This window comes from Rhinolophus sinicus, chromosome 8 (genome assembly GCF_057876585.1).
Source record: "Rhinolophus sinicus isolate RSI-liver-muscle chromosome 8, RSI-T2T, whole genome shotgun sequence".
Lineage (NCBI taxonomy): Eukaryota > Metazoa > Chordata > Mammalia > Chiroptera > Rhinolophidae > Rhinolophus > Rhinolophus sinicus.
The window spans coordinates 26,375,574-26,519,752 of NC_142508.1; the positions used below are offsets into that span (position 1 = coordinate 26,375,574).

Below are 144,179 nucleotides of genomic sequence, written 5' to 3' on the forward strand. Positions count from 1 at the left end.
AATACCATGCTGATAATTAATATGATAAGAAATTAAAATGAGGCTTGTCTGTTTGAAGGAAAATGGTCGATGCTATTCCTCTCATCTCTACCCCTAGCCCACCTCTGTTCTCTTCGGGGAGCTACTCAATATTTTTGGATTCTATAGGGCACAGTTTTAAAGTCCCTATACTAAACCATAAAATGTATTGTCAATTTTTATTTTACAAAAAGCTATTTTCTTAGCAAAAAATAGCAAAATATTAGCTTCATCTTAGAGTTGATTTCATTAACGCTTCACTGAGCTTCCTGGAAGACAAAGGCCTTCGTCTGAAGCATCTGTGTTTACTTACCTTTCAATTCCCCGCTACACCAAACAGTTGCTCCACAAATGCCCGTTGAAGGAATAAAGTGAACAACTGTACAAACAGAACCTTGGACTAGAGAATCTATTATCTGCATGGCTTTTTACTATTTACTGTTCTTGGTGCTCCTTGGTGACACACGATGCTGTTGTAATACGCCAGTGGTATTCCACATTTGCAATTTCGCTCAAGAATGCAGTGAGTTTCTTCCTAAGGAAGAGCTTTGGAGCTAATAATTGTGGCTGTTAAACTCGTTGAGGAACCTTAAGTCAGTTACTTAACCCCTCTGAGCTCCTATTTTCTGATCTCAGAAACAGAGGAATGGTGTTCGCTCGATCAAGGTAATTACACATAAGCCATAGGGCTGTTGTTAGGAGAATTGTTTGTAAGATGCTTAGTGCACAGCTTGGCATATGACATGTGCTCAGTAAATGAAAGCTACTTTTATTTTGAGGGCAGCATGAAAGACAATGAAGCAAAGAACGAAATCATGATGAAAATGCAAAGTCAGTGTCGAGCCAACTGATCTCCATCAATGTGGATGCTGTGCTATGCGTTTCACAGAGCTCTCTCTTGTGTTGTGCACCTGACAGAACTTTCTGTTTTAGAGTTGGCAGGTAACTAAACCTCATCTTTTCCAAGAGGTTGTGCAATGTGATGAAGAATTTAAAAAACAGCCTTTCTAAGAGGACTTTGGCTAATGCCTGGGATAATTATGATCTCATTAATAGTTGGCATCATATTAGTAAAATGAAAGAGAGGAGTTGGCTTCTTTGTTGGGCATTCATACAGTGGTTCAGAATGGCAGCTGTTGCCTTTTCTCTTTTTTTTATATGACTGCCTTCTTCATGTTACATATACCCCATGCTTTACGCCAGTTTTCACATGTTTTTTCAGTTGTTTCATTGAATCAATAGGTAGGTATATAGTTTTTTTCCCTTTGGCATATAAATTACTCAACTTTCTATAGCATACAATCCTCATTGCAGTTGATTTTATTCACTTGCCCATGTCTAACTCTTCCCACTTCTCTTTTAAGGGAGAAAAAAAAGATTCTCTTCCTTACTTGTAACTTTCTAGCTCTGGGAAAGTTTGAGTGACTCATCACATAGTGAAATTGATGAAATCAGCAGCTGCTGGAAAATCATTTTTCCCCCTTAATAACTGTATCAACACATGTTTGCTATTATTCATGCAAGAAAAATATGTATATCAAATATCCATAGTAGCCCTTGCTAAAATTTTTATTGGGGAAACTCATGTTTTGATGTATCAAAATGTTCAAATGTGTACAGTAGAGAAAGTTTTGATGGGGGAACAAAATTATGGAAATATAAAGTGAAGTGGGAGAAGAAAAAATGACAAGTATATTATTGATAATGCTGGAATTTATTTCAGAACAGGATGGGTGACTTTCTTCATGACACTATTAGTGGTAAAGCAGAAATGTAGCACCTTGTGCCTTCATAATCTCCAGGGTGGTCTGATCTTCTAGCCATTCACCCATCCATCTATCCATCCCTGATATTAATTTTGTGTCTATTGTGGTAAAATCTCTGCTTCATGGAGTTTATATCCTAAGAGAGATAAAGACTACAAAATTATTAATGACAAAATAATTATTCAATATGATATGTGCCGTGAAGGAAATAGGCAGCAGGCTAAGACAGAGATTAATAAGGTAGCACTTGCTTCAGCTGGGGAAGACAGGGATGACCTCTCTGAGGAGCGACATGCAGGCTGAAGGATGAGAAGGAGGTAGCAAAGAAGAGAGAAAGGTGAAGAGCATTCCAGTCAGAGGCAACATCAGTGCAAAGTCCTGTGACCAGATAGGCTTAATATGTTCATGGGACTGAAAGAAGATGAGTGTGTTTGGAGCCCCAATATGAAGAGGTGGTGGTATGAGTTAAGATGGGAGAGAAAGGCAGGGGATGGGTCATGTAAGACTTTGCAGGCCTTGGCAAAGGGTTTAGACTTTATACTGAATACAATGAGAAGTTACTGGAGGGTTTTAAACTGTGTGTGTGTGTGTGTGTCTACTTACATGTGTGACAGTTTGTGTTGTTGTATAGCAAAATGGTGAGGTGAGTTAGAATGTGGACAGGTGGGGGGCAAGAGTATAAACAGAAAGACTAGCTAAAACCAGGATGTAAATAATCGTTGCTCATGCTGAAGTAGTGACAGTGGAGATGAAGCAGGACTTCAAAAACAAGATACATAGGTAGAGATGGAACTGACAGAATCCAATGAATCAATGATAAAAATAAAGAAAAAAATTGCTAAATGACATGGGAAGTCATTTCACAGAAGAGGAAGCCCACATGACTAATAAACATATGAAAGAAATGCTCAACCTCATTGGTAATAAGAAAGTTATAAACCAAGACAAAAATAATATACTAATTGATATCCATTTGATTAACAAAATGTAAGAAATGTGACAGTTCCAAATGCTAATGGGAATATAAATTGCTATCATTACTTTGAAAAGCCATTTGTCATTATCTAGGAAAGTTGGGAATATGTCATATGTCAGGACCGAACAATTCAGTCTTAATGATAACCCTTAGAAGAACTTAGGCCCATAAGCCCCCTCAGGAGAAACGTACAAATATGATTATAGCAGCATCCCAAAGGTCCATCAAAAAGTAACTGGATTAATAGTGGTATATTCAAACAATGAACTAGTATATAGCAGTGCAAATGAATGAACTGGAACTATATTCAATAATATGGATGAATCTTAAATAATGTTAAGTGAAAAAAATCAAGTGTCACAATATTCCATTTCACATGATACTCTTTTTAAAGAAAAACATAAAAATAGCTAAAATTCAGTAATTTTCTGCTTGTGATTTTTTTTTAAGGAAAGAAAATGATAAATGCAAGATTTAGGAAAATGATTAATTCATATGGTTGGAGGGGGTCAGGTGAATGGCAAAGAGAAGGATCTAATGTGTGTGAATTTTTATGCTGTCCTAGTTCTTTGATTAGGTGATGAATTCACGGGTGATAATTAATGATAACTAAATAAAAAATAAATAAAATCAAATAAAAGAGTCACACATAGATCAATGATGACATTAACCTATGACTATGCCTCTGCCTATGTCTAGGCACCTGAAGTAAAAACCTCTTTAGTGAGAATGAAAATATGACATATCAAAAATTGGGATGCAGCCAAAGCAGTAATAAAGGGAAGCTTATATTATTACAGGCCTATCTCAAGAAACAAGAAAAATCCCAAATAAACAACCTAACATTGCATATTAGAGAACTAGAAAAGAAGAACAAATGAAGCCCAAAGTTAGTGGAAGGAAGGAAATAATAAAAATTAGAGCAGAGTTAAATGAAATAGACAATAGAAATGAAAAAGACAATAGAAAAAATTAAGCTATTACTTTTGGTTAATTTTGTGTGTCAAGTTGACTAGGATTCCCAAATATTTGGTCAAACATTATTCTGAGTGTTCCTGTGAAGGTGTTTTTGGATGAGATTAACATTTAAATCTATAGACTGACTAATGCCGATTGCTCTCCTCTCTGTGGGTGGGCCTCATCCAATCAGTTGAAGGGCTGAGTAGGAAAAAGGCTGATCTTTTCCTGAGTAGGAGAATTCTTCCTGCCTGACTGCTTTGAACTGGAACATTGTTTTTTTCCTGCCTTTGAACTCACAGTGAAACATCATCTTTTCCTGGGTCTGGAGTCTGTAAGGTACACTAGCAGCTTTCCTGGGCCTCCAGCTTCTTGACTCACCCTGGAGACCTTGAGACTTCTTAGCCTCCAAAAATCATGCAAACCAATTTCTTATAATAAATCTCTTTAAATACATATTATTCCTTACATATTCATATATGTTTCATATATATATAATTCCTACTGGTTCTGTTTCTCTGGAGAACCCTGACTATTACAGGAACTCTGATTATAAACTTACCCAAGGCCCCAAAATAAATTGTTTCTGAAATGTGCCTTTTAAAAAATTCCAGTTAAGACATGGCAAAATTCAAGGCATTATCACCTGAAAGTGTCATTCACTAAAGGAGAATATTAATATCCATCACACAAAGATCTTAGGGGCTCAAATGACATGACATGTAATAAAGCATTGGGTAGACTCCAATCTTTCTTATTAATTATAACTTTTATCTGAAGTAACTCATGAATGGTGATGGCCTTAGAAGAAAGATCACACCTAAATGACTTTGTAGTAGTTGAAAAGTGGAAGACCACCCCCCACAAACACCCTCCAAATATGTACACACTGTATATGCACACTGCACACACACACACACACACACACACACACACACACACACACACAGGCACTGACACACACACATCTATTTGGGGAAAAATAATTAAGCTGACCGTTGAACTGTTAAACATTTTTATTGTGTAGATTTGTAACCTTTATAGGACATGCAGGATATAAAAGTGTAAAATACATCAGTAAGCATATAAAATTGCAGCAATCTTTTGGACCAGCATTTGATTTGCACAAGATACTAAGCATCTATGTAGAACAGACATGTCTTGGGATGCACAGTTTACAGGTTGAATCATAAAGCAATTTCCCAAGTGATTTTCCTCATATAAAGATAAAACTATCTTTACACTTTAAAGTATGCAGTATAGTATATTTTCAATTATGTACACAGTTTAAAAGTAAAACTATGTTCATGCCAGTGTCTGTTTTAAATGCAAAAAATCAAAGTAGGTAACACATTGGTAACTAAAGTGTCAGGGAAACTGGAAAAGGCAAAAAAAAAAAAAAGGAAAAATCTAGCAGAGTTCCAACAGGTGTATGAAACTAAAGTAAAGGCATAACTAAAGGTTGAAAATAAATTCCCAAGGGCAGAGTCTTAATATGAGCAGGAGGAATGAAAAGCTTTTGGATGTACCATGCAGCTTTCTGTATGACTCAGGTTTACAGGTAACATTCCTCAGTTTAAGTTCAGAAGAATCCAAATTTATTCCAGCAAAACGACCTCAATCTTTTATTATTTTCTCCTTCCCCATTTTCTGTCTGAGCAATGCAGTGCTTGGATTAGGTCCAAAGCTCCTGGTGGGGGAAGGGCCATGTGTCACAGCATAACAGACTATTGCAAGTGCTTTACTTTAAAAGGGTCACGTTTGCAACAACTCTGACAGTCTCACACAATGGCCTCCATTTTATGAGCCCTTCCCGGGAGGCCCACTGATCAGCTGAAAATGAAACACAATGTCCAGCCACTAAACCACCCCAGTGATGGATTAGTTTGGAGTCAGGAAAGCGTGATTATTCTTGAAAATAAAGGAAGCTGAATAGCCATGCTGACCTCACTCAGCTGATGAAAGGCAGTGAGAGTTGGCTTCCACTCCTGCCAGCTCAGAAAAGGCTCAGCCCCATTTGTTCACCTTAATTCATTTCATGGGACTGATGGACTCTACCCGATATGGATAAAGATGATGCCTGGTCAGGAGCAGACATGAACTTCATCTGACTCTGTGTCTTAGAGTCAGAAACAAGTGTGGGGAACTAGGAAACGGATTGTCTAGTTTTGGTCTCGAAGGAAGTTGCTGACCTAATGAAAGTTGACCATTTGGACCCTGTTTGAAGAGGAAAATGTGAAGAACAGGAAGGCACTTAGGTCCCATTATCTATATAACAAATATTCAGGCACAGAAAGTATCACAGGTTAAAGTTTCAAGAAGGGTAAGAGGCATTAGTTGCATTGTGTGAATGTAGAGTATGTTTTCTAATTTGATAACCATCATTAGATCTCACTGGATCGTTAAACTGGATGGCAGCAATCCACTAACATTTCAGACGGCGAGGGAAGATGTGCTCAAAAGCAGCCCACATACCTGTACAATCAATGGCCATAACCTGGGAGTCTTCCCTTACCATAAAAATGATCATTTTAGAATAGGCAGTTGAGGTTGTTGGTTCTTATTTTTCCTTCTCAGTTCTTCAGATGTCTCTCAAATTATCTTTCAACAATAGATTCATATCTCAGGCAATAAAACAATGATCCACAATCAAATAAAAATGTAAGGAAAACATTTTAGATGGGTTTAAAAAATTCAGACCACCCAAAAAAAAAATAGGTGAAATAACTCAGAAGAGACAAATAATAGTTATGAAAACTGAGAGAGTGATTTCTTTGTTCTGAACCAAGAAAATTCATATATTGTTGCTGTACTAGCAACATAAAACTTGAAATTGGCACCAAGAAAATTAAAAGGAAAAAAAAAAAGAATCAGGTGTACGTCTATCCTTGAAATGTCATTTATATTTCTTTCTGCGTGTTGATGCGGATATTGCTGAATACTTTGCCAAAAGCCTCAAAGAGCGGGTCACAGAAGGTGTGGATGTAGATGGAATAGACACGGCTGATGCACTGAATCTCAATCAGGAAGCTCTTAATGTAGGGCACGACCACCCAGATGTGCAGGAAGGACACGATGGCAAAGTAAATGCCCCAGATGAGTGCCATTGGGATGCCAAAGACGGCGGACAGCAGGCGGTAAAACCAGTACTTTGTCACAGTGAAGGTGGTGAAGCTGGCCTTCCAGATGCCGTCAAAACTGTGTGTCCCTTCTGGCTCTGCAATCACATCTTCAAAATCAATCTGAAAGGAAGAAGTGACAGAACATGAGCTTGAAATAGAAGGAAAGAGAAGAAACAGCCACTGCTGAGTATCCATGCGTATGTATTAGCTTCTGTGGGCAGGTTCTGTGTGAGAACCTTGGAGGCACCTGGCAGCAGCAGCCTCACTTGGAATGTGCTGGAAAAGCAGACATTTGGGCCCCACCCAGGCCTTATTGCATCTCTGGGGGTGGAATCCAGGAAAGCTTTTAGCATATTCTCCAGGCGTTTCTTGGGCCTTATTGCATCTCTGGGGGTGGAATCCAGGAAAGCTTTTAACATGTTCTCCAGGTGTTTCTTTACCATGTGCAAAGTTGAGAACCACTGTTGTTGGGGAAGCCAAAAGGATATGATAAAGTTCCTGCCTTCAAGTCCAACCAGGCAACATGGATAAGCACACAAGGCACTCAGTAGAATGTAAAGGACACAACCTAAGTTAATTGCACACCACGACAACTACACACACAAAATGTTAAAGGGCTGTTAGTTTACTGATTACAACTCTGCAAACATTCCACTGGTGCAATTTCTTCAAGAAATTAGATCAATTTGAGCTGTGAGGACTCAAGAAGTCTTCATGTCGTGGTGGGTCTCGAGCAGGGCTTGGAAAATGAAGTATGATTTGGAGAGGAAGGAAGAAGGGACCTTGGAAACGGTGTGAGCAGGGCCCCAGGAACAGGAAGGATGATACAGGGAGTGGGTTGTCATTTCACAAAAGAAGATAGAGAGGTTCAGAGGGGTGAAGGTGACTTGCTAAAGTCAAACACGCAGCAAAAGTGGGGCCAGAACGCAAACTCAGCCCCTTTCCCAGCAGCACTCTTTCCCATCGTACATGTTCACCTAAACAATTAATTCTCAGGAGCTCTTAACACTTTGGAAGGATTTACATAGACAAAACTGAAGCATAGGATAAAAAAAAAAAAAAAAAAAAAAAAAGACTCCCAGGAGAGTGGGACAGAGCCAGCTCAAGTGCTTGGTGTTGACAGATATATGAAGGGACCTAATGTAGTCTGAAGTCCAAACAAGTTGATGACTGCTCGCAGCAATACAGCCAAGCGCAGGATTAGGGAACGAAAACTTGGGTGACTCCGGGGAGGCTCTCAGTGCCAAGGAGCCACCTTGGATTCAACACAATAAAACTTCATTTGGAAAAGCGCATGGTGCTTACCAATAGTTAAAGTTAACTTTCTAGAACATTCTGTTGTTTGATCTATTGTCCAGTATCCTAATGTAATATGAAAAACTGGTGTGTCCACAATTATGTAAATGAAGTTAAATAGATTTATTGTCATTCTAATGCTTTCTTCGCTCATTTAGATCTAGACTGACATAAACAGTAATGTGTATTTTAAAAGGTTGTATGAAATATGCGGCAAGTCAGATCAATCATTCACTGATGTGTCTGTGCAATTTGCTTAATTGCCTATTGTGGGATTTTGTGCTAACACTGCATTTTCCCAAAGCTATTAAAAATACAGGCCTGCAATTTTCCTTCCCTCAACTGCAAGACACTTAATGAATTTTATTTTTTAAAGATGACCTTATTTTGTAAGAGGATTTGGTGAAGTCAAAATTAATACACTAGAGAAGGCTTTCTTAATTTGGGTCAAAGGATGAGCAATGACGGTCCATGAATGTCATGAAATGGGTACATATGTTTTGAGTGCACAACGGGAGAGGTTCCATTATTTCCATTTAAAAATAAAGAGTCTATTATCAAAGCAGCTTGGGAAGCACTTTACTGCTCTCTTTACAGAACAGATTTCAAGCACATCTGCCTTGAGATTCTTTTGCAAGGGAAGAGGTGGTTACCAACATTTGTTGATTGGCTATTATGATCACACACTGTTCTCATTTAACTCACAGAAACTCGGTAATATATTACTCTCATTTCATAGAAAAAAGATGTGAGGTACCAAATGTTAATAAATTGAGGTAAATAAGAAGTAGATTTAAGTTTCGAATCTGGTCTGAAAGATACTGACTTTCTCTTCAATACCACATCACTTTAAAAACATTTTTAAAAATTTTCTCTAAGGCAATTATAATATTTCACAATGAAAAGGGACATTAACAAAGAAGAGTTTGCTGAATTTAACCCTTCTGGTAACTGTAAGAACTCCCACAGCATAGTGTTAGATGAGGTCATATACATCATACGCGTGTGGGTAAGATTTATTAATTTTATTTTTCTAAGCATAAATAGGAATGCTTTTTTCAATGAACATTATTGGAAATCCTTAAGCTTTAATTGCTTAGAAAATTTCAGGGTGGCTGATTTTTCAGTGTTTTCCAAAAACTGCCAGTCAGTATGATTTATCTTCAAATATGCAAGTGAATTTAGAGCAGGTCTCCAGGGGTTGGACAGCAGCATGACAAAAATAACATGTCGTATAAATATACTCAGTTAGTTAGTCATTGCTTTAGTCTTGAAAATCTAATCTGGCTTCAAAGAATAAATACTAAAAGTACAGCCAATTAGATGTAGCTGAGAAACAAAAAGCAAGGTAGGTGAAGAAAACACAGTGGAGCCAGAAATAAAACTTAGTTTCTTTCTACCTCCATTTCTGCAGCAGGAATAGTAATAGGTTTTTGTGAGGAGTACATGAGATAATTTATGTAAAGTGCCTAGCATGGGGATAAAGCATTGCAGTATAGTAAATGCTCAGTAGATAGTAGCCTTAAAAAATCCCTTGCTCTGGATGACTAAGATATTTAATAGATAATTATAGTAATAGAAACTACCAGCTGCATAGTACATAGTAGCTGTGAATTCAACCTCACCAGTGGCTCAGAAGAACTAACTTCCATTTGCAATCATCTTTACCACAACCCTCGGAGATGAATGGTGTGGGTACTGTGGGAAGTTGAAAAACCACTCAAGGTCACAACAATGCTAAGTGGCAAAACTGGAACTTGTCCTACTTCAAATCTGGTCTCTTTTTGCTTATGTATTGCTGGGGCGACAAGCCCTTAGAATAATCTTACTTGCTAAATTTTCACCTAGTAGATGTGCTTCCTAAAACATTCACATTTTGATTGCTAAAGGAATTACTCTTGTTAACGTTTCCATTTTAAGTTAGGACTTCTAGTAACTAGATGTTTTCCATTTTGGAGACTGGTTGTATTTTCATGGCCCTGCACAGTACGTTCTTACAATCCTGGGCACCCAGCCAAGGACTCTCACTCTAATTGGCAGATAAGGAAACTGAGGCACAGAACAATTAAAATGACATTCTCAAGGTCCCAAGGGAATCCGTGGGAAAGCGAAAATTAGAACTCTAGTTTCCTGATGCCCAGGTCTAGGTCAAGCCCTGTGTCCACATTATTTCCCCAGGAACATACGTCTCTCTCCCCACGTCCCTTCTCTGCCTACCCCATTCATGTCTCTAGGTCTCCCATAAGTCTCTCACTGACGTCTAAGAAATTGACTTGAAAGCCATCTCTGTGTGAGGTTAGGAGAAATGTCCTTTTCACAACATGACTACGGACATTTCTGTACATCTACACAGGGTGAAGAAAAATGGAGGGGACTTTTAAATAAAATATCCTCATTGTACCTTTTGACGTGTATTCATAATACATTGAACTCAACAAAGGTCTGCTAGTAATCAATCATTCCACTTAAAGGCAGTTCAAATTTCCACACCAATCAAAACACAGTTGCTTCAGCAGATTCATAGATATTTAAAGCCGAAGGGATCCTTAAAAAAATGAAGCCCCATTTAAAACAGAGAAATTGATGGTCACAGCTGTCAGGTGACTGGACCTAGGGTGCCTTCCCATTTAATGGGAGACACAGGATTGGATTTCAGGCTTCGGAACTGTCCTGGGTTCTTCCGCTACCAGCACACTCTCAGTCGGGCAGGCTGCTACATGCCATAGGCAAAGCAAAAGTCAGCCAGGCTTGTATCTGAACGTGAACATCATCTTGCTCTCCAGAAATCCTGCAGGTCTGTTGCTGCATGAATGATGGTGTCTCTCTCTGACTATCCCCAATATGCTCATCGTCCCCATGCATGTTCCATTTGATCCACCCTTCATCAAAACTATCACTCTGGACTTCCATTTCCTCCGGGACTCATTCCTTTTACCCCTGATAGGAGGGCAGGTCTTGCCTGGAGCAGAACTTTACCTGCTCACTTAGATTTGCAGAACAGGCATTAGAGACTTGATTTTAAAACAACAAACAAACAAAAAAGAGGTGCAGGTGCCATTCAGTTTGTTAGAATAAGATGCCTCAAATGAACTACTGCTCCAAGAAACAGTTTTCTGTCCTGTAATCTATGGAACAAGTTATCCTTCTGGCAAGAATAATTATGCAGACATCCAGACCAGAGGCATAAATGTGCTGCAGGGATATTTCTCTGTCATATTAGATGCTTTATAAGGAGTCAACAGTTTATATTACTAGGTTTTTATAAATGACATTAAATACCTTTGTGCAACATTGACTTACGATGCTACAATTTCAAAAACATAAGTTAACATAAATCTTGCAGCAGACGTCAGGAAAAGCAATCTGTCTTGTTGTGTTTTGATAATACTGGACTAATACAGTAAATCTCAGAAGCTTTCATCTTGTTAAATGTATCTGATGGCAATATTTTAAAACATTTTATATGTACACAGGATTAAAAAAAACATGGGGTCATTTTTTGTCTCAAAATCTGGACATTTTATTTCTGAATAAGGAATTGTTGAGAAGGAAACTTTAAGTACACTTAGGATTTCATAAGCATTGATGCTTGCATATTCTGTTCCTATTGGAAAATATCTTTTTAGGCTCTTGGTAGAAATTGTGATAGTATTGGATATGTAGAACACATAAATATCAACACACGAGGTGTTTACAGAAGACTTGCGTGTTGCCTGCCCAATATCCACAGTCAACTTCTCTGCCAACAGAATCTTCATTATCCAGGTAATAGCAATAATCCTGTGATCTCAGAGATAAGTCATGGTTCGTTTAGATTGCCATGGTGATGTTAGTCTCCTTGGTGAGTGATTGGTTTATGGTAGACATGTGACTCAGTTGTGGCCAATGAGACCTAAGTGAAAATCTGCTGGGTGGGGCTTCAAGAAAAGTATTACCTTCCTTAAGGGACAGAGGCCTATGAAGTTGCTCTTTGCCCCTTTCATGCTGCTTAGAACATGATATGTAGAGAAGTTATCTTGTGACAATGAAGTGATATGCAGGATAAACCCCATTTGTGAGAGCAGATACAGATGCTGTAAAAACGTCAGTAGCTGTCCATCGCTAGACTTTTCGTTATGTGATATATTCACCCTTATTTTTAAGCCACAGAGATTCAGATTTTTAGTTACCTGAAGCAGAAGCATTCCTATGTGATACAGTAAGTAGTACATCTCCTTTTTTAGAAACCTGAGTTCAATGTCTAACCTCAACGGAGCTTTCCAACACTACTAGACTTAATTCCAGAATACGCTGCCTAACCTATATCAGAAAATATTTGCTTTGCATGAACATTTAACTTTAGCAAAAAATAAATAGGATTTTAAATTGACTATGAAAGAAACACGTGTGTTCCGTGAGTGGCAGCATGTAAGGTGGCTTCCTGTGATGCCCTGCCCCCATTCCTGGTGTTCATGTCTTGTGCAGTGCCCTCCCCTGGACTGTGTGCTGGACTTAGTGATTTGCTTTTGTTTTTAAACAACAGATCAGGCATTTAATTAGGTTCTTCATAATAAATTTAGAACTCCAGCTTGTGAGGATAAACCTCACTTGTGAGAGCAAACCCAGAGCCGAGGCAGCTCCTGCAGCTGAGGAACAGCTGGCAGAATTTGTGAGGCCGCGGCTTTCTGGTCAATTTTGCGCTGCTCTGTAATCTCGGATTTCTCTTTCTCTGCGTGGAAGACCTCCCCCTCCTGGTGTCTGGGCTTATGCAGCTTCTTCTGAAGTAAGTATCGGTGGGATGTTTGGGGATTTTCACACCACTGGTATCAATGTTGGTGGAGGTGGTGATGACAAATTTCTGGTGTGTTCTCCACAGAGGAACTCGATTGAGGGACAGAGGTGCAGTCACAGCTGCTTCAGGAAAACCACCGTCTTGCCTCTGTGGCATCCAGTGAGGGTGATGAGAATGGTCTCCGGGAGTGATGCTGGCCCCAAGTTGTCTCACCTGCTGACTGAAAGGTTTCTTGCCGTGGCTCAGCAGCTTTCCAGGCACATCTTCAGTTGGACAGTATCTAGGCCTTTTGTGAAGTTTAACCGCTCAGGTGCCACCATTGTGTCACCACTGACTAGTTTTGTGACAGTAGCAAGAATCTTCTCCTTCTTTTGCTTTTCAATCCTGGCTTCAGCTGCTGAATACTTCCTCTTATACCTGGCCTTTCGGGAACACATAGCCAATGGGAAATATCTGCCAATTCCTCTGACAGGACAGGGTTCGGCTGCAGTGGGGCTGCCCCTTCTGAGGCATTTTGGCCTGGAGGTTACCCTTCTTAACCTGCCACCAGTGTCAGCCTTCTTAGCTTCAGTTTTCTTCTCCTTAGTGTCCAGCTTCTGAGAGTTTTCGCCCTCCATCTTGCAAGATGGGAAAGCAGTGATTTGCTTTTAAATAATAAAACATGGCAAAACGGATAGGGTGTCACTTCCAAAATCAAGTTATAAAAATCTATGTATCCATTTTACTTCTTTTCTTGCTCTTTTGCTTGCTTTCTTGCTGGCAGCCAGCTGCCATATTGTGAATTGTCTTTGGAGAAACTGAGGGAGGATTCTGGCCAACAACCATTGAGAAAGTGAGGTCCTCAGTCCAACCCTCCGGAAGGGACAGAATCTTGTCATTGGCCATGTGAGTGACCTTGTGAGCATGTCCTCTCTCACTTGACCCTTGAGATATCTCCATCTCTGATGGCTGGGTTGCAGCCTGTGAGGGGGCCTGGGCCAGAACCACTCAGCTAAGTCACACTTGGATTCCTGACACACTGTAAGATGATAAATGTTTATTGTTTTAAGCCTCTCAATTTTGGAGTAATTTGTTATGCAGTTAAGGAAAACTAGTATGATTACAAAACAACTGCTTTTATTTTGATTATCATTTCTTATTCTCTATCTTATTGCTCTTTTCTACTGGTTAATTCAACGTTCATGCTTATAGAAAAATGTATACAATGAATGCATATAAATACTCAAGAATTTGGTCCTGGGGCAAAGTCTAGAAATATATGTGAGAAGGAAATATAGCATATTCAACTTTCTACGACTCGGGTCAAACAGAATATTAGGAAAGTTTTAGGCTATTGACAATGTAGTCAGCTCACACACCTAAAGTGGCTTGGTTTTATGCTGAGATGAACACCAAACACTAAGACCCACCTCCATCTGGAAAACCTATCACTGGGTTTGGATTCGTGAGTATAATACACTAGCACAGGGCCCGCAGTTCCTGGGGGTTCTCAGCAGGACCAGTGCGGCAAAGGGATCAGCTGTGGGGGTGGGCGTGGGGTGCTGTTAAAGGGAAGATGCTCAGGCCCCAGTTCAGACTCAGACCAGACTCTCTGGGTCGGTGCCCTGGGAATCTGTGTTTTTAACAAATTTTTTCCTTTTTCTCTCTTGCAAAGGACTAGAGGATGCCATGCCCCTTTGGATTTATTGACAGCTCCTGTTTGTCTGTGGGGCTCACTCCCGCCATGCCCCGCCATGCCTCCAAGCCCTGGTTCACTTCCTGCTTCTTTCTGGGAGCTCCTCAGGGCTGGATGGCATCTGGAAGTTGGTGGATAATGAATGGAAATTCTCTTAGAAAAGCTTTTCCTAACTTGAGCTTATAAATATGTATTAGTGAACAAGGATAAATGACTATTACTTATTATGGAAAACATAGAAACTGGCAATAGAAATTCCAATTTATATTATGATTCTAAACCCAGTGAAACAAATGCATGTTTTAAAAATATCCAAATACCCACATCTAAAATCCTAATGTATGTAGTAAACCCAGTCATACAGAAAGAGGGTTTAGATGAATTTCAAACTCCCTTCACTGCTCTCACACATATTTCCAACATATTGAGCGGCCTTTGAAATCAATGGAGTAAATGTTGTGTGTGAGCGTGTGGGTGTAGAGAGGGTTGGGAACTAGCACAATAAATGTTCCCAGAACACAGGAACTTTGCTCTAATGCCCGTGTGTTTACTGGGCCAAACTGGCACTGCTGTGGGGACAGGCTGCAGCGTTCTTCCAGCCCTGACTGGGCTGTTAATGCCTGGAGGACATGGATTCCCAGAGGCTCCCCACGGGCCCAGGAGCCCTGCTGGGAACACTGACTGTTCTTGGGCTGCCTGAGGTGGCAGGTATTAGGGAGTTCACTTTGCACAAGAGCGCAGGATTGCCTCATGGGGAGGAGGGCAGGGGCTGCATTACTGCCCAGGGTTTCAGTCTGCAGAGAGTAAAAGTGGGTGTTCACCTAGCTCTGTGAAGAGAGGGGGCTTAGGGTGTGGGGGAGGCATGTGGAAGGTTCTGCACTCCCTGGCCTGGGCCTCTTCCCAAGACCTTGAGCCTGTCCCTTCCCGCTGACAACCCTCTTGTTGCTTTCCAGACTTTACAGAGACCTCAGCATAATGCTATTTTACATTTAGAGTGCCTTGTTTCACTCATCTGCTTCTCTTCAAAACTTGCGAAGTTCTAGATTATCTTTATAATAAGAATAGAAAATAGTTTTTTCATTTTCCCACTAAGGAAAGATCACTTAAATAATAAATGACTGGACCAACCAGAGCTGAGGGTGGGTCTGTGCTTGTTGCCCGCATCTTGGTATCCTCCACAGTATCTAGTAGTACTATGCACGCATTAATTAGCAAATAAATATTTCTTCTATATATATAATATCTTAAAGAAGCTGTGAGTGTCCACTGAAAAGATGTAGGCATATATATAACATGTCACTAATCATCATATTATCTATGAATTCTTTGCCTGGTATCACAAGCATGTTTTAATTAATTATTTTTAGTATCCCATTTTATTCAAAATGATGTTCTTACTCACCATAGCTCTATAATACCACAACCATTCTGACCAAAATGAACTGGAGAGTTGGTTATCATTTAGGTGACTTGGGCACAATGGAAAGCCCATAGAAGAGAGGGACATTTCAAATCAGAACTCTTCACCTTTAAGGAAAACGATTTAGAAAATACTGATCAAAGCATGTGTTTGCTTGGTTGGATTTTGCCCCCATGATCTGAACAAGTACAGCCCTGTAGAGCTGGCCCCAAAGCACGGGGCACACACTGGAATAGAATGAAGAGAGACCCCCAAGAGGAAGCAGGGGTGCAGCCTGGCCCAGCCCTGAGGGATCGGCAGAGCACCCCGATGGGAAAGGGAAGGGATAGGAGAGCACATTTGTTCTTTAGATCCTCTAGTGTCCACTTTTCTCATGTGTGTGGTCCCCAGTGTGGGAAAGGAGGCCTAAAGTAATCTGTACTTTGGAATGACTTGGGGTAATGGTTTTCTTTCCTGGTAGGGGTGAGGGGGGCATGTACAGAGCCAGACAGAGCATCGTCGCCAACTGTCCTTTATGTGTTGTTAATGGATGTCGGGCATCAGTGTGGCAGATAGCTTCGAGGCAGACTTTTTAAAGAGGCCTGGGAATAGTAGTAAATCCTATTATGCACAGCATACCTCAGTGGGTCCGTATCGCATCCTGTACATGAGGACCTGCAAGGCACGTGTTACCTCCTCCATTTAACAGACTAGGAGACTGAGCCTCAGGGAGCTGTGATCAGTGACTGGATCAAACCAGGGCTTCGGTATCTTGGTTCCTCATTCAGTTCTCCTGCCATCACACCACGCTCTTTAACCTCACACCAGAGTCCATTCTGTTGATGCAACCCTGCTCATTCAGAGTCATGTAGCGATTCCTGAACCGTGCTCTGCCTGCTTTCCCTTGCTGCACCCATGCTTCCCATCCCAACTGGTAGAAAACGCCTCCCCTGACTCAGCAAATAACCATTTCCACCAGGAAAGGGTGTGTGATCCCAGAGGATGCAGCTGGCCTCCTGCAGTCAAGTCTCCACGCTCAGTGTTATTCTCACTCCCCAGCCACCAAGCTCCTCTCGGGCCGGGACCCCATGGTCATCTGACTGACCAGGGTTCCCAATGCCTTCTGATCTCTCCCAGGCTTTTCCTGGTTTACCATAATGTTGTGCCTTTTCCTTATTCCATTCCTTTAGTAGTTCTCAAACGTTAATATACTCAATAATTTTCTGGGGATGTTTGTTAAAATAAAGATTCTGTATCATGTTCTGAAGGTCCAGATATCTGGACCTCCTCCTCACTTTTGCTTCCAGTGGCCTGGGAAGGGCTCTTTGAGAAACAGAAGCTGCCTTAGGCTTCATTCTCTGTGAGGTGAGAGGACCTGATGGGAATGATAGCAGGTCAGTCAGTGTGTTGCTCCCGACTTTTGAAAAGCAATGTGGTGGCCTGGTTGAGAGTATAGGGGCTGGGTTTGAATCCCAACTCTGCTGTGTTATCTCACATATGCTACTAAACTTCTCTGTGCCTAGTTTCCAATCTGTAAAATGTGGGTCTCATAGTACCCACATCAGGATTGTTCTGCGTATTAAATAACACATAAAATGTTTAGGGCATTGCCTGGTGGAATGCTACATCAGGAGCTTCTGGCCCAGACATCCCGACCAGAAGTGGGAAAATGTCAGAGATTTCAGTAAGCATTGAGAGGACAGAGGAAATGTTTTTGAAAAGGAGAACCTCTTGGTCTTCCCGAAATTGTTTCATTCAGGTGGCAGCTTATTTTGCATTCTGCCATTAAGTGCACAAGGATTAGCTCATTCCTAGCAAGCACGTCAGCCTTCCAGAGTTTACTATAAACAGGAGGCACACAGCCACCAAATGTCCTGGGGGACAAGACGCTGCATCTGACTGAGCACCTGGTTATGTTGGAAGGTGGCAACACCAACTAGATGGGACTCTCTTAGCTTTAAATTCATTCCTTTTTGCTTGCTTTCTTTCCTTTCATTTGAAGGTAACCACCAGGTTTGTCTTGGTTTCTTTTGTTCTTCTTAGAAAGGAGTATGAATTATCCTAGTGTTTATATTACACTTTGAAAATTTAAGCTAAATTTTCCAATTTTGATAATAAAGATATGCATTCCTAGTTCACATCTTATCGTGCATTGAACTGAGTCCCCCTCAAAAAGATATGTTGAAGACTTAATCCCCAGTACATAATCCCCAGTACGTTAGAATGTGACCTTATTTGGAGACAGGGTCTTGCAGATGTAATTAGGATGAGGTCACACTGAAGTAGGGTGGCCCCTCATCCAACATGGCTGGCGTCCTTACAGGAGGATGGCAATGTGAAGACACAAAGGAAGAAGGCCACGCGATTGGAGTTATATAGCTACAAGCCAGCTATACCAAAGACTGCCAGCAAACCCCCAGGAACTAGGAAGAGATGAAGAAGGATTCCCTTACAGTTTTCAGAGGGAGTGTTGCTCTCCTGACACATTGAATTTGGACGTCTAGCCTCCAGAAATGTGAGACTATACATTTCTGTTGTTTGAAGCCACCCACTTTGCGATCTTTTTTAAGGCAATCCTGGGGAATGTATATACGTATACGTCCCTTTGAAATCACTGGAAACGATCCTCAATGATGAGATGCTATCAGGCTCCAGAGTGTTTTCATACCTCCTTGAGGAGGCGGGCCCGCCCTTTCTTATGGGAATCCTAGGCAGGAGCAGAAAACCACATTTGGTGCACTTAAGACCAGCTGGACGTGAGCCTTCTTAAGGAAGCTGGCATCTCTGGTCCACACGGCCTCACATTTTCATTATTACAAACAGTGCCTAGTTGCGGATGGCTCAGTACAAAGCAGGCTGCATATCCTTTGATCCCTTTTTTTAAAATCTTCAGGCTTCTGGTATCAATTCGGTGGCACTTGATGTTGAGTGTCACCACACAAGTGACGTGAAACAGTGAACAGTGTAAAAATAGGCCACACAAGGGCTAGTGACAGGAGCATTGAACTTGAACAGGGAGGAACAGTCCTTTGGGGGCACTTATGTTGCCATCCTTGGGGAAAAATACCTACAGCCCAAGTGTTGAGAGTTCTCTTCCCAAATAGAAAAATCCTGCACTGTTTAATGCATGGAAATCTTATTTTATCCAAACACGAAATTATAAGGATTCATCCAGAGGACTTACTCACAAAATTCTGTGTTTACACTTGGGAGTTTGTTATTCTTTAAACTGGGTGTGACATGGGACAAACATGAATGATTACCAAACTAAAGAAAAGAATAGCTCTTTCCATTCTGTCAAAGACACAAGAAACGGAAGCATCTTCACCGTTCTCAGGCTACCCAGTGGTCTGCAATGACGCCTGTTTGAACCAGAGCTTTTTAAACACTATTAACTTCTTCTCAGTTTCCACAGTTTACTTCCTGATAGCAAAGGTTGTTTCCTACCATTCAGTTAAGTCAAACTAGGGTTACTAATAGCTCTCGTCTTACCTCACTGCTGGAATATTTTTCCCTCTAGTGTTTTGAGTCTGTTTATTAAACAGATAGAAAATGAATGAAATAAATCTCTGCAGGTTTGAACATTACTTGGCAAGTAAGGAAAAGGATCTGCACCAAGGTTCTTGCAAGGTCTAAGCAAGAATAATCACAGCTCATTATGTGTCTCACGACAGCCTCCAACCTCTACCACAGGGTTTCGTTATCTGGTACTATGGACATTCTGTCATTAGAGTGAGGGTGGGTTCTGTCCTATGCACTGTAGCAATCTTTCCTCTATGCACTAGATGCCAATAACACCCCCTATATTATTTCCAGACATTGCCAAATGTACCCTGGGTGGGGTGGGGGTTTCCCTTATTGAAAACTACGGCTTTAGAAAATCAAATATAATATAATGAGACAGGACCTTAAATTTAGAAAAATTTGTAGCCTAGAATGCTGGCTTATTATTCCAGAAAATTTTTGTTTGTAGTTCTGTGGCCTTGTAAGTTCATTCGTTCATTCATTCAATATTTTTTGAGGATGGAATAAATGAAATGAGAATACAGAGCCAGGACAGGGTTGATGAACTGGCTATGCATCATTGAAAGCGATACAGTGCAAATAAAATAGAGACAGTCTCTGGCTGCTGAAGTTCACTCAGGAATCATTACCAAGGAGGGGTGATCTCCTTGCTGGGGGCACTCCTTTATTTTCAAGATAATAGAGGAAATCACTTTCTTGCACCGCTCTAAATCACTAACCTCTTAAATTTAGACTGGAATCTTGAATAATTTCTCCCAGGACAAAGGCCCAAACCCTTTCCTACTTCAGGGCCTTCCCGGTTGCCATTGGTTTTGCTTGGAACACAACTCCCTTTACACTTGGCTAACTCTTAGTTATTTGTAATGTCTTAACCTAAATGTTCTTTCTTCAGAGATTTCTTTCTGGTCCCCACTCCTTTTCTACCTGGACCTTTTTTTCATCCAGCCTCATACACAACTAATGGTGTGATTGTGTGTGTGTGCGTGTGTGTGCGATTTTCTTTCCTGCTGCTCGACTGTAAACTCCCTAAAATTTAGTAGGTACTCAGTTAATATTTTTGAATAAATGAATGAATTAGTGAATGCTGCCATTTGCTAAGTTACATTTCTCCCTTTCTCCTATTTACAAGAGCACCAACCTGATAAAATCCCCTTCAGGAAATAAATTTCTGAATGTGTTATTATCCATCTGAAATGTTAGTAATTGCATTCATCGATTTCATTCATTTATTCTAACCCAGTCACAGTAATTTTGGTAAAAGAGTGAACAAAAGGTGACATGACAGAAGACAGATCAAGTCAGCTTTTGCTTATCATGAAATTTGGGTTCACACATACAAATTTTGACAGAGCTTAGCTTAAGGAGCTGATGAGTTCCGTAAGAATGTTCAGTTGTCCTGGAATTCAGACAACTTCATGTTTACCTTCAGAATCGTACAGCTGGGGTGCTAAGTGATGGGATTAAATTTATACAGGGCCCTCTCAGCTGAACATGATGTGGGTCAGAGAGACACAAACTCTTTAGAGCTGGGTAATGGGGAAATCTGACTCAAAGTAACAGTGCTTCTGCCTGTAGTTCTTAGTCGTCTGATCCTACTGCTCACAGCTCACCTGTTAGAAGAACTTCAGAAATGTGGCCACATGAGCTAGGTGAGTTTGACAACTCTTGGCACTCAGGAAATGGGAAGCTTTTCTGGTTAGCGAGATTTTTTGATGATCATTGCTCTAACTAAAGTTGCTCTGCTCTATTATAGAAACTAAGAGTAATTGGCTGTTTCCAAAAAAATTACCGAAAGCTTGTAACCAACTTTGGAACTGATTTTCTGATCCATCTTGGGACACAGATGGCCAATTTGGAGGTAAGGGCAGTGAAAGGGAAGACTGCAGAGCTCTGAGCGCTTCAGTACCAAACACTCATTTGTGGTATATCTGCAGTCAGCGTGCCATCCGTGGATAGCTCAGTATTTCAGAGGATTTAATTAAGTTCCACAGCCTGAATATTAAGAGTGAGAAGGACAATTGGTAAAGTCTAAGAAGAAGGTTTTTTATTCTTTTATGAATACTGGTTAATCAGAATCAAAGATTTTAGAAATGAAAGTGACTTAGAGGTCTTTAAGTTCAAGCTCTTGTTTGCTCTAGAGCAGGGGTGTCCAAACTGCAGCCCGCAGGCCAACTGTGGCCCGCAATCCATTTTTAATTGGCCCGCAGCAAATTCCAAAAATATATTTAGTTTACTTAAATAAACCAGGTGAGGCAATATGTACTTCACCTCGAGTGAGTGGCCTGGCTGTTTGTGTATTTTACCACATATGGCCCTTGGTGAAAAATATTGAAAAAAGTTTGGACACCCCTGCTCTAGTGGGTACAAGTGACTTTTTCAAGACCCAGAGTAACACTCAGTATCAGTGTCTGGACACTTCCTCTTGGGCTTAGTTTTCCATCTGTTCTGAGCAGTGACTGGCATTAGTAGAGCACGTCTCAGTGACTTGGGGTCTCTCCTCTGTGCCAGGCACCTGCTTGTCCCTCCATCCAGGGCAGCTTCTCGTGGCCCATGGAAACACAGGAATTTTGTTGCACAGTTAGGACAAAACCAGTGCATGTTGTGTGCTCCATTCCTAGTTATACCTGAGCTATGAACCCAGGAATCAAAGGGGGATGGAGATGGCATGCCTATACTCTCATCAGCCCATCTTCCTCTTTGGGGAATAGAAAGAATGAGAAAAGGAAGGGAAAAACAACAGGACTAGGTTACGTAAGCGACATGAAATTTATCCCACATACAACGTCTATCTTATGCAGTTGCTATAGCAGAGTTCCACAAAGCGTTTTTTTTTTTTTTTTTTTTTTTTTGTAACAGGAATTTGAGTAACAAATATCATATTCCAATAAAATGCTAAGGACTCCCCAAAATGAGGACACAGAGAAACAATAATTTCCTCGCTGTGGCTCTTATGGTCCCGAAAGTTATCATGGCACAGTTTTACTATTAAGAAATTTTGAGTGTCTAAACCAGACTCAATTCTGCCTGTACGTTAGCATCATCTAGGAGCTTTAAAAAAAGAAAAAAATACATAGGCCTGGGCCCCATCACAGACCAATTCAATCAGAATTTCTAAGGATGAGGTGTGCACAACTGGTTTTCAACATTCCCCAGATGATTTGCAACCAGGGTAAAGAACCACTTGTTTAAAGTCACAAAACAGCCACCCTTTGCAGAAAGCAAACTCTCGCATGAGTTAAAATCACAATAAGGGTTTATATGAGCTGCAAAATTGTGCGAATATGCAACGTGTAGGAGGAAGTGGACAGCGGGCTTGCCATAAAGATAGTGTTTCATGCTGACCTTTTGGGCCATACAATGCATGCATTTTGCAGTGTTGTACTGTCAGATGTTTACCACTTGCATTCCCAACCACTGCTAAGTTGCCATAGCAACTCCTCTTTGCCCCCAAACCATATCCTCTTGGAATAGAGGATAGTGTTCATACCTATACCTAGCTTATTACGAGGCTGTGTGTCAGTGTAGTTACACACCAAATTGTAACTGTAGAAGTGAAAGGACTGAGAAGTCACACAGACAGGTAGGGAATGTAACACACAACTATTACAAAACAACCTGCTGTGACACATTCCTGACACTAACCACTTACTACTTGGAATTTCTTCTCCCATGTAAATCAACACCAAAAAAAAAAAAAAAAAAAAGGAAGAAAATAACCCCAATACTAAGTGTACGCCCCTTCCTCCTTTTTCCTTGTCTGAATGGTGATTATGTCTGAGCAGTATTTTTCTTGTACGTCTTATAACAACCTGACAATAAACAAAGACAGTTGTAATTCCATGTTCCCTTTCAACTCTCGTAACAAATCATCCAGACAAAATAGTCCCTCCCCAGACATACCTTGGGGGTTCTTTTCATTCCTTATCTCCTTCCTGTTGCTCTTCCCTAAGATCTTTCCAGCATCTCTACCTCCCTCATAAGATCAAAACAGGAATCCATTCTTGTTTTTCTCTTTTAAAAATATTTTTATTAAAATATAGCTAACATACAATATATTAGTTTCAGGTATACACTATACTTATTCAACATTTATGTACCTAAAAAGTGATCACCATGATAAATCCAGCAACCATCTGACACCGTACCACGCTATCACAATATTATTGACTATATTCCCTATGCTGTATGTTACATCCCCATGAGTTATTTGTTTTGCACCTGGAACTTTGGACCTCTTATTCCTATTCATCTTTCCTCCCCTTTTTAAATTTTTCAATGAGAGTTGACATTCAATATTATTTTATATTAATTACAGTTGTATAGCATAATGGTTAGACATTTACATAATTTAAGAAATTATCCCCCTGACTAGTATAGTACTCACCTGGCACTATACATGGTTATTACCATATTATTGACTATATTCCCTATGCTTTACTTTATATCTCCATGACTATTTGTAACCATCAGTTTGTACATCTTGATCCCTTCACCTTTTTTACCCCTGCCCCCCACCCCCATCTATAACCCCCATAAATCTAGTATCCATACTACACCATACATAGTTGTAACAATATTATTGACGATATTCCTTATGCTATACCCTACATCCCCATGACTACTGTGTAACAACCAATTTGTACTTAATCCCTTCCCCCCTTTCGCCCCCGTTACCCTCCTCCCACCTGGCAACCATCAAAATGTTTTCTGTACCTATGAATTTGTTTTTATGTTGTTTGTTAATTTTGTTCTTTAAATTCCATATATAAGTGAAATCACATTGCATCTGTTTTTCTCTGACACTCCACTCAGCACAATACCCTTCCAGGTCCATCCATGCTGTTGCAGATGGTGAAAACCCATTCCCTTCCATGACTGAGCAATATTCCATCGTATATATGTACCACCTTCTCTTTATCCATTCATCCATCAACAGACACCCAAGCTGCCTCCACGTCTTGGCCATTGTAAACAATGCTGCAATGAACGTATGGATGCACAGATCCCCTTGAAGTAGCATTTTGGGTTTCTTCAGATAAATACCCTGAAGTGGGATTACTGGGTCTTTCTATGTCTCTTGTTGTAGCCTTTGTTTTGAAGTCTGTTTTGTATGCTACTGCAGTTTTGCTACTGCAGCTTTACTTTTTTTTTTTTTTAATTTCCATTTTCATGAAACATCTTTTTTCCATACCCTTATTTCCCATCTGTGTGTGCCTTTCAACCTGAAGTGAGTCTCTTGTAGGCAGCATATGCAAGGGTCTTGTTTTCTTATCCATTCAGTCCTGCTATGTCTTTTGGTTGGAACCCTTAATCCATTAAATTGAAAATACTTGTTGGTAGATATATAACTATTGCCATTTTATTATTCATAATTTTGAATTTTTTTTTCCATCATGAAGTCCCTCTAACATTCCTTGTAATACTGGTTTGGTGGTGATGAGCTCCTTTAGCTTTAACTTGTCTGGAAAGCTCTGATCTGTCCTTCAATTTTAAATAATAGCTTTGCTGGGTAGAGTAATCTTGGTTATAGATACTTGCTTTACATCATGTTGAATATTTTGTGCCAATCCCCTCTGTCCTGCAAAGTTTCTGTTGAGAAATCAGCTGACAGTCTAATGGGAGCTCCCTTATAAGTTATTAGTTACCTTTTTCTTGCTTTTTAGGATTCTCTCTTTGTCTTTAACATTTGCCATTTTAATTATAATGTGTCTTGGTGTGGGCTTGTTTGGGTTCATCCTGTTAGGGACTCTCTGCACTTCCTGGACTTGTATCTATTTTCTTCACCAGGTTAGGAAAGTTTGAAGCCATTATTTCTTCCAGTGGGTTCTCAATCTCTTGCTTTTTCTCTTCTCCTTCTGGTATCCCTGTGATGCAAATGTTGTTACCATGGATGTTGTCCCAGTGGTCTCTTAAAGTATCCTCATTTTTTTGGTTCTTTATTCTTTTTGCTATTCCAAATGGGTGTTTTCTGTTACCTTGTCTTCTACCAAGTCGCTAATTTGATCCTCTGCTTCATCTAGTCTGCTGGTGATTCCTCCTACTGCAGTCTTCATTTTAGTTATTACATTCTTCACCTCTGACTTGTTCTTTTTTATGGTTTCTATGTCCTTTGTAATGCTTGCAATCACTTTATTGAAATCCTCTCTAAGTTCCCTGAGCATCCTTATAACCATTGTTTTGAACTCTGTATCTGTTAGATTGCTTACCTCCATTTTGTTTAGTTCTTTTACTGGCACTTCTTCCTGTTCTTTCATTTGTGACACATTTCTCTGTTGTCTCATTTTGGCTGCCACTCTGTGTTCATTTTTATGCATTAGGTAGATCTGTTACGTCTCCCAGTCTTGGCCGGGTGGCCTTATGTAGTAGGTGCTCTGTGGGGCCCTGGCAAGGTCTCCATGGTCACCTGTGCCAAGTGCTCCAGGAGTGTCCCTTGTGTAGGTTGTGTGTGTCCTCATGTTATAGTTGAGCCTTGATGTCTATTGGCACATCAGTGGGTGGGATTGACCCTCAGGCTGATTGGCTGTGGGGTTGGACCATGTCTACAGCTTATGGGCTACTGTGTGGGGGGCTTATTCCACTGAGTGGGATTCACCCCAGTGGATTCTGGTGCCTGTTGAGATCACCCTTTAGGTGTTCCACTTGTGGGGCTAATTGGACAGTGTTCTGCTGTGGTCTGAAGCCATCCTCTAAGAATGTTTGTTCGGGGGCATCTTGAGAGGGCCTCTGATATAGGCCCAGGTCATCCACAGCCTGTGACTGGCTGGGGGCTACGTCATAGGAGCTACAAAGTGATCTGCGGTTGCTTGCTGCTTGTGTTAAACCTGGAGGCATATAGGAGAAGCCAAGCTGTGAACTGAGGACATCGACCACCAGTCCCAGGCCTCAGTTAACTGCAAAATGCCAGCAAACCCTGAGGCCTGCTGCCACCTGCAGCTCACTTAAGGTTTAGCCACTGGTAGAGCCTCATGTGGTATGCAAGTTGGGTGAAGCAGGGCTTCAGGGAATCACTAGAGTGGGAAGAGTTGTGGTCACCAAGGTAAATGTAGACTTTGGGTTGGTGCCAGTGCTGAGCCTGGAACTACTCAGCAAAAGTCTCAGATTGTAATGAAAATGCCTCTGGTGTTTGGCAAAGTTGGATGGGGCAGGTTCCCAGTCAATCAGCAGAGTAAAGCTGTGAACTCACCAGACCAATTAGATTCAGATTTGGGTGTTGTGGGGGTGGGATCAACACAGGAAAGATGGTGCCCACCTGCCAGCTGCACAGGAGGAGGACCCTTCACAGGAAAAATAGTGACTGTCCTCCAGATTTTGCTTTGAAGTGACACACCTCAGTCTGCCCCCCATATGCCTCCTATACCCCGAGTCACCATCCCTCCGCTGGACCAGTGAGTCTCTGTGCGGGTTATTTAAGAAGACCTCTGGATTTCACACAGCCTTCTGTTCCAGCGGGATGGTTGGAATCTGTACTGTTTTTCACAGCCAGATATTATGGGGTTTCCTTTTCCCAGCACCAGTACTCCAGGCTGGGGAGCTTGGTGTGGGGCTGTGGTTCCTGACTCCTCTGTTGGGAACCTCCATGGCTGAGGTATCCCTCCTAATTCTCAACTGCCACACAGGCTTTGGTCCCATTCTGTGTCTCTGCCCCTCCTACCAGTCCTGACATGGCTTCTTCTTTATATCCTTGGTTATAAAACTTCTGTTCAGCTAGACTTCAGATGGTTCTCCAGGTTGATCATTCTATGATTTAGTTGTAATTTTAATGTGTTCATGGAAGGACACAAGCACAGTGTTTATCATCTCTGCCATCTTGGATCTCTTTAAACAGGAATCCACTCTTAATAAGTCTGACCAAGAGCAAATAGAGAATTTTGTATATGACATTACTTTTCATCACATTGTCCTTTGGATTCCATTCATTATGCTTCCTTTAGAATATCATTAAATTATTGAGATGTTTAATGTTCAGGAACAATCAGCAAACTTAATTTGGGTGCCCTAAGGGGTATGGAGCATGGTGAATGCATTTAAGGGTGAGTTTGTAATAGTGATTTTAACCTTGGGGATCTTGGTCCATTAGAGTGTGTGGAATTATTATAAGAGGCTCCATATCCATTATGTACACTAAGCATTTTGGTTTTCCACATCACAAGCTCCTACAGAAATGACAACCCTCTCCTGGTATTTTCTTATTTTTCGTATATTTACCTATTTGCTTCCTACTTAATATGTCGACATTTTATTTCTACTCATAAAACATTATCTTATTTTGTATTAGTTTTTATCTTATTTTTATAGGCTATTTGTAATTTGTCAAAATCACTTTGATGTTATTTTTATCACAGATGCTAACAAGATCATTGTAATTGGTGTCATTTGCAAGTTTAGAGTCCTCTTAACTTATTCATTCCAGTCCTTGACAAAATATAAATGTACAAGGACTGTGGCCTGGCTGTATATTAGATACCAGTCACACCTAAAATACACCCTTTTTTTGATGGCTACTTCCTAATCCTACCTGTTCTTACGTGAATACTGATCCTGATTTCCTATACTTAGCTTGCTAGTAGTGACGCTATGACAAGTCAAATTGAAAAATCTTACTTTTCTACGTATTACAGTAAATCCACCTCCTATCATGGTAGACGAGACAAAGAAACACATCTGGAAAAGGAGCTAACAGCCACTTCACTTGGCACAGACATCAATAATGAAATGAATGATGTCTGACCCCTTCTAAAAGCACTTAAATATGTTGCCTGTTTTTGTGTGTGTTTTTTTTCTTCTTTTTTTCCTGAGAGGAGATCTGAGATCTATAAGAGACCACCTCTGAGGTACAAAGAAACTTTTATGTTGTTGGAATTGTGGATTAATGGTCACCACCTCCCAGCTAGTAAAACCACAGAGCTCTGTGTACTTAACATCTAGAAGTAGTAAAGCCAAAAAGAAGAGGTTTTGGTTCTCAAAGCTGTTGTCTCCTTTATGTGTGGAAGGTTTTGTTTTTTTCTTCAGGGTTGTCTCTGGACCTAGTCATTCCTCTGATGCTTGGCATTGTCTAGGGGCACATGGGGGTTCCGACAAGGAGTCCTTTTATGTATTTCTTGGCAGGGGGCTTCTCCTGTGACCTAAGAGCCATCTCTTCGCCTTCACACCTCTGGCCCCAGGGGGCACTGCCCAGTAGCACAGTGCATCTCTTGGCATGCTGGGAATTTGCTTGGCTGCCCTGGCCCAAGATACTTAGGAGATGAGCCTTATCCTCTTGGCCCGGGATGCCATAGGCTGCTTCCTGGAAGGCTCAGGACACACATATTTGTGTCCTCCTCAAACTACAGGTTAAAACAGAAATCCTAATAAACGTATACACATATTAAACCATGCTTTCTCTTTACCTTAGTAAATAGAGTGGATGTTTTGGGGATTATTTATTAATTCCATTTTTTCTTACAAGATTTTAAATGTGGCTTTTATAGAGAAAAGGGGCAAAGAGAGAAAGGCAATAATGAATCCTACTGTCTTTGCGCTCACAGGAGACCTTCAGTTACTTAAAGAAGAATCTCAGATTCTTTCTGGCAGATTCAATTTGGCATCCATTTTCTGATGGCAAACTCAGTGTGGAACCCTGGGGTGGGCACTGGGCAGCTCTGAGGGACTCGGGGAGGACGTGGGAAGAGAGGCATGGGGAAAGAGAAGTAGAATGTTTAGAAGGCTTAGATGCGTGCTAAAATAGAAATAAAAACAAATTGTGGTGGAAGCCAAGAGAAAAGATGACCAATTCTGATGAGGGCAGTCCGGGAAGGCCTACAGGCCATGTGTGTGAGGCGGCCTGGGCGAGGGCCGTGGTTCTGTCAGTGCGGCTCTCGTGCAGCAGGACTCATGGCATACTCCTGTGGAGTAAATGCTTCCTAAACATTCATCGGATGGTCTCTCTGGGGAGCACATTATCTGAGAATGACTCTCATTCCTACCTTTATAAGTAGAGTAGTAGAGGGCCTTACTCAAAACAGTTTGGTGAACGGATGGTTATCAACTGTTTTAGACAAACCATTTCTTCCCACTAACAAGCCTGATGCTTAGGAACAAGCGAGGAAGCGCAATCTGCTGACCTGACCGTGACTGGTGCTGCAATCCAGTGACTGCAATACATTTCCTTGCCATATTTTGGTATGCCCATTTCCAGCTAGGTATTATTACTGCTAATAATATGGAAAAGGCTAACCGTGAGCCATGAGTCACAGGCCATTGTAATTGTTCTGCAGAAGATAAACGGTGCCTTGTAACATGTGCTGTTAAGTCTACTCCCTACTTCTGGTGTTTGTTTTTGAGAACAAGTACAGAATTACTAGGGAGGAAGTCTCAGAGAAACTACTTTCAGGACTGAATAGGCATTTCTCCCACTAGCATAAGACTAAGGTTTGTTCTCAATTGTTTCCTGTTTTCACAGCGCATTGCTGTAAGAGCACGAAAGTCTGGAGAAATCCAAAAAATCCAGGCAAACTGAGTGCCTTACATGAAGCTGTGGATGCAGAGCGCCTGTCAGGCCTGCGTTATTCTGTGACACCCACCCCTCCCAGCGTCCAGGCAGGATCAGCTACACCCCAGGCGCTGTGGCCGACCTGGGCAATCGGGATGCTCTAAGAGTCGGGCGATTCGACACAAGCCAGGACTGCAGCTTGTCTGGCGCTGAGAGCTGCTCCGCCTCTAATCACTGAGACCACACCCCCACCTTGAGCCCCACTTCCGGTCTTTGGGACTTGACCGTCCCTGTCTTGTTGGGAGCTCACCCAGCACGCACACTTCATGAGGTCTCAGGTTTTACCTTTGTCTTTAGTCGGTGTTCCCCTCTTCCCCAACCCACCTGCCAGGACGTAGCATCTGACTTAGAACTGCGGGCCTGTCACTCCCAAAACAGACGACTTCTGGATTTCCCCTTGCCAAGTGCCGCCCACCCGCCGTGGGAACAGTCAGGGTTTTCAGCGCTATGGAGACACCACTGTCTGCGTGGGTCATGGCCAGTTATTACAGAGAGGCACTGGAGCGCAGTGTGGAAGAACCATGGCCTTGAGGTCTCGCTGTCTGAGTTCAAACCCTGACTACCCCTCCTGTGTAATTCTGAGCGAACGTCTCAACCTGAGTTTCCTTATCTGCAGAATGAATGTGATTGTGGACCATCATAATAGCACCCTCCTCGAAGGGCCATTGGAAGAGTCAGTAATCTGTGCCTCGGAGCTGGCCTGGGGGAAGTGCTGGAGGAAGCAGCCCTCCCCTGCTTTGCTCCTGCCGGCACATTCAGCACCCCTTGCTTTGGCCCAGGGTGCTGAGATCAGGCCTTTCTATTAGTGCAGGCCATGTCTCATCGGGTCACTCCCTGGCCTAAAAACCGCTGTGTGAGTCGCTGGGACCTGCAAGGAGACAAATGCCTCGGCTGGGCATGAAGGACCCTGTCGATCTGGCTCCTGCTTGGGTCCCTGGCTCTGGCCACACTGTCCCGCCACTGCTGCTTAGAACATGCCAAGTGCCCTCAGGTCTTTGGGCCTCTACTGCTGGTTCCGTCTGCTGGGTCCCCTTTACTGCCTCTAGTGCCTGGGGAACACGTGTGGCTGTGGAGACTGCCGAGAATTCTCTGCTTTGTGCCCAGTTGTGACCTATCCTGTAGTTACATGATTTCACTCAGATTTGTTTACATGTGTGCAGGAGTAGTGAGTTACTACTCCGTCCGCTCCTGAGCCCCATCGCATCATCAGACACGCAGCGCAGTGCGACACAATGGCCGTGGGATCCTGGATCCAGCACGCGCAAAGCCCAGGCTCGCAGAGAGGGCAGCAGGATGGGGAGAAGCGGCCTTTTGTGTTCCTCTTTATCTTTGCTTCTTTTCCTCCCCATCTCCTACTTTCTTACTTCTTGGGTCCAGAAATCAGTATCTTTTCCAGTTAATCATTGTGAATGTGAGAAAACTTAATTGTGTTGGATACCTGCAACATACATGAGATGCAATCTCCAGAAGCAATTTATCTTTTTCTATAGAATCTATCAATGTCCATTTGTATTACAATATCCTTGTTGGGCTCAGGAAAGGTTTATATATTGAATGCACCATTAAAAAATGTTACTTTTAAGTTGCCATGAGATTAAACACATATATACATGATCTAAATGTATTATGCCTGGTTCTTAATTACCTAAACAGCTCACGATTGCTAAGAGGAAGCTTGGTTGTGTCTTTCGGATATATACTTCCCCTGCATGAAATAATAGCCAACAAGAGACATCTCCTCAATTTTGATAAAGAAAACAAGATGTATTTTATATCTGAAACATCAGCACGGTTCCCATAACAGGCAGGAAATATGTACTCTGCGCAGGTATAAATCTGTTGTACCAATTAATTCCTTTGGTACTTGCATAGTACATGGGTCATGCAGATTTCCTTTAAGACAAAATTAAAAACACTTCCCCCACCTGAAACAATGGTTCTGTGAAAGCATGCTATTTTGTGTTTCCTGAACTAATAGAAAAATAGTTTAAACCATTTTAAACACTTTAATCTTTGATTAAGTTGTTGACAAAATATGTGACGGAAGGAGATGAGCTTTATTAACCCTGTGTTGCAAGGAAAGAAGCTCAGGTCTGAGTGAGAGTAGATTGACAGTTAAAAGCTCCTCCTCCAAGTTATGGTGGAGTTTGATGGCTGCGTTGAAGGGCAGGAGAGAGCTGACCCTGGAGAGTGGAGATGAAAGAAAAGCAGGACATGTTTGGAATGTGGAAATTTTGATCATTGAATTAAAAAATATGCATTTCAGGTACAGGAATCAATGACAGGTCACTGCTAATCCATTTGTGACCATATAATTTTTCTTCCAAACTGGGACACTTGTAAGCATGAAAGGCGGAACTATTAATAGTTACTTAGGGACGGCCAGTATTAACTGGTCTGTATGGGACAACCCAGGACACATGACCACCCACTCCTAGGTCGCCATGAGGCTCTAAGCTTGTACTTAGCTCTGAGGCAAAGTGGCCTGGAATGATGGAAAACCAAGAGCAGATTGACCTGGGAACCCTCTATGGTGTTTCCAAACTCCCTGGTGTGGTTTACATTGGCCTGACTCTCAGAATTCTGGCGGGAAGAACATCTAGAACATCTAGAACTCACAGCGTGACTCATCTGTTATCTTAGGGTGGAACAACTGAGGGTGTGTGTCTCTAAGCTAACTTGGGCACAGTTACTTCTGAATGTGACTTCACAAATGTAATCATCAAGGGAGCTTTGAGAAACACAGATCCTAGGATCTATCCCTAGATATGCTAGTTTAGTACATGTGCAATGGGCCCAGGCATCTGTATTTTAAAAATTCCTCTGGTAATTCTGATGCCCAGCCAAATTTGAAAGCCCTCTGTATTTGTAGAGATGCTATAATGTTTTAAAAAGGCTGAAAATTTCAAATTTTCAATAGGAAGATTAGAAATTGAACACCAATATGGGAAGAGAGCATATTAGAGAACTGAAATATTGTCCATAATTTAATTAGAACTTTTTATAGAACCAAAATAGGGTACATTGGTTAAAAAAGTGTTTCTCATTTTGTCCCAAACTTATTTACTGGCTCAGAAACAATGAGAGGCAGTACAGATGCAGCATTTTTTGAATTAAGCCCTGAAAGTTATAGTGTTTCAACAGACAGTAGACTTTGGTAAAGGAATTTTAGGACAAGTTTTCGAAGGAACCTGCATGAAGAGAGGCAAGGAGGTAGCCATATAGTCTGTGTGGGTAGGACTCCTATCTTGTTCCTAATTGTAGCCCATGGCACATTAGAGTAGATACATAATAAACATTCTTGGAAAGGTGAATAGCTTTGGTGGAGGGTGCTATTATACGAGACTGACTCTCATTCTTTTCCTTATAGTTAGAGAAATTGAAGCATAGAAACATAAAATAACTTGCCCCAAATAGTCTTAAGGCTGGGGTTTATTAGCTTTTATTATCCAAGCAAGTTTGCACCTTGTTTGTAGGTCAGAGTCTCAGAGACTTCTGAGGAGGAGAAATCTATTGCCTTGACGTCTTTCTCCTCGGTGTCCAGTCCCACATGAATGAGACTAGACACCTTCTAGTTGAAAGAGCACGAACACATTAGGTCCTTAAGTGGAAACCTAAACTGATCTGACTACTATGTGCATGCCTTTTTCTCACTTAAAGAAAAAGAAAGGAAAAGAATTTTGTGCCTGCATATTTAAGAATCATTACATTCAAGTTTTAGAGAAAAAAGTTAAAAAGTTGAAAAAATATCTTTTTTTTATCTTGGCATAATACTCTTTCCACTCTATCAGGGTTTCTCTGGGCAACTATGTGTTAGGCATATTAGGGTTTGAGGTCTTCTTTTTTTTGGAACTTCTTTTAAAAGAAGTATAGTATGCAAATCTTTTTCTCCAGGGCCTCTGTGTCCAGTGAAAAAGATGATATATATATCATTTTTTCTCCTACATTCTGAACCATATATATATATGGTTCCGAATGTAGGAGAAAAAAGAGTGTGTTTCTTGGCATAAACCATCTTTGTATGAAAATAGCAGCTCTGCCCTTCCCCCACTACAAACCCAGCCAGTTGAATCATGAAAGAGCCCAGACCCCTCAAATCAGTGCCCTTCTAGGGACCAGCTCTCCATCAGCATTTCACTATAAAGAACTTCAGTTTGTTGAAACTAGAGCAAACTAAAAAGCAGTTCCACTTGGAATATGAAAGTGTCTGTTATTTTATGGACTCAAATGAGCAGTATGATGCATAAGCAGGTGGTTTCTGAAATCACTGGACTCTCCAGATGCTGCTAACCATTGCAGCTGTTCTTACTTTAAGCCCCTTAGAAAGTAGCCAACACTACTGTTAATTGGAAGAATTACCCACATCACAATTTTTTTTCACAATTTAAGGATATTTGGTGTGTCTCGTCTTAAATTTTAATAAATATGATATTTATTCAGTCAGAACCAAAGTTGAGCTACTTCTTCAAAGTCTTTTGACCCCAATTAGAAGGTGGAGAAGATAAAAATACTTTCTTTCAATATGCATTTAAAATATATATCATTGTTGGCTGAACTTGAAAGTGTATCCGATGCTTAAGAATGAATTATATCCCCCATTTTACTGTCGTTCTTTGCTCAGTAATATGGGAATAATTTCCCACCAAAGATCACCATAATGCTTTTTTACAAGCTGGGGATTCTGAATTCCATGAATGATCTCACGTGTAGTAGAATATTAATCACCATCTTGTGATGCTACCTCCTAAACAAACAAACAAACCTGACACCAGTTCCAACAGAACAGAGTATTACCATGGTGCTAAGTGCTTGAGAAAATCTGATCTCTTAAATCTCATGCTTTGATTATAGGTTACTAAATAAACACAAAGTTAAAAATCACTATTATATTGATATTAATCAGCAATCACTCTGGAATGCATTCCATTTGAAAGGGATCACAGAGTCCGTTGTTTTGAAACCCAAACAGATCTTATTACTATGTGCATGCCTCCTCTTGGCTGCTAAAAAAAAGTTCATGTATATTTAAGAATCATTGCATTCAAGTTTTTAAAAAGTTATGCATATTTTTATTTTCTAATAATATCTCCTCTCAGATGTCTTTATTTGTCTCAGAATTAACCTCAGAATCATCTCAACTTATCGCTCCCCTCATGACAATAGTCCACAAGAATCACATAACCTTGTCTATTTTTCCCTTGTGATACATTTCAAAATATCTGTTTTGGATGGTAACCATGTGAGAGTAGCTTGGTATAACCATTACGTTCTCTTCTAATTCTAAAATTCTGTCATTCTGTGCTATATGGTTTTATCCCCAATGCCAATATATACTGTTCTCATTGCATGTCTGGACCACCCTGAAATACATTGTACCTGTTCTCTGTGCATCTAGACTAGTTATGGTTTATTGCATCCTTTACCTTAACAGTCATCTTCCAAAATGCCCACCTTCATCATGCCATCCTCATGCTGAAGTCTTCCTGGCTTTTTACTGCTGACATGATAAAGTCCAAACTTATCTTGAATGCTGGATTCAGGACTGTACCATATGACCACGATGAGTCTTTTCATCTTTGTGACCTGCCACTCAGCCACATGAACTCTAATTCCAATCAAAACGGGATACTAAACCTTTCAGACTCAGGCCCTTAGTGAGACCTTCCCATTTCCATGGTTTGCTCATGTAGAATGAATGCCCTCTGTGCTTTTCTCAGCTATACGCATTCCATCTGTCTTTTACAACCCAACTCAGACTGCATCTCCTTTATACTCCTCTCCTTTAAACTCTCTAATGCTTTCTCCTTCTCCCACTTCAATGCCCTATCCATGGTAGGGTCTTCCTGACACTTACTGTATTTCGCCATGTATAATGTGCACTTTTTTGCCCAAATTTATGAGGGAAAAATAAAGATGCACATTATACCTAGGTAGTACTAATTCCATATATATAAAAATGTTTTTAATTCTTTTATTTACGCTTATGAGTTAAACATGTAACGCTAGAAATCAATAACGATATTTGTACGGAAAATAATACCCTGGAATACAATAATCAGTTTTGTTGAACTTACAACGAACTTGCAATGAAAAAGAGTTCTTGGTTTTCTATGATGCATAGATATAGTAAATTTGTTACCGGTACATAAAATTTCTTATACCTTGTACCTGTTCTTGTGTTTGGTAATTATCTGTTTCATAAAATTTCTTATACCATAATATGTTAAAACATAAATGCTAAAATTCCTTTATAATACAAAACAGTACCTAAATGTAAACAAATGAAAATTTGAATTAAAAAATTAAAATGAAAGATTATTTCCCTGTAAGTTTGGGCCAAAAACGTGGGTGTGCATTATACATGGCAAAATACGGTAATATCAACACTATTCACCTAAAAGAACTTGACTTAGGAATAATTGACAAATATAATTGTATATATTTGAAGTGTACAATGTGATCATTTGATATACATCTACATTGTAGAATGACTACCAAGACCAAGATAATTAATGCAATTTACTTTTTGAAAACCTTTTTATTATGCAATATTTAATATTACTTTTGATTTATCTTAGAATTTATTTGGTCTACATCCAAAATGATGATAAGAGGGCTTAAAATAGAGACTACAGAAAACAGCATGCCGATTGTAAAAGAAAAAAGAAAGTGAAAATTCTAAACTATATGTGGGAGAGAATAAGTAACATAAATTAATGAAACTTAAAATCTATTAATAGTTTTGTTTCCTGGAAGTCAAAGTCAAAAAGAACCTATTAGTTACCATTTGGCAATGACTTACTATTGTGATATTGTATGTGTGTAGATTTAAAACTGTTTATCTATATGTATCTTGTCTCATTAACTCTAATCTTTGTGATTGCTAGGACTTATTTTAGGAATTACCATTTGTAGTATGCAGCACAGTGTTTAGTTTAGAATATGATAAGACTTAAATAGATGAATTGATTGGTGGCCAATGTGTTATCAGAATCATAGATTTGAAGCCATTTTACTTATCTAGAAATTCCAAATAATTACATAATAAACATATGAATGAAAATAAGACAGAACTCTTGGAAGGAAAATGAAGGGTCTGAAGTTGGGATCAGTTTAATTAGAGGAAATTTTAAAAAGCATTCGTAGCCTACTCTTTTGGGATAAATGTCTACACAGGTATCTCATAATATGGTGCAGAAACCTTTAGTAAGGTAAGAAACTAATTTAATGGAACAAATGGTATAAACTAATTCATGTCACTATCACCAGAGGAATAGGTGATGATACTCCACTTTCTTGAAATATAAATTCATGACATACCTAGCTTCTGGGTTTTCTTTCCTTCCCTAAACAGCTGTTTTATGGACTGAGAGGATCCTATGTTCCTCACACTGTACATCAGCGTTTAATGTCTTCTCCATCTAGAGTTATTTTTCTAAGTTTGGTACAGGAACCTTTTCAAATTCAGGAAACACTCTAGACTGGTGCTGTCCAGTAGCCATTTCCGTGAAGACAGAAAAGTTCTATGACTGTGCTGTCCAATAGACAAGCCACCAGTCTTGTGCTGAGAACTCCAAATGTGGCCAGTGTGACTGAGGAATTGGATTTTAGATTTTATTTAACGTAAATTACTTTAAATTTAAATTTAAATAGTCACAGTGGATAATGACTACAGAAGCAGACAGAGCCACTTTACAGAGCTGTTGGTCTTTAGGACAGATATTTCCTTCCCTGATTTGGTACCTTTAATAGTAGATTCTTTATTATCACATGAAGTTTTAAGCTGCCATACATTAGCAGCGAAACTCTGGATGTCTTTATGTCATCAAAATATTTTTTTTTCTTTTCTGTCATGGTAACATGGAGAGGTATATCCTTGTTTCTGTCATTATGTTTGTGCTTGGACTCAAAGAAAAAAATTATAAGCTAAGAGACTCCAAAGGGTGTGACCCCCCTTTCCAGCCCTCCTGGCAGAGGGCACCCTTTGGGTTTCTCCGCAGGGCATTCTGAGTCCTCTTTAGGTGAGGCATCTGAGTAAGCGGGCCTACCAAATTCTTCTCAAGGTCCACTTTTCTGACTGTTGTTTGGTCACATGTCTGTGAGCAGGTGGGCGGGGTTTGCTCTCTCTAGGCCAGCAGGAGCATGCTCTAACTCTTCCTCTGAATTTCTTTAATATGAGGATCCGCACCCTTGCTCTTTGAAATGCCATTTGGTAAACTGCTGTTTCCTCTGAGGCTGTTATGCCTTTTTTCCATCTGCATTGAAGTCTCTTTTCCCAGCGGGCCTTTCTTCCTCAGCTTAGTCATGCTGTGTGTGGAGACCCACAGCCACGCTGCTGGCCTCTCTGACTCACTCGAGCTTTGCTTGCTCCAGGAACCTCACTCGCCCTGCCATGGGACAACAGGGAGGCTCCGTGCAGCCAGCCCTTTCTGAAATCTGCCTCTTTTCCTGGCTTCTCTCCTTGTGTCCAAAGCCACATGAGAAGGGGGAAAAAGCAAAAATGCCCTTACCCCTTTTAAGGTAATGTTTTCAGTAAATAGCTTTTAGCAATTCTAATTTTCCGTTTATAAGGTACTTCTGTTATTGCTGCTGCTTTTAAATATTCCATAATCTGGCTATTAGAAAAACTTGCTAACACTCCAGCTTCCCTTTTTCCTCCACCGGAGAGCCAAGAGAGTCAATTCTGACAGTTACAGAGAGTCATTTTCCTTCCAGTTACAGATTAAATTGTTCCCCTTTTTGAAATATATTATTCATAAATGTGAACAGTCTCTGCCCTGTTGCTCCTTCCATCTGCAGGTAGGAGGGCTGGTGGGTGGGAATTGCTCACGTACCCCATTGGCTACTCTGGGATGGTACAGAACTGGGTCTTTGCACTCCATCTTCCAGCTGAGGACTTCCCTGGGCCCTCCTGGCCTCTCAAAGCAAACCCTCTGCCAAGGATGGCTCAGGCCCATGACTTCACAGTCCAGATGGGTTCAGACAATAAATTCCTCTGACTTGATTTGCTGAAAGGGTCAAAGTTGAATAACATAATGAAATAGAAAACTGACCCCCAAGTCAGATCTAAGTTTGGCCAATAACCTGTTTAATTAACCTGTTTTGAATCTCACAAGCACATCGTGAAAATATAGAAAGGAACTCCAACCTGAGTGTCCCATTAACTCAGGGAAGGCTGACCCAGGCAGTCACTAAAGAAGCAACTTTCCACACCTACCTAGAGGTGCCTATGGGAGAAACCAAGAGGTGCATGTTACTTTTGATTTTGTAAATTTGCTAACTGTGCACAGTGCCATCTTTTTCCACTTAAAATAGCATAGATGTAGATGTAGATATATACGTGTATGTGGATTTGTGTAACCTGTCTTTAGTTGGAAGCACTTCTACCCACTTTATTATTTGAAAGAAATCACTTCAGGTTACTTAATTTTAGCTGAGGGAATTTGCCCACTCCGTGTTCTGGCTTTCACCTTTGGCACAAGACCTTACAAAATGACCTTACTGCTTTAATTCTGTGTGCAGTGGGCACACCCTTCACTGGACTTTCAACCTGGGAACGGAGAAAGGGTGACCTGTAGTGTAACCATCTCACCCTTCCAAGGAGTGCAAGTCTGTTGCTGAGATCAGGGGTTCATTTGCCAGGAGAAGAGTGCAGTTGTATGAAAGCCTACAAAACTCAAGTTCACTAAATTCCAGCTGAACTAACCAGCAGGAGGGGGGAGGGGAGATGAGCTATTTCTGACGACCGCTGGAGCTCCCACACATGGAGCCCAGGAGACGGTGTGTGTGTGTGTGTGTGTGTGTGTGTGTGTGTGTGTGTGTGTGTGTCAAAGGTGGAGAAGCAAGCACAGGCTGCTTGCCAAAGCAGAGCTGCTCTGGCCCTGACAGCGTCCCCTTGGGGCACATCCCTTCCTCGCTGGCCGCGTCACCTTACCTTGACCACGTCGTCGTTGAGATGCTTGGGGTCGCGGTTGACCAGGTCGATCTCCTTGGTGTGCGCGTCGTACACTTGCTTTTCGTTCATTTCGTCTGCCATGGTCTTGTTGTTGGGCTTGTAGATGTTGCCCTGTTCCCGGATGGGGACAGTGTAGAGATGTCCCTGCAGAGGGCGGACGGCCAGGAGAGGGAGAGTGGCACCGGCGGTGGGAAGAAATGTTCAAAAAGAAAAACAAGCGATCAGAAGTCAGCCTGGAGGAGGAACAAGCCCCAAGGCTCAAAATCTAACGAAACACTTCTACCAGTGGCTCCGCGCGCAGCCAGCCCCTTGGCGCCGCAGCTTTTTAAGAGGATCGGGGAGAGGACACCACACCCCTTCGTACCAGGCAGGGAGCGCCTGCCTCCCCCGCCCGCCGCCAGGGGTCAGGGCAAATCCCGCCGCGCAGTCCACCCTGGCCCCCGCCTAGCGCACGCCCAGCCACTGTACCCTGCAGAGACCCCGGCAGCTGGGGTGTGGGGGACGGGACCCACCTCTGACTTCTTTCCAGCCCCTCTCCCTCACTCCGAGTGCTTCACCTGCTCCATTTTCCGGTCCCTGGACCCCATTCCCCCCCTCTCCATAATCTTTCCAGCTTCATCCTTAAGATTCAACTTGAACTCCCTGAACCATGGAGTATCCCCATTTCGTTGCTTCCTGCCGCGTCTCCCAGCACCTGCCCGCACTACCCACCCTCCCTGTGCCCTTTGTCCTTCCACAGCTCCTCCAACCCCCGTGGTGCTTACAGGCCGCATGCCCCGTCTCTGGGCGTACCCAAGTGTCAGATCCCAAAACCTCCCTGGAACGATTATCTCACCTGCACTACTTCCCCGACCCACCCTCAGGTCACTCCCAGGCTGCCGACCGGTGGCTAAACGGCGGCTGCGTTTTAGGATAACGAGGTCTCTACTCCCGGCGGGAGGGAGGTTGGAAGGGGTGGTGGTAGTTGGGGGAAGGGAAGTGCGTCCCTCTCCAAACACCCCTGCCAGGCGCAGAGTTGCGGGAAGAGTTCTTGAGGTGGCCTAAGAGCTTTGGAAAGTGCAAACACCGCGCACGCCGTCGCGGGGCCAGGCGGTCCAGGCGCCTGGCGGGGAGTCGCTGGGACAGTCCTCAGGACTGCGGGTGAATGACCTCCCACCCGGATTCAGCTCTCCGCCGCCCAGCAGGCACGGGCCGGACCGTGGGGGTCCTGCAGTAAGGCAGCACATGGGACCCCACCCAGAAACGCATCCTGGGTCAGGGAAATCCAACTTCAGGATCCCGAATCCCCTTTTCCCTCTAGCTTAGCTCCCCCTGACCCCTCATCCCGAGCCCGTTCCCAGTAGGAAAACAGAACATTCCCGCCTCCTCTTCACCTCCCCGCCCAGGCCCATTCCTCAGCAGTGCCAGCGCGAGAGGAGTGCCCCGAAGTCGAGAGAGGGCTGGGGCGAGGAAAGCAGCCGGGGTATTTGGAGTGGGCGATAGCAGAAGCAGGCACTCTTGGCGTGCCCGGCCCGGCGCGCACCCACCCGAGCCTACCTCGGAGTCTACGTATTTGCCCCCAGACATGCTGGCCCGTAGCTGGATGAAGGCTCTGAGCAGATTTCCCTGTGCTGTGATTTAAGGAAACTGAGAAAGGAAGATCTTGTATTGTATGGGGGGAAAAAAAAAGGCGCTGGCGGGGGCGGTGGCTGGGAGGGAGCCTCCTGGCCGCGGGCCAAGGGTTTGTTCGGCTGGGGGTTGGCTGGGACGTGCGCAGCGCCGGGTCTGGGCACATCCCAGAGGTTCTGGCAGCAGAGGGCGAGAATCGCCCGCCGGGGCCACAGAGCAGTGAGAAAGCGTTTCACTCTCGCTGGGCTGCTTGGGCGGGTATTGTAAACCCAGGGCAACATTTTCCTAGCTAGGAGCCGCTGAGAGGAGTCCTGGGGAGAGCGAGTCTTTTCTCAGTGCATCATCCCACCAGGGGTGGCGAGTGGAGAGAGCCCAGAATAGGCACCCGAGCTTCAACAAGAATCCTGCGCGGTTCTAAGCCGTGTCTTCCTATCGCCCTAAGCCATGTCTGTTCATCGCTGCCTCAGACACAACTATTACCCCGTTTCACAGAGGAAGGGATGAAAAATGGCTCGGAACCTTTAGGTGCATTTCACATCTAAACACTAGGAAGGAATCTGTGTGGGTGCGCTGTGGGGTGTGCTTTCGGTGACACTGGTTTACATTTAGTCGTTGTGGATGGAAACTTGGAGGAAGCAGGCATGGCATGCAGAATTGAAAGTTTCCCAGCGCCTTCTGAAACGCTCCCAAACGATTTGAAATAAGAAATAAAAATATTAAACTTTTCTATAATTTTATTACTGATCTTTTCTGGAACAAAGGAAATTCATGCCAAAAGGTCAGGCCATCGTTACAAAACAGGTGAAATATTTTCAATTGTAGGAATATTTCATTGGAGCTTCAGGTTTACTAGAGATGATTTTTTTAAAAAAAAATATGCTTGGTTGTGAGCTGAGGGAGAGTTAACTTTTCTACTAATTGATTAGAATTTTAAAAATTGTTAGTAATTAAAATATTTTATCTATTCCTGAATTGGGGGCTTCTTTCTTTACCTTATTATAAAGTAGCACAAGATGAATTAAACAAGAATCAGTCACTTTTACTTTGGGATTATAGTAAATCAGGAAATTCATTATCCAAAAGTGGAAAGGATTTTTTTTACTTAAGTTTCCATATACCATAAAAAGTCAAATTATGAGTTAAAATAAAAAACCTGGGCATATACCTAAAGGGACACATGTTACATTTAAAATACTGGCAGCCTAGAAAAGGGAATGTGGGAGGGCACAAAAGGAGGAGGAAAAGGAGAAAGAGAGGATGGAACCCCTAGAGTTAATTATCTAGTTATAGAGATGACATGAATGTATAAGAACTACAAAAGACAGCCTCTTATTTATAGCAAAAAGGCAACACATTTTAAGAAAAGAATCAGTTTCATCTATGTAGCTGGGAGCAGGTCACAAATGTTGGCATGAATTTAATTATGCTGGCTAATCATCATGAGAATACTAAAGATTTTCCAAAGTTGGTCTTTCTTCATTTTATTTCTGCCAAATTGTATTTCTAAATTCTTTGAACAAATTGTGTGTTAACAAACATGATATGCTAGAAAAGGGTGGTGTCAGGGTCCATGTGTTGTGTAGTGCCCAGTCTACCTCTAATGATTGCTAGGAGATTGCTGTTCATCTAACTCTTCCTTCATAAATGCTGGCTGCAAAGCAGTTGGGGTTATGTTCTATGGAAAAATGTGGAAACCGTTTCCCATCTATTGTTATTCAGTCTTCAGCTGCGATGAGTAATCTTGACTGTGAAAAAAGTCAACAGGAACAGGGAGAAAGCATGTCCTGCATTCCAGCAAGAAATGGACTTTCTGGGGAGGCCTGTGAGTGAATGCTTAACTAGTACTCAAAGGAGGGCCTTCTTGGCCTCTTGGCCAGCCTTCTTGGCCAAGTCCAAGGCCAAGTGGAATCAACAGCAGCACACAGGATCATAATGATCAGTGAAGCGTTGTCAATGCCAAAATGAATTCTTAATGAGAGGAAAACCCACAGATCTTCATTAACCTGCCTCAACAAGAAGCTGGCACCAGGGAGAAACAGATCTTAGTCTGGTTATAATAGCTGAGAATTGGTTCACACTTTATGAGAAATTTAAAACAAAATGAAGCATTATTAGCATAGTACAAGCATTGAAATGAATAGGTGATGTAAAGAAGAACAAATATTTTTTCTTTGATACCCACACAGATAACTTTAGGCTTGGAGGCAAGTTAATAACTTTCTCCAAATCATTTACTAAAAAATGGCTACATGGCAATGCATTTGCCCTCTTTTTTTTTTTTAGAACCAGGGTTAAAGGTCAACTCGTATATTATGTGTTACTAAAAATACAGAGCTAAAGGGGACACATCCAAACGAGCCATCTTAGAGATGAGAAAACTGAAGTTTAAATACACAAAAATGATTTGTTCTTACAGAGTTTTGTGGGGCAATGCAACATTGCAGGTTGGTAGATAACTGTAGCACCTGTTAATTTAGGGGACATGGACTCCTAAGTGGTCTGGGGAGGGCCTGCTCAGGGCAAGATGATGATCTTAGCTGCCTTTTGTGTTCTCCCTCTCCTCTCAAGACCCCCTTACTCCATGGCACAGCTTTCTCTCTCCCTTCCCACCACCGTTCCCAGGTCCTCTTCCCAGGTCCTCTTCGTACTCTCAGGTGGCGCATCTAATTCCCACTTTAGGATTAGGAATCTAAGGTGTGATCACTTATAATGATAATCAAGGTTTTAAGAAGCAGGCATCTTTCCAACATTTTCCAATATTCAGAAGCTGAGGCTGCTCAAATGTGCCTTTGTTGATGAGTTCAGAAGAAGGAGTATAGCTTGGATTATAAGTAGAATTATCACTAGGTATGATATAAAAAAATTAATAACCAATATGGCAGAACCATCTAGCAGTCATTCCATACTTGGGTCCCCACACTGGAGCTGTGCCTCCAGTCTTGCTTGGCTGGTTGCTAGCTCATTGGGAGGGTGGGGGCCCTTAGAAGAAGGGTGACAGGGGAGGGGGTTCAGAGAGTGACTATTTACATGCAAGTACACAAATGTCAATAATTTTACAATCTGTGTTCAGCTGAATATTTACCCTGATTGTCACCATCACCACCTCTCACACCTTCCCCTATTCACCTCCATTCACTGAATTCCATTCAGGCCTTCTTCCCATACCGGCCATACTTCTTCCATATTTTCCATTTTACGAGGTGTGATCAAAAGATATGGTGAATGTTTAAATTATAAAAAATTTATTACAGTAAAAGACACACTGCCATTAATCCCCCTCACTTTGAACACATTTATCCTGTCGTTCTTGCCACTTTCTGAAGCAGCTCTGGAAGTCCTGTTTTGTGAATGTCGTTAGTTGCACTCTCGTGGCTGCCTCGATGTCCTGAATCATTGTGACTGGGGAAGAGCCAGAGTCACATGGTGCCAGATCCAGTGAGTAAGGAGGATAAGGACACATTGTAATGTTTTTATTTGACAGAAATTGCCGTACCAGAAGCGATATGTGACATGGAGTATTGTCATGATGGAAACTGCCCATTTCTCAGGTCATTTTCTACACACATTGTTTTTTAAAGGCTCTAATAAGATGATCTTCATGGTCACTGCAGCATCACCATGAAATAATTTTAACACTCCTGTGTGTCTTTAGCACTTTTTTGCAGTTTGAAACAAAATTTCATGTTAATACGTTGTTCGTGATCCATGATTTATGGCACACTTTAAAACACACCTCTCTATCGTAGCTCACACCCACCGACAGCACCGAACAAGTTGAAACTTGTCACACACTGTTACTAAGGTTCCATGCGCTGCTTCCCATTTGATGGCACTTGGCAGCAGCATTCGCCATAGTTTTTTTTTTTTTTTTTTTTTTTTTTTTTTAAGATTTTATTGGGGGAGGGGAACAGGACTTTATTGGGGAACAGTGTGTACTTCTGGAACTTTTCCAAGTCAAGTTGTTGTCCTTTCAATCTTAGTTGTGGAGGGCGCAGCTCAGCTCCAGGTCCAGTTGCCATTGTTAGTTGCAGGGAGCACAGCCCACCATCCCTTGTGGGAGTCGAACAGGCAACCTTATGGTTGAGAGCCCGTGCTCTAACCAACTGAGCCACCCGCCCTCCCCTCACTGTAGTTTTTGATCACACCTCGTATACATGGAAAGATACTATTTTTTAGAAGAAACCTTGCCTCATCAGCTGACCCTTTCCTATTTTGGTTCTGACTTGAAGCGTCCACTGGAATCGTCCTCGATTTGAGCCTTTCCATTTTCAGTATTTTAAATGATATTTTAAATTTTATTTTCTTTAAAAAAATAAACAACTATTTCTATATTTTTAAAAAAAGCAAACCAAGGTGTCTGAGAAAGTATTCTTTTCATGCTATCTCTTTAATTTAGTTCGACTTTTTAAATTTGTAAAATGAAAAAATGTAATTGACATTTACCCAATAGGGTGCTGTGAACAGCTGATAAGGTGACACTTTTAAAGCCTGAGGACACTGCCAAGCTTATAACAGATATAGGCTTAAGGGTATAAATTTCAGTCTACAGATTCAGGATTGGAATAAATATATTTAAAGTATTCTTATCGTAATTAGTTCACCATCCAAATACAGAAAATAGTATGATGAACACCTACCATCAAGCCTGGTCAAATAATATCATTTTGCCTTACTTGCTTCAGACTTTTTAAAGTGGAAACATTCTAGATACTATCAAAGTCCCTTGTGATGTGAAAGTTTCTCTTTTTCTGTAACTGAATTTAATTTCTTTAACAAACTCCAATTCCTTCAGGTGGCAGAACCTTCATCTCGGTCAATTCCTAGTTTCTTCCAGTTTGCTGGGGTTGCATCTCCATTCCAGAGGCATAATTAATGAATTGCCAGGAAATCTCGGGGTGGGTCTGGGGAGAGGCTCTTCCTTAGCTGTGCATCTTGGGTTTGCAGATAGGTACATCATTCTACCTGTCCTTGGTCACTGATCCATTCAAGACCCTGATACAAGGTCCTTCATACGTGCCCAGGGCTAGAGACACTTTTTGCTCCTTCTGTCCTTCTCTTGGGACTCTGTGCGAGTCTGACTGATGACTCCACATGGGCAGGCAGGGTGCAGTATCACAGAGCCTCCCATGGTGAAGGTGGTGTGGAGAGAATAACCACTGGGCCGTGGTGCAGAGAAACCTGGGAGGTCGCTGCTTCCGGGGACCGTCCTCAGAAGCAGGAGGCATGGTATCTCTGCTCTTCGATCCTCCTAACTAATCTGGGCACGTGCTAAGGACACACAAAGTGTCAAAAATTACTTTGCTTATTTTCCCAATTTCCTCTCTATTGAGCAGAAATCCTTGCTCATGCATCACCCAACAAATTTTTATGTCCTGAATTCTCCCAGGACCAAGGCTTTTGGAATCAAGATTTTCTTCTGTAATAATCCTTCCCTAGACACGGGGATGGGTGGGGCAGGGGAAGGCACAGGGGCACCCAGTGAAGAACATCAGTAAGCATTTCAAAACTAGCATTGTTCACCAGGTTTCTTCTTTCCTTTCAACTCAATCCTGTCAAGATTTTGCCAGTAACATCTCTTAAGATATATCTGGTATTTCTGCAATATAACAAACCTTCAAATGAAATTCCAAATACATAATTGTAGAACTTCTGCCAATATTTATATTTCACTGATAGCCTTGCATTAGGGCTTTTATCGTTCCAATTATCTCAAAATATTGATAGTGGAAAACTATGTCTGGCCTTTAGCTATTGCTATGTCAGTTTGCTTTAAATTTTCTTTTCAAATCTATTGTTAGTCAAAACCAAATTGATCTGACTGGGTATTTAACTTTCTTGGGAAAACTTTTGGGTAGCCAATCCTGTGTAGAAAAGTGCAATTCTTTCTGGTGTGCTAACTAAATCTGGTAAAGGTATTATAAGTACTGCATCAGTGCAGATGAAGCTTTATAGCTGTGTCTGAATGATATCATAACAGCTAATTAAAAGTGAAAGATGATGAGACAACACTTTTTTCATCATATATTTAACAGACATTTTCAAACTGAAATTTAGGGTGTATCAATCAATTATTGCTGCAATAATTTGGCACAAAGTACTACAAAACTCAGTGGCTCTAAACAACCATGCATTCTCACAGATCTACGGGTGGAATGGACTGGGGCTAGGCTGATCTAGGCTGTGGTGGCGGGGGCAGCTCGGCTGCTCACTGCAGGCTGTGCTGGCTCTGCTCCCTGCGTCTCTCATACTCCTGGATCAGCAAGCTATTTGGAGTAGGTTCTCCTCATGATCCAAGAAGTGGCAGCTGCACAAGAGGAAAACTATGCAAGGCTCCTAGAAGCCTAGATTTGGAAATAGCATGTTGTCACTTCTGCCCACTTCTGTTGGCCAAGGCAAGTCCAGTGTGACCCAGCCCAAAGTCAAGGGTGGGGGAGGTAAATACATCAATGATGAGGCAGGCCCTGGCAAAGGTGTGAATACAGCAAGGTGTGAAAAGCCTAAATCTACATCAAATGTGTGTCGTTAGGGGCTGGTTTTTGGCTTTCAGTTTTAATCTGAATACTGAGATATATCCTTTGCCATCTTTTATTTCATTCTCAGGAAGCTTTATATAGCATTAAAAATGTTTCCATTAAACAGTTGATAAGGGGGGAAAAATCCCCTAACCTTAAATTAAATACAAACTTCTATATGAAGACTCTCAAATACGATGTTTGACAGAGGGTCCAGATAGGTCACAAAATATATTCTCTTATCTTAAAACAATGTGATTTTCAAGGCAGCTGACAATTTATCCTACTTTCAAAAAATTAGGCCATCATCTTATTATTATCATCATTATTATTGTTCTGGATTTAGAACTCAATCTGATGAAATTTGTGATTTTCTTTAGAAATTTTATTTCTAAAAGTAGGTATTCAACATTTACAGACTTGCTTTCTTCTTTTATCTGAAAATATTTTTTCTTTGAGATTTTTTTCACAAATTACATTAAAAACAATCATAACAATCTGATTTGTTAGCATGCAAGTAATCTAAATATTGAGAAAATGTTAAATAAGAAAACACAAATCACATTGAGTTCTTTTTAAATTGTGCTCACAGACCAAGCAAAATTGCAAGTCAATTCACCATCTCATCATGATGACATATAAAAATCAAACTACCTGCCATGAAGTCGGATGATCTACCTACCTTGACTATTTTAATAACTGGATTATACCAGCCCTACCAAAATAATTTTTCTAGCATTCTTCAAAGAGAGGAAATCTTAGTCTAAACATTACTATAACCAGGGGTTAAGGTATTCAGAAAGCTTAGAATGAGAGGTAAATAAATATTTGGCACATTTTTTCAGCTAGATAGTTTTATATCAATAATAAAAGTAATAATTACATCCTATCCAATCAAAGACTTAAAATATTTAATATAAGTCTTGCGAATAGCAATTTACATAAAAATTGGAGTCAGGTCGTGAACAGATTATCACACTGCATCGAGTTGGGAGTGTAGCCTTAGGCAGAAAGCATAGGGCTGCGGCAGGGAGAGGGAGGAAAGAAGGCGACAAAGGAGAGAGGAGATGATGTCAGTCTTAAGAAAAGGTGCAGCTACCAGACAGGTGAGACTACATTTTGGGAGCTGAGAGCAGACCAGGACTCCATCTTGCTGCACAGGGTGCACCTTAGGTAATTGTAATGGAGTCTAATATCATTAGTCTTCCAGGCAGGGAAAAGCTCCACCACCTGTGCTGCCATGACAGTTCCAACAAAAGCCAGATAAAGACAAAAATCCCTCCTCCTGACGGGAAGGAGGTCAGTGAAGACCCTCCTGGGAAAGCCTATAATGCCACCGCTAAATTTTGAATATTTCACACCTCCATTTTGAGGGTAATAAATTCCTAAACCCCTTTGCTCTTCTCCAGGCTGCCTGCTCTCCGTTTTTGAGAGTGCACTGTCCTGCTTTAATAACTTCACTGCTTGATTTGCTTATTTGGTGCGCCCTTGAATTCTTTCCTGTGGTGTTCACCAGGAACCCATTTTCTGGCAACAAGAGAAGTGGAGTATTTAGGTATGTGGACAATGACCACACATCCTCCTATTCAAGGGAAACAATATCATGACGACCCTTCAGAAATATGGAAACTCCATAAATCTTATCCAATGTGATTCTCAGAAAACTTAATAGAACAAATTATAATATAATATGGTATAATATAATGTAATATAATCTGAGATATTTACACTTTATAGTGTACTAGTAGAGTGTTTAAGCAGCATACTAGAAACATCACATTTTATTTTAACAAATAATTAATTTAAACGTCCTATTTTGACTAATGAAATGCTGAAAAATAAAAATGACATTAGCCCCTGAATACGACCATGAAATTATATATAAAATTTCTATATTTTTCTTAAGTCAATGTAAATGTTTGGGAGGAGTCCTCTAGGAAAGCCCTTTGTTTTGTAGCAACCCATCTGGCTTTAAGTCAGAACTCCATTATTTAACAAAGGAAACTCTCTTTCCTTTTGGCCCTTTCCCTAGTAAATAAACTATTGACCAGGAGTTGTTTTTATTTGGGGGAAATTTATCTCCACTACCACTACCTTCAGCATAATGATGCTTAATCATAAAGTATTTCACTCTTTAAAAAACATATAAGTTCATATTGACTGGTCATTAAGTGGTCTTGTCTTTATGGAGAACTTTACTTTCTTATAATCAGATGATGAGTGTTTTTTTCACTCATTCCAGAGAAAATTTGTGATCGCAACATCAGCTTTTGCATGTACTGAAGAACGGACTTAATTCTGCACTGATGACTTTGCCTCTGATCAATTCAGCTGCTTAGGAGAGAATGGGACTGTGTTTTAAAGCAGGTGTGTGTGTGGAGGTATTATAAAGACCGTAAAAATCTTTTTGTAGGGAAAAAAAAGAAAAGAGATTTCTCTGTCACTCTCTTCATTTCTCTGTCTGCAGCTGCGTCATCTTTGTCTCTCTCTGTGTCTTGCTCAAACTGATTACTAAAGTCTTGCTCCTCAAAGTGTGGCCTGGGGACCTGCAGTGCCAGCATGGCCTGAGCACTTGTTAGAAACCAGAATCTCAGAATCTTCAGATTTATTGAACCCAAATCTGCAGTTTAGTAAGGTCCCCAGTTGTTTGTATGCACATTAAACTCTCATAAGCAATGATTTACAGGAAACTTGAAAATACACATTTTCTGAAAATGTTTTAAAAGACAGAGGTTGTGCCAGCAGATACCACATTCCTATATAAGAGCTGTAAGTGAAGAAAAACTCCCCACAAATACATGCGGAGCATTTACATCACTGGAAGAGCGGTAGAACTGCAGCTTAGATGACTTGCAGGGAATCCCAACTCCACAGGAGGAAGTTACATACTGTTAAAGAAATATTTGTAAGCAAATTGAAGGAAGCATGTTCAAGGGGGAACCCTACAGGCTAAGTTGGCCAAGTTGCTTGCAGGGAACTGGCAGTTCTTTTCATTTCTATAAACTGAAGGCTTCTTGGAATGTGAAATGAAGAATTACAAACTGGGCAGCAGCCAAAGTGATTTTTTTTTCTTTTTTGCTTTTCTTTATTTTTTATTTTATTTTATTTTTATTATTATTATTTCTTTTGCTACGAAGGGGCCTGAGCTATAATAAACTCTAGTTTGGGTATTAGCCGCACCCAAAAGGTATTGGCCTGAGGCAAGAGTTAGGCAGCACTGGCCTATCAAATTTATAAGAGAGCTGTTTCGTAGAGCCTGCTTCGAAGTAGGTAAGCCAAACCCATCCTGCACCATGAAGCATTTCATGCTGGGCAGACTTCCTTGCAGATTTCCAGTTCTGACTATTTCTTCAACTCTAAGAATCATAACACCTTTAAATGAATCCCTAGTTTATCCTGCAGCATAGAATAACCCTGCGTCTGATCTGTCTCAAGTGGATTAATGCTCATTATTCCCAAAGTTTTTCTAGGGAAAATACAATATTCTTTTTGTCATTTCCCTGTTTGAATATATCTATGATCAAATTTTTTTGTGTGTGTGTGTGCCTACTCTAACAAGATTACCACTTAAGATAACTCCACTTAAGCTTTCTATCTCAGAAAAAAATATTTTTAATAAAAGTCGTTCTTTGTAGAATATTTTTTCGTGTTGCACGTGGCCATTTAACCACCATTAGGGCAAATGATACCAATAACTCTGGTTCTTTTTTTAGGAGTCTATTTTCTAAATTTTAATCATCATAGAATCTTCCTCTTGTATATAAATAATTCAGTTGATTGCTCACGTGTTTCTTCTACATGATAACAAACGGTTCTTTTGGTGTTTTGTTTCCAATACTTTGATCATGCCCTTTCCTCCACTCCTTCCTCCCCCTTCATGGAGCCTGCACATGGAGCCCATGAGATTGATTGAATATGCTCGATACGCTGTGGAGATTTTCATCTTGTTCACATTATGTAACCCTAAATAATGTGTGCTACTGCTATGACTGCCTCAACAAGGTCATATGTAACCAGGAGAGGAAGGGTTGGTTACATCTTATGTTTTTTTATATATATTCCAATGTCATGACTTCTCGTTTTCAACATTGCTCCCTATTTTGATACTGACTAGTTTACTGCTATCTTTTTGTGAGAAAACACATATGTAAAAAATATTTGTGATTACAGACATTTTTGTTTGGCAATTTCTTTGTTTTGGTGCATTGTAGTTTACACAGTTTCAATCAGAAAGAATATCAAACTTTGTTAGATCGTTTAAGACCAAGTTCTAAAGACAGTAAGATCATATTGTGTGATTCAATTCATTTTTCTTTGTCTCGTAGCAAAACATTGTAAACCTTCATCCTTCAAAGCCATAAATAGTCAATTAACTGGACTGGGTGAGAAAGGAAGGAGGAGAAAGAGGAAAGGAAGAGAAGAGTGAAAGGATCTGTGACAGCCATTGTCAGTGACGCAACATACAAAGCCCATGCTCTACGACAGGGGTCCAGCCCAGCCATTATTGCACAGAACAGACAGTGTTAGTATATTCGATGTGAGTGAAAAATTAGAGACAAAATGAGCATGGGGATCACAGTACTAGTAATCCCTATAGAAAAATGTGTATTACATTTTTACATATGTAAAATGGAATACTATAATATTCCATAATACCATCTAATACTTGAGTAAAACTAGCATATATATATATACATATATATATAACTTTTTACTGATATACATAAATACATACAAATGCTGATAATGTGTAGAGAAACCATCACACACATACTGCTACTGCAATTACAAATCATACAAAACAATCGAAAAGTAGTATGACAATATATAACCAAGCCATTGATATGACTATATACTGCAATCCAGTTTTTCTGCTTTTGAAAATTTATTATGAGAAAATTACCCTATAGGAGGAAAATAAATTTGCATATGGTTTTCCTTGGGCTTTCCAAGATAAAATCACTGACAATAAGATCACATCACATGTTAAAAGATGTACAAACTGACAAGAAATTTCCAACCAAATGAAGAAAGTTACCAAATATGGCCTCTATCTAGGAAAATACATGCTTAGCCTAAATAGAAATTATTACTGTAATTATTAATATTTGTGTCAAGGAGTCTAGTATTGACAAATATTGTGTTATTTACACATATTAAGAAAGTCTTTGTTAAAGGTAGTAAAATTTTATGAAATTTTCAAAATATGGGAATAAAGGCACTTGAAAAAAACACGTTTTCTGACAGTAGCTAAGTGTAGGGCCTAGAGCACAGATTACACAGGAAAGGAGAGCGTGTGCCCGGGAAAGCAGGGTATAGGGCTCGGGAGGGCTCAAGGATGAGATGGGGACAGAACAGAGTGAGGACGGTACAGGGAGCCCAGATACAAGCATGAGGGGAACTCTCACCACTGAGGATCTGGAACTGACTCCACTGATGGGGGAAAAAGGTGCTTCTCGGAGCATGAAAGGTGATATGACTGAATGATAAAGGAAAAGAAGGGAGAACAAGTCACTGAAACGGCCATGGACACATTCTGGAAACAGAATATTTCTAGAAGATAATCTCTATAGGGATCAAGAGGTTGAATTCTGGTGTCAGATTCTCTTGGCTCAAATCCTGACTTCCGGTGTGATCTTGGGAAAATTCTTCAAGTTCAGGGCATCAGTTTCCTCACCTGAGAAACGGGGATGATAATAGATCCCCCATCAAAAGAGTTATTGTGCAGATTAAATACATACCCAGCAGGTAATAAATGTTCAACAAACGTAAATGTTATTGTTTGTACCAGAGATCAGGGTTCCAACAGAGTTCCTCCTCAGTAAGAGAAACATGTTAATCCTTGCCGTTTGACTCACTGGGAAATGCTGTGTTTATCCTTGCAACTTTCCAATGACTCCTTGTTTCACTGCCCCAGTTAGCTGACAGGCAGTTGGCTGGAACTGGTGCGCCATTCAGCTAGAGAAGCAGGTCCTGCCGCCTGCCCTCCACTCCCCTTTTGTTATTGGCAGCTGCTCGATTACAAGCTACTCAGAGGCAGGGAAAGAAAAGAATGTTCCAAAGATGACCTGTTGCTCCCATCTCTTCCTGATCCGTTTAAGTCTGGGAGAAATATTTGCCCTTGGTTACGTGCTGTTTCCCAGTCTGACTCATGCCTCTTCCTTTCTCTCTTCATTCTCCACCCTTACCTTTTCCTATAATGGCAAAACGACTTCTCCAGCCGTGTAGCCAAGCCGAGTGACCTAACACGTCCTAGTGCAGGCAGATAGGTGTCTCTGTCCTATTTTTGGACAATTGTTGAAGTGGTGTCCTCTGATTTCTCTGCTGCATGGTCTTCTTTCTTTGCCACAGATGCATTGCAACAGTCAACAGCACAGAGATGAGAGGTGGAAGAGAGACAGATGGTCACAGGTTGTAGTTCAGTGTTTGTTTCAGATTTGGCTCTTCTGCCACTGTCTTTAGGGTCCTTGGTTTTAGCAGAGCCCCCATGCGCCTTCCCAGGGCCTTTTTCGTTCAATGAGACATAGGCAACTTCCCCTTATGGAAAAGTCTTGAGTGGACTTCCACTCCCTCCACCCCTGTTCAATTTCCATTGCTCCCTTCGCTAGGAGTTTGGAGCACGGGTGTCCAGCAGCAAAACTGTGAAGGCTGAAGAGTGCGTCATTGGAGACGGCTGTGCTCCCTTTTCTGTCCTGATTTTCTCTTTCGTGGGATGTCTTTTAATCAATGTATGGTGCTCTCATAAGGCACTCAGCTCAAGGCCCTTATACTTGAGTCCTTTCCATAATTTTCAATATCTCCCTTTCAGATCGTCCTTTCACATTGAAGTAATGGACAACTGCTAATAGACTGAAATGTTACCCCACCTAAAGGGTATCTTTCACTTAAACATGCATCAGGAATAATGTTCAGATGGTAGCATTTCAGATACAGTCCAAAGAAAGAAGCTAAGGAGTGGGTACAAAATGGCTTAAAAATACAATAGATACCTTCTTTTGCTCATTTGGCTATTTCGGGGTGAACAGGGAAGGGAAATCGGAATGATTAAATTATGGAAGCCCAAATTATTTTTATTCCTAAAAAAAGATAATGGGAACATCTAGCATATCCTTACCCTCTGCCCCACCCTCCTTCCCGTGTTCTCCCTAAATACATACATATATATACCTTGAAGGAAGAAAATATACCAAATCTTGATTTATGATAAATAGCATTAGCAGTGGTAATTTTTCATTGCAGCACTACCTACTTTTTTTTTAACTTTCTTAAAATAATATGTAACCTTGTAAAAATTCTTTAGGGCCACTGTTATCTTAATAAACATTCTAAAATGACGAAGTTGCAAGCTAAAGAAATTGAGCTATTATTTATATACTTTCTCCATTATGCTTTTTTGTCCTGGATTCAAATGAGATGATATATGGGACTGTTTTTTAAAATGTAAAACTCTATCAAAACAATGTTTAGTATTATAAATTTCAAAATGGGATAGTAAAAGAAACAGCAACATTTTAAACTGCCAGAAAGCGTTTCCAGACCAGTTTCTAAGTGTTAGTGCTTCCTACCTCTGAAGATGTGAAATAAAATTAAGAGAATTGACAGTAAAGATGGACCTTACCCCAAAGGGTGAAATATACCTGATATGCTTACATCTGTTTTAATTTTCCCAACTTAAAGATTCATGGAAAATGGTGAGATGGAAAATCTTATTAGAATCAGTGCATTTCAAACCTCTGCTGCAAATGAAGAAAATTCTGAGGTCAAAATGTGAAATCATCCCAAGTTTTCTTCAATTATTTATTCACATAGTCATTCATTCAGAAAATATCGACTGAGCTCACTAAGTGCTGGGCACCATTCAGAATCCCAGGAAACAATGACAAAGTCATGTTTTTAGACCTAACTAGCAGTCTCGTGGGGTTAGCTACCAGGGTTAGTTTTACTGTGTGGTAAATGATAATCGGGGTTTGTCAAGATTTTATGTGAAGACACAGAAGAGGCCCTTAATGTGGAGGAGTTTTAGGACCAGGGAGGTTAGACACATGGTGGGAAGGGATGCTGGCTTGTGGCAGGGAGAGACTGGGCAGTCCAGTGAGGGCTGCAGGAGGAAACCTAAGATGACAGTGGATAGAAGTGAGGGCCTTGTATACGGTGCTGGAGTTTGGATGACCTTCTGAGGGCAATCACATACAACTGACAGCTTGAAGCAGGAGAGTGACAGGGGAGTCTGGATGTGATCACTATTTTTTTAATTTTATTTTACTGCATTTAACTTTATTTTATTCTTTTATTTTATTTTATTTTACTATTTAATTTAATTTAATTTATTTTATTTTATGGGAAGATGGATTGGAGAAGATCATACTGAAGGCTGGCAGTGAGGCCAGGTAGGAGGCTGTGGCAACTAGCCAGGCGAAAGATGAAGACAGCAACGATGATAGCAGTGATTTTGGTGGGAAAATACATTTTAATTAATTTAAAATACAGAGTTACATATTATTGGGGGGCGGGGGATGTCACAATAATAAAGACTTAGAATTGTTATAAATCTAGGAATCCCTGTCAAGAAGAATCAAAGCCACATCACAGTCTCACAATCAAGTGAAGAGTAAAAGGGAATGAATTTATTGTTGTATTTATAGCACACCAACCCTCTGATACAAACTTCATGATTTTTAAAAATTCTTGGACTGAACAGATATTTTGGTTTGCATATACATGGCCTCGTCTTCACCCTACTAAAATGAAGCAGGGTGAAAGCTCCTGCAGGACTTTTAAATCCAATCCTTTCATTAAAGATAAGAAAACTGAGACCTCTGCATTTAAACCATTTGCAGGAGGCGACATGCTTCAGGCACGGCCGTGCTGAGACAGCTTCAGATGCATGACCGGAGGCCGCAGCTCTTCATTACATGCCAACAGCTTCCCAAGAAAGGCCTCTAAATAAATTCATGGGATGTGGATAACTATTGAAAAGAGGGACTTTTTAAGTTCTTTGAAACTATAAAGGGCATTTTGAACAACCAAACACCTGTTTTATTATTAGAGTTTGGTCAACATTCCAGATTAACTGACAACGGCAAAATCTATGCCAATACCAGCAATGACTCCTCACATATTCACTTTCCAAAAATAATTTTGGATATTGGCTTCATGGTACCAGTATCCAAGTACATGTGATTTATATTGTTTTACCTTCTTATTAAAAAAATTCAAAACAGAAATATCAGTTTATTTAGGATTAGCAAGAGATATTATTTCATGAAGAAGATGAAATATGGTGGGTTTGTGAACAAGCTATTCCATACTATTCATCAAATGATAGAAAAAATTATAGGGAACTGCTTTAAGTGGTTCAAAGAATTGAATTACCAGTCTCATCATTTTTGACAAATACATTTCTGAAAAAGCAATAACTCATGCATTTTTATCTATTATGAGTTTTTAATAAAGTAAAATAAGTTTGAAAAGGTTCTTTATTGATCAGTCCTATTTTTAATGTAATAAAAGCAATGAGCACGTTTCATGGGTGTTTAGAAAGTTTATTACGGATATTAGGAAGGTCTTCTTGTCACCTACCTCTCCCCCACACCCAGCTAAAAGAACAAACATGTGTCCACATGAAAACTGGATCCACTTGGTGCAAAATTTCAGTCTTTGAAATAATTAGTGGCAAATCTCAATAAAAATTAATTCTAATAGTATTCAATGCTATTCAGAAATAAGGATGCATGTGTATCACTTGTTAAAAGTTAATTGGTTTTGTTATATAACTATGTGAATATATTTTGGCTTTAAAACTTGCCAATAGCTATTTGAAAAGACAGAATTTCATGATTTATTTAAATAGATATTTTATTAATCAAATACTTTGGCCAACCAACATATCTAATTATATTTAAAGAACACTTTAAATACAAGGTATAATTATAAAGTCATGAGACTGATTAACCTCTTTAACTAACATAATAAAAGCTATACAGTCAAATGGTTGGTAATGCTTTAAGGTAATGATCATGAGGGCTTTTCTAAGGATGCTGTAATGGCCTAAGACTTTTTTGAAAAGTGTCTTTTGAAGCTGCCTTCAAAAACATGAATTTCATAATTTAATCATTCATTTGATTAGGTCCCCAATAGTATTTCAGTTTAATCATCCTTTATATTCACTAGTCCTGACAATTTGGAAAAATAAAATTAATCTTCATTGAATGAAGATTTGTCATCTAGGAAGACATTCAGGAATATCAGATAAAGGAATGTTAATTCAGGTGCTGATAGCAATTCTGAAATTTGATCATTTATACACTTTTAAGATGTGTAAATTATAGTAACTGCTCACATCATAGAGAATTTTTACATATGCCTATCATTTTGCAACAATGAAATTTTTAAAACGACAGCAACTCACAACATTGAATGGGATTCTACAGTTCAAAAATGATAAGAATAATTTTATGCTGTGTAACAAAACCCATATTAGACAACATATTGAAAGTTTGTAGCTGTTAGTGTTTAACTTATATACATAGCTCAGTAGCATTGACCCAACAAATCGACCATTTTCTTGTAAGTCTCTCTACATGAATCACTGTAGGTGAAATCTTACTTAAGTGTCAGCAATAGCCTTTATTGTAAAATGTTATTAAATAGCACCAATATTACTTGAAGGTAAAATGAAACATTAATAAGAATGCAGCATACAGTTTTAATTTCTAACTATAAAAGAGAAAGCATCACCTAGACAAAATAAGAATTAGATACAGATTATTTTAAGATCACAGCCAGATAGACATTACTTATAAAACATTTCAGGGTTTTTTCTTGGAAGAGTTAGAAAGAAAAGCCTAGTATATTGCTCTGTTACATTCTATTCCCAGAGAAGATATAGATGTTTACATAATCAAGACAGTGCAGTTTCACCAATGAACTTCCTTGTGGAAGATACATTTACTAATTCTATATATTAGCTCAACAAGATCACAAATATAATAAAAGTGCTTTAAAGCAATCTGATTAGAGCAACTCTTAATATTAAGTACAAAATATACAGTAAAATGAAACATCTTGTTAAATAGGCCTGTAGGTTAACAATACCTTCTTTAAAGGAACTCATTTATATGAATCTATTTTCACATTTGCTTTATTATATTTGATAGTTCCTATCACCACTGTATGCTTTTGTTACTGTAATTTCTAGGATCTTTGAATATTTCATCTCTTAGTATTTCCATGACTTTATCTGCAAAGGCAACTTAAAAAGTATTACTTCCAGAGTAAAAATATAGGAAATCCGGTATTTTTTATCAGCACTTATACATAAAACCATCGCAGTGTTTGAAATGTCCCTGGATCATTATAAGTTCACCATGGCAAAATGCATATTTTTGTTCTAAAGCAAAAACTGTCTGCCTTTAAAATTAAGTGTTGCCAACCTACTGTATACTTCTGGTTATAAAGTTAGATATGAAATCTTTGGTTATTAATTAGAAAAGCGTTGGGTGAGATCTGAAAAGATTTGCCAATAAACATTTCCAAATGTGGTTGCCCATCTTAACAATTTTCTTAATTAGAACAGTTGGAAACGCACAGAACAGTGGTGCTTTTATGTTATAACAACGAAGAAGTATTACAGTATCCAGATGTCCAGACCTGGGGTGCGAGTGTTCAGTCGCGGCTCAGCTGCACACTGACAGAAGAGAAGCTGCGTCCCACGCTCGCACACAGCGGGGCAATAACCATATCTGTCACGCTCTTCCATATTGTCTGCACGGAAGGCAGGACCATGAGGCATGTCTTTACAAACGGCATTACAATCCTGGAATGGAGGGAGAGGATGTGCAAGGATTATTCGTGTTAACAATTAAGGACATTGACCCTCATACGTGCATGAAAAGATATAATAATGACCTAATTCCCCTACAGTTGGTTGAACATTTGAAACAAATAAATGAAAGTGACTCACATAGTGATCAGATGCACAGAAGATACATTGCTTAAAAAAATAAACAGAGATGTAGATAATAAACACCAATCTTCTTTCTATTGGTGGCATGCTATCTGAATTCGTAAAACAAAAATAAGTAAAACAGTAAATTTATCTACCTGACCTCTGCCCCTAAACATTAACCTGCCTGACTTCATATTTCCCGGTGATTCTACTTCCTGGTAGCCTTTCCTGCTGCCTTGTCCCACTTCCGTCCCCTTTGGGCCAGGCTGGGTGTGATACTCCTTTGGTATGTGTGTGTGTGCGCTTCTAAAGTACTGAAACATACTTCGTAATGCTCAAATTTACCAAAAGTTATCACAAATAAAAGTCCACATTTGAGGACTTTAGTTCATAGCATGTGGTGAATTCCTTTTAATTTTTTTTTCTTTAAGTTGTTCTCTCACTTTGGATCCTCTGATATCAAATTGTGTCCTCAACATCCGAAAGTTTCCCTTCTGAAACTCCAAGCAATTTGGAGTGACCCAATCTTATACTTGATAAGATTATATATTCCTCTATTGGCTAATAAAGCCCTTGGGGCAGAGACTTTTATTTAGCTTTGTATTAGCTGTAGTATCATGCCGATTGCGCTCACAGCCACTTGCTGTACTAAAGGCTTCTTGGAAATGAGACTGCTCCCACTGCATTCCCATCTATGGGACCATGTATTTGAATTGAGTCCCAGCAAAAATAAGGGGTAAGGGAGCTTCAGCCATTCTTTGGTATGATTTACGCATGACTGATACCCTGCAGTTGCTAAGTGGCAGCTATCTCAGTTTGAATGTGCTATGTAGTCAAACCCATGCCCTGGATCCTAGTGACCTAAGATTCAACATCATCAGTCTGAGTTTCTGGGTGTCTTTTGTACTTGTTGTTATTTGTTTGTTTAAAGAATCTAAAATCAGATCTGTTATGATGATGTGATGTGGTTGGAAGACCTACTACTTCCTATTTTCATAGCTTCGGTCACCAACTTCTTGGAAAAACAAAAAACTCCCACACTCTGCCAAAAAAGAAAAAGAAAGAAAAGAAAGAAAAAAAGAGACCAAAAAAAAAAAAAAAAAAAAGCTTACTCAAACAGGTTTGCTCTTCTATAAGGCCTCTCCTTGATCCATTCCTACCATGTCATGGAAATGTAGTCCATTCATGATAAATCTGTTGTATCAAGGAATAAACTAACTTTTAAGGATTTTTGTTTGAAGTTACTCCTCTACTTGCAAATCACAAATGTATGATGGTTAAATATTAATGTCCCATATGAATATAATTTGAAAAACAAACTGAAGTTAAATAATGCATTTTATGTGGCTGAAAAAAACGTGGTTTGATGATTCACCATTGGAAGCGTCACACAAAAACGGTTCTCAGGAGCCACGTGGAGAGAAATATCATCTGGTTAATTGTAGTTTTACTTTGATCTTTCCACCATTTAGGAAATGAAAACCTTTTTACTTTCAATTCTCCCACAAATGCTGTAGGAAAACCTAGCTTTGGTGACTATAAACACGGCACTCTATATTTCCAAATAGCTTCATAGCCAGCATTTCACAATATGCTATGTGGTCACTCAGTTTTTCACATTTTTGAAAGTGAGAAAACTGACATAGAGGTTAGATGACTGGCGTCAGTTAATTAGAATCCAAAATCTTATAGGCCGACTTACGCATCTTAAAAAATCCATGTGCTATTTTCAGAATATGAGTTAACTATACGTATCAGGCTTTTGTGGATCTGCTGATAGATAAAGGCAAAGATTTTCATTCCTTCGGCAGTCTTTTGGCACTTTCAACATAGTTTAGTTGTTTATAACTGTTAGTGATCAACTTCAATTGATGTTCACTCAGTTGGTGGATTTTTATTAATTCTTTAAAAGCCTTTCTACACTCTTTTCTCCACAAAGCCTTCCCCGCGCCTCCCTCCTCCTCCATAGATTTAACCGAGTTGCCTCAGCACGCACTTCTCTACCCAGCCAGCTGCCCTGGGTGTGTTGGGAGGACGCTGAAGGCTTCCTCTTACTCATCCTGGGCCCAGTGCCCTGCACAAACTAAGTACTCAATAAATTTCCTTGGTTGAACTAAACAGCTGGCTAACTGACTAAAGAAATTGATTCAGATGATAAAGGGGAATGGAGAATAATTTTGTAACTTCTAACAGAAGTCTGTGTGAGGGTGTAGCAACACCATATAAAGTGATTAGGAAAGACAGTGAAGCACCTGGGGTTATCCATTTCACCTGGATGTCCCAAAAACACAAGCCTGGCACTTGTTGCCATACGAGAGCTGATCTGAATGTCCTGCCTCTCAGAATAAAGTGGATATATTTCAAAGCAACAACAAAACTTCTTGGTAAAATATGACATTTTCCTTAAAAATATTTTAAGGCTTAAAACTGTTCTCGAAAGCTTTATGATGCACTTTGTGTGAATAGTTTCAAAACATCTTATCAATGTCCAGTATATTTCTATATTTATTTTCCCTTGAACTAGATGTCACTCCTATTCGCTCCCCATAGGTGAAAAAGTAATTTTCAGCAAAATTAAAAGTAAAATGAGAGGTGGTCTTATTTCATTATCCTGCAGTTTGAGTTTTCATTCCTTTGTGCTGGGGGGGGGGGGGGGCTTCACCTTAAATGCACACACCTCGAATCTCCTCTGGTCTCATCTTTGTCATTTGCCAGGGACGATTGAAGCAGCCCCTCCATAGCACTGACTAACCAGGGCTGACATCCATGTCCAGTGATACTGTCACTGGCATTCTGCCCAGAGATCACTTTTGTTTTACCCCAAGCACAGGTGGTGACTGAATAAACGGTGATGAAAACAATAAGAGCCCTGCCCCAAACCACAGGCACAAGTCCTAACAGCCCTGTCTGCAAGAGGGCAGCCTGTGGCAGGAAGCATGGCTTCCAGGTCTCCACCTCCGCAGTCAGCTGGGCCTTAGCATTCAAAGCAAAATTACACACATAGGAGGACAGGGGGACATTCCCTTGGTTTCAACTCCTCACCCTACCTATGACTCTAAAGAATGCACCCTGCCGGTCGAGGCCTCCCACTCGTGCTACTGTTATTAGGAATTGACTTGAGTTCTCCTGTTCTCCCCAGCAAGCCCACCTGGGAGAAAGGGAGAGCAGGGGGCGGGTGGCAAAGGACATCCTATGTTTCAGAAGCTGGTCCACCCCAGTGTGTCCCTTCTCACCAAATGTGCAGACAGCTGAGGGTGGCAAGGAGAATTCCCGCAGCAAAGGCCAGGGGGATAGCCAGGAACAATGTCAGGAACTTGTAAATCACATATTTGCTGACTTCAAAGAGGGCGTGGCTGCAGATCCATACTTTGTCTAAGGAGTGCGTAGACTCGGGCTCTGCGATCACATCCTCGAAGCCCACCTGGGGGAGAAGCGAGAAGGAAGGACTTGGCTGGGATGTCTCACCTTCTCTTAGGGTCACGGTTGGCGCACAGGAATTTGGCTAAGAATTCCGGGCTACGCAGGCGGCCCGCGGCTGGTGGATTCCGGGTCCGGACCCCGCGGGCTGACCCAGTGGCGAGGGTAGGGTTTGGGGTTGGGGTACAGGGTAGAGGGGCACCCGCACCTCCAGGCCGTTGCGGGGGCTTGGACCAGCCTCAGGCCCAGGTTACAGCCCACCCTGGACTTCACCTTGAGATGCGAGTTGAGCTGGTTCGGATCCCGATCCCCGCCCGCGTCCGCAAACTTCTGGGGGTCGGCGTAGTCGACGCCGCTGTGGCGGCTGTAGGAGTCGTCGTCCATGAAGAGCTGGACGTCCGCCTTCTCGGTCTCCAGCCCCATCGCTGCGTTCGGTGTGCGGCGGCTGCAGCCCGGCTGGTGCGGCGCGGCTCCGGACCCGCTCGGCCTCCCCTTCCCGCCGCGCCGGGCCCCGCCCCGCCTTGCCTCGCCCCGTGTCGCCCGGGCGGCGACCGCTTTCCGCTGCCGGCTCCGGCTCCCGGCCCGGGCGCCACCGGAGCCCCGCCCCGCGCGCCCTGCCGCCCCTCCCTGCCGGGTCCCCGCCCTCCCCCTGGCCGGGAGCGCAGGGAATCGTTCCAACCAAGCACATCCCGGACCTGCCCAGGCGGGCGAAGCGTGTCACGGGACCAGGACCCGTCTTCGGCGCCCAGAGGGGCCGAAAGGCCTGGGTCACATCGCTAGACAACTGGAACTATGATGCTCAAGAGCTGGCAGGTGGTGCAGGGAGGATTAATTTCGCGGAAAGGGACAGCGTGGTGGTTAAGAGCGCCGGCAGAGAATCGGAGGGCCTGTCGTCATTTCTTGGCTCTGCCGTTCACGGTGTGGGCTTCGGACCATCTCGGAACCTCAGCTACCACCTTATGAAATGGGAGCAATGGTACCTGCTTCACAGAGCTGTCCCATGAGAATTAAATGGGTTAATTCATGTAAAACTCCCATGGCCCCTAACACACAGTATGCTTCCAATCCACGCTGTTGCTGTTGCGCTGTGAGGTAAGGAGCCTGAATGCCAGGTGACCCCTCCAGTGCCAGGGGACTCAGCAGCCACCAGCTATCCAGTTGTCCCAGTGATCCCCAGTGAGCCCACTGGAAGCGCGTAATTGCGTTGGGAAGCACCCTGCTTTTAGGAGTTGGAACCTTCAGAACAGGGGGGAGGTATGATTTTTCTTTTCTAAATTATACCTCAATTTTCCTTCGAATAGACCCTGTTCAAAGATTTCTGGTATCTCTAAGATGCAATCACATCTGCAACCGCTTTGTAGGAACCAAGGAAACAAATCCAGAGGATAAAGCCACACCTAAAAATAGGTAACCCAGCCGGCTGACTACTCACTCAAAAGCTTTTAGAAGGGAGTGGTTTACATGTTCATCAATGGTTTAAGGTCTGGTGGGTTCAGATGTGGCTTGCTGGAAGAAAATGATTTAGTGAAAATATGCCCACAGCTAAATCGTGGGCCCTGGACTTGAGGGGTTGACGGCAGCGTGCTCCTGGCCTAAGACATAGTAGGAACGGAGGTAAGTGCTGTGGATGTGTGCATTTGGAAGTAGCTGCACATATCAAATCCCCTTGGGTGAACTGGATTTGAAGAATGACCTCTTTTGAAAAAAAAACCACATAATTTTTGAAACGATAACAATTACCAAAAAAGAGCAGGATCTAATTTGGAAAAATATTTTGGAGCCAAAATTCAGTATTGCTAAAAATGAAGTAAAAAGTTCACCTACTGCTACTGCTGAACACACATGGCAGTGTGGGCGCTGCAGAGGGTGACATGGTGGCTCTCGGGCCCAGCGCCCTCCTCTCCCAGGTACTCCTTTCCCTTTTTCGTAGTTTTCTTTCCCTATGTTATTTATGTTCAATTCATTCCAAAGCAACGGCTTACACATTCTCCTTATTGCTCCTTCCGATCTTTTCTACCTCCCCTATTCACTCAACTCGAGAGTCGGGACTCTTCTCGTGTTTTTGCCCAAGGACTGTTTATCAAAGTGAATAGAAGACCTTAATTCTTAAGGAAATCTGTAGTATCAATTACCAGGACATGGAAAAGAAGTGAGTGTACAGCTAACAGTTTGTAAAAAGTTACTTTTCTTAAAATTACAACCCCAAATTGCAAGATGTTTCATCCAAAGAATAATGTCATTGTTGTGCTAGAATGGTCTTAACAGTGGCAGAAAACCTGCCTTAGGACTCCTTTCCTTACTATTATTACTTTTGTGTTCTCCGATCACATTTCCATTTCCAATGGGATTAGTAAGACATTTGCAATAGTTTTTATAATTAATTGACTTTTTTTTTTTTTACAGGCAGCAGGCCAGGGGTCCAAAAAGAAGGTAAAATTAACATGGTCTTAATGGGATAACTTAGATTATAGATATTTGTAAAATGATAGCTATCCATGAAAAACTGTCTCTAAAATCTAAGTTAAAAAACAAACAAACATATCTAGGTTTGTTGTATGTAGCACAGAACTTAAAAGAATAGGACACACACATGAATTCATTCCTTTACAGACTTTTTATTGAGCACCTTGCCCCACCCCATGGGTTGGGTCTGTGTGAGGTTCTTATTTTGATGAAATTCTTGTCCATTTCACCATTTTATTGCATAAGATTTTTGAGAGGAGCTATCAAAAATGATTCTGCTTATCCTACTAGTAAATGCTTAGACAATGTTGACTACTGTTGTTCTCAAGGAGTTTAAACCAGGGATGACCACAGCAAATGGCATCCTGTGTCCAATAACTGGAGGGGAGACCCACCAGGAGAGGAGACCCACCAGGAGGGAGACTCACCAGGAGGGTAGACCCACTAGGAAGGGAGACCTACCCACCAGGAGAGAGACCCATCAGGAGGGGAGACCCACTCGGAGGGGGGGCCTACCAACCAAGAAGGGAGACCCACCAGGAGGGAGACCCCCCCAGGAGGGAGACCCCCCAGGAGGGAGACCCCTCAGAAGAGGTGAGTTAGAGATAAATGGTTGAGCACACTCTAGATGTCCCAGATCACAGGCTTACTCTCCAATAAGCCATTTTCAGTATTTAAAAAAAACTGCCGTATGATTAAGGTAAGGGAGCTAAAAAGTTTCATAGTAAATCTATACCAGTGCATTCATCCTCTGGCCATCACAGCTTCTGACAAGAGGGCTGGTTTTCAAATGGTATATTAATGCATATGAAGAATAATAACTCGATAATAGATTAGTATTTGTGAGGATAGTTTATTACTATTTTGATCCTCACTGTTCTCAGCATAGTGTCTAAGAAAGAGGGTTATTTCACTGGCTCATTGAAAATTGTATGTGAATGCCATTATGAATAAAAATATCTAATTCTCCCCCCACCTTTTCTTTTCAAATCACAAATGTGTCATTTATTTTCCTTGTATAGCTTACGTACAATTTTAGGCAGAGCCTATTTTTCAAACTGCCTTTGTGCAAATTAGTTATTAATGAAAATATTAATGATTCTTGATTTCACCATTATGGCTTAATGCTATTTAAAGCATTGGGAATAGACCAGGCTTTCTCAGCCTTGACATTGTCGATATGTTGGACTGATCATTCTTTGTTGTGGGGCCGTCCTGTGCATTGCGGGATGTGTAGCAGCATCCCTGGCTCTACCCACATGATGCCAGTAGCACCCCCCCAGTCATGACAACCAAAATGTTTCCAGACATTGCCAGATGTCCCCTGGGTGCCAAAATCACCTTTCCCCTTCTTCCCTGTACTGAGAACTATTGCATAAGACATTGTTGAATTAGGTCTTCCTGTGAATGGGGAAAATTATGCTCCAGCAGCTGTTCATTTACAAACCCATGCTGAAATCTCAGAATTGTAATGCCAATTTGTCAGAAACTCCAGGGATTTAGGAAAATAAGTTTAAGGGTATTTGCTTGTCATGTAATATTTTCAGAAGAACCAGTTACCATCGATTAATTGCAAGTTTTCAATACAATGTTGGTATTATCTGAGGGATATGTATACCTCATAAAGGGACTACCAAGAAGCAACTGCTAGGCCCTGGATGCATTGCAGCCTCCTACACTTTCCTCACAAAGGCCAGGGCTGTTTGAATAATTATAGCTGGAAAAACTGAGATTTGGGACTTCTTGAGTCCATCTCAGGACTCAAAATTACATAATTTTGTAATTTTTGACACTCTTCAGCAACTGAATAGCTTTTGCAAGTTTTAGGTGACCTCAAGTGAGAAATCCATCATAGTGGAACAGCCGGGGGTGCGGGAGAGGGGGACTTACATGTCCTTGGAGCATCCCTTCTCAGACTTGCTCACTGTCAGCAGAACAAAGCCTGAGAATTTGGAAAGACCTGCAGTGTACTGCAGGGGTCCTTCTCTCTGGATAGTGGGCTTTACCTAAACTATTCCTTGCATAACTCCTAATATCCTCCTCTGTTCCTCAGTGTACCTTTTCATCATCTCCCCCCTCCACCCTCACCCTCCCCAATGCACAGGACTGCCTCCCACAAAAATGTTTAAAGTAACAGATTAAAAAAAAAAAAAGTCTGTTATTCAAGTTATTCAATAATCAGCTTTTGGGGAACTGTGCCAGAGTGTTTTATGGCATTTAATGAAATCTTGTTCATTTTTTTCTTACCTGTCATTTGTCTTCTTGTCCACATTCTGGGTAAAATTAGCCTGTACCAGTGAACAGGGAGTTTGTAGTTTAATATTCAGGCACAGTAGCTTTTTTGTAATTGGTGCCAGCTTAATCTCCTGGCTGTTTTAAATAGCACCTCCTCTGGCCAAACACCTCTCTTCATACACAAGAATTTTCAGAATTAGCTGGTGTTTGGAAGTACTTGTCTCTTAGAAATAAATGGGGAGGAAGGCACACTCTTCTAAAGCCTATATTTGTGAATAAAGATGAGAGTCATTCCATTCTCATTCAAAACAATTAATTTTAGATTTATTTTATCCTATTGTTCATAAGGAAAGGATATTCCCGTTTAATCTTTGAGTATTCTATTGGTTTCTGGAAAACTGTATATATAAATAAAACCTTTCCATAGGACTTTGATATTTTATCTTTTCAGAACATGAAATAGGCACTAATTAACTTTTGGTGAGCACTAACTTTCAAATTAAACTCTTAATAAGTACAACTTCCTCTATATTCAAATGGGAACTCATTTCTGCAAAGCTGCATAGTTGAATGTTTTCCAAATACCAACTGAAATGTTCACAATAAGATTACTAGTTACTAAAACAACAGGTCTGAAGGTGGTTTTCTTGATTTTTAGTATTTGATTTTGGACCAGAAAGTTACCATAGCTCAATGTGAAGCCTTTGTTTTGTCTAGCAATTCTTCTTTTTACAAATGTTATTCTACTTTCATTTAGAGTAAATGCCAATTTTTAAAAATAACATAACTAATCTACATTAGTCAAGAGAAAAAAGGTTGAGGAGTTTTTGTTTTGTCATTTATTTATTTATTTACAAATTTTCATCTTCTTGCATATTTCCAATAGAAGAATAAGGACAAAAATGCAGACTACTTTCCACCTTGTTCTTGTATATTACTGTTCTGTGTCTGTTAGGTGACCTTGAATACTTGAGAGAAGACCCTGGGAGTCAAGAGCAAAGGGACTTCCAGTGCACACAGCAGATGGATCACGGGTGCTGCCAACGGGCCGGGCAGGAGAGTTTTTAGATTCTATTTTCCTATTAATAAATATCTGGGAAGAATTTTGTTTCCAGAGAGTTTGCTAAAAGAATGTTTGTCTATTTCTGCCTGTGGTTATATGAAACTGTAAGGCAGGTTTCTACACTACATAAAGGCATAAAATAAATTGGGCATTTCAGGCATCTGTATCTACTCTTTCGGAGCCATCGAATCCCAGGCAGGCCCCCACCCCCGGCCAACTGCTCTGTAGCTTCTAGGTTTTTATTTAGAAAAGTGAGAGGATTGATCTAAAGGTAGATATGGACTCTGTTAAATACATTAAATGTAGGACTATTAACATTCTGTGTGTCTGAATAAAATGATTCTTCCCTAGTTAAACAATTAGCAAATACATGTCTTATTTCAAAGCAATTTTAGTAAATATTTGTGTTTTCTTAAAAAAGTAGGAATTCTCCAGAGCATTCAGAACATTCTCATCATGCTAACCTCAAAAGAAACAACAAACTTTTCACTGAAATATGTACTGTTTCCTATAATATCTGTATATCACCACTTTACTTTTGGGAAACAATTATTTACCAAATAGAGAGTGACTATTTTCCTCTGAATAATGAGTGAATATAAAATTCTGCTTGTCACTTACTATCACTCTATATACATTCGCATTTTACTAGCAAGTATGCTTTTTTCCATTCTAAAAACTATTGTGGGCATTGGAAGCTCTTGGATAAACAAGCCACTGAAAATAAACTTCAATAGTAAAACACTGCGGTCCTGAAAAACTGCACACTACTTTATTTGGAAATAGTAGAATTTATACAATGTTGCTGTAAAGGGCATGCTGCTCAAATTACTTAGTCTGAAGACTTACTATGAAAGCAAAGTATTTTCTGGAGGAGTAGAGCACAAATAGCTAAATGTTTGGGCAAAAAAATAGAGTTATTATTTTATCATTTTGGAAAAGCCTATTCAATTTCACTCTGAATGTATTCCAAGTCTTTTTCATTAAAAATAGCATGATAGAAGAAATGAGAGGTGACAAATGAATGACTGTTAAGTTTAAATTATTTAGAACTAGAGGATGCCAGTAATCTAACAGAGTTGGACTGTCCTTTAGGAAAAGATTAAAATGCAGTTAAGTTCCTTTTAGGTGTAGGGAGATGTTTTAGGACATTAAAATTTACTTTAGAAGCTCACATTCCTGCCTTGGGTCTCATTTTCCTCTAAGTTTCTTCAGTATTTTCTTGTTGGTTTGTTTTTTCCTGCTAGATAAAGTGTTTCCTTGAGAGAACCACCCTTTCCTCCTTTTCCTCTCTCTCTTCCTTGCGTTTTTGCTCTCTTCCTTTCCAAAATGTTATTTTCCCCAGTCAGTCTTACTCATTAACAATATCGCAGAGTTGGGAAGAACTTAGAGGTTCCAGGTCAGTGACCACCTATCAGTGAATTTTCATAAGTGACCATACAGGCTCTATTAGAATATTTAGCAAAGGGGAATTACTTTACAAAGCAACCCAAATATGGTTATATGTCATAAAATTCATTATTCGTGCCAGGATCATCTATCTGAAATTCCTTCTTTCCTTCCTTCCATCCTTCCTTCCTTTCTTCCTTCCTTCCTTCCTTCCTTCCTTCTTTTCTTCTTTCTTCTCCCTCCCCCCCACTCCATTAATCATCTTCTACCTTCTACAGTTTTTTGTTTGTTTGTTTAAGTGTGAAATATCAACCCTTGACATGTTTAAAGGTAGTTTCCAAACACTAACGCCTACCCCTACTGAGGCTCTTTCCTAGCTAAACAGATTCATTTCCTTCAGTTGTTCTTCATGTGTCACTATTTCCAACTGCTTTTTATAATTTTCTTTTTCTCTGAACCTTTACAAGTCTCAAAACTCACACTTAAAGTACCGGTAACCCCCATATGACACGGCACTTCTATAACACGGTTTCTCTCTAACACGGTTTGAGAATTGGGGAAAACCCTTGTACAACACGGCTTCCTAGAACACGGTTTCACTGTAACATGGTTTGAGAATTAGAGAAATCCCCAAACAACACGGAGCATGATAAGAGCTTTTAAGAGCAAAAGAATATCTCATTAGAAATTTTTAATTCAAGCGTGGATGTTGTATCAGATTTGACTGCAGGATTTTAAAGTTCATTAGAATCGTAAATTCATTTTGTTTGTGGAGTATTAAGTTCAGAGGATGAAGATATCTTGTCAAAAAGAAAACACCCTCGGTTGCTCAATGTAACACAGCCTTCGAAGAAAGCAGTACATCATCAAAACGGCGGTGTGAGGTGAGCCTCTGGAAATCTCCCCTGGAATTTACAACAAATTGAAAAACTATAACTCCACAAAGGACTCCCTGTACAGCAGACAGGCCAGACGAAGAGGCTCATGATTGAATTCACCTAAAGGTGGGCAAATTGTACGAGCAGGGAAGGAGGGAAGGGAGAAGTGCGGAGACAGAACTGAGCAGGCACAGGACGCAGACCTAGCTCAGTACTCCGAGCTCGCTGCATCCCAGAACTACCGCAGCTGCTGGAGAGGGAAGAACTCGGACTGCTAGGGCTCTGCTTATGGCCCACAGGGCTGGTGGGACAGCATATAACACGGCTGAACCCAATGCTCACGGCAGAGACCTCGGAGCAAAGACTGAGGGAAGAAGGCTGAAAATGGTGGTTTACTGCCGAGCAGAGAACGGAAGCCTTAGGCACTGAGACTAGCTGCCCCCTCCCTCCCCTCCCAGAGCTCACCCCGCCCCCACCTGCCCAGTGCTACAAGCGGAACAGTAGCAGTGTCAGATCAAAAGAACAGAATATGCAGTTCTGAGAACTGTGGTCCATAGACATGGACTCGTAGCCCAACTAGTTCCAGCAAAGGGGAGGGAGCTGTGAAAGCAGGACTAGCTGTGGTGGTGGTCACTGCCATTGCTCTGGGTCACCTCTCGCAACCCACCCTGCCCCTGCACCTATCTGAGCAGATCCCTGCAGGAGTAAACAGAGCTGCTGAAACACATGGGCTCTGAATCTGGTACAGGAAGAGCTTTGGAACTTCAGAAGCTCTCCACAGCCCCACACAGAAGCGGTGCCATATGACCCAGGTGAACTGTTCACAGTGGAGAAGCCCACCTTCCAGGGAATCCCCTGATTTTGTGAGAAGCCAGAATAGTGCAGAGAAAACATAACATTAAAGTGTGAGAGAGAATAAAAGGCTGTAGTCAGAGAGAAAATAAAATATTCTACCAACACCTACTGGAAAACAAAAGAAAGACCTCTTTCTATCAACCTGGTGCAGAACTCACTCCTGTAGATGTCTAGGAAGAGAAATAATAAATCATTGATTTCCATGAATAACCAAGGCAACAAGACAGCTCAGAAAGAAAATGAAAAGTCTCCAGAAAATGAACTTAAAGATATGGAAATATGTGACTTAAATGACAGAGAACTCAAGATTAGAGTTCCTAAAAATCTCAACAAGATGCAAGAAAACACAGACAGGCAGTTTAATGAACTGAAATACACAATCAAAGAACAGAATGAACATTTTACCAAACAGATTGAAATTTTAAAAAAGAACCAAATAGAATTTCTGGAGATAAAGAACTCAATAAAAGAAATGAAGAATGAAATAGCCAGCTTAGGTTGTAGAGTTGACCAGATGGAGGAAAGAATCAGTGACATTGAAGATAGAAATCTGGAAATGACATGGATGGAAGAAGAGAGACTTGAGACTTAAAAGAAATGAAAGAACTCTACAAGAACTTTCTGACTTCATCAGAAAGAGCAATATAAGAATAATGGGAATACCAGAAGGAGAAGAAAAAAGAGAAAGGAACAGAGATTATAGTCAAACAAATAGTCGATGAGAACTTCCCAAACTTGTGGAAAGAACTGGATCCTTGAATCCAAGAAGCAAATAGAACACCTAGTTACCTCAATCCCAACAGGCCTTCTCCAAGGCACATTGTATTGAAGCTGTTAAAAATCAATAACAAAGAAAGAATCCTCAATGCAGCCAGGGAAAAGAAGATGGTAACCTACAAAGGAAAGCCCATTAGATTATCATCAGAGTTTTCAGCAGAAACTCTACAAGCCAGGAGGCAGTGGAACCAAATATTCAAACTATTGAAAGAGAGAAATTATGAGCCAAGAATAATATATCCAGCAAAGATATCCTTTAGATATAAAGGAGGAATAAAGACCTTTCCAGACATACAGAAGCTGAGGGAATTTTCTAACACATGACTTGCACTACAAGAAATACTGAAGGACGCTATTTGACCACCATCAATAGGGATAATTTGTGACAACCAAAACAAACTGGGGGGAGAGTAAAGGCCTGAACCAGAATATGGGAGTGGAGAAAGTAAGCGTGCTGAAGAAAATGGAATACTCTAAATATCAAACTTTCTTTTACATAAACTTAAGGGTAACCACTCAAAATAAATCCAGAATTGAAATATATACTGAAATAAAAGAAGAAACAGAGGGAAACATCATAGAATACCACTACACAGAAATAATAGACAACCACAAAAAGGCAAAGAAACAATGGAGACACAGTCTTACCAGAAAACTTAAGATGGAATGATAGGAAATCCTCACATATCAATAATCACTCTAAATGTAAATGGACTGAACTCACCAATAAAAAGGCACAGAGTAGCAGATTGCACAAAAAAACTAAACCCAACCATATGATGCTTCCAAGAGACACATCTCAGCTACAAGGACAACCATAGACTCAAAGTGAAACTGTACAAATTGACACTCCAAGCAAATGGTATCCAGAGAAAATCAGGTGTAGCGATACTGATATCAGATGAAAGAGACTTCAGGATAAAAAAGGTAATGAGACAAAGATGGACATTTCATAATGGTAAAGGGGACTATACAACAAGAAGACATAACAGTCATCAATATTTATGACCCCAATCAGGGAGCACCGAAATATACCAAGCAACTACTAACAGAACTAAAGGGAGAAATTGACCAAAACACAATTACACTAGGGGACCTAAATACATCATTGACAGCTATGGATAGATCATCCAAACAGAAAATAAATAAAGAAATAGCAGCCCTAATGACACATTAAATGAAATAGATATAATTTACATTTATAGAGCACTTCATCCTAAAACATCAGACTATACATTTTTTTCTAGTGTACATGGAACATTCTCCAGGATAGACCATCTATTGGGACATAAAACTAGCCTCAGCAAATTTAAGGAGACTGAAATCATACCAAGCATATTCTTTGATCACAAGGCTTTGAAATTGGATATGAACTGCAAAAAGAAAGCAGGAAAAACCACAAATACATAGAGATTAAACAACATACTTTTAAAGAACGACTGGGTCAAAGAAGAAATAAGAGGAGAGATCCAAGATACATAGAAACAAATGAGAATGAAAATACATCCTACCAAAATTTTTGGAATGCAGGGAAAGCAGTTTTAAGAGGGAAATTTACATCATTACAGGCCTATCTCAAGAAACAAGAAAAATCCCCAACAAAGAACCTCACATTACACTATAAAGAACTAGAAAAAGAACAAATAAAACCCAAGGTCAGCAGAAGAAAGGAAATAACAAAAATCAGAGCAGAACTAAATGAAATAGAGAACCAAAAGATAACAGAAAAAATTATTGTGACAAAGAGCTGGCTCTTTGAAAAGATAAATAATATTGACAAACACTTGGCTAGACTCACTAACATGAAAAGAGACTATTAACAAAATCAGAAATGAAAGAGGCGAAGTTATCACAGATGCCACAGAAATACAAAGGATCATCCAAGAGTACTCTGAAGGACTATATGCCACCAAATTCAATACCCTAGAAGAAATGGACAATCGTAGAAACATATAGCCTTCCTAGGCTGAATCATGAAGAATTGGAAAATCTAAATAGACTGATTACCAGTAAGGAAATTGAATGAGTCATCCAAAACCTTCCCAAAAGCAAAAGTCTGGGACCAGATGGCTTCACTAGTGAATTCTACCAAACCTTCAAAGAGGATCTAATACCAATCCTACTGAAACTCTTCCAAAAAAATTGAGGAAGAGACAATACTCTCTAACTCATTTTATGAGACCAACATTACCCTGATACCAAAACCTGGTAGGGACAACACAAAAAAAGAAAACTACAGACCAATATCTCTGATGAATACAGATGCAAAAATCCTAAACAAAATTCTAGCAAATCGAATACAACAATGCATTAAAAAGATTATTCATCATGACCAAGTGGGGTTCATCCCTGGGGCACAAGGATGGTTCAACATCCACAAATCCATCAATGTGATCCATCACATAAACAAAATAAAGGACAAAAATCATATGATTATATCAATTGATGCAGAAAAAGCATTTGACAAGATGCAACATCCATTTATGATTAAAACACTTAATAAAATAGATAAAGAAGGAAAATACCTTAACATAATAAAGGTCATGTATGACAAACTCTCAGCTAATATCATAATTAATGGTGAAAAACTGAAGCCCTTTGCTCTACGTTCAGGAACACGACAGGGCTGTCCTCTATCACCTCTGCTTTTCAACATAGTGTTGAATGTCCTCGCCAGAGCAATCAGACGAGACAAAGAAATGAAAGGCATCCACTTTAGGAATGAAGAAGTTAAACTGTCACTCTTTGCAGGTGACATGATGCTATATATAGAAAACCCTAAAGACGCCACCAAAAAGCTATTAGAACCAATAAACGAATACAGTAAAGTTGCCAGCTACAAAATCAATGTACAAATGACCATTGCATTCCTATACACTAACAATGAAATCTCAGAAAAAGAAATACAAAAAACAATTCCTTTTGCAATTGCAAAAAAAAAAAAAAAAAAAAAAAAAAAAAAAAAAAAAAAAGAATAAAATACCTAGGAATAAACTTAACCAAGGATGTGAAAAACCTATCTGCTGAAAACTATAAGCCATTTTTAAAAGAAATTGAAGAAGACACAAAGAAATGGAAAGATATTCCGTGCTCATTTCTTGGAAGAATCAACATAGTTAAAATGGCCGTATTACCCAAAGCAATATACAGGTTTAATGCAATTCCCATCCAAATCCCAATGGCATTTTTTAAAGAAATAGAACAAAAAATCATCAGACTTGTATCGAACCACAAAAGACCCCGAATAGCCAAAGCAATCCTAACAAAAAAGAACCATGCTGGAGGTATCACACTCCCTGACTTTAGCTTGTACTACAGGGCAACAATAATCAAAACAACATGGTATTGGCAGAAAAACAGACACACAGGAATAGAATTGAGAACCCAGAAATAAACCCACATAAATATGAACACATAATTTTTGACAAAGAAGCATAAAACATGCAATGGAGAAAAGACAGCCTCTTCAACAAATAGTGCTGGCAGAATTGGAAAGCCACATGCAAAATAATGAAACTGGATTGCTATCTGTCACCATGTACCAAAATTAATTCAAAATGGATCAAAGACTTAAACATAAGACCTGAAACAATAAACTGCATAGAAGAAAACATAGGTACCAAACTTATGGACCTTGGGTTCAAAGAGCATTTTATGAATTTGATGCCAAAAGCAATGGAAGTAAAAGCTAAAATAAATGAATGGGACTATATGAAACTTCAAAGCTTCTGCACAGCAAAAGAAACCATCGACAAAATAAAGGGGCAACCAACTGAATGGGAGAAGATTTTTGCAAACAGTGCCTCTGATAAGGGGCTAATATCCAAAATATACAAGGAACTCCTACAAGTCAATAACAAAAAAACAGACAACCCAATTGAAAAATGGGCAGAGGACCTGAAGAGATATTTTTCTAAAGAGGACATACAAATAACAAATAGACATTTGAAAAAATGCTCAACATCACTAATCATCAGAGAAATGCAAAAACCACAATGAGATATCACCTCACCCCAGTCAGAATGGCTATCATCAACAAGACAAATAGTAACAAGTGTTGGAGAGGCTATGGAGAAAAAGGAACCCTCATACACTGTTGGTGGGAACACAGATTGGTGCAGCCGCTATGGAAGGCAGTGTGGAGATGCCTCAAAAAATTACGACTAGAATTACCATGTGACCCAGCAATCCCTCTCCTGGGTATCTACCCAAAAAATCTGAAACGATTTATCCATAAAGAAGAGTGTGCTCCAATGTTCATTGCAGCTTTATTTATGGTGGCCAAGACATGGAAACAACCAAAATGTCCTTCAGTAGATGAATGGATAAAGAAGTTGTGGTGTATATACACAATGGAATACTATTCGGCGGTAAGAAAAGATGAAATAGTACCATTTATGACAACATGGATGGATCTTGAGATTACAATGCTAAGCGAAATAAGTCAGACAGAAGTAGAGAACCATATGGTTTCACTGATATGTGGTACATACAACAAAAGAACAAGACAAACGAGAAACAAAAACTCACAGACACAGATAATAGTTTAGTGGTTACCAGAGGTTAAGCGGGGAGGGGGGTGGGAGATGAGGGTAAGGGGGATTAAATATATGGTGATGGAAGGAGAACTGACTCTGGGTGGTGAACACACAATGTGATATATAGATGATGTATTACAGACTTGTGCACCTGAAATCTATGTAACTGTACTAACAATTGTCACCCCAATAAACTTTAATTTTAAAAAAAAGAAAATGCCCTCGGTTAATGGTGCTTAGTAGTGATTACAAAGAAAACATTATTTAATACATATTAATATGTTATACTTTTGGTGAAAATTTATTTAATAAAGATATTTCTCTTAATTAAAAAATATAGTAGTATGTTTTTTAAAATTTTTGGAACCTAACCCACTTTCTTGTACTGGTTCTTAGTTTTGTATAACACGGATTCACAGAACATGGCATTTTTGAACCTAACAACCGTGTTATATGGAGGATTACCTGTATAACACTTGGCCTGCGGGCTGAGCAGTACAGGGTAAAACAAAAATACTACATTACCTTCTTTGTGTTGATCTCTAGGCAGTTTACTTTTATTTTTTGGTTGGTTTATCCTAGTGCTGACTCAAAGCCATTGGATAGTAAAATCTCTAAGTCCTTAGTACACATTTGTATTTTGGTTAGATTGCACTGCTAATATGAAGTAATCGATGCTTTGAACTTCAGTGGATGACTGCCTTATTCCTATTAAATGGTATCATGCTTTGAGTTGTTTTCTTATTTTTGACACTGTTTTCAGTGTATTCCTTTACTGTTAACCTGCGATTGTGCTTAGACCTTTATCCATAGTCACTGATGAAATGTTGACTAAGGCGGGGTTGAGAACCATTCCAACTTAATGGCTATAATACCATCCACGTGTTGACAGTTTCTAAACTTATAGTTCTAGCTGTTCCTGTTTCCAACATTCAAATTCATATGTTCTGCTGACAAATTTGACATCTCAAACTTCATATATCCCAAAACCTAGCTCTTGATTTCTACCCCCAAATCTGACCTTCTGGTCATTCTCATCAATTGGTTGGTTAAATTCAGAACTTAGGACTCAGCTTTAATTCCTTCATTGCCTTCATTGTCTCTTTCCCCACCAGCCTGTTCTACTTCTAAAACCAATGCTTTCTTCTTCTTCCAGTTTCACATCCCCTCCCTGGTCTAAGTTCACATCTCACCTGAACCATTTCAGTAGGCTCCATGTTTGCCTCTGCTTTCACTCTTCTCCCAGAAATTGCTTTCTCCAAGGGATGTGTTAATTTATAACTACAACCAAAGGATTTGTTAATTTAAAACTATAGTATGATCCAGCAATTCCACTTCTGGGTATTTATCTGAAGAAAACAAAAACGCTAACTTGAAATGAAATCTGCATCCCCATGTTCACTGGAGCATCATCTGCAATGGCCAAGTCATGGAAACAGCACCTATCAACAGAGAACAGATAAAGAAGATGTGATATATCTATATCTGCAACTACCTACATCTATCTGTCTATCTGTCTATCTATCTATCTATCTATCTATCATCTATCTTTCTATCTATCTATCTATCTATCTATCTATCTATCTATCTATCTATCTATCTATAATGGAATATTATTCAGCCATAAAAAAGAAGGAAATTCTGCCATTTACAACAACACGGATGGACCTTGAGGACATTATGCTAAGTGAAATAAGTCAGACAGAGAAAGATCTCACTAATATATGGACCCTAAAAAAAGTAACTGAACTCATAGATACAGAGAACAGATTTGTGGTTGCCAGAGGTATGGGTGGGGTGGGGTAGTGGGTGAAATGGGGGAAGAGGGGTCAAACTTCCAGTATAAAATAAGTTAAGTCCTGGAGATGTAATGTACAACATGGTGACTATAGTTAATTATGCTGTATTATGTATTTTAAAGCTGCTAAAAGAGTAGATCTTCAAAGTTCTCATCACGAGGAAAAAAGTTTGGAACTATGTGTGGTGGTGAATGTTAACTAGATTTATTTTGAAAAAAAAAGGAATGCTGGATGTCATGCAAGTGGCATGTGGGGTCTCTTCTGGGGTCTCTAGTTCTGCTCCCCACATAAGAACACAGGACATGGTGAGGCCAAAAAGGAACACCCAAGGAGCCACAGATACAGGAGTCATACCACTATAGTCTCGCTGGCGGCTGGGTTGGAGACGCAGGAAGCAGGATCCACATGATCTGCAACCTGCCGTCCACTTCTCTGCCAACCAACCAACCTCACTTGCTAGCTGCAATCTGCCAGGCTAACTGCAATCCGCTCTTGCTAGCTCAGCACCATGTTCTTGCTGGCCCCCATTTTGCTGCTAGCATAGCCATGGCAGTTATATTAGTGGCCAATGGCTCACTGGTTACAGCTGATTGCCATCCAATCACAGTTGATGGCCATTTACTACCTGAGCCACCACCTTTCTATGTGAGGTCGAGAGCCTGGAAACTGCTCTCTGTGGCTCTGTCCCCACACCTGATTTGATGAATATTCTTGTTAAAGTGTATTATATATGTATGTGTGTATATATATATAATATATGTGTCAAAGTGATCAAATAATAAATATACAGTTCAATTAGTTATCACAAGGAAGAGATGCTCCATAACCTCCACCCAGATCAGGAAATGGAACAATACCAGACCTCAGAAATCCATCTCATCCTATGTCGGTCACCACCCTCATCTCCTCCCACAAAATAACTGAACTTTCACATGATGCATTAGATTGGCCTGTTTTAAATTTAACACAAAGGAAATCATAAATACTATTATTTTTTAAGTCCAATTCATTTTATTAAACACGACTGTGAGATACATCCATGTTGTATGGAGGAGTACTTTTTTCATTTTCATTTCACCTCATTTCATTCCTGTGTGGTGTTTCACCACAATTCATTTATCTGTTCTAATATTCATGTGTATGTGGGTTGTTTCCTGTTAGTGGCTGCTATAAATAATATTGCTGTGAACCTTTCTGAATATGTCTTTTGGTGCAGCTATGGACAAGCTTCTGTTGGTTTTATATCCAGGAGAAGATTCACTGAGTTAAAGGGTAAATGTATGTTCAATTATAACAGATACTTCCAATTTTACAAAGTGATTGTACAATTTTCACTCCCCCAGTAGTGAATGAGAGTTCCAGTTGCCTCACATCCTCATCATGTGCACATATAACTGATTCTAAATAGCAAAAAACAATTTAAAAATTAGATAATTCAACAAGAATAAAAGGAAATATTGAGGTTGGCAACGTCAAGAGTGAAAGGTGACAGGTCCCACCTAAACTCAGGAAGTAGATGAACAGCGAAATCGAATAGTGGTTTGAGACTGATATTCTTTCCAAGGCGTGGGTCACGGGAGAACATCCACTCACAGGAACCACAGGAGCCACAATAATCAGCCTAGTTAACATGTTCCTTTGAGGAGTGGAAAATGCATTCTTATTCACTCCACTTGATTCTTGAGATAATATCAAGTGTTAGAGGAGGAATACCTTGCTTTTACAAATTGTCTTTTTATTTTTTATTTTATTTTTTATATTTTCTTCTTAAAAATAGTTTTATTAAAAATATAGCTAACATACAATATTAGTTTCAGGGGTTACACCATAGTTACTCAACATTTATATGCCTAAAGAAGTGATCACCATGATAAGTCCAGCAACCATCTGACACCGCACCACGCTATCACAATATTATTGATTATATTCCCTATGCTGTACATTACATCCCCATGACTTCTTTGTTTTGCACCTGGAACTTTGGACCTCTTATTCTTATTCATCTTTCCTCCCCTTTTTAAATTTTCAATGACAGTTCACATTCAATATTATTTTGTATTGATTTCAGGTGTACAGCATAGTGGTTAGACATTTGTATAATTTAAGAAGTAATCCCCCTGATGCGTGTAGTACCCACCTGGCATTACACGTAGTTATTACCACATTACTGACTATATTCCCTATGCTTTACTTTACATCCCCGTGACCATTTTGTAACTACCAATTTATATTTTTTAATCCCTTCATCTTTTCACCCTACCCTCCAACCCCTCCCATTTATCACCGCAACAACTCTGGTACCTATCTGACACCTAGCATAATTATTACAATATTACTGATTATATTCTTCATGCTATATCCTACATCCCCATAAGTACTCTGTAATAGCCAATTTGTACTTCTCAATCCCTTCCCCTTCTTTCACCCGCACCCCAGGTTACAGGATGCTGTGTGGGGGCCTTACCACACTGAATGGGATTCACCCTAGTGGACTCTGGTGCCTGTTGAAACCACCCTTTGTGTGTGCCACTTGTGGGTTTAATTGGACGGTGTTCTGATATGGTCTGAAGCCAATCTCCAAGTATGTTGGTTTGGGGGCCTTGTGTGAGGGGCTCTGATGCAGGCCCAGGTCATCTACTGCCTGTGACTGGCCAGGGGCTACCTGGTAGGAGCTACAAAGCAATCCACAGTTGTTTGATGCCTGTGCTGGACGTGGAGGCACGTGAGAGAGGCCATGCTGCGTGCAAACTGAGAACGGCTGCCACCAGTACCAGGCCTGTGATAACTCTGTAAAAAGCCAGGACAACTGGAAGCCAGCTGCCACCTGCCAGCTCCCTTAAGGTTCAGCCACTGATAAAGCCTCCTGTGCTACGTGAGTTGGGTGAGGCAGGGTCTCAGGGAGTCACTAGAGTGGCAAGACTTGTGGTCACCAAGTTAATGTAGACTCCAGTTTGGTGTCAGAGCTGAGACTGAAGCTACTCAGCAGAAGCCTCAGAACACATTAAGGCCAGTCACTGCCCACCTGGGGCTCATGAACTCTGATAGTTTTCCAAGAAAGAGTGTAACGTGGGAGGGGCTGGCTGCTCACCAGAAAGTGCCTTCGGTGTTGGGCGAATTGAGTGGGGCAGTGTCCCAGTGAGTCAGCAGGGCACAGTAGCGTTGCTCACCAGACCAATCAGATTCAGATTTGGCCATAAGCTGTAAGCGTGGTGGGGCAGGCTCAACACAGGAAAGATGGTGCTCACCTGCTGACTGCACTGCACGGGAGGAAGACCTCTTCACAGAGAAATGGTGACTGTCCTCTAGTCCTCCCCTGAAGCCACACACCTCAGTCTGCTCCTGTATGCCTCATCCAACAGCCCCCCCCCCCCCAAGTGACCGTCCCTCCGCTGGAGCCCAAGGTGAGTGTCTATGAGTGAGGAAGTTTGTATGCAGGCCATTTAAGAGGATGCCTGGGTTTCCCATAGCCTTCCGTCCCACCCAATCGGTCAGTCGGAATCCCCACTGTTTTTCACAGCCTGGTGTGTGTGGGGCGTCCATCGAAACTCCACAGCCGAGATATCACTCCAAACTCTTAACCACCACATGGAGGGTTGGGCCCTGTTCCATGTCTCAGCCCCTCCTACCAATGTTGACGTGGTTTCTTCTTTATATTTTTAGTCAGAGAATTTCTGTTCAGCTAGACTTCAGATGGTTCTTCAGGTTAATTGTTATATAATTTAGTTGTAATTTTAATGTGTTCATGGAGGGACGCAGGCATGGTGTTTATCTACTTCACCATCTTGGATCTCTCTACAAAATGTCTTTCTAAATATCTTACTGTGAGTGAGTGGATTATTTTTCTCTGAATATGTTGACACATCATTATCACAATTCTTCATTTACATATCCATGACTTCTGTATTTCTCTTGCTGTCTCTTCACTCTAATTACTCACCTGTCTTTTATCTTCTCCAGACATGTATATTCCCTTTTAGGTTAGCTGCATACAACTTTTTTTTTAAAAAATGTAAATCTAGCACATTTATAAATCTACAATTTTGATGTCTAGTGCTGACAGTTGAGAAGTACTTATCTAATTCTTTGATGATTCTGATTAAACTTCATGGTGTAAAGCCAGTGTTACATCTCAGGTCCAGACCAAAATATTTCTGAGAGGGACAGGAGGCTACTGTTGATATTACATCAGGACGACCAGCATAGACAGAGACTGCCCTGGGAAAACTGGGAACTATTGCCATCAAGCTTGACAACAGTCTCAGACCACCTTTCCTCATTTCCTGGGGCTAAGGATGGTGGACATTAATTCGATTGTCTTGAAGGGATGAGTGTTGTTCAGGAGATAGAGGAAAGGGAAATTTCTCTCCCCAAAAATATCATGTAGTAGGAAGAACAAACAAACAAATTCCTGTTTTAAAAATCACTAGCTATTATTCAACTTCTCTTATTCTTGGATTTTTCATTATAAAATGGTAATGACATAAGAATTAAACAAAATTCAGAGGAAGTGTTTAGCTCTGCCATTACCAGAAAAGATATTTAATACATTTTAACTCTCCTCAGGGGTTGATGCTTGGAGATAAGAAAGTAATCAAAGGAAGGAGTGGTGACCTCATACTGAATAAGGTGCAATTCTCTCACCCAACTCATAATTTTTAATATTATATATGTCTTTTATACTTTCTCCATACCTTTTTCCTCAATACTTTTATATTTGCTGTTAAGAACTACTCTGTGACTTAGGCAGGGCACTTATTATACCCATAATACAGAGAAAAAGCTGAGGCTCAGAGCAATTCACGGATTTGGTAAAAGTTTCCATGGTTATTAAAAATTAGGTCCAGGAAATAAACCCAAGTCTCTTGAGTCTTGGTCCAGGTGTTTTTCCAACACATCAGTTTCTTCCTCTTTCAGGTGAATGGATGGGGTATTAACTAACTCTGGTCCCCAGGTTTGAGATAATACACTGATTTGAAAGGAACCATTTAATAAAATATTTAAGGCATGTTTGCTTGTATGATATACTTTGCTTTATTTTTTGACATAACTATAGTTATGGAAGGAACTAAATGATAAAAATCACAATACTTTCATTATCTGCATATGTATTACACATTTATGGTTATTCTAAAACAAATGGTCAGTTCTGCAGTTGCTGTTCCCTGAATGCTAGATACACCTCAGGTAGTTTTCTCCAATCTCTATTCAGTGAGAGTAATTATGCTCTGGAAATGCTGATGTTACATCCAAATGGAATTAATAATTTCAATCTGTGAGGAAAAGTACATTAATTATTTCAAAGGCAAATGAAAAGTAAATTGTGGGCCAACTATTTTTTAGGGTTATTTTCCAGTGCCTTCTTCAATTGATAGCAGGAGAAATCTAGAATTAATCCTAAAACCTTTGAAGATTTTGGAGATTTTGCTTCTTCTTCAACAACAAAGAAAGGGACACAGGTGGACAATGTTCCAGGTTATTGGGAGTGACTGGCCTCTCTGAGGGGGGTGGGCAAAGTGAGGCCAGGGCCACCCACATCGATGCTGGCTCAGCCCAAATAGCTCTGAAGTGCCTCAGAAAACACTGAACTGAACAAGTAGAAAGAAATACACAGACTTTGCATGATTTGGGAGAATGGTCTAAATGTAAGATGGAATTCATATGGAAAATGTTTAGACACATTTTTAGGTTTCTTTTTTTTAAGTAACAGCTTTATTGAACTGTAATTCACATACCATACAATTTACAAATTTAAAGTTTACAATTCAGGGTTTTTGGTATTTCACAGAGTTTTGTAACCATCACCACAATCAATTTTAGAACATTTTCAACACCCTAAAAGAAACTCTTTACACATTTGCTATCATCCCCCGATCCCTTCTTCTCTCCAGCCCTAGGCAATTGCTGGTTTACTTTTTGTCTCTGTAGATTTGCCTATTCTAGGTGATTCACATAAATGAATTCATATAGTCTGTGTTTCTCCTGTGGCTGTCTTCTTTCACTTAGCATAATATTTCCAAGGTTATCCATGTTGCATTATAAATCAGTACTTTATTCCTTTTTGTTGGTGAATAATACTCCCTGTTAGTCGTAATGATATCTATTCATCAGTTGGTGGATATCTGGCTTGTTTCCACTTTTTGGTTATAATGAAAAAATGCTGCTATGAACACTTGTATACAGGTTTTTGTAGAGTTGTGTTTTCATTTCTCTTGCCTATACAACTAAGTGTGGAACTGCTAGATCATATTGTAACTCTGTGTTTGGTCTTTGGAATTGCTGCTAAAATTTTCCATAATGGCTGTACCGTTTTACATTCCCAGCAGTGGTGTATGAGTATTCCAATTTCTCCACATGCTCATGGACACTTATTACTTATCTTTTCGAATATCGTTATTCTAATGGATGATAAGTAGTATCTCATTGTATTAGTCTTTTTGGGGGCTGCTATAACAAAATGCCACAGACTGCCTGGCTTATAAACAATAAACATTTATTTCTCTCAGTTCTGGAGGCTGAAAGTCCAGGATCACGGTGCCATAAAATTCGATGTTTACTGAGGGCTTCCTGGTTCATAGACAGCCATCTTTTTGCTTTGTGGTTCATGGTGGGAGCTCTGTGGGGCCTCCTTTATAAAGGTGCTAATCCCATTCATGAGGGCACCCCCCATGACCTAAGCATCGCCCAAAGCTCCACTTAATACCACCACATTGGGCATTAGGATTTTAACATATGAATTTTGGGGGAACATAAACGTTTAGACTACAGTACTCATTAATTTGCATTTTTCTGATAGCTAATTCAAATTTCATTTTTGTCCAGAATGCTAGTCAATATATATGCCCTTCAGGAGCAATGTTGGACTTCTCAAATGCAAATTTGAACAATTTTATCCCCAAATATTTTCTTCACTGTGAAAGTTCTTTGTTCATTTCATATAATTCATATTCTGTAATTATGTATTTCCCCTGGGTTTGTCATGTGGCAATTAAGTTACAGTGTATTTATTATATTGCATTAGATTGTACTGTATTTATACTAATATTGTTATAGTATACTATCTTATTAGTCACATCTTTTCTGGGGGCAATGTATTATTTTCTCCAGGAGTAGTGCAACTCTCAAAGGCAAAGGTCTATGCCTCTTGTTTATTTTGAGAACTTTCGGGACCTAATATAAAGTTGAGCCTGTCATTTAGGCTTATAAAAATGTGTTTATTGACTAGTCAGTTGATTGCTCATTTTTGCTAGGCTGGTTTAAATTAAGTCTTAAATTTAAAAAGAAAATAACTGAAGCAATATCCACAAAGAATAAACTTCATCAAGTATTGGGTAACTGGGATTTTGCCAAATTAATTTTAAAAATGTGTAGCTTAACAGAGCTCAGTGATTACATGAAACAGCATCTCTGTGATTGAGGCAATTCCCTGTGGAGGGAGGGTGTTGCACAGGGTTTCACAGAGCTAAGTAGGGAGATTTTCTCTTCTCTATCCCAAGACAAAAAGCATCATATCTATGATTCTGCTGGGGATAGTCAGGGATTATCAAGGGATATGTGAGCAAAAGTGGTTTTAAGGATTTTCATTTGTTTGACATCCATATGTCCTCTACCAAAATCAATTTGCTTGATAACTCATTTATTGTTTTCCTTTTCCGTGCCCCCTTTTATACCAAAGAATTGCAGACCTCTCACCCATCCTGAAATCTTTATGCGATATTAGGTGCTATGAAAGCCTCCAGGAAAGAAAGAGTGGTGTCAACAAAGTCTTCCTCCACCAGGGAGCTGTAAACGTGTACCTAATCCGTCTCATTAACATAAACAGTTCCAATACATTTTTCTTTTTATGTTCAGTAATTACCAACATTTTTGAAATATTTATATTATTTCGATCAATTATTTACTACTGATACTTTCAATACAAATTATTATCTATTATTATGTAGTACTTATAATTGTAACAATACTTTAGAAGGAAACATAAATTTTAGATGTTTAAGATTGCAGGCAATAAAGTTTAATTTTAATTTATAGATATATTTTTGTAGTAAAGAGTATGCTAAAATGATCAAAAGTACTTTTGAGCATAAAAATCACATTTAAAACCATATTTTGTGGATGCTGTAGACGTCACAGGGAAGAATCCTTCCAAGAAGAAAAAGTACCAAGCCGAATTTTTGACAAGTAAAGTTTGCCATGTATTTGCTCATATATTAATAAAATAGGTGATAATGATGTCAAATCGATGTTATATTTATACTCTATTGGTGTTACTTAAAACAGTAAGTTAATATTCATAAAATTCTGGAAATTGCATTCTCTGCAGCTATTTAAACTGTGGTGAAGAAGACATTTTATATGTCAGCCTCGAAATTTACAAGTGGCACACACTTTTCCCAAACTTTTTCAGGGGTATTGAGCGAAAATAATAATAAAGTGAAGAATAAAGGGATGGCTTAGGGCAGAGTACTTTCCTACAGGACAAGCTGCATTTTTGTAATTTCCTTTCCCCTTTGATGCAGTCCATTCTATTTATTTTGGTCCTGATTCAATCTGAAAACCTGGGTTTAGGGGTGGGGGAAGCTAATAGAATAACCTCTGTCCAGGCTGAGCACGTTTGGCTTCTGGAAGTCTGATTTATGGCAGGTAAAATTTCAGAAAAGTGGTTACATTTAAACATTATAAGAATGTTGCACATTGGTAAGCATATCACAGTGTTTGATTTGGCAGAGAAGCAAAGCTTTAACTGAGGGTAGGATTTTCATCTTTTCAAACCAAATATGGTCACTTTTAACTCTTGACAATGTCCATCCATATATAGGTCTCTGTTTATAGTCTGACTTGGATTTATCACTCATACAACTCTGTCCTCCATGTGGCAAAATGGCGTGTTCCGGCTTTGACCCTGTCTTGTGATTTAGCACTTGCCCTGCTCCCACAGTGGTCCAAGCCCCTGAAAACTTAAGCTAATAGGAGGGGATCTTTGTTAATATGGAGAGAGGAGACAGAGAATCTGTGTGCAATTAGGATCCTGGAAGGAAATGGGTGGGATCATTAAGGAGAGTGCAATGAGGGACTGTTTCCAAGGGTATGAGATGGGCAAGGGGAGCCACCAACCACAGTGGAGGCCATTGTCAAATAGAGGCTTGAAGGGCAGGCAGAAGGACTAGTGACCAGACCCAGCATCCAGCTTACCATGTGGCCTCTGGAAGACAAATACAGCTATTGATGGGGTTTTGAGGGAATAAAACCAAGATTCACTCTCCTCCCATCCATTGATCTCCTGCAGGTGTCTCCAGCTGGCCAAACCCAGCTAGAGGGCAGAGGGCGGGACCACCCTAGATGGAGTGTATAGGCCAGCTCTCTGGGGAGCAGGGCAGGGTGGGGAAAGATGGAGAGAATATTTGAAGAGCACTTGCAGAATATCTAGCCTGGTGAGAATAACCATACACTAGAGCTGTAAGAGGCTGTCGGCATAAGAGAGACTTGTGTCTTGTAGCTGAATTACTCCTAGGTTTCTAAAGGAATTGAGGAGTATCATGACATGAATGTTTGCGTCCTCCCCCCTCCCCATTTTTATGTTGACGTCTTAACCTGCAATGTGATAGTATTAGGAGATGGGGCTTTGGGGAAGTCACTGGGTTTAGATGAGGTCTTGAGAATGGAGCCCCATGATGAGATTAGTGCCCGTATCAGAAGAAAAAGAGCCACCAGAGTTTCTTTTTTGTGTTATGTGAGGATATAAGGAGAGGGGCCTCACCAAGAACCTGATCACCTGGACCCTATGCTTGGACTTGCCAGCCTCTTGAACTGCAGGAAAACAAATGTCTGTTGTTCAAGCCACCCAGTCTATGGGATTTTGTCATGGCAGCTGAAGCCAACTCAGACAAGGCATCTGGAGGTTTTAAAGCTCCTGCCCTCCTCTGTACAACACAACATACTCCTTGTCAGAGAGCCAGGACCCTGGGATAGTCACAGGGGCAGTGAGAACTTTCAAGGTAGGTGTACTATGAACTGATAAGGGGCTGACAGAAAAGGTAATGAACTGTTTTGTTTCATTTTCTGGGGACTCTGCTTTGTCACGCAATAGTAATATTTTCCTTTCTCATAATCGATTTTTCCTCTCTATCTTTCCAGACATTAGCTAAAAAAATTATACACGTACATGTTGCATATATGTGTGTATGTATGTGTACATATTTCTAAATATTGGGCATTAATTAATTTTTATTGCATTTTAACTTAAAAATAGGGTTTATTCCAAAGTGTTTAGAAACAGTTTCTTATCTATATTACTTCAAAGTCTTAATGCCATAGTATCAAAACTATATAGTTGAAAACTATATTTAAGTTGTTTGATTCAAAACTTGGTAATTCTGTTAGATTAAAATTTTAACACTATTTATTTTAGCATATATATATATATATATATACACACACATTTATAAATAGATAATTTTAAAAGAAATAAGAAGTAAGGATATATGCTTTCAATGTTCATTGAAACAGGGTCAATGATAATATAATGAATTTATTTTTTCTTAGATAAATATATATTCCTTTCTAACTTTTCCTTTAAAAAAATGATTTAATAGAAGTGAAAGAAACTGAGTGTTAAGAAGTCTCCGATTGTGAATATTGGGATATTTCCTCTCCATAGAAGAAACGAGAAACAAAAAGGTGTATTTGTGAGGATGTACATTCTAAACCTCTTGTGCAGTGAGAAAAAGTGAGCAATGGTGGCACTGAGGTAGGATATGGCTGAGAAGCAGTAACATCAAATGTGTGGACAGTTGGTGGAAGTTATTCTGTTAAAGGTAGAGTATCTGTTAGAAATTTTATTTATGAGAGAAAAGTGTACATATTGAGGGAAATACAATTCTTCAAATTAATAAGAAAGGAAAGTTATAATCTGGAAGTAATGGAGACCTTAACTGCACATCTTGGAATCATAAAAACAAAGCAATTGTTTACTTGGAAAGCAGATTACAGAAAGGAGAAGTTAAGTATGACTAGCTGACTAGAAACAGCTAGCCACCGTGAAATTTAGAGGAAAAACCTAAATAAACCAGTGTTCACTGCCCGTCAAATTATGACACTAAGCAAGCATATATGCATGAAATGGAACAAAAGAAAAACCATAATTAAAAGAGAAAGTAACAATGGATAGAAAGGCTACAAACTAAAATAAAGTGAAGCTTGAGAAAATGCTTAGGGACAAATTAAAAAAATAGTGAGGGGCAAGAGTAGTTTAAAAGTGAATTTGATGCGAGATGATGAACAACAACAAAAATCATCTGCCTTCTAGATTCGGGAATCTCGCAAGTGAACCAGTGCTGGAGAGAAGGCTGCACTCACAGGATCCTGTTCTCCTTCTGTCTTGTCTGTCAAGGAGAAATAAAAAAAAAAAGACAGGCAAGAAGCTGTTGAAACCCTAGTAAATGAAGAGAAAGTATGGTGGTAGGAGCAGGAGGTTACATTAGTTATTAACTTTTTGAGTTATAATTACATGTAGTAAAATGTGTGAATACCTGCGTAACCATCACCCCAATGAAGATGAAGAATATTGCTCTTCTGCTAGAATGTTCCTTTGTGCCCCCTGCCAGTCAATCTGCATCCACGCTCGCTTGCTGAGGAAAAGGAAACGACAGTTCTAATTTCTGTCACTGTAGATTAGTCTGGCAGATTCTTGAACCTTATGTAAATGGAGTCCCAATAGCATGTGCTACTCTTTTTGTATGGCTTCTTTTGCATTATGCAATGTTTTAGAGAGTTACCCATCTTATCAGAAGAGCTGTGTTTGAGTCCCAGTTCAAATACTCTAGGTACGAGTGCCACACAGAATTTAGTCTCTATCGGCCAGGGATTTTTATCTATTTGCTCAGTGTCCCATCTCCAGTGCCTAGAATAGAACCTGACACATAGTATGTGCTCAATTTCTCAACTATGAGATGGAAACAAAAGTAATAATCTTCTATATACATGTTCAAAGGGATTTGTGAGGATAGGTGAGGAAAAGCGTCTTAAATTGCTTTGCAAACTGTAGAGTACTTTTTTAAAGGTTACCTTTTATTACACACAGGCCATGGATTCCTTGAAGACAGCAACCATACCTTACTAAACTTTGGATTTTTCACAAATAGCACAGAGGTAGATACACAGTGTGAAGTCAGTTCATGCTCCTTGAATTTCAGTTTGTTCTGAGAACCTCAAGTTAGTCTGTGAAGCTTTGGGGGTAAGTAAATTGAATTTATGCCTACTAGACACTTTTTAACATTAAAGTACCTCATGGAAACAGATTGCTTGTGTCATAACTACTTGGTAATAAGAGATCGAGAGTGCGTCCTGAGAGCCACAGCCTGGCAATGGGCTTGGAGGTGCAACAGATTGAGTCCTCTGAGAGACGGACACCAACATGGCGTTGTACACTAGACGTGCAAGAGTTTTATTGGGGGAACGCCTGTGAGAAAAAAAAGGAAAGGAAGCCTCGAGGCGGTGGGGAGACTTGTCAGATCACAGTGCAATGTGAAGGAAATAGGACAGGAGGAAGCATTGCTCAGGAAGGCTCTCAGACCGCAGCAGAGTAATAAGAACGCTGGGGCTGGCCTGGAGTCCCCACACTCAGTTACTGTCTGGGGCAGTCAGTGGGAAGGTGGTCTCAGACTCAGAAAGCAGCAGCTAGGTCCGGCTGTTGATTATGGTCCTGTAGCAGGAGATCTGAGTGGTGTATTTTTGTGGCCATAGTGGGCTCTTGGTGTGCATCACGTTAGAGGCAAAGTTCCGAATTACGTTGTCAGTGGAATGAGGCAAACCTGGTTTAATCCAACCAGTGATCACGAGAAGTGGGGTGGAGAAACAGTGGGTTCATAAGGAAGGATAGTAACCTGGAAGCAGGGTCTAGGAGGAGCCAGTCTTCTGGGGTTAAAATAAGTGAAACAGGGAGTGACTGGGAGGAGACTTACGCTTTGTGCTGAAGTTAATTGAACAATGAGATGAGGAATATACTTAATTATGTAGAATTCAAATCTTCAGACTTCAATGTGGCAAAATAATTGTGCACATTTTTTGCGGGAAACGAGTAAACTCGTCATATCGCCTCTAGTTGGAACCGGCAAAAATTTTGCAAAGTAAATAAATAGAGACCTCTTTTTAAACTAAAACACTGAAAGTTTCATAGAAAAATATCAAATAGATCGAAAGATATGAATATTTTACGGAAAGTCTAATTTTGGCGAGAAAATGTCAAAAAAGCAGCGCGTTAGGACGCGATTTGGCGGGAAAATGCCCGCTTACAAAGTGTTTTAAAAATGGTTGATGGAATGTGCCAGGTTAGAATCTGGAGAAAGGGCATCAAATAGAAATAAAAAGAGGAAAGATTACAAAGCTGTCCCAGTAGGATGAGAAAAGAGTTAAGTGGAGGCTTGGTGAAGAAAGTCCTGAAAAATTAAGGAAACTTTTGTCTTTTCTTTCTTTCTATTTTTTTAAAAGTCCTATTAGCATCCACTTGTACTTACTGTTACATTTTCTGAAAATTAATAACATATCATATATTTTGTTGACATATAAGCTTACCCCCACCAAAGCAAGACTATCTTGAAGCTATTTGCAAATGCAAGTTTGATCACGAACTTCAATGGTGATGTTTATATACTGTCGGGGTGTGATAAATGATTTTACAGCACAAATTCACCTGATCATGCCCCAGGAGGGGGAATTCCTACTTGTGTTCTGGTCCTCCCAGTTCTTCAGTGATCTTAGTCACCTGATCTTATCAACTAAATTATTTTTTTTAGTATGAATATACTGTGCTTGCTCATATTTAGAAGAAAATATGTTACCATAAGTCCCCATTTTGTTCATTTAATTAAGTCCATGGGTGGAAAAAAGACTATAGTTTTTCTTTTGGGAGTTTCTATTTACCAAATCGAGGCTGACAGTAATGTAACATTAGCATCATGTATAAATTTATATATGTGTGTATGTGTGTGTGTTTCTTTGGAATAATACATTTATTATAAAATGACTTTTAAATTAATTTAATTAATCTTTATGAAAACAATTCTTATGAATTATAAATTTTCTGTTAGCAGTGTATGTGCTTTGCAAGAGAGATGTTAGATGTTCTTTTCAGTATTTTACATAGCGTAGTAGATTTTGGTATTTACCTACTTCAATTATTGGCATTAAAGAATTTATTATATGGTTCTCCACAAGTTATTTGCTCTGACATATTTTACACACTTTAATTGTCTTCTATCTTGTGCATTTTGTAACCAATATAATCATTTGTATTAAAATTACATCTTATTGAGCATCTAAATTGCTTACTCTATTTTTTTCAATCTTAAATGTTTTTTATTAGTTTCAGGTGTACAAAACAATGTAATAGTTAGACATTTACACCCCTCACAAAGTGATAATGCCCCCCATCCATTCTACTACCCCTCTGACATCATATGTAGCTGTTACAATTCCATTGACTCTATTCCCTATGCTGTACTCCACTTCCCATGACTCTCTCTATATATATTTAATTATAGTTGACATTCAATATTATTCAGCTTCAGGTGTGCAGCACAGTGGTCAGGTGTCTACACAGTCCATGAAGTGGTCTCCCTAATAAGACAAGCGCCCATCTGACACCCTACATAATCTTTACAACATTATGGATTATATTTCCCATGCTGTATTTCTCATCCCCGTGACAATATTGTGAACACTAATTTGCACTTTCGAATCCCTTCATATTCTCCCTTATCTCCACCCCCCTCTCATCTAGCAACCATCAGTTTGTTCTCTTTATCTCTGAGACTGTTTCTGTTTAGTTTGCTCATTTTTTCTGTTCTTTAGATTCCACATATAAGTGAGATCATACGGTATTTGTCTTTCTCCGTCTGACTTATTTCACTTAACATAGTGTTCTCTAGGTCCATTCATGTTGTTGCAAATAGTAAGATTTCATTCTTCTTTATGACCAAGTAATACTCCATTGTATAAATGTAGCACAGTTTCTTTATCCAATTGTCTACCGATGGGTATTTCAGCTGTTTCCATGTCTTGGCTATTGTGAATAGTGCTGCAATAAACATAGGGGTGCATATATTTTTTTGAATTAGTGTTTGGATTTCTCTGGATAGATACCTAGGAGTGGAATTTCTGGGTCGTCAAGTAGTTCCATTTTCAATTTTTTGAGATACCTCCATACTGTTTTCAATAGTGGCTGCACCAATCTGCAATCCCACCAACAGTGCATGAGAGTTCCTTTTACTCTGTCTTAAAATGGAAATTATTTTGGGATAATTTAAAATCCTTGGGGTTTTTGACAATATTAAAGAGATTTAAAAGAGCAAATGTATACATTATGAAATGCAAACTCTGTAGGCACCATTTTGATGGCCTCTGAAACTTCAATGAGGATTTAATACCATATAGAAGGTATTTTTCACTGTCTAGATTGGGATGCAGGTATTTCTGAAATATAAAACATCTATAACACCCCTCCAACTCCTCAGTCAATACACACACACACACACACGTACACATGCACACACACTGGTGTGTCTATGATAGGTTGGTATGCACACAGCTTCTATTTTGCAGCCAAGCACTGAGTTTGGTTGAAGGAAGGGGTTATAAGAAAAGGGGCAAGCAGAGAATAGAAGCATGTCATGGCATATATTTCTAGCCTGGCTCTTTGGACTAGAGTTGTGCCCTTGGTGTTAGAAGGGAAGAGGTAAAAGTTGGAAAAACTGTGTTCATGAAAGACTTTGTAAAATTCTGGATACATTGCAACTACTTTGGGACCCATTCTCCTTGACTTTTTGTGAAGTCCAGTCCTGCTCTGGCATCCCCAGGTTGTGTGATTTTAGGAACTTCAGGAATCAGCACACTACACAGATTTTGGGTCGATGGGCATCATCAGGAGGAGCAATTTTAAGGCTCTTCCATAAGCTGTGATGACATGGTGGGAGGGAGGATGACAGGTGCCACTAGGTAACCATGGCTAACGAAGGCTGGCCAGATGAACATGTGGCTGGCCTCCATTTGGGAGTATTAGAAATAATCAGAGAACACTTTTGAATAGGTTAGTGTTCTTAGTGGAACTACCACAATTTAGGTACGTATATATAATACACAGTGGTGAAACTGATAATTCATTTGTACTACAACAATAAGCATGTGTATGTGTGTGTGTGTAACGTAAAATTATGAATTTTTTGGAATAACACATTTATTATAAAATGACTTAATTAAAATAATTTTGAATGGTTATATTTGTTGTCTAGGATGTACAGGACTTGAACTTAGTGTTTAGTCAGAGGTGACAGTTCACAACCAGTTATAACATGACAGTAAATATCTGTGTTGAAACAGTCAAGATGTAATTACAACACTTTGCTTCAGGTGGAATTTCTGAACAAAGTTGCCACCTGAACTCCACCTAGTCTGAGTCTATGCTCACTGTTGATTCCCGCTCAGGAATAAATCCTGTTCCAGGGCTGTGTTCACAACAAAGTGCCACAGGCCAGCCCGTAGTGAACAGTCAGCCAACTGAGCAAAATAGTGAAACAACTGTTCTGGTTGTTGGAGAACAAGAAGCACAGGACTGATCCTTGTGAGAAAGGAAGTAACTATAAACCTTACCATCTTCTCGGCTTTCTACCCAGACTATTTCCAACTGTGGGCACAGAAAGGGAAACCCAAACAGATCTTGGAAGTCCTTCTGACTTAAAAGATGCAAATCAGAGTGTGCGGGGCTGAGGCAAGCCTGGAAGTGACAAGGCAGAGTTCTGGAAAGGGGGTACTCTATAAGAAAAGAGTCGTGAAGTACTCAGCTGCCCATGTGTAGCACAAGCTTCACAATGGACAAAGAATGACCGTGGAGCTGCAACTGGAAAGATTCCCAGAGCTGACACAGGGCAAGAAGACAGTTCAGCTCTGACCAGCAGAACGGTGGGCTCTTGATGACCATCTGGAACGTCGATGGGGACCCCGGAGTCTTGCCTTGGAAGCAGGAGTGAACTAACACTGGGGTGGAAGCTATTTGAGACCCACACGAGCAAAATATGTAAATAGAACTAAAAGATAAAGAAACTGATCTGCAATTTATTTAATTCTGTAAAGGAAGAAAACAACATCCAAACACCTAACAACATAACATTAACAATATTCAGCATCCAATAAAAAATTAATAAGTAAGCCAAGAGGAAGGAAAACGGGGCCCATAATCAGGAAACAAATTAGTTAATAGAAAAAGCACAAAAATGACAGTGTTGTTAGAATTAGCAAAGATGAGCATAGCAAGGAGAGAAATGTAAACTATTAAAAAGAGTCAAATGGAATTTATGGGAATGAAAAATACAATATATGAAAATAAAGAAATAATGGTTTCAAATTTGATGAAAATTTTGAGGAGAAGGTGGCCAGGGTTCAGACATGAGGACCTCTTGGCGGCAAAGGGCATGCGCTATGTCCTGACTACAGTGGTTACAGGCTGAATACTTTTGTCATAACTCATTGAAATGTACATTTAAAATGGATGTATTTTACATATGTAAATTATATCTCAATAAAATCGATTTAAAGTATGTCATCTAGAAAACAGAAAGGAAAATAATTAATTCTATTTGGCTGAAGAGTGGAAACATTTTGAAGAGTCCTGCAGTAAACTTGGCCAGACCTGCTTTAAACTTGTTTACTGCAAGAAATAGGGTATAAAAATATGTAACTATGGCAAGATGGTAATTGCATCCATTCACTCATTTGTGTCCTTGATCTTATGTTTCCTGGTAGTACTTATTTCTGGTTTGAAGTGAAAGCATCCTTGAATTAATTTAGCATCATAACTTCTCGCTCATCTTAGAAACTGATCCAGTCTTTTGTAGTCTGTTGTACTTAAGGGTCTATTGCAGTCATCTGAATTAAAACAATAATCTGTGAAATAAAAATAATATGTGAATATATGCACATATAGTGGAATAATGAAGTAATAATAACTTTAGAAAGACAGACACCTAGAAATTACTTTTCCCAGTATCTAAGGCTAAGGGAAGATGAAATTACTGTCCAAAGTCACAAAACTAGTGAAACACAAAGCCTTGACTTTAAGCTGAAATTTCTGCTTTTAATTGATATTGAATTTTAAACTACAACTCTTTCTTCCTGGTCCTTGTTACTTTGTCCTGTACATTCTGCTCTTGTATCTCCCTGGATGGGGCTTCTTGCCTTTCTCATGCTTGTTTGTCCTGTTCTCATCTCTGTGCCTTTGCTCATGTGGAATGTTTTTTTGATTCTCAACAAATTCAGATGGTGAAGGAAAGTTGCCACAATGTTAAAGTACCACCATGTGTTTCTCTTTCTCAAGGAAAATATATTAACATACATAATAAAATGCATCCATCCGTATTATTTTAATCTAAATCTTTATGTCCACCATCCATGTTATAAACTGAATTGTGTTCCTCCAAAATGTATACGTGACAGACCAAACCCTCAATGTGATTGCATTTGGAGATAGCAAGTGGGGAGAGGTGATTAAGGTTAAATGAAATCATAAGGGTGGGGCCCTAATCCAATACAACTGGCGTCCTCATAAGAAGGGGAAGAGACACCAGGAGTGTGCATGCAAAAAGAAAATGTCATGTGAGCCAAGGAGAGTGGCCTCAGGGGAAACCAACCCTGCTAGGTCCTTGATCTTTGATTTCCAGTCTTCAGAACTGTGAGAAAATAAATTTCTGTTTAAGCCATCCAGTCTGTGATACTTTGTTATGGCAGCCCTACCAGACTAACACAATTCTTTTTGAGTACGTTTTTAGAATCCATCTACTCCAAGAAAATATATCTAACCCATACTTAGTGGTTCCTCTATTTTTAGTATCTATTTTGTAATTTATTATGTTTTATTTGCTTTAGTATTTTATAGGTAGTTATGTCATAAACTATGCTTTTAGAAATTCATTATTTTGCATCCATGGGTACTTCTATCATAAACTGGAATTATTTGTTGTTTTTTCCTGAGGTTTATGAAGCCTGAGAATAGACGTTTATTTATGACTGTAAGAAAAATGCACTTATATTGAATAGCTATGTTCAAATTGTACAATTGATTTGCTTATCAAAGACTCATCCTTAATCAATACATTCATAAAACCATTATCCGGTAAAACACAAGGTCTTCAATAACAAGTTGTTATTTTTCATAGTACAGTGGAAACAAGACCCTAATTAGTACATTTTTTTCCTCTTTTAGATGTACATTGTATGTAAATTATTTTAGACTCCTTTAGACTTATACAGGCATGGCTCATCTCCTGTGAAGGCACACAGCACATCTTTAATTTCTTTTGTATTATATTAAATATGGAAGGAAGGAAGGAAGGAAGGAAGGAAGGAAGGAAGGAAGGAAGGAAGGAAGGAAGGAAGGGAGGGAGGGAGGAAATAAATGATAGCTTCATACTCCAACACTTATAAGTAGGAAAACTTCGTTATAAAGGGTTCTTTATAAGTAGGAAAACCATTCTAAATCCAGGGGTATGAGTAAGAGAAAGATCCAGATAATGTACCGTGTTAGGTAGAGTGTGGGATGTTCAAATTCAAGATTGAAGGTGAATGGGAGTAAAGTAGTTCTGAGGGAGGCTGAGAAGAAAAATTATTGAAAGCAAAGGGAGCAGCAGGGAGAAATGAATGGAGAGAGGGAGGAGAGGGGGTTGGGGCGGGTGGGATATTGAGACTGAGAGAAGTACTAGCTGCCGACCATTGGAGGGCATGGGAAAAGAGATATATTTAACAGGTAATTCTTGAGTGAATTGCTGTGCATTTCTGCCTATGAAGTAATCACTAACATGTACACTGCTGTCTAAAGTTTTTGGACATACAAAGTATTGAAGAAGAGAACATGAGGAAAACCTTCTGTGTTATGTAAGTAAAAAGAATGCATACATTTCAAAATCTCCATGGTGTGCCTGATTGTAATGAAAATCAAGAGCTATTTAAAATACTTAAAATAGCAACATAAGGGTATTGTCATATATACTATACTATCTGATTCCTTGATTTGTTGTTTAGCAAAGTATCTAGAAAGACTACCAACTGGAGCAAAGCTCTGGGGTCAAACTTAAGTAAATAGGGAGAATGTCAAATAATTACCACCATGGTTAGTCACCAACATGGAAGCTGCTTTTAAATCATCTCATTTAAAAGGACAGCATATTTTATTGTTCCCACTCTAGTGGAAATTATGTTTCTTAAATAAAGCTGAATTTACAAAAGTGTATCAGAACCTGTGCAATGTCTCTGAAGTATTCCATTTTATGAATACACCACACTTTGGTTATCCATTCACTTACTGATGGAAGCCTGGCTTATTTCCAGTGTTTGGTTGTTATGAATAAAATTCCTATGACCCTTCATGTGTAAATCCTCTTGTGGTTACATGTTTTCATTTTTCTCATATACCGAGGAAGAAATAGTAAGGCCGTATGGTAAATAGATGTTTGACTTTATATGAAAATGCAAAACTGTTTATTTGTACCATCTAACACTTCCAAAAACAATGCACAGAAGTTCCCGTTGTTGCACACAATTGCCTAACCTAGCATTGTGTCATTTTAATATCAGCCATTCTAATGGGTGAGTGGTGATATCTCATTGTGGTTTGAATTTCCCTTTTCCTGATAACTAATGGTTTTGAACACCTTTTTATGTCCTTATTGATAATTCATAATCTTTTTTGGTGAAATATCTGCTCAGGACTTGTCATTTTGTAAAGTGGGTTTTTGTCTTCTAATTAAGATTTTAAAATTCTTTATAAAGTCTTTATACAAATCCCTTGTCAGATATGTGTGCTGTGAATATTTTCTTCTAGTCTATGGCTTGTCATTTCATTTTTTTGATGCCTTTCAGAATGCAGAATTTTTAATTGTATCCAATTTATCAATTTTCTTTTATGGTTTGTGTCTTTTGTATCCTTCCTAAGAAACTTTTGTCTACCCTAAATATATTCTGAATGTATTTTCTCCTAGAAGTTTTATAGCTTTAGCTTTGTGCTTAAGTCTATGATTCATTTCAAGTTAATTATTGGGTATCGTGTGAAATAAGCATCAAGGTGAATATTTTTCCATGTGCATATGTAATTGTTTTAGCAACATTTGTTGAAAAGAATTTTCTTTCCCGTTGAATTATCTTGGTGACTTTATTAAAAAATATTTGCGCCTTCTATGCTCTTCTGTTCCATTGATCTGTAGTATATCCTCACACTTCCCTCTCTCAAGTAATATCACGTAAAATCTTGAAATCAGGTTATGTAAGGCCTTCAATTTTGTTCTTTTTTCAAAATTGTTTTGGCTATTTTATATTTTTTGTATATACATATGTACAAATAACAAATATATGTATCTTAGAGGGCAACATTTGGGTGTGTGTGTGTGTGTTAGAATCAGCTTGTCAATCTTTACAAAAAGTCTCTGGGATTCTTGAATGTAATTGTGTTGCATCTATAGATTGATTTATGGAGAATGGGCATCTTAATAATATGAGTCTTCCAATCAAGACACATGTTATACGAGTATCTATCCATTTACTTAGGTCTTTAACTTTTCTCAGCAGTGTTTTGCAGTTTCAAAGATTCAAAACTTCTTTAGTTACATTTATTCCCAAGTGTTTTATGTTTTTGATGATTTTACACATGGTAATTTAAAATTTTAATTTTCCAATTACTTGTGTTGAGTGTGTAGAAATACAATTTATTTTGTTAATTGACCTTGGATTCTGAGACTTTGATAAATTTACCATTACTTATAGTAATTGTTTCACTGACTCCTTAGGATATTTTATGTGTTTGAGCATGACATCTTTAAATAGCAACATTTCTAGTCCTTTCTTTATAATCTGCATTTATTTTATTTGTTTTTCTTGCCTTTTAGTACTACTAAGACTATATTAATGGGGGTGGTGAGAATGGACATATTTGCCTTGTTCTTGATTTCAGAAGAAATTGTTCAATATTTCACTATTAGCTATAAGTTAGCTGTGGGTTTTCCTTAGATGTCCTTTATAAAATTGAGGAAGTTGCCTTCTATTCCTATTTTGTTGAAATTTTGTTTTATTGTGAACAGTGTTTAACTCTTGTCAAATATTCTTTCGTCATTTACTGAAATAATCATATGATTTTTTTCTTTTTATTCTGTTAGTGTGGTTATTTACTTTAATTGATCTTTGAAATCTGAGTCAACCTTGCATGTCTGGGATAAACCTCAGTTGGTTTTAATGTAATAGCTTTATTTTGCTGCATCTGATTGGCTCATATTTGTTGAAAATTCTTCCTTCTTTATTCTTGAGGAATGTTCTTCTGTTAATTTTGAGATTGAGATTTCACAGTTTGTTTATTGTGACATTCAAGTTCTGACAATTAAGTTCACAAACTTATTGCAACAATGTTGCTAACCTTTTTTGATATCAGAGGGATTATTCATTATGAATTTGTACCAACTGGACAAACAGTTAACCAAGTTTATTATTTGGAAGTGCTGAAAAGGCTCTTGAAAAAGTTAGATGACCTGAACTTTTCACCAACAATTCACGGATCTTGCATCACAACAATGTACCAGCTCACACGGCACTGTCTGCCACGTAGTTTTTAGCCAGTAAACAAATAACTGTATTGGAACACCCTCCCTACTCATCTGATCTGGCCCCCAGTGACTTCTTTCTTTACCCAAAGATAAAGGAAATATAGAAAGGAAGACATTTTGATGACATTCAGGATATCAAGGGTAATGGGACGACAGCTCTGATGACCATTCCAGAAAAAGAGTTCCAAAATTGCTTTGAAGAGTGGACTAGGTGCTGGCATCAGTGCATAGCTTCCCAAGGGGAGTACTTCAAAGGTGACTGTAGTGATATTCAGCAATGAGGTATGTAGCATTTTTTCTAGGATGAGTTCGCAAACTTAATTGTCCAACCTCATGCTCTGTCTTAATTTGCCTAATCCAGTCCAATAATCTTTTCCAACCCATAACTTCTGCTGGTGATTCCACGCGCCCCACATCATGTTCCCAGTGTTCAATGTTGCTTCTTAACTGATGTTTATCTTTCCTTTTACCAGCTGCAGAAAATCCACAATGTCCATCAGTACACTTGCTCTAAATTTACACTAAAAATGAAGCTTCACTTTAAATACCTTAACCTGCTCCCTGTGCCCTGGATCTAGGATTTCTTCAGCTGTATTACATGTAGTAGCTTTCATATCTGATCTGAGATATTTTCACATGGATTGTTACACAGATACCTTAAGTTAAATGCTTCTCTTCCGTTACTCAGACCCAAACATCTTCTTCTCCAGTACTTTCTCTGTCATTGCCAACTCCATGCATTTTATTACCCAAATCAGAAATGTGGTTCTCTCTCTCTGTTTCATTTTTTATTTTTGATTCATAACCATGTCTTGCCAATTCTGTATTTAAAACCACTCAAGTCCATCTCTTCTGTGTCCTCTGACACTGCCATCTGATTCTTCTTCTGGGTTACTGAGACCGTCCTCTAACTGGCTTCCTCTGCCACTGCCAGCCTGTCCTTCACACCACCACTAGTTTGTCCTCCCTGAAAAGCAAGTTTGCTTTTCTGCTTAAAATTATTTAATGCCCCCCCTTTTGCCTTTAGAATAAAATGTACACTGTTTAGTACAATTCTCAAATTCTTCAAGGTCTCTTCTGTATTTAAAAAATGTCCAAAATAGGTTTGAACTAAAAATGAATTCCACATAACTTAGCAAAATGAAAAACTGGAACAATTTTTTGTTCAATAACCTTAGTCAACATGTCCCAAACTGTATCACAACTAAGAGTTTTACACTTAGTAGCACAGCTAAGATGGTGGGAACCATCTTATTCCCAATCTTGTGTGAGCCAGTAATTACACACTGAATTAAAAAATTTTTGTCAAGATGTTAACATTTATTTGGCTCTAAATCTATTTTAGTTTATGTGAGGCAAAAAGTCCCATGACCCTATTGGAAAACACATTTTAATCATGTTCATAAAGAAAACTAGGCTGCATTTGATAAAATGCTAATGATTGAAATTAAACAATTATTTTAGCTCAAATGTCTCTTCATTCCTAACTCCTTACCCTGTTCCTAGGGCAGAAGGAATGCATTCTTCTTTTCTGCTCTGAAAGCTCTTTAAGCTAACATTGCTTTGCTTTGTGGTTATTTTTTTTTCTATATCTGTTTCCACAAAAGGTTGAAGTTTTTGAGGCAAAGGCATAATAATATCTTGTGCAGAATCTGGCTCAAAGATGTGACTTAATAAATATAAATCAAGTTCATGATAAGACTGAAAATAGAAGAGTGCAGACACAGAGCTGTTACCAACATGAACATTATATTATGGAAAGCCCACTGCGGAACCTCTGCAACGTTACTCTGTGTCTCCCCAAATCCAGAGTCTCATGGATCAAATATATGTTATTATTATAAATGCAAATGTAAAAGTTATAAAAAACAGCTTCTTAGATGTGTGATAGTTAGATTTTGGTACTTGTTTATATTAATTTTCACTGAAATTTAATGGGATAATGCACATGATTTGACGGCAAAGCCATTACTCCTTTTGGTTTTCTAGTCTCTTAGACTTAAGGTGTTTGATTTTGGTATGCAATTATTTTTTATTGTTGGCTAAATTGGCTTAATTTTGATGAGAGAAAAATATTTTGTTTTTCCTTATTTTTTATTTTGTTCAACAATAACTATATTAAATAAATTGCATCAATTTTTTTATATGGGTGGAGAAAATTTTAATGAGCAATTTGACATACATTTCGCATATGGCCAACACATTTAAAATATTCATTTGCTTTTTCTTTAATGTTGGATATAAGAAAGGCATCATAAAAGCAAAGTCCTAACAGATGCATGATCTTCACATGTGGTTTTTGAGTGCAGATCACTAATGACTAATACCAACTTGTTTATTATTTCCATCCTTTGTGGAAACTTTGAAGAATAGAAAGTTAGATTATGAGCCAAATGTAGCTTTCCTGAAAATAAGCAATTCGTATTATGGCACAAGAAATAAATACACAAATTTATTTAAGGCATTATACTAAATTTGTGTTGAAACCCTTGCCAGTCTACATTGAAATCCTCTTTCATAAATTCAATTGTTAAAGCCAGTAAAATGGAATCCCTATACATGTCATTCTGGCATGTTAATCCATAAAATAAGCAAGCAAATTAGGTAGGTTCCTACCCAGCATCAGAATGAAACTACAAGGTTTCAACTATCTAGTGAATTTAGAGAACATAGACACTTACACCTCTGTGATATTTGGGAAATTGTGCTTTTATATCTTTTTTCTTGGATATGTTTATTAACTGAATGATTTTGAACATTGTTTCTGAGTCTGTATTTTCACTTGTGAAATATAAGACTGTGTCTGCCTCACCCACCTCAGTTAATCCAGTAAATATTTATTTAGCTCCTATTATGGGATATACACTGTACTAGGCATTTATGTTACATAACAGAAGAGACACAAATTGGGTGTAAGGAGACACCCAATAACCATAATAAATAAATAAACAAACCATTTGAAAAGTTAGAAGATGGAAAGCTATGTGAAATAAAAACAGAGCAGGGTAGGAGCAGAAAGTTCTTTGTTGAAAGGGTGGGCTCATTGCAGTTTAAAATAGAATTGTCAGGGTAGGCTTCACTGAGAAGGTGGCATCAGAGAAAAGACCCGAAAGATGTGACGGAGTCAGCCTCCAGGGAGCAGTTCCAGGCTGGGGACTCACAGGGGCAAAGGCACTAAGCTGTTTGGTGAGTTGGGAGGAAGCAAGGAGCCCACTGGATAGAACAGAGTGAGGAGCAAAGGAGTAGAATTAGAGAGACAAGGAGGACCGGGGTACAGACTGATCGCATCAAGTCTTGTAGGCCATGGTATGGATTTTGCTTTGATTCTTGAGGGAGATGACAAGACTTGGGAAGGTTTGATGAGGATCTGATTTGAATCATATTTTTAAAGGACCTTTCGGACTACTGTCTTAAGCGTATGTTATAGCGGGCAAGAGTGGAAGAAAGGAGAACATTAGGAGGCGTTTTGGGGTGATCTGAGAGAGGTGATATTAGCTAACAGACTATGGTGCTACCATGTTTCCCTGAAAATAAGACCTAGCCAGACAATCAGCTCTAATGTGTCCTTTGGAGCAAAAATCAGTATAAGACCTGGTCTTATTTTACTATAATGTAAGACCAGGTATAATATAAAGTAATGTAATGTAATGTAATGTAATATTATATAATATATATTATATAATATATTATATTATATACTATATTATATAATAATAAAATAAATACCAAGTCTTATATTAATTTTTGCTCTAAAAGACTCATTAGAGCTGATTGTCCAGCTAGGTCTTATTTTTGGGGAAACAGGGTAGGGCCGGAGATAAGGTGCAGTGCCTGAATTGTAGACATGTTTTGAAGGCAGAGCTAATAGCATCTTCTCATAGATTGGAGCTGGGATGTGAGAGGAAGTAAAGAGTCAGGGTGGCTTAATCATTTGACCTGAGCTACTGGAACGATGGAGCTGACATCAACTCACATAGCGAACCTGCGTGTGGAGTGAGATTAGGGAGGAACATCAAAAGTTCAGCTTTGTTAAATTATGTTAAGACTGAAATACCTGTCTGACATCTTACTTAGGATAATCTAAGTTAGGCTATAGTTAAAACTAAGACTCAAAGTACCAGTGGCTTAACACATCAAAGCTTTACTTCTCACTCACGTTACATATAAAACATGGATGTGAAGACTGCTTCACACATATACTCAGGGACCAAAGCTGATGGCAGCACTGCCATATTGTAACTGCATTGAAAATAAATGGCTTCCAGAGTCAGAAAACAGGGGAAGAGAGGAACTAGAGAGTCACGCTTTGGCTCCTAATATATTATCCCAGTGACACCAGTCACTTCCTGTCACTGCCCATTGACCAAAGCTGGTCACATGGCATTACCTAGCTGCCAGGGGGTGAAAAAATGTTGACTTTGATATAAGGGCAGACATTCAGGGGACAGATCTGTGCTCGTGATGTGGATTTGAGAGTGGCTGGCCATGCATATAGTGTTTATACCCAGGAGATTGTGAATTTACCAGTGATGAAGTGGATAGGGGCGAGAGTAGGAAGGAGAACGGATCCCTGGGGTGCTCAGGCTGAGAGGTGTGGGAAGGTAAGACCCAGCAGCAAAGGGTACTGACCAGTGGGCTGGGAGGAAAGCCAGGAGACTGGGGAGCGCTGCACTTCAAGTGAAGAAAGGGCATTGAGGACAACAGACAGGGAGGGGCTACGACAAATGCCCTGATGTCTGAGATAAGACTGAGAAGCGACTATTGCGTTGGCAGTCGGACCTCACTGCTGTCCCCCAGGTTTCTGTGTGATGCAACCCGATTGGAGTGGATTCAAGGGAGAACGGGAGGAGAGGAACTGCAGAGAGGAAGCTCAGCAGCTCTTCTGAGAAAATTTAATATAAAGGATGAGAGAAACGGAGTGGCTGCTGAAGAAGGAAGAGGAATTGTGACAACGGTAGCCCACGTGTCTGCTAATAAAGAAAGACTGATGACGTAGGCGAGAGGGGCAGATCTGCTGACCCGATGCTCTTGAGCAAGGGGAGTAGATGTGTCTGCTGCGCAAACGGAAGCGCTGGCTGGCTTTGGGGGCACCGAGAGCTCATCTGGTGACAAGCAGGAAGGCAGAATTAAGCGTGAGATATGATGTGGGTCTCTGTAAACTTGGTGAGGCTTGTGTGCAGGTGTCTATGAAAGTTGTGGTTTGGATTTGGCACTAACGCCGAATTAAATGTGCTCCAAATAGAGACATATCAGTATATAATTTATGTAATTACCTGAGAACATTTACATCCTGTTATGCAATAATAATTAATACCGTCCTAATAGGAGATGAAATTAACTCTCAGGCCCAGAGTTCTGCCCTGATAGGATGCTGACAGGTTGTTCACACGTCTGAAGGTGTGGGGGGATTTATTAGATTTCGGGCGGGGGGCGGGGAGGCGGAGTGCGGGGACAAAACCAAACAATGCGGAGTTTTATGCTGGTGTGTGTGTTTTTCTGATTAATTCAAATTGGCAATAATTGACCAATTAACTCTATGAATTATGGGAACTTTTCTAACTTTTTAAACTCATAAGAACCATTTTCTCTTAAATTAGTAGATGCTATATCCTGAAGCTGCCATGTAATGGAAAATCAAACTACTTTTGCTGCTACGGTTCTAAACCTGTCCAAGAATACTACTAATCATAGAATCATATAATCAGGCAGAGCATTCCTACACTTAGAGATTTGTACCTGGAGGAGTGAAGGAAGGAATTTAGAGGCCATGTGGTAGCATCATCTCAGTTGCCCAAAGATGGGAAAGACTGTGAGATGGAATTGCCAGTGGAGCTCTGTCTGGTCATGTCAGCAAGTCTTTTATGAAAAAACCAATGAATTCTTTCTTCCACTCCAGCCCTTTTAACAGGATAACAGTTGACAAACTGCCAGGTTTTATTGGCCAGAATAGAAACAGATATCACCATGTCATAACTTAGTCCTAAATAGGAACGTCTATAGTCTCCAATGCAATTTTTTTTTATTTTTATTTGATGTGGTTGCCTTACTTACTTACCTTGCTTATCAGGCTTAAATTAAAACACTGAGCATATAGGGATATTCAAAATCTTTTATTTTTTTGAACATACATTTAAAATTCTTATAAACATAATACCATGTCTAAAAATAACACATAAAAGAGTTTATAATTAGGTCACCAGCCCCTTGCTCCATCTTTTTCTACAGGTAATTCTGTTCCCCAATGGCAACAGTTTTTTTTCTCTTTTAAGTGTTTCCATCTTAAAATTCTTTGCCAGTTAACTTCATATATCTATATACTATGTATACTATGTCACTATTTCTTAATTCTCCAGAGACATTGTTTAGTGACTTTCTGATGGATGCAGATTTAGCTAGGTTGTTTTTTCCACAGCCTTGCACCCCTCCTGCCTCACCTTCTAGTTTTGTTACAGCTCTATTTTATGACTTTGGTTATTTGTGTTATCTACTGATTGAGACAATATGTGTAGACTCCTCACTTTATAAAAGGACATTAGTGCTCCTGACCTTGATGTAAATTCTCTTTCTTGTTTTCATCTCCCAAATCACATCATTTATACTTTCACTTACACATGTCAGGTTTAAAAGCATTTGCATTGTGTTCTGCATCCATAATTAACACCTTTCTGATGTATATTGAGGTTTATTTTAAAGTTGAAAATCAGCATATTCTAGGCTGTGCTTTTTTTCTGACCAACTTCACTGGTTATCCCATTTATACTTTTTGTCTCCTGAGAATTCATTGCAAAGTCTTATTTGCTGGTGGTCCACCTCTGCTGCTCTTTGTTTTCGTGTTCTTGTAGTTTTATGCCTCCTTTAATTCTTTACTTTTGATAAGATCTAAGAAGGAAAGAGCATACACAAATGTGCTTAGTCACAAACTTGCACCAGGAGCTCCTTTTTGACTCAGATTTTCTCCCCTGATACATGGAACACAAGAAAAGTGTTGTCCTAGCAGTATCTAGCTAGACTTTCATATTTCTCTTAATGCCCTATTAAAACTACAATTGGCTCATATCATCTTTTTACTTCTGAAGTTTAACATTTCATTATTGCTTTAAATTTAGTAAGGAAAATGTTCTAATCCAAAACACTCAGATAGCAAAATGGAAATGCAAACACATGCTTTGGAAAATGTAACCAAGTGTGTAAAAACTGACCATTGATTTTAATTCAGTCTTTTTTACTCTGACCTTTTTTTTTTTTTTTTTTTTTTTTTTTTTTTTTTTTTTATTAAATTTATTGAGGTGACAGTTGTTAGTAAAATTACATAGATTTCAGGTGTACAATTCTGTATTACATCATCTATAAATCCCGTTGTGTGTTCATCACCCAGAGTCAGTTCTCCTTCCATCACCATATATTCGATCCCCCTTACCCACATCTCCCACCCCCCACCCCCCACCCCCCACCCCCCTTACCCTCTGGCAACCACCAAACCATTGTCTGTGTCTATGAGTTTCTGTTTCTCATTTGTTTGTCTTGTTCTTTTGTTGTTTTGGTTTATATACCACATATCAGTGAAATCACATGGTTCTCTGCTTTTTCTGTCTGACTTATTTCGCTCAGCATTACACTCTCAAGATCCATCCATGTTGTCACAAATGTTCCTATATCATCTTTTCTTACTGCCGAATAGTATTCCATTGTGTATATATACCACAACTTCTTCATCCATTCATCTATCGAAGGACATTTTGGTTGTTTCCATGTCTTGGCCACTGTAAACAAAGCTGCAATGAACATTGGAGCACACGTGTCTTTATCTCTAAATGTTTTCAGATTTTTTGGGTAGATACCCAGGAGAGGGATTGCTGGGTCATATGGCAATTCTATTCGTAATTTTTTGAGGAACCTCCACACCGCCTTCCATAACGGCTGCACCAGTCTGCATTCCCACCAACAGTGTATGAGGGTTCCTTTTTCTCCACAGCCTCTCCAACATTTGTTACTATTTGTCTTGTTGATGATGGCCATTCTGACTGGGGTGAGGTGATATCTCATTGTGGTTTTGATTTGCATTTCTCTGATGATTAGTGATGTTGAGCATTTTTTCATATGTCTATTTGCCATTTGTATGTCCTCTTTGGAGAAATGTCTCTTCAAGTCCTCTGCCCATTTTTCAATTGGGTTGTTTGTTTTTTTGTTGTTCAGTTGCATGAGTTCCTTGTATATTCTGGATACTAGCCCCTTATCGGAGGCACTGTTTGCAAAAATCTTCTCCCATTCAGTTGGTGGCCTCTTTATTTTGTCAATGGTTTCTTTTGCTGTGCAGAAGCTTTTAAGTTTCATATAGTCCCATTTGTTTATTTTAGCTTTTACTTCCATTGCCTTTGGAGTCAAATTCATAAAATGCTCTTTGAACCCAAGGTCCATAAGTTTAGTACCTATGTTTTCTTCTATGCAGTTTATTGTGTCAGGTCTTATGCTTAAGTCTTTGATCCATTTTGAATTAATTTTGGTACATGGTGACAAATAGCAGTCCAGTTTCATTCTTTTGCACGTGGCTATCCAATTCTCCCAGCTCCATTTATTGAAGAGGCTGTCTTTGCTCCATTGTATGTTTTTAGCTTCTTTGTCAAAAATTATCTGTCCATATTTATGTGGTTTTATTTCTGGGTTCTCAATTCTATTCCATTGGTCTATATGTCTGTTTTTCTGCCAATACCATGCTGTTTTGATTATTGTGGCCCTGTAGTACAGGCCAAAGTCAGGAAGTGTGATACCTCCATTATAGTTCTTTTTTCTTAAGATTGCTTTGGCTATTCGGGGTCTTTTGTGGTTCCAAACAAATCTGATGATTTTTTGTTCTATTTCTTTAAAATATGCCATTGGGATTTTGATGGGGATTGCATTGAATCTGTATATTGCTTTGGGTAATATGGCCATTTTAACTATGTTGATTCTTCCAATCCATGAGCACGGAATGTCTTTCCATTTCTTTGTGTCTTCTTCAATTTCTTTCAGAAAAGTCTTATAGTTTTCAGCATATAGGTCTTTCACATCCTTGGTTAAGTTTATTCCTAGGTATTTTATTCTTTTTGATGCAATTGTAAAAGGAATTGTTTTTTGTATTTCTTTTTCTGAGATTTCATTGTTGGTATATAGGAAGGCAATGGACTTTTGTGCGTTGATTTTGTAGCCAGCAACTTTACTGTATTCGTTGATTGTTTCTAATAGCTTTTTGGTGGAGTCTTTAGGGTTTTCTATATATAGCATCATGTCATCTGCAAAGAGTGATAATTTAACTTCTTCATTCCCAATTTGGATGCCTTTGATTTCTTTCTCTTGCCTGATTGCTCTGGCAAGGACTTCCAACACGATGTTGAAAAGCAGAGGTGATAGGGGACATCCCTGTCGTGTTCCTGAACGTAGAGCAAAGGGCTTCAGTCTTTCTCCATTAATTATGAGATTAGCAGAGGGCTTGTCATATATGGCTTTTATTATGTTAAGGTATTTTCCTTCTATACCTATTTTATTAAGTGTTTTAATCATAAATGGATGTTGTATCTTGTCAAATGCTTTTTCTGCATCAATTGATATAATCATATGATTTTTGTCCTTTATTTTGTTTATATGATGTATCACATTGATGGATTTGCGTATGTTGAACCATCCTTGTGCCCCGGGGATGAACCCCACTTGGTCGTGATGAATAATCTTTTTAATGCATTGTTGTATTCGATTTGCTAGAATTTTATTTAGGATTTTTGCATCGGTATTCATCAGAGATATTGGTCTGTAGTTTTCTTTTTTTGTGCTGTCTTTACCAGGTTTTGGTATCAGGGTAATGTTGGCCTCATAAAATGTGTTGGGGAGTACTGTTTCTTCTTCAATTTTTTGGAAGAGTTTGTGCAGAATTGGTATTAGATCCTCTTTGAAGGTTTGGTAGAATTCACTAGTGAAGCCATCTGGTCCCGGACTTTTGCTTTTGGGAAGGTTTTGGATGACTGATTCAATTTCGTTACTGGTGATCGGTCTGTTTAGATTTTCCAGTTCTTCATGGTTCAGCCTTGGAAGGCTATATGTTTCTAAGAACTTATCCATTTCTTCTAGGTTGTTGAATTTGGTGGCATATAGTCCTTCATAGTATTCTTGGATGATCCTTTGTATTTCTGTGGTGTCCGTGATAACTTCCCCTTTTACGTTTCTGATTTTGTTAATCAGTGTCTTCTCTCTTTTTATCTTAGTAAGTCTTGCCAAGGGTTTGTCAATTTTGTTAATCTTCTCAAAGAACCAGCTCTTTGTCACATTAATTTTTTCTATTGTCTTTCTGTTCTCTATTTCATTTATTTCTGCTCTAATTTTTGTTATTTCCTTTCTTCTGCTGACCTTGGGTTTTACCTGTTCTTCTTTTTCTAGTTCTTTAAGGTGTAACATGAGGTTATTTATTTGGGAATTTTCCTGTTTCTTGAGATAGGCCTGTAATGAGATAAATTTCCCCCTTAAAACTGCTTTCGCTGCATCCCAAAAATTTTGGTAGGATGTATTTTCATTGTCATTTGTTTCTATGTATCTTTTGATCTCTCCTCTAATTTCTTCTTTGACCCAGTCCTTCTTTAAAAGTATGTTGTTTAGTCTCCATGTATTTGTGTTTTTTCCCGCTTTCTTTTTACAGTTGATATCCAATTTCAAAGCCTTGTGATCAGAGAATATGCATGGTATGATTTCAATCTTTTTAAATTTGTTGAGACTGATTTTATGTCCCAATATATGGTCTATCCTTGAGAATGTTCCATGTACACTAGAAAAGAATGTGTAGTCTGATGTTTTAGGATGAAGTGCTCTATAAATGTCAATTATGTCCATTTCATCTAATGTGTCATTTAGGGCTACTATGTCGTTATTTATTTTCTGTTTGGATGATCTATCCATAGCTGTCAATGATGTATTTAAGTCCCCTAGTATAATTGTGTTTTGGTCAATTTCTCCCTTTAGTTCTGTTAGTAGTTGCTTGGTGTATTTCGGTGCTCCCTGACTGGGGGCATAAATATTGATGACTGTTATGTCTTCTTGTTTTACAGTCCCCTTCACCATTATGAAATGTCCATCTTTGTCTCTTGTTATCTTTTTCACCTTGAAGTCTGTTTCATCTGATATCATTATGGCTACACCTGATTTTCTCTGGGCACCATTTGCTTGGAGTGTCAATTTCCACCCTTTCACTTTGAGTCTATGCTTGTCCTTGTAGCTGAGATGTGTCTCTTGGAGACAGCATATGGTTGGGTTTAGTTTTTTGATCCAATCTGCTACTCTGTGCCTTTTTATTGGTGAGTTCAGTCCATTTACATTTAGGGTGATTATTGATATGTGAGAATTTCCTGTCATTCTATCTTTAGTTTTCTGGTAAGGCTGTGTCTCCATTGTTTCTTTGCCTTTTTGTTGTTGTCTATTATTTCTGTGTGGTGGTATTCTATGATGTTTCCCTCTGTTTCTTCTTTTATTTCAGTATATATTTCAGTTCTGGATTTTTTTTGAGTGGTTACCCTTAAGTTTATGTAAAAGTAAGTTTGATATTTAGAGTATTCCATTTTCTTCAGCACGCTTACTTTCTCCATTCCCATATTCCGGTTCAGGCCTTTATTCTCCCCCTTTTTGAGTTTTGGTTGCCACAAATTGTCCCTGTTGATGGTGGTCGAATAGCCTCCTTTAGTATTTCTTGTAGTGCAGGTCGTGTATTAGAAAATTCCCTCAGCTTCTGTATGTCTGGAAAGGTCTTTATTCCTCCTTCATATCTAAAGGATATCTTTGCTGGATATATTATTCTTGGCTCATGATTTCTCTCTTTCAATAGTTTGAATATTTGGTTCCACTCCCTCCTGGCTTGTAGAGTTTCTGCTGAAAAATCTGATGATAATCTAATGGGCTTTCCTTTGTAAGTTACCGTCTTCTTTTCCCTGGCTGCCTTGAGGATTCTTTCTTTGTCGTTGATTTTAGACAGCTTCAGTACAATGTGCCTTGGAGAAGGCCTGTTGGGATTGAGGTAACTAGGTGTTCTATTTGCTTCTTGGATTCGAGGGTCCAGTTCTGTCCACAAATTTGGGAAGTTCTCATCGACGATTTGTTTGAATATATTCTCTGTTCCCTTCTCTCTTTCTTCTCCTTCTGGTATGCCCATTATTCTTATATTGCTCTTTCTGATGGAGTCAGAAAGTTCTTGTAGAGTTCTTTCATTTCTTTTAAGTCTCAAGTCTCTTTCTTCTTCTATCTGTGTCATTTCCAGGTTTCTATCTTCGATGTCACTGATTCTTTCCTCCATCTGGTCAACTCTACTACCTAAGCTGGTTATTTCATTCTTAATTTCTTCTATTGAGTTCTTAATCTCCAGAAATTCTATTTGGTTCTTTTTTAAAATTTCAATCTCTTTCGTAAAATGCTCATACTGTTCTTTAATTGAGTTTCTGAGTTCATTTAACTGCCTATCTGTGTTTTCTTGTATCTCGTTGAGTTTTTTCAGAACTGCAGCCTTGAATTCTCTGTCATTTAAGTCACATATTTCTGTATATTTAAGTGCCTTTTCTGGAGATTTTTCACTTTCTTTCTGAGCTATCTTGTTGCCTTGGTTACTCATGGCGATTACTGGTTTACTATTTCTCTTCCTAGACATCTACAGGAGTGACTTCTGCAACAAGTTGATAGGAAGAGGTCTTTCTTTTGTTCAGCAGTTCTGTTTACTCCTGCAGGGAACCGCCCAGATAGGTGGGGCCAGGGGCGGGGTGAGCTGTGAGAGGTGGCCCAGAGCAATGGCAGCGACCACCACCACAGCCTGTCCTGCTTCCACAGCTCTCTTCCCTTTGCCGGAACTAGTTGGGCTGTGGATTTGTGTTTGTGGGCCACAGTTCTCAAATATAGCAAATTTTCTATTGTTTTGATCTGACACTGCTACTGTTTCGCTTCTAGCACCGGGCAGGTGGGGGCGGGGCGAGCTCTGAGAGGGGAGGGAGGGGGCGGCTAGTCTCAGTGCCTAAGGCTCCGTTCTCTGCTCGGCAGTGCGGGCTTAAACCACCGTTTTCAGCCTTTTTCCCTCAGTCTTTTCTCCGAGGTCTCTGCCGTGAGCGTTGGGTTCAGCCGTGTTATATGCTGTCCCCTCAGCCCTGTGGAGCCCTGGCGGAGCCCTAGCAGTCCGATCTCCCGCAGCTGCGGTAGTTCCGGGAAGCAGCGAGCTCGGCGCACTGAGCTGGGTCTGAGTCCTGCGCCCGCGGAGCTGCGTCTCCGCCCGCTTCTCACTTTCCTCCTCCCCCCGCTCGCGCGCGCGAATCTCCCACCTGTAGGTGATTTCAGTCGGTAGTGGGCCTCTTCGTCTTGCCTGTCTGCTGTGCAGGGAGTCCTTTGTGGAGTTTTTGTTGTTCGATTCTTTGTAAATTCCAGGGGAGCTTTACAGAGGCTCACCTCACTCCGCCATTTTTCCGGAACCCCCCTGACCTTTTTATAATATTGAAAACAAAAATGTTTTCTTTTAAAGTACTGGCATGATATCTTGATTCTTTATTTATTCTCCTCCAATTACAGTTTATAATATGCCTGGCAGGCAATGCCCATTTTGATATCTTCAGCTGCACTGCAGGATAAGATAGTAACATGCTTTCCTCTTGCCTCTGTCTTCTGTAAAGCCTGGTTTACAGTTTTCATAACTCCTTGGAACATGTTACTGTACAACATAAACATATATTCCTGTTTACTCAGAGTGACAGTTTTGTTATTGCTGTATTATGAAAACAATTGTGATTTGAAATAAAATATACTCATAAATTAAAACCAAGAGCTCAACTTAACTACAATGTATACACATTTTAAGTTCAAGAATTTTGTTGCACAAAATTCATCTAACCCATTGCCTACAATAAAGATAGTGTCTGCACGATTCACTTTTTAAATTAGGTGACAGTTACGTCTCCGTGTTTTCTTACTGCCCTAACAGTACAATCTTTCTGAATATTTTCATTACCACTTTGTGAGGCTCAGGGCACGTCTTGATGTGTCAGCAGGAGATACCGCTTTGTCCTGGACTGACGGTAAAGCTGACTTCAAAGAATGAGATACAGTGTAGCTTAACGGTGAAAGGCCTGGCTGGCGGGTCAGGTGGTGGGTGCCGGCGGGCGCTGGCTCAGCCTGCTGCTGACTGGGTGGCCTTGGACACTTACTCTTTCAAAACCTGTGAAATGGGAATAGTAATAAGGTTTACTGTCAAGAGGCTAAAACAAAACAACCCATGTTAAACATAGCAAAATGCTGACACTTTACACATTAAGTGTTAGTCATTTTCATTCTTACTAACTTGACTTGTTAACTATTCATAAGTATTAATCTTGTCTGAGAACACAGAATTATCTACACATGAATTTCTCCGTAAAATTTTAAGGACCTAAAATGCATCCTGAGGATAGCTTTTCAACATTAGAAACTTTTCCTGTTTCCCTTTGTGAATGATTTATATTTTGGGAATTACTTGCACAATGTGCAGATAGAAATATTAAGTTCAACTTAATTCCCCCTCCCCACTTAGGAGGTCACGTTTGTATACGCCTTATTTACATCTAAATCCCTGTTTTTTTAAAGGTGATTTCAATGGCTCAACATGAAGATTAATTTCATAGAACTTTAACTTTTATTTGTTAAAGTTAATTGTTTCACATTCACGTGACATAACAAATAAATCCCTAAGTTTCTAAGAGGGAAGTCTGTGTGTCCCTAATTAGGAAAAGAGAGAAGATGAGTCAGGGAAGGGAGAAATTAATTAAAGACTCAGCTTAATTCTCACTCTACCACTAACTTTGTGACTTAAGTCAGGACACTTCATTTATTCATCAATTCATGCACATTTATGCTATACTATGTTCCAGTAACTAGAGTAGAGAGACAAATAAAATCCCATTCATTAGGAAACACAGTTTGGTTTGGAAGGTAAACCAACTAAATACAATGTACGTGACAATAAACACATCACCAAATGATACATATGCATATGTAATGTGTGTGAATTTGTGAGGTATAATGTGTGTACTATGACATTTATTTTACTATATTTTATTAGTTTTTTTCATTTTTGTGTGTGTGTGTGTGTATATCTTACTTGATATTTGCTGAGTTTCTGGAATTTTTAAATTTATATCTTCGACAAAATCTGGGAAATTTTAATTCATTGTTTCATTAAATATTTATTCTGCCCCATTATATCTGTATCCTCCTTTCTGAGGGGGTTGATAGCACATTACAAATATATATGTGTGTGTGTCTGTATCTATGTGTTTATGTAAAACACATATACATGAAGGAAATCTTTTGCTATTCTCTCACAGATCCTTATGGTTCTGCTAAATTTTTAAAACATTTTTCTCTTTTTTTTAGATGAGATCATTTCTATTAATTTATATTAAAGTTCCCGACCGCTGTAATTTAAAAATATGAAATAAATACTGAAGTTCATCTGTCATTTCTACCCTGCTCATTAGCTGATCCAGTGAAGTTTTATTTTATATGTAACATTACTTTCTAGAATTTCCATTTGATACTTTTAAAATTTTACTTACTATTTCCCTGCTGACATTTATTACATTTGTTCTTTCATCATATATTTTTTTCAGCATATATTTTTTTTTACATTCAGTATTACTTTATATTAATTTCAGGTGTATAGCACAGTGTTTAGACACATAATTTAAGAAGTGATTCCCCTGACTAGTTTAGTACCCACCTGGCACTATACATGTTATTATCATGTTATTGACTATATTCCCTATGTTTACTTTACATCCCTGTGACTATTTTGTAACTACCAATTTGTACTTCTTACTCCTTTCACCTTTTCACCCACCCCACAAACCCCCTCCCATCTGGCAACTATCAATATGTTCTCTGTATCTATGACTTTGTTTCTGTTTTATTTGTTTGTTTATTTTGTTATTTAATATCCACATATAAGTGAAATCACATTGCATCTGTCTTTCTCTGTCTCACATATTCCACTCAGCACAATAACCTCCAGGTCCATCCATGTCACTGCAGATGGCAAGAACCCATTCCCTTCCCTGGCCGACCAATATTCCATTGCATATACAGAGGGTGCCCAAAAACATGTATATACATTTTAAGAAAGGAAAAAAAACTGTATTAAAATTGTAATACAATGAATGACAGTAGCATTCATTTGATTAACGCCATCTTTTGAGTGAATGTCATGCTACACATTGCTACCGTAATTCAATTCAACTTCAAAAAGTAATACATAGATAATATCTATTAAAATGTGTATATATTTTTGGCACCCCCAGTATGTACCACCACCTCTTTATCTAGTCATCCATCGACATACACCCAGGCTGCCCCCACATTTTGGCAATTATAAACAATTCTGCAGTGAGCCTAGGGATCCTCGCATCCCCTTGAAGTAGCATTTGAGTTTCTCTGGATAATTACCCAGAAGTGGAATTACTGGGTCCTTCTTTGTCACTTGTTATAGCCTTTGTTTTAAAGTTTATTTTGTCTGGTATAAGTATTGCTACCCTAGATTTGTTTGTTTGTTTGTTTGTTTGTTTTCATTTTCATGAAATATCTTTTTCCATCCCTTTTCTTTCAGGCTGTGTGTGTCTTTTGATCTGCAGTGAGTCTCTTGTAGGCAACGTATGTAAGGGTCTTGTTTTCTTATCCATTCAGCCCTCCTATGTCTTTTGATTGGAGCATTTAATCCATTTACACTGAAAGTAATTGTTGATAAATATGTAGTTATTGCCATTTTGTTATTCATATATATGTGTGTGTGTGTATATATATATATATATATATTTATTTATTTATTTATTTTTTTTCCATCTTAAAGAAGTCCCTGTAAGATTCCTTGTAAAACTGGTTTGGTGGAGATGAACTCTTTAGCTTTTTCTTGTCTGGGAAGCTTTTTACTTGTCCTTCAATTCTCAATGATAGCTTTGCTGGGTAGAGTAGTCTTGGTTGTAGGTCCTGCTTTTCATTACTTTGAATATTTCTACCAATATCTTCTGGCCTGCAGTTTCTGATGATAAATCAGCTGACAGTCTTATGGGAGCTCCCTTGTAGGTAACTAACTGCTTTTCTCTTGCTGCTTTTAAGATTCTCTTTGTCTTTAACCTTTGGCATTTTAATTATGTGTCTTGGTGTGGGCCTGTTTGAGTCCATTTTATCACTCTCTGCACTTCCTGGGCTTGAGTATCCATTCCCTTCACTGGGTTAGGGAAGTTTTCCATCATTATTTTTTCAAGTGAGTTCAATTCCTTTCTCTCTCTTCTCCTTCTGACACCCCTATAATATGAACGTTGGTGTGCTTGATGTTATCCCAGAGGCCCCTTAAGATTTCCTTTTTTTTTTTTTTTTTGATTCTTTTTTCTCTTTAGTGTTCTGATTGGGTGTTTCCTGCTACATTACCTTCTAAATTGCTGATTTGATCTTCTGCTTCATCTAATCTACTGTTGTTTCCCTGGAATGTATTCTTCACTTCAATTATTGTATTCTTTATTTTTGACTGATTCTTTTTTATATTTTCTACCTCTTTGTTAAAGTTCTCCCTGAGATCATTGAGCATCCTTATAACCAGTGTTTTGAACTCTGCATCTGGTGGATTGCTTGTCTTATTTTGTTTAGTTCTTTTTCTGTTTTATTTGGGACATGTTTCTTTGTCTCCACATATTGGTTGCCTCCCTGTGTTTGTTTCTATGTATTAGATAGAGCTGCTATGCCTTCTGGACTTAGTAGATTGGCCTTATGTAGTAAGTGTGCTGTGGTGCCCAGTGTCACAGTCTCCTTGTCATCTGAGCCGGGTGCTCCAGGTGTGTCTCTTGTGTGGGTTGTGTGTGCCCTTCTGTTATAGTTGAGCCTTGGTTGATAATTGCACATCATTGGGAGGGACTGACCATTGGCTCACTGGTTGTGAGGACTGGCTTTGACTATAGTGGAGGAGCTGTTGTACATGGAGTAGGGCTTTAGCAGGGCTCTGGTACCTGCCCAGTTTGCTGCTTGGGTGTGTCTTCCTTGGAGGCATCCAGGTGATGCTCTGTCTCGGTCTGATCATGGCCATTGGGTTAAGTCCAGCCACAGCCTGTGCCCTGTCCAGGGCCATCTGGCATGAGCCACACAGCAATGCACAGATGGCCACCACCCATTCTGGGCTTTGAGGTTTCTCAAGAGGCCATGCCGCAAACCAAGGCCAGCTGTTGGTAGTGCCAGGCTTAGGGCTGCTCAGCAAGACATGGGATACACCAAAGCCTGATTCTGCTTGTTTTGTGAACCATGAGAGATTTTAGGAAAGTCTGCATCATGAACCATGACAAGCCATTGGTATGGAAGCAGCTTTGGTGTGCCAGAAAGTTGGGTGGTACATGGTCTCAGACCCTTCAGGGCAGGGCAAGGTTAATGGAGATTCAGATATAGCAGGTGCCTGCATCTACACACTGGGAAGGGGGTGAGCTCAACAAAGAAATAATGGATTCCACCAGTTCCTCCTACCTGAATAAAGTTGTTCCTGTAGCCCTCAACCAGAAGCCAGACCACTCTGTTCTTCCTTGTGTGTCCCTGGCACTTTTCATGCTGCTGCCCAGCACTGGAGTTCAAAGCCAGTGATTCCAAAAGTAAGTCCATATGCAGGCCCTTTAAAAGGAGCTCCTGGGACTCCAACCACCCTCCATCTCACTCAGTCACAATCTGTGCTGGTTTTCACAGCCAGAAATTATGGGGATTTTTTTCCTTAGCACTGGAACCCTGAGCTGGGGAGCCTGATTTGGGGCTGGGACCCCTTCTTCCTTGGGAAAGGGGTACCATCACAGTTGAGATGTATTTCCCTATTTTTAAGGTCACACATGGGTGTCTGACCATGTGTGACCTTAAAAATAGGGAAATACATCTCAACTGTGTATTTCCACACAGAAATACCAGCCCTTTCTGTCACTCTCTGCCCATCCTATCAGTCTTGAGGTGGCTTCTTGTGCACATCCTTAGTTATAGGGCTTCAGTTCAGCTAGACTTCAGGCGATTCTCAATGATGGTCGTGCTGTAGTTTAGTTGTAATTTTGATGTAGTTGTGAGAGGAAGTGAGCACAGCATTTACCTACTCTGCCATCTTGACTGGAACGAGCATGTTTTCTTTTATTGAGTATAGTTATAATACCTGTTTTAACATAATTGTCTTCTAACTCCAATATCTGGTTCATCTCAGGGTCTCTGTCTATTGAGGCCTTGTTTCTTGAGTATGGGTTGTGTTTTTCTCTGTCTTTATATATCTAGGAATTTTGGATTGTATCCCAGACTTCATGAATGAGGTGTTCTAGAGACTATGGGATTCTCTTATATTCCTCAAAAGAGTTCATTTTTTGTTTTGTTTTGTTTTGTTTTGTTTTAGCAAGTAATAAACTTAGCTATACTTACACTTTCAGCTTTCTGTCCTGTAACAGGTAACAGCTAAAGTACCTATTTAATTCTTTTAGCCCAAACTGGCTGCTTGCAGTCCGCCCTATGTGTGTACAGTCTGGCAGGGTGCAGCTGGAAATTTGGGTAGAATTTATGCAGAGGATTTGGAGCTCACCCTCTCTTGCTCTCTCCTTTTCAGGATTTATAACTCACTTTCCAGCTGCTGTGTTTACCTGAACTCTGTTCTCTCATTCGTTACAGCAGAAAGAATGATGGATTCTATCAGAGTTCTAGACACGCAGCACTGAGTCACACTAAATCCTGCCTCAGACAAAAGGTTGGAAAAATGGGAATCTCACACAGTGCTGATAGCTTTCTTTGTGTAAATTCTCCCCATGTTTAGATTCTGCCTGCTTTTTCTTGTTCTCCAGTATTTTCAGGCAGTTGTGTTTTGTATTTTGTCCAGGGTGTAGGGTTATCTACAGGAGGATTGAGCCAACAGGAACTCCTCTGCCATTACCAGAAAGGGAGACCATGATGTGTATTATCATGCAGAGTGAGAGTAATTTATTTGCTTCTGTAATTGGAGTTGTATCGCAACAAGTAAATAGTATGTTCTGTGTGTTTATCTCTTTTACAAGTACTGACTAAATTTTTCAGGATTCCTTTGTTGATGTAGATGTAGGAAGTGCAGTTATGCCAAGGTTTAGGGTTAGCTAATTTAAACATTGACATATATCTATGCTGGGTTGTAGTATGCTGTAATTTGAGGGTGATACAAGGTACTTGAATGTATCTTTTAAAAGTTTATTTATTTTTGGAGTAATGTAGAGTGATGAAAGAAGTTTGTTTTAAATATATTACTTCAGTATGCTGTTTATTTGTATTTCTCTGTGGGTGTGCTGTCCAAAATGGTAGCCATGCCACATGTGGCTACTTATATTTAAAATAAAGTAAAATAAAAGTTTTATTCCTCACTTGTACTACCCACATTCCAATTACTCAATGGTCATATGTGGTTTGAGGATACTGTACTGGACACAGAAGTATATTTCTATCGGAGAAAGATCTAACTAGATAACACTATTTAACAGACTGCTGCTCTGTAAAGCAGACAAGTATATTTATTGAGAATGGTGTTTGTGCAGTTGGTCACCTCAAATCCGCATGTATAGAATCCTTTACCAACTAGAGCCATACATTGATGGACACAACGTTTACCCTCTTTTGTCACATTTGTTATTTTTTTCCTTCATGGGATGACAAACTATACAGATCACTGCTTTGTTCCTTTAAAATATCTCTGTAGTCTTACAGACAGCAATAGATTGAATGGCTTTCCTTTATTGGAGACGTAACTATACTCCTAGCATTATCCTTAGCACTTTATCTGCAATATCTCATTTAATCATTATAACCACTTTTTGTCATAAGTGCCATTAGTCTCTCCTTTTACAGGTGGGGAAACCAACACAGAGAGTTTAAGTAAGTTGCTCTCAGTCCTGAAATAAGTGAGGAGTGAACCAGGATTTAATTGTGGAAGAATAAGAGAAGTGGAAGAAGATGTATTTTATTTTTGATTGTCTCTGCGGGAAACTTTCCAAATACTAAAACTTGGAGACAACTCTGTTCCTTTCATGAACAGAAATATAACACAAAAGATTTACACAGAAATTAGTCACATCTTTTTAGACTCCTATCAAAAACTTCAGTTATGTCCGGTGCCTTAGCCACATAAATTCCTGATCTAGGAGTGTTTGTGGAAAAATATTTATCCTCTCCTCCCTCTTTCACCTCTCTCAGATGTCAAATTTCCTTTCAAATTACCAGCTTTCACATCACAGAACATCTTTCTAATTCTGACCCACATCTCTCTCTAGGCCTATGGTCCCTCATTTTATGTTATACTCTTAACAGTATAGATTTTTGTTTGTTTGTTTGTTTGTTTGTTTTATTTTCTATTTAAAGATGATTTACATTTTAATGTCTCATAGCAAATATGCATTTGCACTTTTTAAACTTCTTCATTCTACATGAAAGAATTTCTTGGCTAAATTAATTTACTTTCATTCAGAAAGATTCATCTTTTATAATAGCATCTATTGATTTTATTTTATTTTATTTTTCTTTGATTGCTCCCCCACTATTACCCTTCCTGGTACTCCTTAACATTATATGAAAATATTTCAATGGCTTTGAACTCTTAAATTTAACCTTGGGGTAAATGTTTACTTTTTCAAAGAAGTGACCCCTCCAAGAAAGGAAGCACGGTAGTCAGGATGCTGAAGCCAGAGCACACTGCCACTTCCTTGCCCTGTTTACCTCTCTTGAACACTGTGTCCCCTCTTGCAGCCATAAATGTGTCTTGGTGGTGTCACCACCTCAGGCTCCCTTCACCAGCCTCTTTGGAAACAGAAGAGACTGGACTGACTGTCTAAAGCTCCTTTAGATCTATATATGTAATAAAAGAGTAACATCTGTAGAATATACTTTGCTCAGCCAAGGAAAATATGACATTGTTATTGTGACATGCCTTTTTCTAGATGTGATAGGAGAAAAAAGTTCTAAAAGATTAAAAGAGATATTAATAGTTATTAATAAAATTTTATAAAACACTGAAAATCTGATTGTAATTAGAAGTACAAGTAGAACAAAGATTTTACAGTGGCTTTTGGCCTCAAGTAAATGAAGTGAACTTATCTCCATCAAAACATTCAGTGCTTATGATATAGCCATTATATAAAAGAAGAAAACTCTGCAGGGAGATCCTGTAGGTTCAGACCACTGAACTCTATTTATTTGTGTTTGCCATCATGAATCACAGAACAATAGTTTTAGAAACATGCAAATTTCCTTTGATATTCAGTTGCAAGGATCTCTTTGAAAAAATTTGCCAGCCATTCTTATTTTGGAGATGCAGCTGGATAATTATCCACATGTGGAAGAAACAGGAAGGCCTTGTTTCCTCAGCGTTTTCCCACTTGGCTCTTCAAAGAGAATGTGAAAATATTTTTCTAAAAGGATGGGATTCCCTGGGTTTCCTAATAGTTGAAATTAATTACTTTTCATTATACATAGTGTTACATTTTTCCCCTTGGGTGGGGAGCCTCTGTTTCTGCTAGCTCAATTTTTTTAAAAATTAAAATAGGTTTTTATGATTATGTGATGGATGAGCATATTAATATGTAAAATTCTAGTAGATATTTTTGAGGCTCACAGAAGATCAATTTATTACCTGTTGAAAGTGTCAAAGGAAAAAGTACTTTTGACAGAAAATTGAAAGAATCAATCATTACTCTGTTTAGAAATGAATTTCCATATCAAGGTAGCATCACGTAATTTAGGGTGATTTTTAAATTTATTTCTTTGTATTTTAACTTTGTCAATAATTAATATTTATTATTTGTGTGATAAAAAAAGAAAAAGAAAATGAAGCATTTATTTATTCTGTCTTACCCACGAGACAAGGAAAGTATGATTTAACAACACGAAATACTTTAGTCTGGTCGTTAGCAAATCATTCGCTATTATAAATATATTTTACCATTATTAGCACCATTAAATCAGTGTTGTCTAATAGAATTTTCTGTGATGGTGAAGACATTCTGTATGTGCTCTCCAATATGTAGCCACATGTGGCTACCGACCCCTACAATGTAGCTATTGTGACTGAGGAAATGTATCTTTATTTAATTTTAATTAATTAAAATTGGCATAGCCATTGGTATGGCTAGTAGCTTCCATGTTGGACATTCAGACTTAGATATATCCAAAACAAAAATCAGTCACAAGCATCTAAAAAGTGTAGTAGTACTATTTGTGATTACACAAACCTGCATTTATTTACACATAGTTCTTTTGATGTTTATTTTTTCTATGAATGATTATAATATGGAAGTCCATATTTATTGAAAGTAAACTAGAATTTTGCTATAATACTATTAGTTATAGGAGAAATTAAGAACAAAAAAGAAATACTACAAGAATCTTAACAATCTACAAGATTGTCACAAGCTATTGCCTTTGATCTACTATTTCAGAAAAGCTCACGTGTGTGTTAGGACATGTCAGACCCTTGTACAACTCTAGTAACGGAGAAGGACAGAGATGGGTGACACTCCCATTGGTGGGATCTGACCCCGCTTGAGTAGGGAGAGGTGTATAGCAAGATTGACCTTGGTCTTCACAGGTGTCACTATGGAAGGAGGTATTTGTAAGTGTGAGCTAGTTTTATTAAAACAACTATGCATTTGAATTAACGAGTAGGTGCAGTGGGTTTTTGTAAGTCATAAGGCAGAGTCAGAGAGAGATAAGGGGTGGACATTTGGTAATAGCTGAAGGCTTGAGGAGTAGATCAGGCTATGAATAGAATTCATGCTACTCCCAGAGGGCCAATGGACATTTTGAAATGTGTGGCCAATAGGATGGTTTATATTTTTTGATGTTGAGGGGAAAGGGGAAGGTGGTGATGGGAAGGTAAATAGCAGTTTAAGTTGCTACTTGCCAATCTATTAATGAAGTTTTAATAAAAACCTTAAGTTTCATGCAGAAAGAGACTTTTTTTTATGGTTAACTCCTGTATCTCCAACCCCTGGTGCAATGCCTTGCACATTGTCAGTACTCTACAAATATTCATTGAATGAATAAATACGAAGACTTTATACAAAGAAATTGAATGTTGTAGAGAGGATGGCCTCATATCTTGGTCTGGATGTTGTAGTAGACGACCTTTAAGATCTTCCAGCTCTGAGATGACATCATTTCGTGTATAAACAACACTTGATATTTTACTTACCACCAAAATATCTGGAGATGGAGCTAACCCAATTTCCTACAACTCTAGCCATTATTTCCTATAGCCACATAGTATTCTTGGCTCTGTAATACTTTTTCCATCTGTTTATCCACTCTTATCTCTCAGGAGGCACCTAATGCTCCCACATTTCCTCACTGACCTGTAGGACCAACACTTATTTGACAAATCTCTTGCACAGCTCCTGTCATTTCAGGTCTAAACTTGGTAGCACTACTTTGAGGGCCCTCCACAGTCTGAGATTTGCCTGCCCCTCTGGCTTTGCCCTTAGGATGGGCCATACAGAGGCATCGTATGTTTTCCAAGTCAGTGTGCCATGCTGTGTCACATGCGTTGCCATCCCTTTTCTGTTCATTGGGAGCCTTTAAGATCTTTTGCCTAATACCAATATGCCTGACAAATTCCATTTTATACTGGAAACACATTTTTCTCTCTAATCATCCTTTGTTTTCTTGCTCCCACTATACCATATATTTCACTGTATGATAATACTTATCACAGTGTCCTACAGTTTAAGAGTATTTTCAAGTATGGGACTCTAACCATACTGCCAGGATATGAATAAATTGAAGGCAGTGAACACAGCTTAGTGATGGAGCTCAGAAGGCCACTCCAGCAGAAACATCATGAGGGTGGAGATTAGGTCTGGTTTATCTACTACTATACCTCAAGAGCTAAGAACAATATCTGGCCCACTCAGTTGTTAAACAAATGTGTTTATACATCCAATATCTTTTAGAATAGAAAGATTCTTTTAGAATAGAGATTCTAAAAGAATCTTTCTATTCTAAAAGATATTGGATATACAAACATATTAATATTTGATGAATGTTTCAGAACTTCTAGGTTCAGTCCCAAATCTACTGGTAATCCATGCTTGATCTTAAGAATTATTCTGGCTGTGAAGTTTATACTGAAATTGGCAAATGGAAATACTCTAACGTATGCCTTAGATAGCATGATTCTACGGAACTGAACCATGCATTCTTCGTGACTAGAAGGACCTTTTATTGAAGTATCGACAGTGTACATGGCACTGTTGTAATCACTTTACATAAAAAACTCACTTTTATGAATTCACTGTTACTTATTCACAGCATTGGGAGGTGAATGTTATCATCATCTCCATTTTACAGATGACGAAACCGAGGCACAGCAAGTCTACATGAGTCCCAAGGGGTTACAGACAGCAAGGGTCGCAGAGCTGGGGTCAGCCCAGGCAGGATGGTCCCCAAGTCCCTTTTCTTAATCTCCATGTCAGCTGCTCCTTTGTGATGTCTTTGTCGTTTTCTATGTTAGCCACTTCTACCCATCGGGATGCTTTTGGTTGTAAGTCACAGAAAACCCATATCAAAATGGCTTAAATTATGCACAAGGCTCATGTATCCAAAATGCCCAGAGATGGGCCAAACTCTAGGATAGCTTATGTGGGCCTGGGTTGCTTCCCTGAGATTCTCACCGCTTTGCCTTTCTCAAGGGTCAGCCTCATCCTTAACGAGACTGAGGAACTGGTATGTAGTTGACTGTAGTTGTTCTAGGTGCCGTCATCCAGAGGAAAAAAAAACAAAACATTGCCTCCTGTTGTTCCTCAGAAGGGAAAGCTTCTATCATAGAGGCCCCTACAAACACCTCCTCTAGTCTCACAGGTCATGTACCCTCCAGTACTGGTGGCCAGTGGATGGGCTTGTACAGACCACATGTGTCAGAACTGCCTGCCTCACCTCTAGATCCAGCGATGAACTCAGCTTTCTCTGAAGCACACGACTTCCTCATGGGACATGTGAACAAGCAAGTGGAAGGCGGTGGTTACCACAAGATGGGGGAGTGGATGTTGGGCAGGGACCCCCAGTGCTTGTTACTTCCCTCATTTTGAGGATGCAGGTTCTCAGAAATATGGTGACATCACAAAGTTGGCTAGAGATCCATTTATCTTTGAGCTATAAATTTCTAAATCAAATGTGACTGAAAATCTGTCCAAAAATACAAGGATAGGATATAGCACAGAATGCCTGCTAATCAGCCCATTGCAATCTCAGTTCTCTGTTTCACTGAAGTTGCATATACCATGTTTAGAACTCCAATAGGCATGCATTCATCTGTTCATTTAGTTAATGAGTTCTGTTTTTGCTGAGGGCCAAGCACTTGGTATAGAGTGGTGGGTGCTTGTCAGCTGTATTTGAATTCTCTGTGGGTTCTCAGGGTTTCTTTCTCCTAATTTGACTCTCCCTCCCTGGCCGAACCTTCTTACATCCTGGCAGCAGAGCAAATTTTATAAAATCCAGATTCAATTATACCTATTTTTCTGCTTAAATAACTTCAATGGCTTCCTGAAACCTATAGGAAAACAGTCAAAATCCTCAGAATTGCTTAAAAATGTCTTCACGTGTGGATCTGACTTTCAGCCACATCTGTGCTATTTTCACCCCCAAACCTGTCTTACTGAGCTCCTCACTGTGCTGTAGAGATGTTTTAATGCCGTGCTTCTGAAGATGCGGCCCTTTTTGTCTGGGACATCCTTTCCTACACTTTCTCACCCAGCTAAATCCTTCTCGTGCTTCAAGTACCAGTTCAGGGATTACTTGGCCTTTAGCTACTTCTGCCTAGTCTCTAGGTGGAGATACTTATCTTTATTATTTTCCCATAAACTTGATGTGACTCTATTATTACACTTAAGACATCATATTGTAACATTTTTACATATCTTTCTCATGAAACAAGAGATATCGTTCTTGTGACCCTGAGTTATCACTTATCAATTCCTTAATCTGACCAATACATTGACCAGTGGGCATTTTCTTTCAATATTTCTAAAAAATACTTACTGAGAACCTTTCCTGGGCCAGGCACTAAACTGGTAGTTAGCTTCAAAATATGGCAGAGGGACTTCATTTTATTTTATTTTTAATCCAGGTATTTTTTGGTCAGTTTAATGTTTAGTTTGGCTTTGGTGATCTTCCATGATGTGTGAAAGTGAGAACTGCCATTGCCAAAAGTTGATGATGAGGTAGTGGTTTTTTTCTCCTGTATTGAAAATGTCCTGATAGGGCAAGTATGATTTGATATCTTTCCAACGTGCTATTTATGAGGATGGAAGTTCAATATTAAAATATTTGGCATTTCCCCCCTTTTCCTCTCAGATAATTATTATGCCTCTCATATAGTTGAATCTAACAAAGTTCTAATTTTTCCCATTTCTACCAGCAGATGATTGACTGCAAAAGTTCCAGTTAAAAAAAAACCACAAGAAAGTATCTTTATTTTGACTTAAGTTTCTTACTTGGACTTCAGGTTATACCATTTTATAGAAGCTTTAGTTAATTACTTCCAAGTTTTCTGACTGACCCATGAATCTGAAAAATGTATTCCATGAAAGAACAATTGTGGTTATTTAAGTGATTTTTAAAAGTTCCATTGAAGAACAAACCTTGGGATCACAACTCCTAATCTGAATCCATCAAGGCAAGCTGCTTTTTTATTCATGATATTCTTACTTTAAATATGCACAAAGCATTAAAAGCTTATGTCATTCTCCATTATAAAAGAAAAATTCATTATGAGCATCAGAGTAAAATTGTTACATGATATTTCAGAATTGGTTTCATCATTTTTCAGTTACTAAGGAATGTATTCATCTTCTTTCTAACTGATAATTTTAAAAGTGGACTTGAACTTCCTTTTCAAAATTTTAAGCAATGCTTTGTTGTAAATGGTTTTCTTACAAAGAGGGTTTTGATTCTTCCTACTTTACAATTATTGGTTCTTTGCCTAGAGAATGAATATATCCCATCAAGGCATAAAAAAAAATGGTATCCTTACCAAATAAATATTGCATCAAAAATATTAGGACACTGCATACCACGTTCTTGAAGAAATTGGGGTTTTCAAATAATCTAAAGGTAGGTGAATGCTGAATAGTCTTTTCACAAAGGTTATATTCCTCTGACCATCAGCAGGAGGTCTAAGAAAGGTGGTTGAATTTTGATGCCAGAACTTACTCACATTTCTCTGTAAATATATTTGAAATACAGTGTCAGTTGAGTTTGTGTTTGTTAGTCCTGAGTGGTAGAGAACTAGGGTTAAGTAAGCTCTCTGCCTCTCTCTCTCTCTCTCTCTCTCTCTCTCTCTCTCTCTCTCTCTCTCTCTCTCTTTCTCTCTTTCTTAAGCCTTGAGGAATATGGTGTTGAATACAAAGTGGAGCATTAAGGAAATGAAAATCAAAGTGTGATAGGAATGATTGTTTTAATTTGTCACTGTCAATTGTCACCAAGTAACAGGCCCTACACTGCACCTGTATTTCTGAGAACTGGACTAAGGATCTCATCACACAAACAACAAGAGTTAAGTATGTGAGGTGATGATGTGTTAATTATGTTGATCTTGGTTATCATTCCACAATGTATACGTATATCCAATCATCACATTGTACACTTTAAATATATACAATTATGTTTGTCATTGTTCCTCAGTAAAGCTGGAAAAAATAAATCAAAGATATCTAAGACAAAGGAAAGATTCTTCCAGTATATAGAGAAAAAAAACGCAAACATTTCATCAGTCAGTTCCATTACAGACCACCTCATCTACTCAAATTGAAGTTTATGATTCCAGCTTGATTCAGACTTAGGATAAAGGCACATTTGGGCCAATCCCACTCAGTCTCATTGCAGAGAAAAGAAGTATAAGGCAAGATGGCAGAGGAAGTACTAGTTTGTTGGTGAGATAACAGTTCAAATACGATCTAACGCAAACTTTCTTGATTTCCTTGTTGAACTGCCACCCTGTTCCTATTGGGCAATAAGGGAGGGAAGCACTCGCTGCTCAGAGAAGGATGAGCTTATGGATGAGAAAGAGCTTCTACAGTCTGTATTCTAAACCATATTTTAAGCTTTTACAGTTAAGAGACATCTTGGTTTAAGACAAAAAATATTTGATGTAGATCCACAAGCAGGGAGAATAGATGTGTCTTTCTGCCCTTCATACCAGATAAAGAAACTTCACAGGAAGCGGAGGGTTTTAAAAATAAGTAAGTTAGAAGTATTACAGGTACCATCTATTTGGGTGCTTCTCCACATTTGGAGCCTGGTGTGTGTGTGTGTGTGTGTGTGTGTGTGTGTGTGTGTGTGTGTGTTGGCATGGGGAGGATATGATACAATTACCTTGAAGTAGGAACACGAGATTAAGTCATCTCATGCCCCACTCACTACTAATGTGAAATCTTGGAAGGCAGCAGCCTCACAGATATGGCATACGCTACCAGGGCACGCTACTAGGCACAGTGCAATGGTGTATTCATATTTGAGAGAAGTGGTAGATCGGCCAAGAAGTCCTGGGTCTGGGAAAGTAGTAAGCAGAGATGTGAGTGGACCGTACCTGCAGTGGATAAGGAGGATTGGCAGTGTTAAGATGCTAGGTGGCTCACTTCTGAGTGCACCATATGCCCCACACTTGCTGTCCAGTGCCACATGGGTCAAGTTACATCATTAGGAAGGTTCTAGCATAGGATGGAGAGAAAGGGAGACTGGGACTCCTGTTCTTACCACCACTGCAGGGACAGTTCTCTAACAGCCACTCACCCTCTTGACTCTAAGAGTGTAAGTTAGGGATAAAACAGGAGCACATATACCTTAAGTGTGAAGGAATAAAAATTGAGATTGATTAAAGGAATCACTGGATTGGATTGAAAAAATGGAAGTTGACTAAATTGAGACTCTGACATCATATTGATATGGGAGCTTGTGATAGACAATAAATTTATTAGAGGAAATAGTTATATTTTCACAACACTGAGAATCTTGTAGACCATTGTGTCTGAAAAATGTACACACACATAGTATGATAAGCAGCAGAGAACAAGGTGACAGATGTGTGTGTGTGTATCCAGAATAATAATCGATCCAGAATATCGATCTGAAAAGCAAGAGTTTTGTGAAATTCATGTCAGGAATATTGTTGGGATGATTAAATCCAGGCATTTTCAGGTGCATATTTATAAAACTGTATTCAGCATAACCAAATCAGTTAGTTCTTTTCCTTTCCCATGTTCCTGTTGAAATATGAGAGGTGGGTTTTCTTTTGTGTTTTTTTTTTTTTTTTTTTTTTTTGAGCTATGCTTTTGTCAGCAATGAAAAATAGTGAGCATATGTGTTGGGCCGAGAGAGAGAGAGAGAGAGGCAGAGAGAGGCAGAGACAGAGACAGAAACAGAGATGGAGGGGGCCAGAGAGGTCCTAGGAGCCGTAGGAAACCCCCAAGCCCAGAAGATATGCTGTTAGCATCTGTGCTCTGCCTGGTGGCATAGGTCATTCTCCCTCAATGATGCCCGATTGTAAAATCCTATAATGAATGCTTGTAACCACAGAGAAGCAAAAAAAGGGATTCTCAAACATATCAAGAATCACCAAATAATTGAAGAAAAGCAAATTGAGGAAATGGAATCAATGGAGAAAACAGAAAACTTAAAAAATATATTAATAGTCTCAGAGACATTCAAAAGATAGCATAGCAATAAAACAAGAACAGAAGTACCAAAAAATTAACAAAAAAGTTCAAAAAATAAAAAAAGATATAAGAATTGAAATATGTATCAGTCAATGGCTAGCAAAAGAAAGTAGCAATATTAATATCAGGTAAAAATATAAACTAAGTACAGTAATTTACCATTGCTTTCCATTTCATTCATGTTTTAAATTAATTCTTCATATACTATTGTTCACCATGGGACAGAATCTTGCTCACTCTAGTGTCCTAGCTAATTAACTTATATTTAATAAGTACAGTAACTATTTCCTTAATTAAATCAAATCTAAATTACATTCTCTCTCTCTCTCTCTCTCTCTCTTCCCCAGTGAGATAGACAGAGAGAGCATATAACTTAGTTTTTGTGTATGTGAGATGGGGGATAAATATTAGTGAAAATTTCAAACTCCTTGGTAGAAACTTTGTGTGTGTAGTGATGCCGTCTTTCCAGTTCTATGCCCATCATACTTATTCACTTTATCAGAGTGTCTACTATCTCCTGGAATGCTCTTTTAAATTTATCTTTATGATTATACTCCTGAGGTCACATGACTCACAGCTTAACTGTGTCCACTAAGGCTATGGTGACATTGGCTTTAAGCCCAGCTAGAAAAAAAAATCTGTGACTTCCAGTGAGTGGAATTTCTGAGTCACACGTCCTTGCCCTGCTTCATATACAGATGCATCCTTAGAAGATTAGAGCTGTTCTGAAGAGGCATTTCCCTCTTTTGGTCAAGGGTCTCCAAAACAATTAATTATTTATTCAGAAGGTATTTGTGGTCTTTCTGCATTATTATAAGAGGTTCATTCCAGGAGACCTTAACATATTTCTCACATAATTTTCTAATGAAGCTGAAAAATCCTTAAGGAACTATTATCCAGGTCTTAACTTTCTATTCCCGAGGACCCAGGTGCTACCAATAAGACTGTGGGAGAATCCTACAGAAGCTTGCTATGTGATAACTTTATTGTGACAAGGTACTGACTTCTCTTTAAAGCTCAATCTATTCAGCAAAACTATACCATGTGCACAAGATGTAATGACTAAAAAAACACCTGCAGGGGGGCAGGCAATCATTTTTAATTTAGGCAGACTTTAAATTTAGAACACCCATATACCACGTCAAAATGCATCTAATAGCAGATTTGCAGGTCCCTGTTCTAGTGGTGTTATATTTATGATCTAATATATCCTAGCATCCCAGAACTTTATGGCAGCTTCTTTGTTCCTAAACCTCTGAGACCTTGACATTTATGTTCATTCAGTCTAGTCTTATTGAGTGTCACTACGCCTGACTCTATGCACCGAAGATGCCATAATGAGTTAAAACACCTCTGTGCCAAAGCATTCATATTTGAGAGGGGAGGAAATTATAAACAGATAATTAGAAACCATCTGCTGGTACAGTCATAGAATTATGCCCATGGAAATATCAACTCCCAAGGAGAACTTTACCTGATTTGGGGATTAAAGGAAGACTTCTCATTGCACATGATAATGGAGGTGAGCAAATCAGGTGTGAATAGTGGGCGGGAGGCCCTTCTAGAAAGAGTAGACTGCATGTGTTAGTGTGTGGAGGCAAGGAAGCATAGTATGTGAAGGATTTACAAGCAGTTTGATGGATAAAGAGCAGTGAGTGAAAAATATGGAAAGATGAAGGGCCACGTGTGCAATGGCAGCTTTAACCTTATCTTGTGAGTTAGGTCAGATTTTTATTTTCTACTTTCCCTATCTGTATGTGTAAGAGGATGGGCTTGAAGTCCAATATTGGAGCCAGGGAAACCATTTAGAAGGCTCTTAAAAAGGATGATAAGATGCTAAGCTCAGGATGGAGAAGTGGGGTAGATCTGACGTCTTTAAGATGCTAAAACAGCAGGACTTAGAATTTATATGTGGGGTATGTGCAGAAGATGGAGTCCAGAATGACAGGATTTTTAATGTGGGTGATGGGATGGTTTGTAAATTAGATATTTGAATATGAGGCTTTGAAGATAAGTCTGAACTGGAACACTAGTTTAAGTTTCATAAACATGCAAGTTTTAGTAGAATTCATCACTAAGAAAGAAATTGAAGACCTCCATCTTGTGTTCCAAAATACTTTCTAGAACTTAGATCCATTGGATCTTGATGATCGTGATTTGAGAAAAACAAGGTTAATCTTCTAGCAAACTTTCATATACTGCTGATGGAAATGCACAATTATGGAAATGTACGCTTATTCTAATGAATTTAAGAAAGGTGCATGGACCCTGGTTCATCTGGTACATTTCCACTTTGGAAAACAATTTGGCAGTTTTTAAAATGGTTAAACAAACTTTCCATGTGGTCCAGACTTTCTACTCCTAGGTATACCCAAGTGCAATGAAAGAATGTATTTATATAAAAACTTACATACTTATGCTAATATCAAAATTGGAAATAACCCAAATGTTCATCACTGAGTAACAGATAAACTGTGATGTATCCACTCAATAGAATATTACACAGCCAATAAAAATGAACTGTTGATATGTGCTATAACATTGATTAATCTCAAATAATCATGCTGAGCTGAAGAAGCCTGACCAAAAAAAAAAAAGAGTATATACTATATGGTTTCATTCATATAAAATTCTATAAAATGAAAACTAATGTATGGTAACAGGAAGGAGATCAGTGGATGCTGGCAGGGGTGGGCAGAAAGGAGAGATAACAAAGGACACAGCAAAACTTTTGGATATATCTATCTATCTATCTATCTATCTATCTATCTATCTATCTATATGCATGATTAGGTAATGGTGTCACAGTTGTATACATATGTCAAAGCTTTTCAAATTCTACATTTCAAATATGTGTAGTTTATTGTATGTCAATTATACTGTAATAAACTAGTAAAGAAAAAGTAAGAAAAAAACCCTACCTGGTTCCCAACCAAGGGGTACCTCAAAAATACCACATTGAATTCTATGAATGAAAAGATCTGAATTCTTTTCCCAACATGGTAACTTGCAATTCCTTGACTGAAGTAGAAAGACATTACATTTCGACCAGAACATAGTCTTTGATAATAATTCTTTTTTAAAAAGTGACATTCTCTCAGGTATTATAATGAATTTAGCAGAAGTGCATGGATACTGGCACAGTAGTCATTTTTAAATAAAATTTTAAGTAAGGATCGTTTCCAAATGAGTTGTAGCGGTAGGGTAGCTGGATGAGAGAATGTGTCCTTGGCTCTTATTTCCTCTTTCTTCTCATTTTTCAAAAGGCAGTTTGAATAGATTTGATATTTTCTTAAAAGACCGCAGGTGGATGGAACTGGTTAAGAATTTGGATTTTAGAGTTAGCTTCTCTGAGCTCAGATTCAGGCTCTGTGATTCATCTTTGCAAGTGAATGAACCTCTCTGAGCTTCAGTTTCCACAACCCAAAAATGAGGATGAATGAGCCTATCTCACTACAGAATTGTTTTAAGGACCACATAGCTAATACATAAAAACATTTAGCATACAGCCAAATGTAATACACAAAATGTCAGCTATCATCCAGAGTCCTTGAAAAGTTCCCACTGACTATGGGGAAACCTGGCACTGAGCAGTCTGACAGCACAGAAGGCGAAGGAGGAAGTTAGCAGAAACCACTGTAAGATTGTATTTGGGCACATTTCCTTTATTTAGGGAAAGAATATCACACTTCTGGCATAAAACCAGAGAAATAAATGTGGAGAAGAGTCATAATGAGAGGAATAATGAAGAGACTAGCTAACATCTGTGCAAATAAATAATCAATCTGAGCAACGGACATTGGAAACACCATTATTTGTGCCTCCAAGGAACTATTTTATTTGTAAACATTTCTTGTTCTTTTTACTTTTTAATTACAGTGGACATTCAATATTATTTTACATTAGTTTCAAGTGTACAGCATAGTGGTTAGACATTTATATAACTTATGAAGTGATCCCCCCCAATTAATCTAGTACCCACTTGGCACCATACATAGTTGTTACCGTATCATTAACTATATTTCCTATGCTTTACTTTACATCCCCGTGACTGTTTTGTAACTACCAATTTGTACTTCTCAATACCCTCAACTTTTTCACCCATCCCCTAATCCGCCTCCACTCTGGAAGCCATTAGTTTGTTCTCTGTATCTATGAGTCTGTTTTTGTCATGTTTGTTTGCTTATTTTGTCTTTAGATTCTATACATAAGTGAGATTGCATGGTATTTATGTTTCTTTATCTGACTTATTTCTCTTAGCATAATACCCTCTAGGTTCATTCTAAGGGACTATTTTAAACCAAAGAGAACATTTTTTGGGAGGGTAGAGAGAAGGTGGTATTTTGAGAATAGATGTGATAGATGGAGAAAGAATGGAGTTCAGCGGTGTTTAACTCTTGTCGTTCTCTGGATCCACACTGACTCACCCAATAGGAGCCCAAACAGAATCCAGTAGAAACAAAAATAGAGCAGCCAGATTCACAGGCAAGTCCTTTTGCATTTGTTGTTCTCTCCTTTTCCTGCACTCAGCTCCCTTCCATTGCTTGATCTACTACCTCCACACTCTTAAGTTAAAATAAACTTCCTATGTTAACACACAAAGTGTTAACACACAAACTCTTTCTTCATGAAGAGTTTCTTGTGAAAGTTTAAAAGGGGAGGCTGCATGATTTAAATTTCTTTTGTCTATGTCCTTACTCCTTTGGCATAGCATCAGTTCTTAGGTTTTGGACATTAAAACATATGTTAATAATCATTGATTAGACTAATCCAGCACATGTAACTAACTTTTCTGCAATGGGATGATAATGAAAAAATACAGGAAATTCTTATCAGCTTTCCTTCTAATATGACATGAATTATGTTTTGACATCTATTCAAATCTTTTCCAATGAAAGGATATTATTATTAGATTTTTCAATTCTTCCTCCCCAACTTCATATTTATATTTTTAATATTAAATTGAGTTTGGTTTGAGATTTTAATTTGGAAACTTTTATGAGACCTCTCCGGATTCCTCTCTTTCTGGAGAACTAGTTGGGTAACAGTGTTTTTGTTCCCTTTTCTTGTCTGCCTGTATCATATGGACACTGCCTGTATCAAATGTGGACAGTTCATTTGAACACAGGTGTTGTTTCCTGTTCATGAGTACTTAGAATGTGCCAAGAACTGGGTAAAATACATTATATTTTGAATTGTTTTTCTTTGGTGATGCCTTCTCTACGAGCTTGCTGGCAGCATCTGATTTCTTTATTACATTTATTAGTGTGGCATTGGTTAATAAAAGTATATAGGTTTCAAGTGTGCAATTCTATAATATGTCATCTGTATATTGCATTGTGTGTTCATCACCCAGGGTCAAATCTCCTTCCATCACCATATATTTGACCCCCTTTACCCTCTTCTACCACTCCCTCCCCTCTTCCCCTCTGGTAACCACTAAACTCTTGTCTGTGTCTATGAGTTTTTGTTTGTTTGTTTGTTGCTTTTAGTTTTATATTTCATATATGAGTGAAGTCGCGCGATTCTTGACTTTTTCTGTCTGACTTATTTCGCTTAGCATGATAATCTCAAGATCCATCCATGTTGTCACAAATGGCACTATTTCATCTTTTCTTATGGCAGAATAGTAATCCATTGTGTATTTATACCACATCTTCTTTATCCAATCATCTATCGAAGGACGCGTTGGTTGTTTCCATGTCTTTGCCACCTTGAATAAAGCTGCAGTGAACATTGGGGTACACATATCTTTACGAATAAATGTTTTCAGATTTTGGAGGGTAGATACCCAGAAGAGGGATTGTTGGGTCCTATGATAATTCTGTTGTTAATTTTTTTGAGGAACCTCCATACTGTTTTCCATAGTGGCTGCACCAGTTTACATTCCCACCAGCAGTGTAAGAGGGTTCCTTTTCTGCATAGCCTCTCCAAAACTTGTTATTCCTTGTCTTGTTGATGATAACCATTCTAACAGGTGTGAGGTGGGAAAGCAGCATCTGATTTGAAGGAAGTATTTTTAAAATGGATATTTGCTTCCTAGGATGATAGCCTTTTTAGTGGCCCTCTGCCCAAACCTCTGGGAATGATAAATCAGGTAATTCTTTTGTATCAGGCTTAGAAATAGTTTGGAGAGAGGAAGGGATATGGATTGGGCAATAGAGTCCATAGGGGACTGTGCAAAACACATTTTTTTCTAGACTGATATATCTTATGCCTTAAGGCATAGTAACAGTCTTTACTGAAGGCACATTGGAAGGCAAAACAATAACCAAACTGTGTGCTAAATCTATTTGCAATTGCATATACAATTTAATTGTTCAGTTAATTTGTATGTACGCTAATTATACTTGTAATTATGTAGTAAGATGTGGCTTTATTCTCCACTGCGACTCCCCATCATTTAGTAGGATGGAATATAAATTTATCAGCAAAATAAATTAACAGTTGCAATTTATGCTGCAAGACAGTAATATTTACAAGAAGACGATCTGTTTCTTGTCCATGTGTCACCATGAAGGTCACGTGGCCCTAGAGTCCCTTCCAAGGACCTGCAGAGTATGATTCTGTTCCTCCAAGAGAGAGCCAGGACCCTGGGAGGATAGAAGCGTGGAGTAATTCAGATGTTGGTGCTACTAGGAGAATGACTGTTACTCATGGAGACATATGTTTAGTATAGCTCATGTGTCCTTGCGTATTATGCTAACAAATTCTCTTTCTCTGTATTTTACTGAAGACCAGGAGTGGGGTTGGGATTGGGGAGATGGAGAAAACCAAGTTCTTCCACATAATTAATATACATAAAGTATCTATATCCAAAATGGTGAGGAAATTGCGCTGACATTTAAAAAATGTAATCGTTAATCCACCATTTTAACTCTGTAATTTACTTGTGCTGTACTTAATTGGGATACGTTTTGCATATCATGATATACATTTCAAGTGAATGCATACCCTCTGAACTGGTGTACCCTGAATACAGCCCATTTGTTCATGGCCATCTCTTTTTGGAGGGCTTTGTTTGTTGATTTAGCATTCAAGAAGATAGGATGAATTGCTTTTCTAATATGAGGCATTGAAATTGTTTGCTCTGAACACAAATACAATAACTTATTTCAAATTGGCAGAATGAATATTTACAAACACTTTAAATGAAGGCTTTCATGTTTTCCAAGCCTTCATCACATGAAAGAAAAGCCATTTCTTTATTTTTAAATATTGACAATGATTAAGCTGTTTGGCATAGAGTAGGTAGTTCCTAAATTTGATGGCTAAAATGGCTGAAAAAATAAGAACGTAGAAACACTAAGAAGCAGACTAAGTCAAAAAAGGATTCTCTTTCAGAGCATGCGTGCTTCTAAAAGAGCCATTAGCTATGTTGCTGGTACAAGGCCTCTGGAAATGTTTTTCAGTTGAAGTTGCTGTAGGAATAATGTTTTCCTTTTCCCTGAGCCACCTCGCCACACTTTTTAATTAGAATCACCTGAAAGTCAATTGATCAACATGTTGAAACCAATAAACGAGGGAAACAATGTTTTAACTACAACTAACCTCTCCCAGGTAACGCTTAAGGAGATGGATCTTTGGAAGTGGGCCCTTCTGTCTTTCTTTTGGATGTGTATCCCTTTTCCTGCCACCTTGTCCCAACCTGGCTCAGTGAATGTGGAGAATGCAGGCGCCAGTGTCCCACCTTCCCAAGTGTAACATCCCTTGCCCACCACCCAGTACTTAATTCCAGATGCACCCTGCCAAGTAGCATATTGCCACACAACCCACTAGGCCTCAGGGTATTTGTAGCTGTTTATCAGGGGGTGAGCCTGTGAGAGGTAGTGATTGTAAAAGAGCCCAGAACTGGGCATTAGGAAACGGGTTTACAGTCCTGGCTTTGCCACAGCTATAAACCCCTGGATGGGTTATTTAGCTTCTGGAGCTTCCATATGTCTATTGATAACATAGTTAGTTTAGGTAACTACTAAACTCTCTTCTGTTATATTAACAGGATATTCTCTGTTAACATAAAGTATCCATTTTAAGAAAGGAAAATATAATTGGAAATTTTTTGATGCATGAGTTGTGAAAGTTTTACTTGTGTTCATTTTGCATAAATATTATGAAAACTGTGCTGTGAGACATAAGCTATTGTTAAATAGTACTGCAGTCTTGCTTAAAAATTTTTTTTTTAATGACAAACTTGTGCCATTTAACTTTGCCTAGAATATTCTATGATTTTCAATAAAGGGGTTTAAGAACTTTGTATAATTAACAAATTTCAAATTAATGAAAACCCACTTCAATATAAATGAGGAGAAATGAATGTCCTGATTTATTTTGTTCCAAACTAGAGACTGAAGCCTGAAGAATACATAAGTAAGTAAGCAAAATAGAACCCACTGGAAAAATCACATCTGCCCACCATCATCACACAAAAAGGCACATTGTGTGGTCTCAAGCAAGATTACACAGTACCCTGGGAGGACGCTTGAAGAGAGACATGAATAACTAGGAGAGCAAAGGGTTCTCTGAGAAAAATCAAAGACTGGGTGGGTAGAGCCGGAATTAGGGAAAGAATTGAGGCAAGAGGAAAAAATCAAGGACAAACAGAGACTTTGACTGGACATTCAGGCACGTAGGCACCATCTGATTTTGCAAAACGGGGAAAAAATTGAGCCTGGGATGTGATTAGGATTGTCATATTGTGTATGTTGAAGACAATACAATAAAAGAATGAACATGATGATTTAAGAAGGAACATATTTTTGTATTCAGTGGCATTATCTGAAATTTAAATTTGAATACTGTGTTTCCCCGAAAATAAGACCTAACTGGAAAATAAGCCCTAGCATGATTTTTCAGGATGACATCCCCTGAACATAAGCCCTAATGTGTCTTTGGAGCAAAAATTAATATAAGACTCAGTCTTATTTTCAGAGAAACACGGTATGGGATATATAACCTGAGTGTAGAGTGTGTAACCTTTACCATAGCTGGATTGTACCAAGCAGGACAGCTAGGGCATCTAAAGATACAACTGCAGGCTCCAAAGCACATGCCATGCTCAGATGCTATGATGCAAGGAAGAACTCCCTAATTTGTAAGTGGATAGTGATATTAGAATGTGGGTGTTATTACACAGGTGAGATGTGCTTCCTGGGTAGTTCCAAGAACAATAAAAATAAATGGTCACATTTAAGCCTGGGACCCCTCTGTGACAGACACTGCTGGTTGGCTTGCTGAGCACTTAACCTCAACTTTTTCTTCCTTTCCAACCCCACTTACGGAGACTGAAAAAGTGAAACACTTGCTTTCTTAACATCCTTGAAAACTAAGGGTGGCCACGTGGCTCAGGAGAGACGTGCAGACATCGGCTGGTCTCGTCTCCCGGTTCTTTCTGCTCAACTGAGGACATGTGCCCTATAGCTGTGGCAGCTCTCTTGTGACCGTGAGGGAAAGGAGAAATGAATCAAACAACAGGGACCATGTCACTGAGCCACTGAACCTGTGCCACCAGCCTACTGCCTTGAAGTTGATTATCAGATCAAAAGAATTGTCCGTTTGTTTAAACCCTCGATAACCAGTCTTACTCTTTCCCATAGATGAATGTATCACAAAACACCTCCCGGGGAAGCACATTCTATGCTATGCTCCCACGTTCTGCCTCTGATTCCAGCGAGGTGAGACCTATACTTCAGGTCCCTTACCCTCTTTCCATGAACCAGTGGAGTCCCTTCCCAGGGCATCTTGGCAGACGGACACGGGTGCTTGCCAAGGTCGCTCTGGCATTCTGTGTGAGGAAAAGAGCAAGAGTAGAGGCTGATCTGAGAAAAAAGCTCTCTGTTCTAATTAGAAGCAGACGAAGATCTTCCAACCTAGCACGTTCCTTCCCCTGCATCTCCCTTCCTCCCTCATCCATAGGACAATCAGAAAGACAAACAGATCAGGGTCTCTCTGTGCCTAAGGAACTTCTGTCTCTCCTGTCTCTCTCTCTCTCTCTCTCTCTCTCTCTCTCTCTCTCTCTCTCTCTCTCTCTATATCTCTTTTTCTCTCTCTCTGTCTTTCTCTCTCTCTCCCTCCTCATCCTCATTCCCTCACTCCCTCTCTCTCGCCTGTCATCTCTATGCTTCCTCCACTCCCCATAAAACAGGGAAAGGTGGAAAAAGAGTTCAGTTCCACACCTAGAAGGAGGAAATCTCCCCTTGAGGTCAGCAGACAAAGGTTCCCCAAGCTTGCTCTGAGCAGCCATAGTAAAGGGAAAGGCTTGGTGTGGCTTAAATGAGTCACAGAGAGGCTTAAATTTAGTGGGTGATCCATAAAAAACTTGAGAATATTTATACAGAATAATCATTTTGGTTGGGGAATAAGGTATGTTCACAAGTAAAAAGAGATTTCTCTGGATAAATACCTGGGAGTGGAATTGCTGGGTCATAAGTTCCATTTTCAGATTTTTGAGATATCTTCATACCGTTTCCACAGTGGCTGCACCAATCTGCAATCCCACCAACAGAGCATGAGGGTTCCCCTTTCTCCACATCCTCACCAGCACTTGTTTGTTGATTTATTGATGATGGCCATTCTGATAAGTATGAGGTGGTATCTCATTGTGGTTTTTATTTGCATTTCTCTGATGATTAGTGAGGTTGAGCATTTTTTTCATGTCTGTTTGCTATCTGTATGTCCTCTTTACAAAAATGTCTCTTCATGTCCTCTGCTCATTTTTTAATTGGGTTGTTTGTTTTTCGGAGTTGAGTGAGTTTTTTAATAAATTTGAGACATTAACCCCTTATCGGATATATCATTGGCAAATATCTTCTCTCATTATGTAGGATCCCTTTTTGTTTTATTGATGGTTTCCTTTGCTGTGAAAAAACTTTTCAAAAAAATGTATGCACCTCTATGTTTATTGCAGCACTATACACGATAGTCAAGATATGGAAACAACCGAAATGCCCATCGGTAGACGACTGGATTAAGAAACTGTGGTACATTTATACAATGGAGTATGATGCAGCCATAAAGAAGAATGAAATCTTACCATTTGCAACAATATGGATGGACCTAGAGAACATTATGTTAAGTGAAATAAGTTAGAGAAAGACAAATACCATATAATCTCACTTATATGTGGAATCTAAAGAAGAGAATAAATGAATGAACTAATCAGAAACATAGAGGAAAAACTGAGGTTTGCTAGATGGGAGGGGGGGGTGGGGATAAAGGGGAAGGTGATGGGATTAGAAAGCACAATTGATAACTACAAGATTGACACAGGGATACGAAAGTCAATTTGGGGAATGTAATCAACGTTGTAAACATTTTGTAGGGTATCCGATGGACACTTGTCTCATTACGGAGACCAGCTCAGGGATGATGTAGATGCC

At 39.2% G+C, this 144,179-nt stretch overlaps 2 protein-coding genes and 1 long non-coding RNA gene across 6 annotated transcripts; 1 reads left to right on the forward strand and 2 right to left on the reverse strand.

The window, feature by feature from the left end:
• Positions 1 to 4,715: 4,715 nt before the first annotated feature.
• Positions 4,716 to 41,681, reverse strand: CAV1 (caveolin 1). Of its 3 annotated transcripts, none has more exons than XM_019743219.3 (3): positions 41,525 to 41,681; positions 39,968 to 40,132; positions 4,716 to 6,959 (listed from the first exon to the last, which is right to left on the reverse strand). In XM_019743219.3, the coding sequence occupies exons 1-3, from the start codon at positions 41,552 to 41,554 to the stop codon at positions 6,618 to 6,620; spliced, it is 537 nt and encodes a 178-aa protein (XP_019598778.1). In that variant the 5' UTR covers positions 41,555 to 41,681; the 3' UTR covers positions 4,716 to 6,617. The 3 variants fall into 3 exon arrangements, with proteins under 3 accessions (XP_019598778.1, XP_019598779.1, XP_019598780.1); XM_019743220.3 differs by lacking the exon at positions 41,525 to 41,681 and adding an exon at positions 40,824 to 41,121; XM_019743221.3 differs by lacking the exon at positions 41,525 to 41,681 and adding an exon at positions 40,501 to 40,685.
• Positions 41,682 to 57,945: 16,264 nt separating this feature from the next.
• CAV2 (caveolin 2) lies at positions 57,946 to 64,061 on the reverse strand. 2 transcript variants are annotated; one of them, XM_019743227.3, is made up of 3 exons: positions 63,746 to 64,061; positions 63,289 to 63,476; positions 57,946 to 59,923 (listed from the first exon to the last, which is right to left on the reverse strand). In XM_019743227.3, the coding sequence occupies exons 1-3, from the start codon at positions 63,893 to 63,895 to the stop codon at positions 59,773 to 59,775; spliced, it is 489 nt and encodes a 162-aa protein (XP_019598786.3). In that variant the 5' UTR covers positions 63,896 to 64,061; the 3' UTR covers positions 57,946 to 59,772. The 2 variants fall into 2 exon arrangements, with proteins under 2 accessions (XP_019598786.3, XP_019598787.3); XM_019743228.3 differs by lacking the exon at positions 63,289 to 63,476 and having other exon boundaries at positions 63,746 to 64,035.
• Positions 64,062 to 64,156: 95 nt separating this feature from the next.
• On the forward strand, positions 64,157 to 69,299 carry LOC109453463 (uncharacterized). The gene is made up of 4 exons (XR_002138292.3): positions 64,157 to 64,564; positions 64,774 to 64,879; positions 65,876 to 65,902; positions 69,126 to 69,299. It is a non-coding gene; the product is annotated as an uncharacterized LOC109453463 (long non-coding RNA).
• Positions 69,300 to 144,179: the final 74,880 nt, after the last annotated feature.

Excerpts from the sequence above, each read along its gene's own strand:
- CAV1 (XM_019743219.3), bottom strand. The coding sequence starts at position 41,554 with ATGTCTGGGGGCAAATACGTAGACTCCGAG. Across the intron at positions 40,133-41,524 it reads GCAAATACGTAGACTCCGAG|GGACATCTCTACACTGTCCC; the intron begins GTAGGCTCGGGT and ends CGCCCTCTGCAG. Across the intron at positions 6,960-39,967 it reads TCAACGACGACGTGGTCAAG|ATTGATTTTGAAGATGTGAT; the intron begins GTAAGGTGACGC and ends TCTTCCTTTCAG.
- CAV2 (XM_019743227.3), bottom strand. The coding sequence starts at position 63,895 with ATGGGGCTGGAGACCGAGAAGGCGGACGTCCAGCTCTTCATGGACGAC. Across the intron at positions 63,477-63,745 it reads AGCTCAACTCGCATCTCAAG|GTGGGCTTCGAGGATGTGAT; the intron begins GTGAAGTCCAGG and ends CTTCTCCCCCAG. Across the intron at positions 59,924-63,288 it reads CTCAGCTGTCTGCACATTTG|GATTGTAATGCCGTTTGTAA; the intron begins GTGAGAAGGGAC and ends CCTCCATTCCAG.